Raw genomic sequence first — 126656 nt, forward strand, 5'->3', positions numbered from 1 at the left:
CTGGTTTAATGGCAACTTGTATGGATAATGGCCACATGACGTGCTTCATACATCACTGTTGACTATCATGTAGGGTGCACAAGTCAAAGAAATCAACACACAGGCAATGAGAGACAGTTTAACTTAAGTTTCCTACATTCCTGTTGTAGAACTGAGACAAATAACAGGGAAAGTACAGTATTTATGGTAAACCAAAAGCAATTAATTGCTAATCCAATCACAGAAACAGCAATGGAATAACCCACATAAAATATATTAAAAATCACATGTAGGTAAAATGTTTATTTTCTGCGTGTTTGGAGGTAGGTTGGAGTTGGGCAGAGTAAAAAAAAAAACCAGCTTTTTAGCAGATGATGTGTGTTTATTTTTACCTTCAGTGTCAGATGTATTTCCATGACACTAGAATAAAACAAATGGTGTCATTTTTCAGACTAAAACTGTCTGTCTTCAAAAAGTTCCACCAATTCTGCTGTTGTCTCTTACTTTTCCTTGGTTCCTTTTGCTGGTCGCACCAGAGCTTTACAGCAAACACTGCCCCACAATTTTCAGTGGTACTGCTCTATTTGTCGCACATCCACAAGCTCTCCAAAAACTTACTGAAATACACACAAAAAAGAAGGTGGACAGGACGCTCTGTCTTTTTGCTTTTGCATATTTAATGCTGAGCATTAATAGCTGAGATCTTATGAAACTGAAGCTCTCATAACTGAACTACCAACAACACCCCAATGACAGAGTTCTAGACTGAATCCTTCCTGTAAGTAAATGCTCAGCTAGGCTCAAATGGGCTTAGGGGCTCTGCGCGTGTTCCAATATTAGATTTCTATTTATCAAATTTCTATTCATCAAAAGTAGCTTAGTTTTAGATTTTACTAAAGGAATTTCTTTATTACAAAAAACAATATTTCTTCATATATATATGAAGAAATATTGTCTTTTGTAATTATAACACCTCAATATATATATATATATATTGAGGTGTTATATTTAAAATAATAATAATAAATCAAATTCAGCTATTCTTACATGTATAACCCACTAACAGAGATAGAAACATTGTCTTGAAAGGTTTCTTGTGCAGATAGTAAAGCTATGGCTTGTATATTCTTAGGTCAGTAACTCGCCTTCTCTCCAGTGTACAACAAAAGTGGTCCAATCAAACTGTCAAGTCAAACAGTAAATGATTTGACAAACCTGTGCTGTCTTTTTCAATTTGTATTTATTTATGTTTTTATTTATCCAGAGCCATTCGGTTAAGTTTAATAAAAATTAAAGACTTATCTGCTTAGGAATAAATTCACAGCTCAGTATTAAATACAGCAGCCAGGAAATAAGCCATGTACAAGTCATCTTCCCCTCCATCCACCAAATACACATCTGTTTGATAATTAATGGCTAAGTATTTACTAAGAGGCATTTCCACTGTTTGCAATTAAAAAAGATGGCAACTTTATATTGTAAAGTGACTTGGCTTGAACAAAAGACTAAACATTCTTACTCCAGCACAGGGCATCTTCACATCCTACATTTCCATCAAAAGTCATAATAATAAATAAATAAATAAAAAAAAAATCAGCTCAAGCAAAATTAAGTGATATGTACTTGTGAACTTGTGTAAGTACTTGTGTACTTCCAGTTTATGTAGTAAATAATATTAAAATTTTTATAATAATATAATAAAGTTTAAAGTGTAAAGTCCTCAGACTGTTTTTTTTTTCTCCACAAGTTATTTGTGTTAATTTATGATCTTTTCCACTGACATGAATTTTCAGAAAGAAATTACAACAACTAAAGTTTTAGTTAGCTCTAGCTCCCACATAATTCAAACCCTGGTTGTAGCTTTTTTAAACTTATATCAAAAGATTTTTATTTTTATTTTATATACAGACTATTTAATTCAAATTAGAATAGAATCGAATAATTTTCAGCATCTCTTTTATTTCAAACACCACGTCACCATTTAATGAAAGATACTTTCAAATTTATTTAGTCTTCAATCCAAGTCAATCTCACTGATCCGATGAAAAAGTTCTTGAAGAGCTGCAGGCGACGTTATGACTCTGGTTCTTCCTGTGACAAGTAAGCCGATATAGAAGTGTTGAATAATTGGAGTGCTACTTTATGTAACTAATGTTTAGAAAGACGCCAGAATGTTGCTCACATCATCTGCACTGGCCAGACAGCTCCAGTTCTCAACTTACATTTTCTAAGTGTTCAGCATGAAAGTGGATGTGTAATGTAATGTAGTGGTCTTCATTAAGTCTGGTGAAAGCCCCTCTGTATCATTATGAGCATATGATGGCATAAGTCCAGTTTATTCTGCAGGACGAAGAGCACCAAATGTGTTATTGGCATTACATCGTGAAGTGCAGAGTTAACTCTGATACATGCAGATCTCATTTTTGAAAAAAATAAATCCTATTCATAATTTAATGGATATATTTGTGTTTTAAAATGTTTAGAGAAAGATTTTAACATTTTAACAAAATTTAACATCTCTTTCTAACACCTACTTATTTCACATTGATATCTATCTTCAGTTTAATGTTGTGAATACGTTCCATATTTTATTAAGTAATTTCATTCAGATACTTGAGTAAAATTAAATCAAATTAAAATATATTGCCCAGCCCTGTATCTTTGTCCTTTAGTGTCTCATGCACCTCTGATCCTGACTTGGACCCTTCTAGCTGAAGCCGTTTGCCAAAGCCTCTCTCCTTCACTCTGGTGATCGGTAATCAGTCTGCTTTGATGCATAGTTTTGTAACCTTGACTTTCGAGATAAAGTTGCACTTATCCATTGGAAAGGTCAGGAGCAGATGTTAATTAACCAAGAGGGAAATGAACTAATGGGGGTTTTCGAGTGGCATTTAACGAGACATCTAATCCCATGGAAAGAACAGACACAGTATCACATTTTTCATTCAGTATACAGTTCCTCAACTCAGTCCAGGCAGACATACAGGTGCTAAACATTTACATTCACACTTTTATATCTAGTTTTTGAATGTGAATGGATCATTTGTTGACTGAATTATGTTCACATCTAAATTTATTGCAGTGTCACATAACAGAGGTGTAACTCTCTCTCACTTGTGAGCTGACAGTAGACTTTGTCTTGTTCGTTAGTGCCTCCTGGTGTGTCTAATGACCACTTTACCATCTATTAGAAGTAAAGGTGTGGTTAGTAAAACCTGCTGCACACTGGTGGGTTACAGTCAGTATGTGCCAGGTCATTTACATTTAAATAATTATTTTTAAAAGCAGTTATTTTGTTTAACTGGATCCCATGAATACAGGTTAAGATTGGAGCGATCTGTTCACAACTCATAGTTTTAGGTTATACTATCATTGCAGTATTTTGAAAAGGCTGGAGTTCATTTATGCTTTTTGTTTTTCTTTGCTATAATAACCATAGTGAGCCTCAAATTTGTGATTTGCGATTCATTTTTGACAAACTGCTGTGAGGGAAAGCAGCTTCATAGTTTTGCTAGTGTTAAGATACCAACAGAATTAGTGTGTTTTACTTGAGTATCTTCAGCTGAGATACTCTGACTCTACAGCTAAAATAATTCAGCTTTATTTTATATTTAAAGCAACATGGGTGATTCAGCAAAGGAAATCAGGAGGACTTCATCAGAGGAAGGAAGAAAAGGAAAAAGTTACAGAGAAAAAATTAAGACAAGAGTCAAAATCTGATTTCTTCTGGCTGGAGAGAGTTAAATGATGCGTACCTGCTTGTACTCAAGTAATGCTTTAATCACATTTTTTGAGTTATTACCTTTACCTTAGCAAAGCCACTGAATACGTCTATCCTCACTGTCAAAACTGGACATAAATTATTCAAACACCACTGCATACTGAGTGGTCTACCTTCCCGCTGAAATGTTTAGTTTGCTCATGTACAGTACATAGTTTCCATCTGTCAGGTGCACAAACAATTCGTAAGCACTGAGATAAACCAAGAGAATGTCCTGACCATTAATAAACACCGGATCTGTCACAGTAGTGTCACTAGTAGTTTAACAAGCAAGAAGAAGCACTTCAAGACATGAGCTGGTTAAACTCTTTAGAGTCTTTGATTTGCACAGATGTGCCTTGCAACATTTTAAGGGCAGTATTGTCATTTTGTCTGTGCAATACTATGATCTATGAGAGAAAGAGACATTGTTTAAATCAATAAGTTTTTTTTTTTTGTTTGAATGGTGAAACCTCACCAGGCTGCTTTGTGATCTGCCCTGTTTAAACTGTTTTAACTTGCTGTTTTTAAGTAGTAGAACAAACCAAATCTGAGGTTTGTTCATATATAGATCATTCCTTAATCTTAGTCATCCTGCTGGTGTTAGGCCTGCTGGTCTGATCTCTTTGATTGGTTGTTCAGTACAGTAAATAATCTAGTAATATGTTGAATTGAAGTTGACTGAGTTATTTTTTGTTGTATATAACACATATTATGTGCTGAATTAAACTGTAACAGGTATTTGAGCAATTAAACTCTAAAACAAACCTCGCTGAGCTACAAAATGAACAATAGAATTAAAACTTATAATACATTGATTTTATTCAAACAATAAGTTTTTTCTGTACTGACTTGGTTCTGATCTGATTTGCTTTATTGATTTAAAATACTTTGAATGCTGCAGAGTTATGTTAGGAGATCATTGGCAGCTGGATGTCATCTTTGCAGTACGCTGAAGTGCTCCGTTTTTGTCCTGACGCCGTCAACACAAGGAGATAGTGAAGGGGCCTCTTTGCCGCCACTATTTCATAACATTGGTTTGGTGTGTCAGAGCCAAAAGACATTTATTGGCCAAGAGGCCAGAATAACACAGACAAAACACTTGAGTTAATATTTATGGAAATTTAGAGTCAGTGTGGTTTGCAGAGGAAACCTGGAGCAGAAACAAACTCCATAAAGAGGGCAAAGCAAATCAACATCCTGTTATCTGTGACTTAAGCACCATATCGGTAGCTGTTAATGTACCTTACACTGACTTACACCCCCCATTGACTTCAAACAGCGATTTCCACTTTTGATCACATATCTGCCTGAGTGGCCATGACTGTTGCTGTATAGTGCTTTGTATATGTGTTTGTATATGGGAGCATTTGCCTCCAGCAATAAGGTTTACATAAAGGGAGCGCAGGCTTTGAGAGCTAACGTGGCATGGAGAGCACATGTCCTCAACAGGTAGCAGGCAATTTTACAACATCAAACTTTCCCATTGAGTTTGATCAGCAACATGCTGAAACTCAGCGTCATGCTAATCTGAGCATCACCTGTAGTTCCTCTTTCTGTGGCTTCCAACATCCTCAAAATGATGCTTCTCTTTAGTGATTTTATCCTGGCATACCCTCTCCGTTGAGTCCCTAATGTGTCTTTATATCTCCTTTCTTCCACTTTTATGCTTGTCTTTTCTATCATCCTCTTTGCTCCCTACCCCGCTGTGGTTGTACATACATGACCTTTGTATCACCATCTGGTCCACATTGGGGACTACTGCTGTCATCTGGTGATAATTACTGTCACCTGCACATTGTGCGATTTGATAAACACTTGACGTTACCGGCAGCCAGCCACAGCATTGCAGTGTTTATTTAGGCTTCCTCAGACCTGGTGATCGAGCCGTTGACCAACAAAAAGACTTGCTTGCAAGGGTTCAAGTACAGTAAGATGCGTTTTTTAGAATTCTGAAACACTACCAGTGCACAAGATCATACCTATGTGCCAAACAAACCCTTCAAACCCAAGAAGATCTTTTAATATTAATATTATTTGCATATTACCACATCCCCTTCCTGTCATTACTGCCATGGTTTTCACGTCCAGGCACGGAGGATTTCCCATTCACATGTTTATGTATCTGAATGACTGACCTTTGCTTGCACAGGAAATCCATCTTTGCTGATATACAGTATCTCAATGATAAATACTTCCCTTCAAATATTTATAATAAGATCAGGAAACCACAAGAACATAATAGTTTAAATTAGGCCCATCAAAGCCAAGAGGCTTGTTAGACAACATCCAGTTTTTGAAGTTCAGGATACTCTTTTCACACGCTGCGGTTGGTAAAAAAAAAAAAAACAAAACCTCAGGAGTCAAGAGTAGCAATCATAATGATTTAATGATGGACTTGTCCTTGCTCCAGTACAATATAAATCCTCCCAGTGCCAGAATATAGCTTTGTCCCCTTTAGTGGTTATTCTGCACTAAATCTCACTAAATCTGCTGGTGACTGACAATTAGTTGACCCTTGTGAGGAAGTTAAACACACACAACTCCTAGAAACACAGACGCTGGCAGTTAAAACAGTCGCTTTTGATTTTTTTTAAGTAGATTTGCAGGCTGTCTTTATGTAAAAAAAATATTTAAAAAAATTAACAGTTAAATCATCCAGCCATTTCCTATATCTGCTACATCTTATTGAAGGCTGCAGGGGGCAAGACGAAGCATACAACTTGGATTGTTGACAGTCCATCATAGAGAAAAAATTATTTACTTTCACTCTTGTCAGTTTAGATTTACCAATTAACTTAACATGCATGTTTTTAGACTGTGGGGTGAAGAACCAGGAGATTATAAAAAATACATAATAATGTTTTTCTTTTCATTTTTTTCTGAGTTGTTGGAAAATATCTCCAATTTCAGCAAATAATTTAATGTTATTAACTTTTTTAAGGGGGGGGTTACTCGTGTGGTGTCTGCGTGCGGTCGGTTATGGCGTAGCTGATGCTGGTGAGTTTGTTTTCGCACTCGATCATAGGGGGTGCGTGTCATTTTGGTGTGATGTTGCCGTTTCTACTCCTAATCTGAAGGTGGCAGCAGGGGTGGTGTCGGCTGGTAAATTCACCAGGTTGAAGTTCTTTTCATGGTTTGCTTCAGTTCAGTAGGTATTTTCTGTTTCAAAACAACAATGGCATCCAGTATGGTTCAGTGTCTTAATTAGCTTGTAGAGGAAAACAAAGAAATAATTTGACCCGCTTCTCATCAATTTGATCCACTGAGTGGTGTTTTTAAAAATGGTGGAAACTTGTAATTCCAAATTGACCAATCACAAGGGAGTATCTCTGCGTAACCTCCTGCGTAGCAGGGGTGCACTTCAGTTCTGGAAGAGATGCACGTCAGACCTCCGCAGAGCTACAGCACCTACGGCAGTGACACAGACGTTGTGCGAATAAAAATCTGCCTTAAGTAAATTGTGTCGTTTTTGCACTTAAAACTTGGACAAATTTTTGAAAATACTCATGGACAACCAATAATCAATCAACAACACACACTGCAACAACCAAAAATAAAAAACAAGGAAATATGACAAGACATGTTTGTCCTGATCTTGAAAATAAACCACAGTGTGTCATGTGTCTCAAAACATTAACGTCTAACAGAATCATGAAACAAAGTTACAAGCTTCTCTGGAGATCTCTCATCCTGAACACAAGAAAATCATGTCCATTCCTTCAGGAATAAACTAGTCCACTGTTGTAAATAAAAAAATAGGGCTGCACCCTGGTGTGGTAGTTAGCACTGCACCCTCAGAGCAAGAAGGTCACCGGCTCGTGGTGTTTGATTGCATGTGATAGTGGGTTGTCGGGGGGGGCAGCTTGACATTATTGTTGTTAATAAAAAGGGGGCCACACAGAAAAAGGTTGGAAACAGCTGTACTAAAGCAATATAAGACTTTGTTTTACTGCATTGTGTCCCCTTTAAAAATGCATTTTTTAAAAGAAAAAAAGAATCTATAACATAAAAAACAATCAGCTGCAGCTTGTACTTTCAAGTTTAGTTTAAGTATACTTTTCAGACACTGAGAAAAAACAAAGCAGCGAATGGAAGAAAAACAGGGAATTGCAATAAATGCAGCAGAACTTCATGTAAAAAAAAACTATCAGCAGAACTGGATAAAACAATACCTATGGTGTTATATAAAAAAAACAGTGTTTATCATGTACTTAAGATATCCTACAGGGAAATTTTAAGATGCAGTCTGGACTTTGCTGTAATAATATTCTGTGCCACCAGATGGGACATCAGTCACTGTAGTGTCGTCATAGTAAATATTAGGGTTGCTTGTCTTCACTGGAGGCATCTTTTGGGAAGTAGGACTTTAATTTAATTCACAACTATTCTTGAAAAGGTTTAAACATAACTCTTCTACTATATCTCCATGACCAGCCTTTCTGCAGCTACACCCTTATTTATCCTGAAGCACTCTGATTTTCCAGCCCATCCACATGATGTCATATAAACGCAGCTTTCCATTGCTAGCTGTGAAAAAGGCCACCCTATTATGTGATGTGTGCTACTGTTGATATGAATTGCACATGTGAAAGCAGCTGAACATTGTTGTTAACCAGAGTTTGCTTGTCTCCACCTGGATATATTAAAACAACCTAATTCATTTAGCTGTTGTTTAATGTCTCTCTTGTTTGATTTAAATGACTATTTCTGTAAGAAAATAGCATATACTGAATTAATCTTTAACATTTTGTTTAGAAGAGAAGCACACACACTCAGCTAATATTAGAAGGGTGCTCTTTTCTTGCAAATTTAAAAGCACAAATGTCCCTGATTGGAGTTGCAAGCATCCCCAGTGGCCTGAGCTCAGTTGATAATTGTGAGCGGGATAGATGTGTATATAAAATAGTTTACAAAATGAAGCCAGCTGTGTTTCCCCTGCATACTGTGGCTTCCTGACACGCACCATTAAACCTTATTAGCTACTTCCTTTAACTGAGATCCTCCTCACCCCATCTTCCACCCCTCATATTAGCATTTTTCTGTTCCTCCAACTGGAAATTATTTGCTTTATTGCAGAGTGTCAACCTCCCGTTTTAGTTTTCTGACGCAACATAATTGGCACTTTAGAACATAATCATGGATGAGAGTTGTGTGATTGCTGTCTTTTATGCACAAATCTCAGCAGATTGTTGATCACTTTGTTCAGCCTTCATCCCGTTGGTGTCGCTGTGTATGCAACTAATTTTTGAAGTTACTGTCAGTCGGAGTACTTTCTCCCAAAGGTCCTCTCATGAACATGCTGCTCACAAGCCATTAGCTTTGAAATGACTCATAAAGAATCAATTGGAAATGATCACAATGGGAAGTGAATATCAGAAGGGATGTTGCATGGCTCGTGAACAGATGTCAGCCTACACATTACATCTCAGCACATTATTGTTTTATGCTAAGATTACCAGTGCAGCCAAATGTGAGAGATAATTGTGGCAATATTTACATAGGACTATAAACTTATGAAAAGTGCAAATGGAGTAAAAGTAGTATCAAGCTAAATGACTGCAAATGAACAAACAGGTTAAGAGTTAAGAACGCTAGTGAAAGGACACAACCCCTACTCATAAACAGGACATGCAGAAACACAGATGACATAATATTTGCTTTAGGTTACTTTATGAAATGTCAGTGAAGATGATATAAAGCCAGGGGTTAAGAATGTTGATGTAGCCTAAATGTGTTGTAATTACTTGTTGTACCTGGGTGGTCTCATGGAGATTAGAGTACAGGATATGTGTATATCTGTCCGCGCTGGTGGGTGTAATGTTGAGCTCAGCATTTTTGCAATTGATTGCTTCCTATGTGTACAGATAGTGTGTGCAAAAACATTGCATTTGTCTGATTATATAAAAATGAGCTCTAAATGGATTAATGGCTGCCTCTTACATTGGGGCTTTTACACGGGACAGAAGGTCATCCTGATATCTGTGAGAACCTATGATGAAAAGTGACAAGACACCAGCTGGTTAGTTATGAAGCTGTCATAGGGGGGAGGAAGGGAGGAAAAAAAACATCTGCTACAATGAAGTTATGGCAAAATAAACAGATTTTATTTTCCATTTCAAAAATATTTATGGGTACAAAAACAAACATAATTTCTTGAACATTTCCTGAAATGGAAATAAATAAAAAAAAAAAATAAATTAAACCTGTAACTTATTGACATGTCTGAACATACACACACACACACACACACATATTTATGTATATATATATATTTTTTTGTGAATCCATCTTTTATTTCAATAACATGAAAGACTTCGGAACATGCAAACAAACTAACATGTAGAGGAGTAACAATTTTTACCAAAAAGAAAACTATGTGCCACCACGATCATTATCCACATGGGTTCCAGGCAACTTGGAAACCCATTTTCATTCATCATTCACCTGAAACTGTATTATGCTATAAGGAAGGAAGCTTTTTCCCATATCCATGCAGAAATATTGCAGAGTTGTCACAGACGAACAGAAAGACAGTGGACAGGTGTTCTGTGGTCAGCTGAGTCCAAGCTTCAGCTGATGTTTGGTTCTGTGTGTCAAAGATGATAAAGAGCATCACGGCTGTTGTCGGGTATAGGAATGCTTCTATGTCCATGGCATTGGTGGCTTGAGCTGTAAATTGGAATTTTGAGATGTGATTTTCTGTGACTTATTTATTTCAGTAGAATGATGCCAGACATCATTCTATATCATTTACATCATTATGTCTTCATAGGCCCACACTATGTGTGCTGGACTGGCCTGCCAGCAGTTCAGATCTGTTATCTCTTAAAAGTGAACGAGCTACATCACAAAGACAAGAATAAGACAACAGCTTCACCAAAGTGGTTAAAATCTTGTACTCAGGAAGATTGGACTCTTGCAAAACTCCAACAAATATGCTCAGTTTCAGAGTTATTAGTTTAATAAAATGCAATGTAACCCTGCGGTAAAACAAGAAAACAATGCAACTTTGTTTTCAGTCTTGCGAGCATCCGTATTGAATTTGTATTTTCTAAACGCAAAGATTTTAATCAGTGAAAAGTTGCTTAGTTAAATAAAAGTTCCAACATATTAACAAATTACAGATCTTTTGTTTTTTTTTTTTGTTTTTTTTGGACTGCACTGAAATATTGTTTGTGATATATAAGAAAACAAGTGGGTGCCACGCTACATCTGCCAGATTGCTGATTTTGTGACTAGTTTGTCACTTTTCTGTGATAATCTGCTGTGCAACCAGGAATTGTCAGATCAGCAGCACAGTATTTGTTAGCCCTTTCTTTCTTGGCTGGTTCAGCAGTAAGTATTAAATGCATGTCATTCAACAGTTCTGCTTTGGGCCAGTTTTTAACATTTGATCTGGGACATGTACGCTTTACAGCTTTTCATCGTTGAGTGAAAACCAAAGAAAAGCAACCTGAGAATGTTTATACAATCATTAGAATAGGCTGGGGAGTATTTATGTATTTTATATTATAATTTATTAAGATTCCTCCACTCAGTCTATAGGTCTTCCTCTTTTTTTTGGGAAGAAAGAAGCCAGATTTATGTAATTTTATAATATTGAGGATTAAAAACAGATATCCCTTCTCTCTTTGTCTTAGAAGAGACTTGCATGTCCTTGAAGCTTTGCAAAGTGTGATTTGTAAATGAGATAGGTGAGTATTACAGACCCTTGGTATTTCTCTTGGTGCCCTACAATCAATTAAAGTGCGACAATAATAAATGTATACATTTAGAGGGATTTCGCTGTGGTAACAAATGATTTTACCCTTGAGCTATTGACATTGTCTGGGAATAAGCTGCCTCTGCCCCTGTTGTGTATTCTATCTGAGGGTCCTTTCCTCTGCTCGGGGAGTCTGAGGACATGGCAGACACATATTCATCATCAACATGTGCGCCTGGATGCACACACACACTCACACAAAGAAGCATGCAAACATAAATGCCCACAAATGCATTTTCACATGCATGCAAGTGTCCCCTGCAAACTGGTCTAAATTTCTGCTTATTGTACACCTCTTGGGTAACAGGTGAGATGAAATGTTGGATTCTCATTTGTAATGGTTCTTTTGAAGAAAATATTTGTCCGACTCTGTTTGCCACTGATGCCATCTTCACATCGAGGTAATTGGATCCCCTGTAGTCACATGAATGATGATTGTGAGCACTCTTATTAAGTGGGATGAGAAAATTGAAGACTGAGTGTTGCTGCATGTTCTTTGTTGTGCTGGTGACATTTTCTTTGCTCATTAACTTCACAACTCTCTTTTCACATTTTTGGTCCATTTTTCTTTCTCCATGGCAAGCAGATTAACTTTGGAGTGCTTCATCTAACCTACTTTTCATTTTTTATTTTGTATCTGACATAAAAATGGGAAAATATATCTTCTAATCTGCTTTTGATTTTATTCATGGCTTTGATATGTTACCTAGTTCATATGATTGATTGGCCAAGGGGGGCGATGGAATTGTAGTAATAGAAGTCATTAAGTTGGTGGGGATCTAATATTACCAATCTGCCAGCCCCTGAAAGATCCATCAATAGGTAAGATATTCTCTTGCGGAGAGGCGGGGGTGACACATTTAACATATTTCAATAACGTAATTTTCATGTGAGGCAGGTCAGGCTGTGAGTACAAAGGGCAATAGTGTTAGAGTGTGTGAGTTGAATCGGTGCGTATGCTAAGCAAATCAATAAAACATTAAAGGCAGCATGCAGAGAGCAGCCCATTTGGTACCTGTCTGCCAAGGGCAATGGTCTAGCCACTCAGAAAAGAGAGAAGGATTGGAGTTGCTTGGCTTGAAGAATGCTCTGGCACTAACATAATTGGAAGGTAGTTGCCTTATGACTGCAAATTGGGTTTTTGCGCTTCATCAATAGGCATTTTGACAAGCGGCGTCCATCACAGTGAATCTCACTCTTTCCACGCTGAGCAGAGAAAGAAATGTCCCAATAATTACATTAAATCTCTCCCTTCTCACCCACCCCCAGCAACCTTTCTTATTGTTGAACAAGAAAAGCAATATGGTATAATTAGGTTTGATTGGAATGGTAGTGCTGCTGGTAGAAGGGAGTCTCAATACGTTTCCGGTGAGATTTGCAGATGAATGAAGTTACCATAGTGACACGCATCTGTGTCCACTGGTGCGTTAAGCATTAAGCAAGGCATGTGGGCACATAGGACAACTTGCAACATCTGTTAAATGTGAGCATGCCAAGCATATTGACTTCGACCTGCTGTGACAGATGGACTTTAGCTGCTACATGCAAACATGCAGCAGTCATACATTACCTGCTGGAAAGATCATGTGGAGCACTTCGCTTGAGACTTGCTTGGTAAAAGTTAAGCAGCATAAATGTCAGCATTTCTTGAGTTTAACCATCATCAAGAAAGATTTATTAATTGAGTATGGGCTAGAGGTTTATGTATTTTAAATTTTGCTTTAAGTTTAAGTTTTAGGTACATAACAGGGAGAAAACCAAAGATAAGACATCGCTCTTTCCTGTAGATTCAACTTCTTGCTTTGACTACAGTAGAATGACTGAAGGGAGATGATTTTATAAGCTTTTCTTGTCTAGTCCTCTTATCTCTTATGAGTGTTTCTATGGTTGAAAGTAACCATGAACCAATTGTAAATATCAAAAGGGAAACATCATTCAGTGCTGGCTTACAGACAAGAAACATGTAGAGTTGTAGAGGTGAGGTTGAATTCATTCAGCTGCCATAGTACTTTGATTTTTATTAGAATTTATAGGTGTCATTTTCCAAATAGCAATGATGACAGGTCCTGGTACATTTAGTTTGAAACATACAAAGTGTCACATACAAAAGTAACACTCACACTGCAGCAGGCTTCCCATAAGTCAGTATGAGAATTCATAAAATATGAACATGGCATGCTCTGGGTGTGTAAAAGTGGAATTTTTTTGACTAAAATGTATCTAATGGCTTAAACCAGATGTAACTTAACCCTTGCTGAGACTACATAGTGGTGAAAAACTGCGTATACATAATGAACTCATTTTCTCTCAGAAGAGTTCAGGAGTGGAAATCGGCTATAAGATGTTGCACAATTTTCAGCTCCACTGTAATGTGGACTACAGAGAATTGAACTAACAAGTAGGAGTGTTTTAACTTTACTTGTCAATGGATTAGAGGAGGGTATAGGGTAGAAGACTAATATGAGGATGGATGGAGCTCTGAAAACATGGATTTCTTGTTAATGAATTTGTTAGTTAATGTTACACAACTTTGGAAATGAAAACGAAAGGCTATGAGAAATGAGTCTATCCTCACATTTAGTTTAGATCCATCCACATATTGTCTGGAATGCCAAGAACCCCCTCGTCTTTGTGTCTGCTTCTTATAAACACTGAACTGGACAAATAAAACAACAGGAAGTATATGGCAGAAAAGCTCTGTTTGCTGAACAGTTTGATGTGTCATCACATTGGGTTTATGGATGTTACTGCCCTTGTTTTTGTTTTCAAATTGTGTAAACCTTTTTTGTGGGAGATGTACACAGATAAGCCAATGTTTGGATTGCTGCTTGTTTAGTCATCCTAGCATCTGTTATTGCAGTTATAATGATAGGCCATAATTACAAATATCATTTTCACCAAAGAGCCACACAGAGTGGAGTCTTTCTGGTGCTAGCATGCAATGTCAGGTAATGACATCAGCTGTGATAATGTGGCCATACAAGCTAAAATCTTAACCTTCAAATGTGCTACCTAGGTTTAAAACAAACACACAAAACTCTCTTTTCACCCTCATGCACCACCACAGCTCAGGACTCATAAAATTGAGCTTGGTTGCCATGTTGTATTTTCCTTACAGGTGATTTCTGCAATGGGAAAAAGTAAAAACAATTATCCTGCTATTTTGGAGGCATATTTCTTTAAAATTGGACAGTCTGGGGGTCTGTAATAAACCTAAGTGCTGGAATGAAGAAAAAGCTCCTTTTAAAAGCGTCTACCTTGGGGAGCATGCCACTGGAAATCCTCTGGCTCTATTTAATACATCAAAGCAGTAAATTAATCCTGAATACAACACATGTACAGGCAGGTAAATGAAGACAAAGCCACAGTGGACCTAGGCTACATGCTGCTTATTACAGGCCCTTGATAAACTCCACCTCAAGCCTTACAAATGGCTTATTGGGAGGTGTTGGATAAACTTTTTCTTAATAAGGCTGTCACTTTCCCAAGCAAGTGTAAGCAAGAGAAAAATGGAGGTAAGAGCACAATGGCAGTCCCTACACATACGCATGATAGTGTTTTATTGTAACTTTACAAAGTTAGTATTTAATTAATTTATTTATTTGTGATTTTATGGACTGTTAGACTATAAATAAGAAGCAAAAAGAAAATAAAGGTAACAGGTTCTAATTATTTGCTACTAATGATGCCAAATAAAACTATGACAAGTCATTATTTGCCTCTTTTTGTCATTGTGACTAAGCTCTTACTCAGTGTCGTGACAAAGAAAAGCGAACCATGAAGTGTTTTGGAAGATTATGGTTTGGGGCAATGACTCAGGAACAGCTGATGTGAAGCTCCGGGACATCAGAAAATGTCAAATGGGCTCCTAATTGCAGTTATTATTCTGTTTTAATTACCGCATGATGAATCTGCGGTTGGCTTTCTGATCTGGGATGAGCAACCCGCATTTCAGGTTACAACAAAGAAAAGACTTCAGATATATGAGCTCAGCGACAACTGCACTGTTTAAAAGACAGAAAAAAAATGAACATTGTTGGGGAGAAATAAAAAAAAAAACTCGGATTGTAATTTAACCAAAACATCTTCTAAAGCTAACAATGAAATGGACTATGATCAGCAACTGTGTAATTCCAAACAAGTACATTTTCACCAGTTCTAAACACGTGCTACATCTTCCAAAATGGTTATTTTTTGTTGGGCATCACTTACATAAAACGACAGGAATTATGACACATGAATATGAAAATGTGTGACCTTTAACCGTATAGTTTGCAACTATTGAATTATGTAGTTTGTCATTTCTTTTCATGCTAACCCAAAAATGTTTAACTCTTAACCCACGATTCACCGAAGAGAGTGCAGCAGAAAAGTAAGGAATGGCAAATATGAGGGAGGTCAAGTAAGAAAAGGTTCAATGTTTGTGTAAAACGTTGCACAGGAATCTGGATCATGAAGATTTCTTGTGCCATCTTCCAAAACCTATTTCCTGTTTTACTTAGTTTTAAAAGTAAAAAAAATAAACATAGCATTACCCTGCACAAAACAGTCGCCCAAAAGAAATTTTGGGCGACTGTTTTGATTTTTTAAACCTTGATTGTGAAACTACTATGTATGTGTAGGAGAAAGGTTATATTTTATCTGCAAATACAAATAGTTCCCAAAAATGTTTACCCACCAAGAAAACTGTAAAATGTTCAAATATCTGATTAAATTCCTTCCCAATCACCACACAGTGATGTTTTTAACAGTCATGTGGCATCACACATCTACATATTTAAATAAGGTAGACTTTTTTTTTTCCAAACAGTTTTGTGTGTATACTAAATAAAATCAGCAGAACTATAAAAAGTTTAATACTGTCTATGGCACTTATCTTGAATCATAAGTTAAATCTGAAGCTATAATAAGTCGGAAATAGTTTATGCTTTTAGGGTGCTAATATAATTTTGTACTTTCTAAATTAATTTGCTTTAAAATTGTTCATGCATTCTCACTTTATTTGGACTCACTAAATCATAAAAATGGCAAGATGTCAAGCTCCTGCAAAGCAACTGCAGTCCAGTCACCTCATCAAGTTAAACATTGTATTTCCTTAATTCTTGGATGCTGAAAACAATATGGAGATAGAAAATATTCTGGAAGGCGGGGCCATCTACAACTTTCTGGATAAGTTCCTCAGCTGTATCCAACTTCATTTAACAGCTTATAGCCACATTACCCATAATACCACCTTCTTAAAGACACACTATGGAGCTTTTGAAGATTTTATCTGTGAAGTGCCCGATGGTTAATTCTGCATCCTTCTTGCATCCTACCTGTACTGTGAGCTCTCTCCAGGCAGTAAAAGACAATCTTATTTTGACTCTAGTCTTTTCTCTTGGTCTGTCCCTTGTTTTCTTTCTTTTCCTCCTAAAAATCTTATACATTTTCCATGTTTCTGACATAAAGAGGTTACGATTATTTTACCTTCGCAATGCATCCTGGGATAACAATATAAATCGGTTGCAGAAGAAGAAGACTAGGAGGTGAATGCACAAATGTGGCTAGATTTTCTTTTACCCTTGAACAGTGGATCTACAGAAATAACACTGCACAGTGCTGCTTTTGCTTGCAATTTCCAGTGGGCAGTGGCCAGCAGACGACCAGATTACTTGTGACTATAGATCATATGTTTGTAAGTAAACAGTTGGAAAAATAAGAGGAAGACTGTCAGTCTTATTTGTCAGTCTGGGACAAACTTCCTTAAAGTTTTTGTATGCGGTTATGCACAGGATATCTGTTATAACAATGAAACATAATCAGCTTTGTTTAGTATATATTATTATATCATGAATAAAACTCTGATCTATATTATACATTCGATTGTTTACATGAACAGTTACAGAATCAGAATCAGAATCAGAAATACTTACTTATTAATCCCTGAAGGGAAATTTGTGTTTCCAGTACAACCCATCCAAGACTAGACAATAACAACATATAACACAAACAGGATCAGGCAAACTGAGGCAGCAGCCGTTTGTACAGCGCTCCTTGTCTTAGATATAGGTGAAAGGTAACATTAGGGGAGTAAGATGTAGCTGGAGAAAAGCTGACAGAAAGAAAAGCTCTTTGCAGCTAATGCTGTCTCTCCGTGTTAGAACTGGCAAACAGCTACTCCACCAACAGCAGCTATTATGGTTAATTTTGTCTTCTTCATCCATCGGATTGAAATTTGTATTTTTTAATTATTTTAAAAAACAGGATTTTGTGGGTCAAAAATGGTTCATAACCCCCCGCTACAGGATAAATCCAGGTTTTGTTTTTCATGATATAGAGCTGTGCTGGTGCGTCTCTACATCACGAGAAAATTTTAAAAACCCCACAGCCCCTCCCTCCAGATGCAGATAGGCAGGTCCCCGCCTTGCATGCACAGAAAACCACACCCACTAATGCATATGAATGGTAAAAATGGTGTAGATTTGCTAGTTTTAGGCTTCTATTCTTTCACAGAGTTTCTGATTAAATATTCCTGCAATGGGACGGATTTGTGCTTTTGAGGGGTGTAAAAGTAACACCAGACTTTATTCTTAACCTGTATATCGTCGTCTGGTGACAGACAGCAGCTCAAATCGTAGCAGAGGCAACTTAAAGCAGCACTTCCTGCAGCTGCCACAACCTGCCGCGAGTCTCCACAGCTTTTCAGACCTGCTCGAGCTGCTGACAGGCCAGCCTAACAGTGCTAACAGCTCAGACTGACAGGAGATTCTGGAGGGAAAAGTCTGGAAGCCACCACAAAGACTGCTCTATGGCATAGATGTTTTGTGAATCTCGCTTTCCATTTATCTGGTGGCTGCTGAGCTGCTGTCTGTCAATCATTTCTGCCTGTGTATTCTAACCTGCCCACTTTCCGCTCCCTGATAACCCGACAACAACTTCCCTCCCAACCACAGACAGTATATAAAAGATGGACGGCGCCTCCATCGTTGGGTGGTTCCTACCATCGCCGTTTTGGCAGCGTCACGCCTGCCGTCTCTCCTGGAAAATACAAAAATGAGCAAAGTGGTGGAGCTGAGAGGAGACTGTGAGCATGGAGGTGAATGACTGACGTCTATCAAACTCCGAGCTGCCTGTAGCTAAGAACTAACTGAGCCAAATTGTATCTAACGTGAGCTAACCAGTTAACTGAGGTAGGCAGGCTAAAGCTAAGGTGCACTGTTAGCTGGCTTTTTTTTTTTTTTTTTTTTGTACCAGGCTTTAAACATGTTTATTTCAGCTGTGAAGTTGGTCTTTTTAACATGGGAGTCAATGAGGATTGACTTTGTTTTGGAGCCGGGCCCTAGTGGATGGAGGGTGAACTGCAATTTTTTGCACTTCCGCATAGGCTTCACATTTCAACACCGGAGGTTGCTACTTGCTTCCAACACTTGCAGTTTCAGGCATTTTTCAAATTTGGCAGTGGGTGGAATTATGCAAAATGCAGGCTGCCTCTGATTGGTCAACTGCCAGGAGTAGTTGTCGGGAGTGTGCACATCAACATTTCCGTCTACAGTGTTGATCGCTAACCTTCAGGGCATCTTTACATGTGTGTTACCTGCTGGTAGCGATCAGGAAAGTAAGTGTGAGTTAATTCCTTTAGTTTGTCAGTTGCTCACACTAACTATCAAAGCAAAAGAGACAACTTATTTGGTTTTACTTGCAGCTTGTGGTTTAGGATCAGAAACACGGTCCTTGGTTATAGGGAACAGAACCGCCTTTCAACATCCTTTCCTGGTCACAAACCCCTCGTTGTACCGGCCCTTATTCATCCAGCAGTCTTCAGTGAAGTGCCGGTCACAAATACTAACGCTGGTACAACTCTGTGGCTGGCTCATAAAAAAAACTCTGTCCATTGCTGTCTAACCTTTGTTTCTTTCGAGAATTTGAACAAATTTGCTTTTATTCACAGCTGAAGAAACATTTCTTGTAAAAACGTTGCGGTGTGTCTTCCACCTCACTCTGAGCAGTGAAGGTGGGTGTACCTTTCTTCTCATGAATGTGCACAACCTTGAGAAGATGAGCAACCACTGAGTCTACACTGGGACATCTCTAAAATATCAAAGTAGAAAAAACCTCTCTAAAACCTATTGCTTTCAGCGCCATGGAAACTGAATTTAGAGACACACTGGAAAACTCGAACAGGCGATTATGTGATATTAAACAGTGCCGCTCACTTGTCTAATGAGTAACACTTTAACACAGAAAGCTCAAAAAAGTTGAAACAGCATAATAGGGCCCCTTTAATGTCTGTCTATTTTTTATTCATTCATCCACTAAAATCAATTTAATTAAAAAAAAATTGTTGCTTTTGGAGCAGATTTGGTTATAAGATGAAAATATGATTAATTAATTACAGAGCCTGTAAAAAATTAAAATTTAATTTTCTTTTTTTTTTTTTTTTTTTTTTTTTTAAGACAGCAAGGTTGAAAATCACATTCCAGTTGGTTAATAATACAACTCTTACATGTGACTTCTGAATTTCCATGAGGGCAAAGGGGAGAAATGTAGCAGAGTTTCATACAAATATTAGGTTGTCACTTTTGGTATTTGAACTTCATTTTCCATGTGCTTAAATTGTGTGTATGATGTCCTGGGTGCTTGAATTTAGTATTTTAGAGTGTATTAGTTATCATTGATAATATTATACAATTGAGGTGACATATTTAATTCCCACCAGGGTTAGAGGACAGTATAATCCCCCAGAGATGACTTCCTTTTGATAGCGGGCTCTGAAAGCTTCCTGTCACTTAGTGCATTTTGACAGCACCATCAGAGTGACCATTGATCTGTTTGCTTGACTTTGCATTATTAAGATGACAATTGTGTGCATGGGTGTACACTTGGTTATGTGTCTGTGTTTGTGTGTGTGTGTGTGTGTGTATGTCCCAACTGTAATGCATGTCTCAGATCCATTATAACCCAATTAGATTCCCTTCTCCTGGAAGCGCCGCTCTGTGACAGAGAGCATAATCTTTAATGGAATTTGTGTGAAATTAAATTATACGAGCATCAATAAACATAACATAATTCAGAAGAGTAAATGGGTTTAATTTATTGGATGGGCAGGCGTAATGGCACCGGTGTGTATAGAATAAAGATGTCAGGGAGACGGGTTTGAAACAGCGGGGTAAGAGGGTTTGACAAATGCATCATCAGTTTTTGCGCATGTGTGTGTTTGTGTGTGGGTGAGTTTTGGGTGTTAGAACACTTTAAGGGAGAAAGATAAACGTTAGCGATGAGGCATAGCAGGGCTTTCACTGTTCTTGCTGTTTGGAGTGTGTGCTTGCAAGTGCCTGTGCGTGTTCAATATTGTGAGGCAGGAATTTGGAACAGCAGGAAACTGGCAGACTCTTCATCCACATGAGTGGGTAAAGAAAGTTCAACCTTTTATTAGAGAAGACTGTAATTTAATGGGCAGGGTGCACACATGGACTGAGTGGGGAGTGCAAGAGATGAAGATGCAGGGTTGGGGGGGTGGGGGGGGGGGATTGGGGGTTTTAAGAGAGGAGGAAGAGAAGAAGACAAAGATTAGAAGATTGGATTGAAAGACAGATGAAAGGATAGCAAGAAAGCTGAAGAGATGAAGAGAGAAGGAGATGGAAAATGGAGTGAAAGCATATTGAGGAATAGGACTGGGATTGTGTGTGTGTATGTGTGTGTGTCTGTATGTTTGCTTTGAAAGAAAGAGTTGATAGAGGTGGTCTGCAGCTGTAACAGTCAAGTGTCTGATTGCCGGGGAAGGAATTGTGTTAGGTTGTCATTTTGCGTCTTAACCTTTTTTTTTTTCCTTTTTTCTTTATCTTTTTTTTTTTTTTTTTTTTTTTTGTGGGAGGTTAATAATCAAAAATGATCTGCTTCAGCAGAGCAGATAAATAGTGTCAAACACAGCTGGGATGGAGAGGGGCTGACTGGCTACCACAGAGCTAAATTGATGGTTGTAGCTGCAGAGGGAGACGGGGGGGAAAGAGCTCTCTCTACTGTATGACATGAATAGACTTCTAGGTGTCGTATTTTTTTTCTGCTCTGTCGTTTTTTTGATGAGCTGCAGTCAGAAGCCAGCCAGCGCAGATGTAAAGTGCGTGTCGCCTGAAATGTGGGAGCACGCCACAGCTGGACTGACAGAGTGCCTCTACAGTGGTTTTTCCATTTACAATCTGAGAAGCTGACATTTTTATTCATTATTTCTTTTTTTCTCCCTTCAGTCATGTTGTATTTAAGAAGCAGTGTTGACTGTGCATGAGGGATTATGCACACACACACACACACACACACACACACACACACACACACACACACACACACACACACACACACACACAATAAGAAAAGAAAAAGGTGCAAGCTGTTGAAGACATATATGTCATTGTCACACTTTTTTCTTCACTCCACTGAAGGCCGGACTGGTTTTGAAAGATACACTGTCCACAAAAGCCTCTTTTTATCCCATAAATCAGTTTGTGTGGGGGATAAAAAAGGAGATGGACTGAGAGGAAAAGAAAAGCAACTCAGTTTACTTTATCATCTTTCACTCTCCCACCCCACCCGCCCAACCAGTCTTCCCCCGCTGCCCTTGCTCCAGCTCCAGATTTGTAGCCATAATCGAGAATAACTTACAGTATAATCTTGTTTGTTCCTTTCTTAAATGGAGCGATAACATCTCTCCAGATCATGAGTGGAGCTGCAGAAGGGGGGGGAAGGAGAACTGAAAGGAGGAGGAGTAAAGCAAAGAGGGGGAGGTGAGGCTGTTGCACTTCTTTTCTTTATGTTGAAATCCTATAGCACTGGCGTTTATGACCAGCTGCCTGGCTGCTTGCACTAAAGAATTTACTAACCCTCCCTTACACACACACACAGACACACGCACACACACACACGCATACACACACACAAAACAGGCAGTACAGGCACAGCGTTATCCGGAGAAAGGACAGTAATAAATATCAGCAATATCAGAGGTCAGCAGAGGTCGATTGGTCAGGACAATCTCCTGTCATAATTTGTTTAAGGACTTGCATCCCCCAGCTGCTTGGAGGGCTGTCAACGTTGCATGAAAGGGGATTAGATGCAAACAGTTCATTATTCAGTGAAGCGAAATGGGCTTTTGTTTAGATCAGTCAGAGCCAGTAAGAGCTTCCAGTGGCACTGCCATATAAACTGGGCTTAAAAATCCTTACTGCGAGCAGCGTGTTTGTGATGATTGGTGATGCTTATCTTATTTAATGCACTGACAATCAATACTGAAGGGTGAAGCCCATAAAACTGCTTTAGTTCAACTCTTTACTAGAAAATGCACTACAAGCTAAAAAAAATTGTTTCAATTCACTAAAACATTGAAATAATGAAAATCGAAGAAACAAATATACCAAAGTTTAAAGAAAATAAAAACTATGATCTGCTCCTAAACATCTTGCAGCTCAGAATTATCAAATTTCTGAGGTTGGTAAAAAAAAAAGTTCTCGTTTCATCTTTTACAGACCATGAAATTATTCAAAGATTGCAGAAGTCTGGGGAGATGTCAGTGATAGTTTTCAGATAACTTACGTGCTCATGTAGACATCAAAATCGTGTCCTTTATCTGATAAATTGTCATTGTCTGAGTATGATAAAGAAGGTTGTAGAATCGTGAATATGATTTATTTTATTTTTTTACATCTTTACATGTGCAATATCCCTTCCGTCTTTTCAATGTCTTCCATTAAAAAGTGAGAGTCACGTGAAAAAAACACAAAAGAAAAACACAATGGCATGCAACAGCAGAAAGTTGGAGTATAAATCAATCAATAAATTAAACTATTTATATAGGACTTTTCATGCAGGATTGCAAACAACTTTTTGCTTCTTAAGAGCATTTTTAAAACACCAGTAGTCACACACCAACGTTTATCACAAAAACAAATTAAAGCACAAATGCACCTTAACATGTTCTCTCGCACACACAACCAGATTAAATGGACATAAAACCCCTCCCCCTCTAGAACAAGATGTCTCGATATCCTTCCACACCAAGAGCCACTCCATCCACGATCACAGAAGCCGTTACCACGAGAAACCACCCAGACCCAGGCAGACCTTGCCCACACCACAACCATAAGGCTGCAGTGCAGGGCCCCGTCTACACGAAATTAAGTAAACACTGACCTTCAGCCTATTTTGCAGCCTTAAGGCCCATTTATGCTCCCTTATGTAAGTAATATTTATGTCAGTTTCAAGCATTGTCAAACATCACCACCCTTCATACTTCCATGAGTCTTTTATGTTGCCTTGGTTGTTAAGTCAATTTATCCAATAGTGGGCGGTGCTGAGTTCAGCATTCATTTCTGCATTTTGATGTCAGTTTCAGACATTGGTTGGTGGCAGTAATGCACAGCTTAAAGTTGTTTGCAACACACTCACACAGCCTGTCTTCAAAAGCTCTCATTGTCTCTACAGTTGTTTTCCTTATTGTCTCCTTCTTCTTCTTTTTTGTTCTTCTTCTCTGATTTTTTTCCTTTTGCTGGTCACATGTTAGCTATACTGCTCAACATTGTCCCTGCAGTTTTCAGTGGTATTGCTCTGTCATCAATGGATCCACAAGGGCCATGAAAATGGACTAAATACTCACATAATTAACACTGGAACAAGACGAAAGTGTCCATCTTCTGCATTAAGAATAAATAGGCCTTTATTAGTGCTCACATTAGCAGCTAACACTAAGACCATAGGCACCCCCATGTTTAACAAAGACCAGATGTTTTGAAAATGACAGAAAGTTATGTCACTACTCATGTACATTGCCAAAATATATCTGATAATGGACTGGTAAATGTAAACAAGTGTTTTCAAATATATCATATTTAAGAAATGCATATAGATGTGTCAGATCAGATTATTACAATTGTCTGATTTCTCCCAGATGTTAGATTTTGGTTGGCATGTTGGGCTCAATGTGTAAAGACCAAGGATGGAAACCAGTGTTGGAGGTGCTCCTGGTAACTTACAAATTTTAATTAACAATAATAATAATGGATTAGATTTATATAGTGCTTTTCAAGGCTCCCAAAGTGCTTGACATTCTATCCACTATTCATTCACTCCTGACTCATACCGGGTGATGCTACATGTGTAGCCACAGCTGCCCTGGGGCAGACTGATGATAACATGGCAGCCAATCCGCTCCTATGGCCTCTCCAACCACCACCCAACATTCACATCCACATTCATACACCAGTGATGATGACATTGGAGGCAAGGAGGATGAAGTGTCTTGCCTAAGGACACAAAGACAGATGACTGGGGGAGTGGGAATCGAACCTCCAACCATCCAATTATTGAACAACCTGCTCTACCCCCTGAGACACTGCCGCATTAACTATGGCTTGTAGAGTCTGAGATGTAGATCTCAGATTTTTTTTTTTTTTTTTTTTTTTCTGTTTTCTGACATTGTACAGTCTGAGCTTGTGTTGAACTTGCTGGTATGTCCACTCCTGGAAATATTGGCTCAGATGTTTTGCACTAAACAGTTTTTATTTCAGTTGAATGATGGACTCCAAATTGTTTGGTAAATGGGTTGTGTGCCACTGCATTTGCTTCTCTGAGGTCATTGCTGATGTCTGCTGATGATGAAAACTCTGCTTTTATAGAGGTAATCACACAGATGATGATCAATTAATTTCATTAGAAGCACCTACTTTCCTATGGAAGCTGTAACGTGTACGTCTGTATTTTGACTTTGTTTTTCTGTTAGATAATAATAGTGATATGTCTTATTGAGGAAGATATGAGGATGACTGATGATGAGATCAGATGATTTTTTTTTCTTTTTCAGAAAATGTACTGAGAGGCAGAACTGTAGAATTTGAACAGGGAGTCTCTAAGTATTCACTTTCGCTATGGAGTCTAACCACAGTGAAACAACTTGTATAATATGTTGATTTCACTGAGTTTCAGTTTGCTTTTGCTTGCAGTGGAGGGGAGGTGGGGCCAAGTTTGATTGCTCCATTTGCAAACTGAAATCCCTTACATTGCCTTTAAGTAAACTACAAATTAAATGTCAAGACTAAGTAGCTAAAATTTTTGTTCTGCAATTTGTAAATTCAGAGTGCTGGTAACTTTACTCTTGTTTGTGGATTTGCTGATAATTAATTATGTCAGTGTAACTGTCAGAGTGTGTTAGCTTCATTCAGGGAATGAGACTGTATCATGAAAAATATGAGGTCTGGCTCAGCACTGTACAGTCATTAAAGCCTGTTGTTTAAGCCCCTTGTTCCTGAGAGAAAAGAACATACTGCATGTATATCTCTCATCTGGAGAATTATAGAAACATGCCCCTTGTTAATTATTTAAAAGGCTGTGCAGCCTCAGAAGCTTCACCAATAAAGCCAATCAGAGATGACGGGTTGTTTGCTTGCTGTCAAGGAAGAGACACGATAACGAAGGCCCCAGACAGCATGCAGCCCTTCCTGGGCAAACCTTTCCTATGTTAAGGGTGGGGCAGATGAATGGGCCTGTACCTCCCAGGCTAGGAAATCACACCTACCCCCCTTTCCCTGCTGCACCTCCCCACCCTCCTTCCTCCCCACAGCTTGGACAGGTGATACAAGTGTATATTTATTTATTTCCTTTAATACTCTTCTTTATCTCCTTCATTGTTAGTAGGCCTGTGAGATTGATCAATATTTAATTTTCTGGGAGAAGGAGTGGGGAGGAATCAGGGCTGCAGTGACACTCAGGAAATCTTCCTCCACGGATTGGCCTCATTCTCTCATCCTCTTCCTTTCCTCATCTCTTGTCTCATTCTATTCCTCTATCTCCCTGACACCCTCTCCTTCACACTTTCTTCCTGTTACTCTGTAAACCACTTTCTCTGAAGGTGCCTGCCATTTCTGCTCACCCCAGTGATAAAAAGAAAGAGCTGAGGTTAACCTTTAATGTAACGAAGAACCATAAAGGGAGCCTCAGTGCCCTTTTGGAGGAAGGCCTTGCTATGAACACGACCCTTTAGTGACCTCTGAACCCATATGGTCATTGCCCAGTGCTTGAATATGCCCTTTAATGACTTAGCAGTCCAATCAATGCATCATTTTTCACTTGGAGAGTGGGAGGGTTTGCATCATGCCATAAACAGACATTAAAAGCAGAGTGGAAAAAGAGGGAAAAGTAAAGGCAAAATTGCTCCATATATTCTTTACTATGTCTCCATCTCCAAGTGATGGCAATCTTTGAAGAAACAGATGCTTTGCTGTGCTAAGCCATGAAGTTGCATCTGTCAAAATAAAGAATGAGCAGTGACAGAGCAAAAACACTGCATCACTGTGGCTCCAAAATGGAAAATCGGAGGCTTGGCTCTGCCAATAAAGCCTTGAGACAACTGCTTAGTCAGGTTCAACTAATCATGTCTTTTTGTCGATGTATTTGAAACGAGCGAATTGTCGTCAGTGACATAAGCCATTATTGTCTTGACCCTAAAGCCCTCTTTAATTAACCCATACGTTTGATTTAATACCGACAACCGTGTCTTTTCTTACTTTTGACCTATACAAGTTACACACTGGAAAGATTAGAAACCCAAATCTATGTTTAATGTTAAATGGCTTTAAATGGCTTGATACGAATCAGTCTCAGCTCATTTTCAGCATCAAAGGATCGAACACGTGTTGCAGAAAAGAAAGGCTTTTTCTTTTTTTCTTTCTCCTATGCCAGTTTACAGAAGAATGTTAAACGGCTCTCTGTGGTTAGAGCACGCTCTCACAGTTGCTTCAGAAAAGATGAACCATCCCTGCTTTGGTCCTTCTATTATCAGTGCTGCTGTACACTAGATGATCATGAAAGGCTGCTGATAGTTTTGACTGCAGGCCATTGAGGCTCTTTTTAGATAGAGGGCAGTACCACAGCAGCTATAGTGCTCATTATACATTGCCCCCACCATTGCTTCCATTTGCCCCACATGGTAATCGCCACCAGAAGGAAGCAAGGAATCTTGTTGCACATGCTGGTGGTTTCTGGCTCGTTACATCCACAGCTTCCTATTGAGCAGAGAGGAATTTAAATTTTCATACACAAAGAGGAGAAATTACTGTCGCAAAGTTGTTCCTGTCCTAGAATGTCTGGCTCGCTTTGAAATATCCCTCCAAAAGACTTTGAAGGGAGTGATAAAACGTTATCAGGAGAGCAAAAAGAAAACAAAAATAGAGCTATTCTTTTGTAGGTCTCTCTCTTTCTCTGTGAAGTGGCAACAGCCAGTTTGAGCTCCTTCTATCTGTGATCCACATAGCTGACTAATAGTGTTGTGCAGCATGTGGTCTCAGGGGCTTCAGGCCAGGTGTTGGTGTTAATGCTGGAGCCCTCACAACACCTGTTAGGGGCAGCTTTAGCCTCCACACAGACGTTTGCTCTGGTTGGCTTAACCAACCTGGATTACTCTCACTGAGAAATGTGGCCATTTAGAATCCATTTCTAAAGACTAGGATGTACCAATGCATTGTGCTCCTCAACTGCTCAGGAAAATATGCGTATCTGTATATTTCCAGTGCCATATGAGGCTGGGGCTCAAAATATGAAATAGTTTTAAATATAGATGCTTTGTTTTGTTGTTGCTGTTGGTTTTAGCTCTGATATAGGACAGAACTCATTTGTTTTTGCGGAGAAAGAAATCATTGTAAAACTGAAAACTTAAAAGTGTGGCTCTCCATCAGAGAAATGTTACAGATGCTGGTGACATTCCACTTTATCCTGTTTGTTAATGACTGCAGATGGGAACTTACTGGCTTGAGTTAGGTTTTGACCAATCAGCTTTTAATCAATACATTGTCTCAGCTCTATGGCTTTGCACTGTTAGCACGTACAGTACGTCCATTTGCATTGAACATTACCCGAAATCCACCAGTCTGCAGTCACTAAAAGCTATGCAAACTGATTTGTACATCAGAGTAAAAATTTGTTCTTATTCATCATCGTACATTAGATAGCTAAGCCCAAACTTATTCCCTGACTATCAACTTTCATATATGGAAGGATGCGGTCAAATCTATTATTAATCAGAACTGCTGATTTTGATAAGAGAAAATTAATAGCTATTAACGAAATTATCAAAATCAACTGTTATTTGAATACATTTACCCACATACAAACATTTACCCACTACAACCAGCTCATTTTCTCCAACCTCCTCCCAACAGTGTATTTGTAGAGGGTCAGACAAATCAAGGGATGAAAACAGACAGCCCTTATTTCTGTTTTCGTGAATTTTTCTTTCTTTTCTTGTTTTTTTTTTTTTTTGACATACCATTATATTACTGCAATCTCTGTTACTGCAGCGTTATTCTTCATCCAGCCGCTAGGGGGCGGTAAAGAGTAGAGCGAGGTCACAGAGGAAGAATAAACCTTCTTGTATGAAGCTAATGTCAGATCAACGGTGTGGCTCCCATACATTGTATATAAAAGATGGACGGAGCCTCTGTGATGTCACTCATAGGTTTCTAAAGAGCTGAATTGAAGCTCATTGGGCAGTTCTTACCGTCACTATCTTGGCAGCGTCACGCGTGTCGTCATTCCCGGGAAATCCTAAAATGGGGAAAGAGGCTGAGAGGGAGACTGTGAAGGTGGGGGTGGATGATTGACACCCATTAAACTTTGAGCTGCCTGTAGCTAGGAGCTAACTGAGCCAACTTGGAGCTAACGAGAGCTAACCAGCTAACTGAGGTAGGCAGGCTAAAGCTAAGGCACGCTGTTAGCTGGCTAAAAACAGCGGTTGTGCTACATTCTCCCTTCTTGCCGTGGATATTGGATACCTGTCAATCAAAAGGAGACTCCCCTAATTATGCCGAATTTCAAGATTAAATAACATCTAAACGGATGAGTTATAAAAAATATCTCCTTTCACAGTTGTCATAAAGGTAAACTTGACCTATTAATCCTAATATGTTTTTGTGTACTAGGCTTTAAACACGTTTATTTCTGCTATGAAGTTGGTCTTTTTAACATGGGAGTCTATGGGGATTGACTCTGTTTTGGAGCCAGCCCCTAGCGGATGAGGGGTGAACTGCAATTTTTTGCACTTCTGCATAGGCTTCACATTTCACCGCCGGAGGTTGCCGCTTGATGTCTCCTCTGTTCTTCACCACAGGTCAGTAAATATTTATTTAATTAAGTGCATATGGCAGACTTTAACAGTTGAAATTGTTGTTTATTGAGTAGTTTGTACCTGTTTACCAACAAAGCGGTTGGATAAGAGATTTATGAGAAAACAGAAATTAAGATCGTCTTCTAGCTAATGCTAAAGCTAGCGGATTTGAATCATTTGTAGTAGTGTGTGTAGTTAGTTATCCCAAAACAACTGAGAAACCAGTGGACTCACTTTTAAACTTAATTCACTTAGCACCTTATGAAAGGTGTTCATTTGTATTTGTTATTGTGTTCAAGTAACTTTGCTGGAAACATGTTCAGTCAATGGAATGTTAGGAAAGTCAGATTGTCCTAAAGGGATATTATAGCCAGGTTGTAAATGGGATTGCAAATGATGGTCATCAAATGGTTGATGATACCTGATTTCTGTAAAGAATAAACCTTCCTGTATAAAGCTAACGCCAACTCAGCGTATGTGTATCCTTTATTCTTTACCACAGCTTGACATGTTGAGACGACAATGTCAGAGGGGCAACATGTTCAGCCAGTATGGGAGGCTTGTTGGGAGACAGTGATGTTGAAAGCCCTAGATCTGGACAAACAGAAGTAGAAGGAGAAGTCTTAAGTGGATCACGACTTACAACAGTTAACCTTTACGTATCAAGACCTAGCCTTATGAAATCAGAAGTCTATGAGGAGTCACTTATCATTGAAACATTCTACTTCAAATGTTTGAATAAATAACATCAAGATTGTTACACAACAGTCTTCACAAGGGTCAGACAGCAGTGATTAATAAATAATGATTTTTTTATTACAGATGCAAAAGAGGTTGGCTGAATGGCATTATGTCAGTTTAACAATCAACTGGTGTCGTACATATTTAGATGTTGTGTTCCCTTTTTGTTTTTCCTCTTTGATATGGTTTTCAACATTTTCCCTGTTTATTAGTCCCTAAACATCAAGTAGGTATATCTTATTTGTTACAGTATAAGCATTTTAGGGAGGAAAAAAAAGGTGGCAACTTAAGTTGAGTTAAATTCAAATACAGCAAAAATATCCCTGGTTGAAATGATGGATGAAGAATTATAAAATATCTAAAATGTTTTTATTTATTGTACACTGTTGCGGAGAAGTGAGTCCTCTCTCCTCAGCTATATCATGCTCCATCCACACAGGATTTATGCTGCTGACAAGTCCATCCCATTTTCAAGAAGGTCCAGCAGTGAATGTACTTCCTGCAGATCTTTAGGAAACACGGACTGCCCCGAAAGCTGCTCCTGCATTTCCATACAGCAGCCGTTGAGACTGTCCTGTGCTTTTCCATACCTGTATGGTTTGGAGCTGCCACCACACAGGAGAAGACCAGACCACAGCACACTGCAAGGACATCAGAGCTCATCATTGGAACCCCCTGCCATCTATTCAGCCCCTCTTCTCCCCCAGGATTCAAAGGAGGACAGGGAACATCATAAAGGACACCTCTCATCCTGCACACAGTCTTGTTGAACTGCTCCCATCTGGCAGGCGACTCAGAACCCTGCAGACCAGGACTAACTGGCACCAGAACAGCTTCTTCCCCACTGCAGTCATCTTACTGAACAGATGAACAGCTAACCGGTTACACAATCTGTATCTGCACCTCATCACTTTCATGTTTCCCTGATGCTGCTCCTCTACTGAATCTGCTGTACATAGTGTATATTTTTATTTGTAATTTGTATTTGTAAATAGCTTTGTATATAGTAGACAACACCATAAATATATATATTATATATACTATATATAGGTCTGTTTTATTTATTACTTTCTTATTTTATTACCTTTACTTATCGTTGTACTTTCTAACAGATCGACAACACCTGCCAGCAAAATATTCCTTGTATGTGTTCATACTAGCTGAATAAAGCTGATTATAATAGAACATATACCTGTTTATGCTGTGTATTATCAGAAGACAGATGAGCAGAGTTCTTATTGAGAAACTAAAATCCTTCAACATTTCTTGGGAAATTGAAAATTTGACCGAGCTCAACCAACCTGAAGAGGAAGGAAGAAGATTTCCCCAGATGGTAAACTGAGGAAATCATATTTCTCTGGGGAAGTTATATTAAATCATATTTGGTGTTTGACAACTTGCCCTTTGTCTCTTCTTTCAGAGACCCTCAGCAGCCCCACACACACTGCTTTACAAGATGTTATGACCTCTTAAACAGTGGCACTTTAAAGTATTCCTCTCCTGTTCAGTGGTCCACAGAGGCCAAGTTCTTGCCAGAGATTATCAAAGTTAACAGGATTTTAATGGCTCCAGGGAGACCGGTAAAGACCCAACCAGGGCCCAGGTAGTGCTGTTCTCTTGCTGCACCTCTCACTCCCTAATGCAGTCAGGCAGCACATCCAAGCAGCGGCTAAATAATAAACAGATGGCCACTACCAGATATAGCCAACCCGCAGTTCCAACTACAAAGGGATTCTGAAATGAAATGATAGGGTATTAAAGAGAAGATACCATTTGCAGGTCAAAATGTAATGGTACCCCTCTACTGTGCAAATTGAAAATTAACTTTTGGTCTTTCTGGATCATCCACAGCTGATGCTGTGTGTGTGCAGCAGTCATTTGTGCTGTGGTAGGAAAAGCTGTAGGAAACAAAAGGGGGAATAGGTGGTGATGAAGTCAGATCGTATTTATGGCCCTGAGTTTTTTTCTCTCTTTTTTTCCCCCCGTTCAAGACCTGCTTCGGCTGAGAAAGTCTGGAGAGAGATGAAGTTCTGACAGAGCAAAGCGTGCACTGACTTTGATTTCTGTGAACCCACAGTTCATCCAAATCGCAGCTCATTTTGAAGAAGTTGCACAGCCTGCTGATCCTTAAACCATTTTTTTCTGTGAGGCTTTGAAAGGAATGAGTCTTACATTTCCAGATGAATCTGTTTGCAAAACAAAATGCCACTCATTTTTCATAGAATTATGGAATCCAAAAACAAATGAGTCAAGGTCCAGTGTTTCTTTCCCTCTGGATTAATGTATTTATACAAATAGGCTAGCCTGTTTTCACTGTTCTGGGTTCAGTAATCCATGCCTTAAACCCCCTCTGCAAGAAAAGGCTTATGATGTTAACCTTGTCATATTCAGCAGCTGTCAGCGAAATGGCCACTGTACCGGGCCAAGCTGGTAAAGTGGCCTATTCATTATCCTAATCTCATTAGTTAAGATCTGTTAAGTAGAGACTGGTTTTAATGCATGCTTTTCCCTTTTAATTATTGACCATAAATACATTGGAGTGCATTAAGGCCCTAGGGCGAAGAGCAGAGCGGCTCCTAATAGATTAGGGGACAGGCACATTATCTAAATGTACATATCTAACTAATCATGCATCAGCCATAGCCATGTGAGCATAGTGACATCAATTGCAGTTTGACATTTGACCCCAGCTGTGGCCTCATAAAGATCTGATGCTGCTAGAAAAACAGTCAGAAAAGTGACGTCTGGATCGCAACAGCAAGAACACAGTTTCCTTCTCATAATTATTAAGGCTGTGGTGTTATTTCTTAAAGCTAACAGATTATTTCTAAATTGTTTTGTGGTTAATCGTGTTGCAGATTAAATCATTTGGGAATTAGGCTGGAATACATGAATGAGCGCTTTTCTGTGCTGTGTCAGCCTACATGAGGGTGAGCTCATGCTGAGGAGAGCCAGGAGAGGAAAGGAGGGACGGAGAAGCAGGAGGTTTATCTCTACAATTACACAAGCATTTTTCTCTCTCCTCCTGCACACACACACACACACACACACAGAGTTGTTCATTCTATCAGTGATGAGGTAGAAGAGTGTGGCGTTTGCCACGCAGAGGGGCTCTCAAACAGAAGTGAGAGGCTGTTGTGTAAAACAAGAGCCAGGGAACACTCCTCACAAGTAGCTGAAGATCCAGGCTAAAAGTCTCGTGTGTTTTCTTTAAGCACACGGATGTTCGTTCTCTCTTACAGCTCCTGTAACTTCGTTTTTAAATCAACCAAATTTTGCTTAAGATGACCTTCATGAAATGATTGTTTCTGTTAATTGTTGATGTTTATGAAATATTAGATCAGAGCTGGATGTGTTCAGTGAAGATAATCTGCTTTAGTTTTGGCCACGCAAAATTAAACTTAAACCAAATCCTCAGTCAGCCAGCTTTTAATGTAAAAACAAAATGACTGGACTAAATTGTAAATATATGATTATCATAAAAAACCAAACGGAATGAAATGGAAAATTAAAAAAATGATAATAACATGGCATGGATTTTACTCAACACACATCCTGATAATCAGAAAAGAGGGAGAAAAAGGAATAATAAACTTTTCTACAGTATAACCCAAGCTGCTCACTTTGGTATCTGTTATGGCTGCAAGAAGCTACAGAGCATCAGTTGTTAAAGTCCACAGCACAATCGTTCCTTTACTACACACCCAGTCAGAGACATGCAGAATAAGGACTTTTGTCTTGTCCGGCAAATATCAATAACAGCATACAGTGTGTGTGAAACAAGAACATCAGTGTTGCTTAACCCTTAAATACTGACTTTTGCAAAGTCACCAGTCATGGGAAAGTAAATCACATGTATCATGGAATAATCAAGCTCAATTTTCATGTTTTCTGTTGTCAATACTATTTTCTCTCTTTTTTTTTCAATCTCTTTGCATAGACAAGGTAATTAAGACATATTTGAATAATAAAAAAGACTAAATCTAGAATTGCTATTTTTTTTTCTAACCAGCATTTAAATGTTTTAACAACCTATCCTGCTAAAACTAGAAAGTGATCAGAAATGCAGTAATTACTCTCCTCTTGTGTTAAATACAGGTGATGTGATTGTTTCCCCTTTCTTTATGATGGATGACTTAACATGTGAATATGTGTGCATGAAAATCTGCTTCCAGCCACTGCTTCGTCATTAACAGGCCGCTCTGTACGTTACAGTCTTGTTCATCTGCAGCAATTATTGCTGGGCGAACATGAACGGATGGATGTCTGAGAGCAGCAGGTCATAACAGTGATATTGTATCGGCCATATTAAGGAGTCAATACAAGCCCAGGGCAGGTTGATTTAATTGAACTATTATACATGAGCTTGATTAGATTGCTTTCCCTGGAGTAAGTACAGACTATATGTCATAATTATAACAATGGTGAAAAATGATCAACAGTTCAAAGTAATATCCCTGTGTGCTTTGTCGCTGTTAATGACTCTGGTACATTATTATGTGATGATGTATGTGTGTGTGTGTGTGCAGTGCCTGCAGTGCTCATTTTATTAGGTTTTGACAAACTGCACAGAGAGAATAAAAATGACTTTTTATTAGTTGAATATGCTAACAGAAAAAACACATTTACCACTTCTAAGTTAGTGAAAAAGATTAATAGAAAATCTGCTTTTGTGGGAAATGCATTAATGACAGCCTGCAGCTCACTTATTCATATCTCCTAAAAACATGGCAGAGGAAAAGTAAAATAAAGTTTTACATTTTGTTATGTTCAGAGACATAATAAACCACTGCAATCAAAGTAAACTTGGCATTTAGTCAAAGTCTTAAAATAAGTAAATAAATAAATGACTAAGGTTAATGTTTGTTTGCCTTTGTTTGAAATGGAGGATTACACCCCAAACCTAGCACCTATCACAAAACAAAATAATTAATTTGGAAATGTTATTTAGCCATAATTTACATATAAATGTGTTTTGTATGAAAAGAAAGAAATAATACAAATACACCACAGCAATAAATGACACCCCCAAGTCTACAATTTACAATTAAAATGTTAAACATGCTGATTATATTCAAGAACAATTTCTTCTTGACCTTTCTTCATTCAGGGAGTGTTTGGGCCCCAAGCTCAACATTCATGTCTTCTGTTGTCATTTGACATGTATCATGATGTTGTCATGTATTTTTTCTTTATTCTTGTTATTTTTTATCGTATATAACTAGAGTAAAAAAAAAAGCCCTATAGTTTCTTATATTGCAATAGATTAAAATAAGTAATAGTCTCTTCACCGCGTTTCCAATGTCATTTATTTAATTTACACATATATAAAGATGTGATTATTTTATGATAATCCTCATGCACACAATGGATTGAACTACAAAACACAAGGAAACAGGTTGTTTTATAGTGAACACTTTAGGTTTGGTCATTTCCTTCCAGGAAATGTAGAAATTGTGATGCAAATACTAAAGTAGCACTATGTAGACAATATGAAGGTATAAAGATTTTGCAGCAGTGCCCATTAAGCTCTGCTTAATACTTTGTCCACATCTAATTGTAATTTCCTTGTGACGAAAAGATAGAAAGCATGCATTTTTTGTAAAGACAGAAAAGACATTTTTTTCTGAAAAGCATGCTTGGACCATTCAGATGTATAATCAAAATAAATATGACCAAAATATTAGATAAACATAAATTAAATTAAATTAAATTAAATTAAATTAAATTAAATTAAATTACACTTTATTCTTCTAAATTATTTTTCTTTATTATTCAAATTTTCGGGTGAGTTTTTAAATGAGCTTGTAGTTTAAATTCTCTGGATTACAGATTTGATTAACATGGACTTTTGCCATCAGCATCCTGTTGTTACACATCTTCTCCACATGATGGTAGCAAAGTGTAAGACTTGTGTTTTTTTTGTTGCTTTTTTTTTAACGCTGCACACATTCAGTTTGCACTTATGTGTGTTTGGCTGTACTTGTGCACGTGTCAACTATCACATGCTTGACAGCACCGTTCTGACCCTTGTTAATGAACGCATGCCGTAGGCTGACACTAGGACAAGAAAAAGACCCTCTTCTCTCCAACGCCTCCATTTCAGGGCCTCTAAATAGCCCCACAAACCCCCCTGCATGTTTATTAGCCATGTATCAGACAAGCGGCTGATGGACATGGATGCTCATTACCAGTTAGTGTTGCTTCATGAGAGACCAATCTAGTGCCATGTGAGGATCTGACTGACTGAGGCATGAATTGAACTTAAATAGAAAATGTTGCACTACAGATTTAGAAAGAAAGGGCAGAGAAATCTTTGATTTGGCCAGAGTGGACCATTATTTTGACATTTACTGTAACTTGTAGTGTAGAATGTTCCCACATGATGACTAAATGTCATGACTAGATAGCAAAGTCTTTGTCCTTTGTTACACTTCAGCAGAGGTTCACAGTGTTTCAGGTTACCTTACATCTGCATAGCTATACATCCTTTTGTCTTCAGGGAGTTAGGTGATATTTTGGCTATTCTACAGGGACCTGCTCCTGATCACCCACCTACCCCTTTCTCCATGCATAACATCACCATGTCTGCTTTTAATTAAAAGACACCAAATGGCAATGCAGGAAATATGAGCAAAATATTTGGATTTCAATCACTATCACATTTCCCTTATTTCACACACACTGCCTCAGTGGAATGTGCCACGCTGCTGCATATCCACTGGTGGGATCAGTCACAGAGCATTAAGTCTGGGAGAGGAGTGGCAGTTTTCTCAGGGACTGAAGAAAAGCAGGCCAGTCTGTGGGAGCAGGTGCTTTTTGTGCAGAGGGATTCTGCATAGTAGCATTTTTTTAATTGATCCTCTGGTGTGTTTGCACGAGTCACAGTGGACAAGCAGATCTGTAAAAAAAAAAAAAAAAAAAAAAAGAAAAAGTGACAAATGCTTTCTTGTGTCAGCAAATACTTGATGAATGCAAATCTAAGCTAAATTAGCTTATTTACCATTGTTACCTGTTTACCATGTTTACCTTCAAATTTACAAGACTCTGTAAATGATGGCTATTTTAACTTCCCTTGCTAATTTTCCTTGTGAGTATTTCTTTTAGCAGCAATCTGAAATCCATCTTCTTTAATAAAAGTTTCATTGTGTTATTTTCCTGTTGATATAAACATATAATAAACTTTTTTATGTACTTTTTTAAATAAAAAATTGCAAGCACTTAGAGATGTAACTATTTTCCATTTTTGTATATTTATTTATTTTTTTTTTTTTAACTTTTGTGGTTATTTTCTGTATTTTTATCTTTTATTTTTTTTATTATTTTTTTTTTTCCTTCCATGTACAAAAGATAGGGTATTGGGTCAAATTAGGATGCACTAAATCTACAGTCCACCAGATGGCAGCAGCAAGCCAAAAACCACCATCACTGACAGGGAAGAAAATGGTATGCAGACGTCTGCAGGCTTTTATTTATGAGATATTAAAGGGGAGAAAAAAAACTTGTATGCACTTTTTCCACATTCAAATAGTCACATTTTCTTTAGTGGTGTATCCATTCAGTGCAATAAGGTACATAAATTCTTTGTGGCACTTCTTTTAGTTATTGATCTGCAGTTACCTTGATGAAAGGATTCTGATGATAGACAAAATTTTATGGAAGCAGACTGAACATTAAATACTGTAGTTGAACTATTGTTTCTAAAACATTTTGTATTCTGATATTATCCGATGTATATATTCTGATATTAAGTTGTTAGCCATTCCAAACAACAGTAAGGTGTACTATGTAAACTTTAATGTGATATAGTACACACTGTTCATAACTTTTCATGAGAGAAAATACACACATGGTATTTTTAAGTATACCGTTCCCAAAGAGAGCAGCTGATTTACCATGTAACTGGTTTTGTTTTGCAACTGTGTTTGCCAAACCATTCAGTGTAACATAACTGTCTAAATTTAGCAGCATAACATCTGTTGCCCTTATTTATTAACCATAAAAATGAACATACAATCATTTGAAGCATCTCTGCAGTATGCTGAAATTCATTTGTCTATAATTGTGAGAATATGTGAAAAATAAGACTCTTCACTTTCGTTTTTCTATAAATTAAATGGCCCAATAACTTTGGTAGTAACTCCTTGAATCAACTCCATAGCCCTGTATGAAAATGATTTAGAGGAAGGGAGGGTGTGCCATGAAACTGCCCCATTTTTTGAGCTTATATAGGCTTTGCTAGTCATGTTCCTTTGGCAAATAGGAACCTGTCCAATGCAAGGGTTTAGGACCCACATCCCTTTAAAACCACAACACAGAACTAAAACAAAGGTGGAATAACTCTTTTTTCTCCATACTTTTAAAAGAGCCACCGTGGCAGCCAATTCCTCTGTACCTCATAAGAACTGGGACACTCATCTGGTTTATGTGGGGATATGTAAATACATTCAGGGGATAATTTTCCACCTTAAAGATCTTGGATCGCAGTAAAACCCACAAGTGAAAGCACACACACAGACGCAATACTAATGTGTTCTGATGGAAGACCAATCTAAAGCCCGACGGACGGAAAAGTGGGAAATCTCAATCGTCTGGGGGTCTCCTCGCTCATGGGTTGGCATGGATTTCTGGGAAGTGCAAGAAACTGATGTACTGAGTCACTCCAGACATTCGGTCAGGGTGGTTTGAGGCTGTTAGAAGAAAATTATGTCAGAGAGGCCAGAATGGAGTGCATGTTCTCAGGCGGGCTAGCAGGGATTCCCTCTGACAAGACCTGAGCATTATTTTCTTATGCTGCAAAGGGAGTTGGGAAGTCAGGGGAAGGTGATGATGTGTGAAATTATATTGTCCAGATGTATTTACACATGCAGCTACAACTGCAAAGAGAAAAGAGAGCCATTATATTGGAAGACAAACCTCTCTTGATGTGTGTACACAGGTGTGTGCTGCTTACATCACTATGTGTGCACACACATTTGCTTATGCACATTTCTCGGCATGGTGGCGTTTCATTTCCTTGGCTGCGTGGCAAGTCTCGATCTTCTTTAAATGTAGGAGAATTACTGGTCCAGACAGTTTACCAGAAGTGATAGCAGTGCATGTAAATAGTAGCCCGGTTGGGACACATGCAGCTGCTGAGCAACACTGCCTCCTGCCGCTTAGGCTGACAGGCTAACAAACCATGAAGATATGCAGGATTTCCTATCGGTGTATCATTTGCTGGTGAGAATGCATCATAATCCCAAAACGTCATCTCCCATCTATAAGTTATTTCACCATGTGTTCTGGTAAATATAATACCATGTGGGAAACTCATCTGCTAAACCACGTGAGCAGAAAAATAAATATGCTTTCTTTTAATAAATTGTCTATTCTCACTAATGCTGTGGATATACTAAACAAAGCTCAGACTATATAATTGATGTTATTCATGTCTACACAAATGTTACCACAGTGGCCCTGCCCTGTTGGAAAACAATGCATCATTCATACTGCCACCAGCAATAGGTCAATAAAAAAAAATGCCCATCACCAGGCAGGATAGTTGTAGAAATTCTCACTTGCTTTCACTTCTACATATTATTATTGTCTCAATGTATAGAATTGTGCAGTTTCTATGCAATGCAGGTCTTCCCTTCAGGATAATGTGTAATAAATCTGTTCCTAACAAGGGCTTTTAATAACATTGCAACTTCAGATAAGCATCAGCACATGGCATATTACAATTCTGCTTTCATTTGACAAAAACTGATACAGAATGCAAAAGCATGTCTGTATGTATGTAACCTACGTACAACCCATAGCTTATAGAGCAAACTTCAGCAGGAATAACTTAATTAATTGCCAGCTGTACAGTAATTTCTATCAGTCTCTCACATTGTTGTGGAGGAATTTTTGCACACTCTTCTTGCTTTAGTTCATTGGGGTGTGTGTGCATTCAGTCTTCTATCTAATCTGAACTTATTGGGTCATTTAAACACCTTGATTTTTTTCTTTTTTTGGTCATTAACTTGTAGATTTTCTGCTGCATTTAAGGCCATTGTCCTTCTGCATGACTCAATTTGTCAAAACAGATGGCTTCGCATGTAACTCTGAAATACTTTGATTACAGGAGGATTTCATGGCCATCCCATTTTACCAAGGTGCCCAGGTCTGTAGCAGTAGAAGTCCAACATGCTGTGTATTATAGACAAGCATCTCCTTTTTGGTTCTGATTATCCAAAGGACTTTTTTTAGAGGTTTTGCAGTTTGCTCAGATGCAAATTTAAGAAGTCCTGTCATTTTCTTTTAGTAAGAAACATTCTCCTGGCAACTCAAATCAACCAAACTTGTTCAGACTTATTCAATATTTCCTTATTTTTATGTCATAAACTTAATAATTTAACATGCTAACTGAGGCCTGTACAATCTGAGATGTAGCTCTTGGAGTTTCCCCAGTTTCACTGAGCATTGCATGGTGTGACCTTTGGGGTAAACTTGCTGGGATGTCCATCACTGGGAAGACTGGCAACTGTCTTGAATGTTTTCCACATGTGAATAATGTAGAATGATAGACTCAGACTTATTTGGAGATTAGCCTCCCCATATTAAAAGGGCAGTAACAAGTCACTTTTAAGTCACCCTGCAAGAAAACATAGTTGTGCTTAAACAAAAAAAAAAAAACCATGCACCCATGACTGAACCTACAACTAAACTAATATATGTGCCCCAGACTAACCACACATCATATCCAAATGGTCATTTGTGAAATAAGACTATAACTTACTAAAATTGATCTTTTATACCAAATTGTGCAAGGTATAAGCAGGGACTGCAGCCAGTTTTCCTACTTGAATGTGTTTCCTGAAGAGGGATCCCTCATTACACGATTATACTATTAGGTTTCAGCACAGAGGGTCCAAACTGCAGCATCAGGGTATTCCTCCTGATTGGGATCACTGTCTGAGGTCAGGAACACCACTGTAGGATTCGTATGAAAAACATACCAGGATATCAGATTTCCTGAAACTGGGGAGATGCTTTAGGCTTGCAGGGTGGAATGAAGTGGCTTCGGATGAATCCGCAGCAGGGCAGCACGTTCTCTCCCGGAGGATCAGCACTTTATTAGCTCTGCTTTAATGTCAAGAGTGTTTTAATGGCATAAAATCAACTGAAACAGAGAAGGCAGCAAGAAAAAAAAAGTGTTTCTCCTCTTGAAGTGATCTGTATATGAATAGGTTAGTTTGAAGAATTCAGCCACCCAAGAGTCACTAACCTGATGAGTTTTTCATTCGGACACACACATTGTAATCTGGTCTGTGCACTTGTGCACATTTACCACATGCTTTTAAATTTGTGTGTGTATGTGTTTGTGTGTGAGTGGCTGTTGCTTGTAAAGAGCTTAAAAAGCAGAACACAGCCTGATGTCAAACTGACATCTACCAGTGCGATCAGGTGCAGGACTTGAAGGTCAAACTTCGGCCTTGGTGTAGTCGTGCAACTCTGTGGTTTATTCCTGTATGTGTGTTTTAAGTTGTGGCCACAGTCATATCACAGCCAGATGGGGGTGAATCAAAGGAGATGGATGACTAATATCACAAATGTGAATCACCACATTTCTGACAATGTTCCTTGTGTTGCTCTGCTTATAGCTTTAACTGGCATGTTTGCACATGCTGAACAATCTTCCAAAAGAAAGGATTTTTACTAGGATGAGGTCATATTTATGATAATTATTAAAACAAAATGTTATAGCTATGGTACAGCTGAATAGCAAAACGGTAACAGTGCAAATTTGATTTTTGGCCTGAAGCAACATTTTCTTGTTCCTAACTTGTCACATAGTACCTCAGATTTCAACACACTGTGTGTCCCTTTACCATCACTGTCTGATACACCACCCCAGTCTCATAGCAAAACTCTTTTATCTTTTTTTTTTTTTTTTTTTTTGATGCCACACATAACAACTTTGGAAAGAATGCGTTTTGAACAGGCATCTGGTCCATGTCACCATCACATTTTATGAGTTTAGTGAGCAGGACAATAATCCAATAAGAGGATACACTGTTAAAGTGTCTGTTTTAAAGCAACACTAGTGAACAGTGGCAGTTTCTCTTAGTAAGAGGCCCCCTAACAACATCTAATTGAGCATCCATCTTAGACCCTACCTGTACTCTGTGCTCTCCAGTCAATAAATGTCAGTCCAATGTTGACTCTTGTCTTATCTCTTGCTCTGTCTCTTTCTGTCTTTCTTTTCCTCTCTTCCTCCAATAATGTCCTGTTGTGTTTCTTTGATGAATCAGCCAAAATGTGCGTTCAAGATGGCCAGTGTGTTTTTTTGTTTTTTTTTAACTTGTCCTGTCCAGCATCATAGCAAGCAAAATGATAATCTGGTTGCTGTATCGTGCTGTACAAATTTGCTCTGCCAAGGGGAGGCCTATGGGTAAGGCTCCTCTTGATAATCTGATTTATTTACTTATTTATTTACTTTGAATCACGGAATCTATGTAATCTTGCTGGACCTGACCGGAGGGGACAGAAAAAGATGGAAAATAGCAAAAACATGCAAAAGAGAAAGAAGAAAGGAGACAAAAAGATCACAAACAGAAGAAAACGACCCTTCAATCCACACCATCACCAGACAACAAACTGTTACACTTGTACATGAACACACCAGAAAATTTCCTACAACAAAAAAAACAGAGCTGCTAGTCATTAAGAGTTTTTAAATAATAACCAAATCAAAAAGACATATCATGAAAGTAGCATAACAGCGATCAGATACTAACTCACAGGAAAAATAAAAAAAAGAATGATCTCTTAGTACAAAAACCCACTGGACAACTAAGTGATTGTGTCAGCATGCAGAGGATGAGGAATAAGGAGTGATTCGTGATGAAGAGTAGTGAGTGAGATCGTGCAAATGCGACCACGCCTCTACGGAGGTCAGAGGCAGACCAGGGCAGCCCAGAGACCCGGGCCCTCAGCAGCAGCCCCGGAGCACTAACCCAAGCTACTCCACCACGAAGACGACTCCAGCCCCACCCGAAGGGCGGCAGAGGAGAGCCCCAGCAAGAGCCCCCCACGGTCTTGGGGGAACAGGTCCCAGCGAGCCAAGATCGGCAACCGCTGGCCCTGCCAGGGACCGGCCACCCAGGGCAGCCCAAGCGAAGGGCCCAGGGCCCCAGGAGCCCAGAGGCGGCCGCCCCACCCCCCAAAGGCAGAGGGCCCGCACCATGCCTAGTAGGACCAGGCCCCCCCAGACAACCACCCGGCGTAGGCCAGCATACACCCCAATGTTCCAGCCGCACACCCCGGGAACCAGGGTGCCCCTCGACCCAGCACCCACAAAGCCAGCAGCCCAACAGCGCAGCCACCCCTGGACCCGGCCCCTGGGGCAACCACCTCCCCCCGCTCGCCCCCGGCCACACCCAGGGGGAACAGGGGTGTGAGAGGTCCCCAATACCCTCTTCCTCCACGCTCCTGACTGTTTATGTAGTGTGTGTTGTTTGCAATTAAAATTGAGGGGCAGTGACCGCAATTAGCCAGGAGCCGGGTCACCTAAGTGGCCCCGCCCAACATGCATCGCATGACATGTCCCCCAGGTGTTGTTTGTGTGTTGTGTTTCTTGTGTTTTGGTGTTTAGGTGCAATTAAAACTGAGAGGCGAGTCGCCATGGGGTGCATCCGAGGAGACCACTGAATGGCCCCCTCCGCTCCAACCGGCATGGCGTGCACGCCTCCCAACTCCCTACGTGTGTGTGAGACAGAGAATAAGAGAAGTAAGGAATAAGGAAGTAAGAGGGGTCTGGGGATGTAAGTAAGTTGAGCCTCTAATGGCATTAGGCACCGTCGCTCCCCAGGAGGTCCCCCAGGGCAAGACAGGCTAGGACAGGCCACCCCCCCACGACCGGGCCATACAGGGACCGCAGCCAATGAGCCGCCACCAACCCCAGAAGGTACCCACCTCCCCACATGCCTAACGGGGAATGAGAGGATGGGGACAGCGACAGAGCCCAGACCCACGGCACACCACCCCCAGCCCCTCCCAAGATGGCTGACTGTAAAATAATGCAGCATCCCGCAATAAAAAGTGGTGAAGTGAGATTTGTCAGTCTTGGCGTGCTGCTGGATAACTGAGAGAAGTAAAAAGAAAGAGCAACTAAATGGAACTTGAAAACAATACAGATCAGAACAAGCTTGGTCTCTTCCACTTGGCAGTTAAGTGTGTAGTGCCATAGTCCAATTCTTTTGCCTAACAAAAGCAGACTTTTTTTTAGATGTTAAATGTGAAATTTACATTTTTAACTATGTCAGAAATTGTCTGAGTTTTTCTGACAATTTCATATTTTAACTTGAGACTGGGTTGGAGACTGCTCTTTAGCTGCATATTGCCAGTTATTCCTCTGATGATGAGTAGTACACAGGCTGCATCAATACTAAACATTGATAGGAATTCAAAATTTTGAAGCACTGAAAGACAGGAGGGGGGATAGACACCCATCTGTCAAGATTTAAACTGGTGCTGGATTTTAATCTTGAGACTTCTGCTTTTTCTTCCTTTTTTCAGTCTTTTTCTTTTCTTTTTCTACTTCCTCTTTGACAAACAACTAAACCAATATTTTCCACATTTGCATGGAGACTTTACACTGTTGCGTTTCCAGCTTCAGATATTCTTCATGCATCAACTCAAAGTGCTGCTTTGAGTTGATGCATACAAATACAACACAGCAGGGCTCCTGACTGAGCATCAGCAGAAAACAAGTTGAATAGTGGGAAGGATTGGTTAAAACCATTTTAGTGGGATTTAGGGAACACTTGAAGGCAACTCAGCAATTTTATATTAATATATTTACATATAAGTGCAAATAAAGTAAAAGGTTTACACAGCATCAATTAAATCAGAAGAATTTAGTCCTGTTTCTGTACATATAATTTATATAATCCATTACAATATAATTGCATTCATATGATGCCAACTCAGATAGTAGTCTAACAAAGGAAACTATTAAGACAAACGGACGACAGCGGAAGGTATAGTACCTTCCTGTGAGCTGAATCTTTAGCAGAAGGAGACTATCTTGGGGAGTGGAGAGGAAAGGTGACACAAAAAATAAAATATTGATAGATATCTGCTATTGGAAAGCAAAAGAAACATTAAATTAACAGAAGTAATGAAGATATACAGATAGATGGACAGTAAAGTGAGCAGCATAAAGAAAGGTGCTCAGTGCATCATGGGAGATATCTCAGCAGCCTGGAGGCCTGTACAAAGCAGGATTAACATATCCGGGATATTCTCCATTACCTGGGTTGACTTACCCAGATCTTCGTAATGTGTGCTCTTACATGAAAGGGGTGGTGTTTGCAGCATCCACCCATTCGTGAACATGAAGAAACCCTGCGGAGCAGCCGATTTTACTGTGGAGAAGACAAATGTTCTTCCAAAAATTAAATGACATTAAAACACAGCCCTGTGTCAGTGTGTTTTGTGTTGAAATATCAATTCCTTACCGTGATGGTACGAGGGTTGTGTGTTCCACAAAGTCACTATTATTCAATTTATTAAACTATTATTAACCTTTTTTATTTCAGATGCAACCCTAGTGGAGCTAAACTTGACTTTAGAACAAGTCGAATACGAAAACATACTTCAAAGCGGTCAGTGACAACAATTTATTTCATCATCAAAAAGATGCATTTGTCACTAAAAACTCTTTCTCTGCTAAGCGCCCCTCTCATGATCTGTGTACCAATGCCTACAGGATGTCAGGATGTTCTAAGAATGAGCAGACTATTTTCCAAGGGAACTGATTGGTCAAGAGGTGGTGCTTTTATACTCTTGGATCTCTTATCCAGAACAAAATCTGCTCTGGAGCAGGTTACCCATTTATTGTAAGTTACCATGGTTATCCCTGTAAGAAGTGAACTAGCATCGTAGTACAAAAAAATGTAGGATTAACCTCAAAGTTACCTTGATAAGAGAACATCCAGCTTTGTAAGTACAGATCTCAGGTCTATAGCATCCATCCATCCGTCCATCCATTTTCTGCCACTTATCCGGAGTCGGGTCACGGAGATAGGTGCCTAAGCAGGGAAACCCAGACTTCCCTCTCGCCGGCCACATTTACTAGCTCATCTGGAGGGATCCTGAGGCATTCCCAGGCCAGCCGAGAGATGTAGTCCATCCAGCGTGTACTGGGTCTTCCTTGGGGCCTCTTTCCGGTGGGACATGCCCGGAACACCTCACCAGGGAGGCGTCCAGGAGGCATCCTAAGCAGATGCCCGAGCCACCTCATCTGGCTCCTCTCGATGTGGAGGAGCAGCGGCTCTACTCCGAGCCCCTCCCGGATCACCGAGCTTCTCAACCTATCTCTAAGGGAGAGCCCGGCCACCCTGCGGACAAACTCATTTCGGCCACTTGTATTCGCGATCTTGTTAGCTCGTGATCATAGGTGAGGGTAGGAACGTAGATCAACTGGTAAATCAAGAGCTTTGCCTTTTGGCTCAGCTCCTTCTTCACCACGACATATCGATGCAGAGTCCGCATCACTGCAGACGCCACAGATTGATCTCCCAGTCGACAGGTCTGTAGCAGCATAACTAAATGGAAAGCTGTGTGTCACAGACACTCTTTTAACAAAAAGTTTTTAAGTCCACTCTTAAAAGTCAAGTTTATTTGTCTCCTCTGTCTAAGCTGGGGCCCAATTTGTTGTTTTTGAGCTCAGCTTACACATATTATGCAATTCAGTTCATACACAGCCTTGTTTTTGAGATTTGCCGAGGCTGTGAATAAACCGGTTCTGAGTAGTATGCTGAATCAAATCAGTAGTACAGCAGGTCCCAAAACAATGAGCTAAAAGTTAATGAATTACTCATAGAGATGAAGGGGGAAACTACAGAATTAGGTGATACATTTCCATTGGTTTGCCACAAAAATTTTACGTTTAGTATTGCCCAAAGTAATTTCCCCAATTTCTAACATTGACAAAACCATCAGTTTATTTTTAAAGTAAAGCACAACAGTGATACAGACAGCATAAAAGCAGAATATAGAAGGACTACATCAGCAAACAATGATAATTAATTTTTTTTTAAGTAATAGGATTTTTCAGGTTTATTTACTTGAATCGCTTTCTGTATTGTAATTATACGCCATCATTTATACACAGTTTTAATGTTTTAGAGGAGGATAAACCAATTTGCTGGAACGAGACATGACTTTAAGCTATATATCAAAATGCCAAATAAAAAACTGTAAAGCATCCAACCCATATGTTGACCTTGTAACCCTCTAGCCCCCTCAAGTCACGCCAGTAAAAAGAAAATAAATCCCTCCCAACTGGACAGCTGCCATGGTTTCCAGGCAACTCACACAAACAACAGGAAACAGAAAAGGGTATCCCAACGGAGGGGCCGTGAAAAGGAAAGGCATCGTCTAGAGACAGGAAATGGAGTAAAAGAAAAAGAGGAAGAACACAGAGTTGGTACTTCAGCTAAGACCCTTTATATAGGTGCAGTGGGTTGCTTTTCTTGGATGACTGTCAGATTATTTTAAACTAGAGTGTGACCTGCTGCTCCACTGTAAGCCAGGATCAAGCTATTTTTATAAACTTTTTTATGACATGTCAATACCAACACCAAGGACAGGTCAGAGATGCCAAAGTTACAACAGAGTAAGTGACCTGTTAGAACTGTACATGAAAGCCATATAAATCGTATAATACATCCACATTAAACTAACTGAAAGTTAATTTCAACTAGAACCTCAATAAAGTCTGAATCATAACCTATTGGTTAGAATGGTTTGCCACTCAAACTCAAAGGTTTTGTGTATTAGTATCCTGCATGATAAAGATAAAGAGGGAGCCAATATACTGCTCCTTCTTTAGATAAGGAATATTACATAAACTCTTTGGAGAATAAATAAATAAATAAATAAAATAAATAAATACAAGCATCAGACACTTTGCAGAGCACAAATATAATTTATGAGTTTTAAATTTCCAATTTATTAGAATGAACCAGTCATGTTCTGTGTGGTTAGGAAATAAAGCATGTGGCTGACTTATATTATCATTTAGGGTCCATGTCTCATTTGCAATAGTCTAAAATACATTTATTGTTTCACTTTGTTATTTTACAAGAAAATAAAGACAAGCAAGAAAATTCATGAGAGTGCACCGTGTGGTTTACAGCTGTACAACACACAAAAAATTGCTCATATCAGCTTCCACCACTCACAAATAATTTATCCAGTTCTCTGTTACAGTACAACATAAAAAAGGGTAGTTACAGTGTTTGGATATAGTTTGGTCTGTTGGCAGAAAAAAAGAAAAGTTTTCCAAAATCAATAGGTTCCCTACTGGGAACAGAAAAGCACAGAGCAAATACTGTGATTTTTTATTACAGAAGGCTCAGGAGATGTAAAGTCATTTGAAAATTGAAATGCTAGCTTTATATGGAGCCAGTAATATAAGTACAAAAGTCATTGGGTCATAGCATCTTTTCCACTGGGGTTATGTGCTTATCGAGCCACAGAAAACAGAGATTGAACAACTGAAGTCATCAAGAAGCGATAAACAGAGATAGACTGATAAAAATTGTCTTTGTTAAAATAACCAAGTCTCATGAGGGAATATGATGTGGTATACAGTAACTGCCTTAAAAATTAATTTAAATAACTATAAAATCCTCCAGTTTCTATCGAATCAGAAATATGAAAGAAAACAAAAATGTTCAAAGAATGTATCCTTCTCATATCACGAAATACTTTGCTTAGCTTAGCTTAACATTAAGTGCTCTAAAAGTCAAACAAGTCACATTTTTACACAAAAGGGGAAAAACACTTTGCTAAAAGAAAAGAACTTTAAAAAAAAGCTTTAGCCAACAATGGCTAGCAGTACCAAAACCGCATTTCATCAAAAGGCCACTTGAAAAGTCAGTTCATTATTTTTACTGTATATAATTCACAACTTTATATTAAATAAGTCCTTCAAGTGAAATTATCATGCAGGTTTGTGTAATTTATTTATACCCTTAAATACAACTTAGAGTACTGCACCTTCAACCAGTAGGGAAATGTGAGCATTTCTGCGTCAGAGCTGGATGTTATTATTGTGTTTATCAATTAACAAAGTGAAGTTGGAAGAGCGAGATTGTGGCCAAAATTTCTTGTGGCTTGGGCTCGACCTTAGTGATGAGAAGTTCAGTTATTTGGGGCTTGGAATCAAGCTACTCTACTTTGAGAGGAGCCAGATGAGGTGGCTCAGGTATTTGGTTAGGATGCTTCCTGGGCACCTGTATGGAGAGGTTTTCCAACCATGTCCCACAGGAAGGAGTTTCCAGGGAAGACCTAAAACATGCTGGAGGGACTATAGCTGCGTCCCAATTCAGAGTATGCAGACTTCATTGGGTACGGAGTGTCCTACGTAGTCTGCACACTTCGAAGTCTGCTTAACGTTCTTGAAATGGGACAGTCTACCTAGCCAACAAGAATTTCCCATAGCAGCAACATAGGACCCTGAATCACTTGGATGGATGGATGGATGGATAAAAGGATGGATGGATGGATGGATGGATGGATGGACGACGGATGGACGGACGGAAGAATGGGTGGATGGATGGATGGCTGGATGGATGGATGGATGGACAACGGCTGGGTGGACGGACAGATGGATGGATGGATGGACCATAGTAGATTCAGATAAGAATCGTGATTTGGACTCAAATACATTCTTTTTCCAACCTGACTGTCACACTATTTCACTGGTTGCTAAGAGTGCATGTAAACACAACAGTTTGTGGCAAAACGTTGTCATTAGCTGGTTGGCTCTTGAAACTAAAGGCCCATTTATGGTCCATTGCATACATAAATGCCTCCTATGTGTTGCGGTTGGAAACAACTTTAAAGCGACGCATTATCACTGCTAAACGGTGTCTGAAACTGACATCGGCTTGCGGGAGGGAACCCTGAACTTAGCACTGCCCACTAGTGGAGGACGTGACTTAAAAATCATGCCGAAGTAAAACACACATGTAAGTATGAGGACGGCAACATATGATGTTTGAAACGGAGGCTGCTGTTTACTTACATAAGGGAGAATAAATGGGCCTTGAAGCTTGTTACATACATGTGCAATAAACAGCTGACTGTGTCATTTTCATATTTAAGTAAAAAACTTCGTCCATGGCAGGGTGAGGTTGTGCACGTGTCTGTGTCTTTAAATCCCACGTGTTGTATACATTTACATACTTTCTCACCACCTCGATCAGCTGTTCATTAAAACTATCTATTCAACTGCATCAGCGGAAATGAAGGGGAAGCCAAAACTTTCTGCTTCATTCTATTCTGCACAAACACATTCATGTCGGCGACCAAATTATGCATGTAACTGACGCAGACAGACAAAACTGTGTATCTGTCTTCTGCGTTGAGCATAAATGGGCCTTAACATTTCTTGATTAGGGTTAGAAATCAAAACTATTTGTTAAAGCTGAGAAACGATCATGGTTAGAGCTAAATTACTTTCCTTTTCCTATGTGACTATCACTATCATGGCTGTCTCTCACATAAAGTGGCTCTTGTGACCACATGCTCTTTGATTCAATTATAGGCCGTATCTACCTACATAAATATTTGTCACATGGGCATGTTCTGAAAATGACAATCTCATATCCGAATGTGTTTAGAGATGGGACCTCCTTAACTAAAAGATGAAATACTCAGTGGACGTGCACATCCTTAGGTCCATACCTCAAATGTCACTTCTGTCTGCAAATATCTCAGATGACAAACACTTCAAATGCAGTCCATAAATCAGTGGGTGTACAGGCTATAAATAATGTTTAACTCGGTCTCTGTTCATACTGCATTGCACTACAAAAACACACAACCACTCAGTTTCACAATTAATGGACAGATCAGAGAGTAATATCAGCCTCGTCTGAGCTGTGATGCTTATCAAGTTTTTGGAAAATTCTGTGTTCCACAAGTATAATCTAAAATTTGGAAAGAACGTTAAAAATTAGCATCTTCGGCAGAAAGTGGAATATTTTATACTCAGATGCAAGTAGAGCATCATGAAGTCTTGAGATGAGAACAAAGATAGGAGCAGGAACAAAGAAAAAAACAGGAAGCCAATGTAATCCTTCTCTTCACCAATTCTAAATGTGCCTTCAGTTTGGATCGTCTATGAGCTTGAAAAAACACCCATTCTATCATCCTCTAGTTAAATAAAATAACAATGGAAACAGTGACTGCCTGTGACAAATCATCTCCCTGTATTTAGCGGACAGGATGATTCAGGATGCGTGGAGACTGTGCTAACATTTGTGAGTGACCCATTTGGACAACCAGGACCCTGGCTGTGCTGGACTATATAAATGTGTTTTAATGACAAGCAGTCAGGCTGGAGAGTCCTGTAGTAAAAATGACCTTGGCATATATGCTTGATTTTAAATCACTATAATGGACCAGAACGTGACAGTCACAAGCTAGAAAAATGAAACCATCCATCCTCATAATCCCCTAACCCGTTACTGGGATTGTAACAAGACTGAATGGATACACATTTTGGTAGAGGACAATAAAAAATTGTGCTTACCTCATACTGTTTTCTTTGAAACTGACAATATGGACTTCATCAGATGTTTCACATGTGTAATTATCTGTGTTACAAGTGGTGTAGGAAAACTGTCTCACAGGTCACGTGCCTTTCACCTATACAAACTATTATTGCCCACAGGTTTTGAATTAGCCACACATGTGGGTAAGATACAGTACCCATGGTGGAGCTCTTATCACAACTCGCATAGTTAGCAAAAGGAGTTGGAGAGAAAACGGCACTGACAGAATGCAGTGATGGATCATTAGTAAGAAAAACACTCACAGCTCAGATATTTCAACCCTGCGGAGACATATTTAATCTAGACAATAACAAACAATGAAAGCATTAACATTCTTTTGTTATCTTATTCACAGCCAGAGGTACTTCAGTCTCTTCTGGGTGCATCTTTTTATACTATATATTATTTTCACCATACTTCTTGTAAAACATAATGGTTTCTTGAATTGAACTGCACTGTTGCAGGATGCAGCTCTAAGAGAGCAGCAATATCTTTAAGTGGCATATTAATCTCAATTGTAATACCAAAGTAACATTGCTCCAAGAGACATGTTATTAAAAAAGATTTATCTCCGGTTATAGCATGTAAACAACAGTGACAAAGCACCAGCTTCATGCTGCTTCTTCCTGATTTTCTAACAACATAAACTTAGTCAATGACCGTGTGACAATGACAGCCCTGCTTCTTTGGTTTACAAGCCAGACATGTACACTACTTCCTGTTCATAAGAGGAATCTCTGAAAAAATCCAGCAGCTAAACATACAGCAGTGTCCAGACGTGCCTAAGATAGCTCCAAGTAGTTCTCCATTGTGAGCTCAGAAGTGTATATACTGACAAAGGAGAAGGAGAAGTGGGGAAATGTGTACAAGTTGTGCTCATGCCAAAGGATGGAACTGATCGCAGTCATTCACAACTTATAGTGAGAAACCACACACTTCTTCATTTAAACCCATTATCAATTGCAGTAGAAAAAATGAATGTATCAAAAGAGGGCACACAAATGAGTGTTTAAAGCTGTTAAAAGCAGCCTGATTTAAGTTTTGGCTCAAGGAAAATCTTAGAAAACACTTAATAATAGTGTAGGGAACTTTGGATGTCAGCATGCACATTTCCCCGGATATGTCTAACATGAATTATATGTTGTAAAAGCAGATGAATAACTGTGCAGCTATGAGCGAAGAGCTTTGGTTTTGCAGCCTTGAAGTTTACCGATCTAAAGATTCTCCCAGAGTGAGTTCCACTTCTCTGGGTTTACACATTCTGTTAGTGTCCGTGTCCATATTCACTTCTGCTTCAAGCTCCCTTTTCCTCAAATGGTAGCATTCCTGGAAGTCTAGACAAACAACTATGACAGGACTAAGCCCACAGCTTGGCAAGTCTTAGATGTGATTATTTATACCTGTCAACTTTTTGTCCATCTTTTACATGTAAATCTCTCATGGAGAGTTCTAAGAAATGTATTCAGACCATGCCAAGATGAGGACTGGCTCCTGGGCCAAACCACTGGTAGTAAATATTATATTTGCTGGCATTACGTACAGCACTCATGCAGCAAAACTCGCTTTTGTCATTCATTATATCATCAGCGTAGTTGGCAAAGTTTCCATTTTAGAGAGACGCAATGGGAGATATATGAGGAGAATCTCAAGAAAACAGGAATGAAATTTGTTCTCTGATGACATGTCACAAATACACACTTTAAGGGCCACGCTTGCGGTAAAAGTGCAGAACAAAGTCAAAAGGCAACAACTCACTTTGTTAAAATACAAAAGCATGTGCTTGTTTACAGAGCAATGATTATTTTCAGTGAAACACGCGAGCGAGGAGTAGGCGGATCGTAAATCTGAGCGTACTACTTCTGTAATGCTCTCTGCAGACATGTTGTGGCTGCTCGGTGCATGCAATGTCACAGGGCCAGATGTAGTTACACTATAAATTATAATCTTACATTTCCAGAGAAGATGTCGAGCAAATGCAAATCCTTCCAGATTCGTCATAACAACTTGTTTAGAACTTTACTGACAATTTGTTCCAAGCTGCTGTACATAATTAAAAAAAACTTTATCATCAGCGCAGCTAGAGTCAAAGGCATAAAGACACTAACATGAGAGATTTCCAGTGGCATTGTATATTAACTGTAAATTAAAGGCTTATAAAGCCAATGTATCAGGCAACATATCATGGGTAAACTGTTGTTGGGATTTAAAGCTCAGCCTAAACTGCACTGATAAGAGAAACATGGCTTAACTTATTAAATGATGGTGAGAAAAAGCTAAGGTTACTTATGAGGGTCATTATTCTGCCATTCTTCTGATCAAGTCTATCTTTTTGATTGATTTATCGTCTGCTTAATACCTGATGGTTACTATCGATGGTCTGAAGTGCTCAGACTGCTGCTGGCAGACTCTAGCTAATGGTGCTTTACTCACTATCACAGAATCCATCAAGATAAGCCTGCAGAGTCCTGCTTAACTGTGCCCCACCGCAGGGTTTTAAACTTGTTCAGCAACTTGTGCAGCTCCTTCCCGCTGACAGTGCCAATCAGTTGTGTGGCTACTCTTTTTTTCCTACTTCTGGTTTGTATCATAATTCATCTCTTGAAGTATGTGATCCTACTTTTTCATCTTTGGGCTCACACATGCTCATCGGCCAAGCCGCAGCTGACGCCAGAAAGCTACTGTAGGCTAAGAAAATAAAGCGTACTGTTACTTTCCCCTTCACGCAGTCTGCTTGCCCCACCGCCTGCCTGCCCCCAAAAGGCAGTCTGCTTCTGATTATGTGTGATCATCCTGAAGTTTACTGGCTACATTTCAGACTCAAGGGATTTTCTTTTTTTTTTATTTTTTTTTTTGTTTTGTTTTGTTTTTGTTTTTGTTTTTAACCTGGAGCCTATTCAAAAGAAATTATATTGTGGCTTGTCAAAGTGACTCTTAATTGTGCTCATGGCAGCTACCAATACTCAGTGATATTCCTGTTGTATTTCTTTTGTTCTTTCTATTTGTCGTGATCATTTGTAGTCTACATAATTGAGTTTCTAATCCTTTGTGCAAACATTTTCACCATTCATCAAAATCTCTTTCTTTACTAATCCTCAACAAGTATTAGACTGTATGAAAAAGGTCCTCCTATATTAAAAATAAACTTTTTTAGCCTGTCTATAAGATCTTTATAACATCAGCTGAGCAAAATGGATAAAGAACAAAAATGTACCTATTTGTGAGGACTGATGCTGTTCCATTGAACTGGGTGACCGTGGTTACTGTGCCCTGCTTTGCACGATCAGTGAAACCAGGACAGATATGCAAGCATGTCCCTGAAAAGAAAGTGAGTAAAGCAGGTGCTGTTATTAAAGCCCACACATATCAGGTTTAGTGAATAAGAGTTTGTAGCCTTGACCATTGATTCATTGATATTTGCTCTTAATATAAGTGCAATAAATCTACTTTTACACAATGAGAAGACTTGGCAAAACTCGAGAGCTTTAGGTGGATATTTATGGTTTAACCACACAAAATTCATATTTTCACACAGTGAATTATACTCCATCCATATACAGGCTATAACAGAGTTTTCTTTTTTTTTGGCAAACTTTTCAAATATTCAATTTTCTTAAGAACATTTTCATGGCATCAATAATTCATGGAATAGGACTTTAAAATTTTATTTATCAGTGCAAGATGTTCATTATAATGTCATTTGGCTTTCCTATTAAGGAAAGTTAATCATTTATATCAAACATGTTTATCTGGATACCATAAGAAATGCAAATCTCAGTTCTCCAGCATTTTTTCCAGAAAGTCAATTCACCACCCCTGGTTTTATCATTACATATTAGTTTTGACCCCATTCTGTAACAACAAAATCACATAATGAGATCTATTACTTTGATAAATGGCAATAGGAGCATAATTAAGGAAATAAGGTGACTCAGAATTTTCCTAAAACAGGCAAATCACAAGCCCTGGCTTTGGATTCACCAGGGGAGTGACTTGATACAACATGGTGGAAAGCAGAGCACACAGGCTGTTTGTGCTGTCAGTGGTTGAGGATGGTTATTTTGGGTGAAAAAGTGAAACCATATTTCCGTGAAGCACAAGGAAAACCAGTTTGAACATAGAATTTGATAGCTTTTGAGTTGTCAGTCAGGGATTGGGTGAATGTTTGAATGATGTTGATGATCTTATAATAGCATGATTGGCAATGTTAACGAAGGAGGTCATAGTTGTACTGCAGCATGATTCTCTGTTGGTCATCTAAGTTTCCTCCATCCACAACACCACCACCCAAGCATGGGGTTATCTGGAAAAATGCAGGGGGAAAAGTTTGATTCATGTTGTGTGCAAATATTGTCCATTTTTAGGCAATCGGGGCTAATTTAACCATGTGAAATTTTACTGAAAACAATGAAAGGCTCCAGTAGTAGCTACTGTATTGAACTGAGAAGATTGTGTTAACTATATCATAACGATATCATGGAAAGATAACTTGTTGACACAAGCTTAACTTTTGTGAGCTGCTTCTCATTTTGTTTCACTGACTCTCTCTCATTCTGCTCTCTCTCTTTTCCTCTTACACACACACGCCCCAAACGCGCGAGCGCATACACACACACACACACACACACACACACACACACACACACACACCTCCCACCTCTTCCGAAGGGATCCCAGGGTGGAAGACATCATCAGGCGGTATATTTCAGGAGCCAGCCGCGTCATTGGGCGGCGCACCGACAGGAGGACGGAGGGTGTTTTCCAGCTTTAAAAGCACCGGAGCCTGCCCCTCTGACAAACCCGCTCCGCGTCATCGACCTGGGGAGACTTTTTAAAAACCTTTACCGTGCGAGCCAAACTCACCTCAACCTCGTTCCCCGCAGCTGCCGCTTCCCCTGATCCATTTATTCCAGTTTCACTCGTTGCGCACAGTCTCGGAGTAGTGGAGTCAAAGTTGCTTTATTTTTTATTTTTATTTTCTAAATCCTTCTTGATTTATCGTTAATGGTGTACAAACTGAAGCCGTTTGTTTGTTTGTTTGTTTTTTTTCTTTTTTTTTTTTTTTTTTTCCTTTTAGCCTTTAATTAGTACCGGCAAGGGCTTCATGCGTAGTCTTGCAGCCGGAGAAAGTTGCGCATCGCTTGTTGAATGCAGGATATCTTCTGCCTGAGAGTCAAATCCAAGTTCAGCTTTGGAGCAGCCGGTAAGGAGCGGGGACTTGACTTTCTCACCTCTCTCGCCGCCGACATGAAGTCTGCAGAAGAAGGTAAAATTATACTGCCTAATCTTTTATCAAGCTTGTCTGACGTGCCTTCTTTGATTTGAAGATGCATTAATGCGGGTTGCAAACTGATGGGAACCTCTAAAGTCTGGCTCAAGCCTTTTAACTCAAACGAACTGAATTTTTCAAGACAAGTGAACGATCAGTGAGTAGATCAGGAGACTTTTTCTGTCCTGTTACTATAACAAAATGTCACCCCATTATTGCTACATAATATTTAGGCATGAATTCTGCAAAAGAAGTAGATGAGCTCATTCAGTTGTGATTGGCATGCACCCATTTTACCCATTAGGTGTCTCCAGTCGTCTTTGCAGGTGTGCAATGCAAGATGATGATTGGGTTACTCATCAGATGCCACATACTAGTCCTGGAGGTTCATGTCAATTTCACATTTTCTTTATGAGAAAAAAAAAAGATTAATTTCCATTTTCATGCAATAGAAGAGTTAACAGAAGATTTGCTTTCAGGAGTTGCTTAAGATGTTTTACTTGTTTAAGACTGATACTACATATGGAAAAAAATATTCTGCTTTAGTTTGCTGTTAAAAACCATCTGTTTTCAAACTCTTTGATTCAAGATTTTTAGTAACAAACTTTGATTTAATTTATCAGAAATCTTGGTAATCTGCCTTCTCTTAATTCAGTGCTTATGCCCCTGGCTTTTTGTGGGTCTTTGGAATTTCATTTTGTCTTTGAGGTTTCAGACGGACGGGTGCAGGCTGTATTATTATTCATTTTGGTCCTTCTGTACTAAACCTTATAATTGGTAGCAGACGAATGTGTGTGTGTCTGTGCATGTCTGTGATCTATGTGCTCTAAGATGTTGGGTAGCTTGCTTGACAAGAGTGGTGCTTAACCACACACAGATCCAGCAGCATGCCAAGGGCTCCCCTGCTATCACATGGACTCAGATACCCAGAAAAACAAATGCAAGCACACTTACACATGCAAACCCTGCTGGATTTTAGCTCCTAGTCAGTCATGTACGAGACATGGCCCCAAGGTTTCCCAGCTCCAGAGGCTGCAGATGACTTCTGTGTGCGACCATCTCTCTCTGAAGTCCTGTCAGTCTGAGCCCAGCATAGACCACAATCCCTGTGGATAAACTCCACCATTTTTTAGTCACGCTGGTTTGGTTGTGGGGAGAGAATGTTTTGATCATGATGGAATAGTTGAGAAAAATGGTTGAGGACAGAGCGAGCACGCTATAATCTGTGTGATTGTCAGTGATTTCAAATTAACTCTGCTTACACCACACTTTGAAATGCACTGCAACTAACACTACTTTGTGTTCAAGTGTGCTTTCATTTTTCTTTCAGCCGTTTCACCACATAAATCGTGGGCTTCTAGGAGTTTGTTATCTCAGCAGACATGGTGCATGTGACCCGGAAAACCCATGTTTTAAGATGCAGGAGGCAAAAGTGAAAGCCTCAATGTGTTGAGTGGGTGTCAAAAGAAGTCAAATATGTTACAGCACAGTGCACTGATCACACACACATTCAGACGGGTACAAAAACACATCAGCTGCGACTCTAAGCAAAGGCAGTCAGGCCTGACTTTAAGGAGGTGTGTCACAACGGGTGGAGTGGGCAGGAGATTATCATCTGTTTAAACTAAAGGGGGAAAGCATCAGAGAGGACTCAGCTGAGCAGTGGCAGTTTTTATGCTGTGACTGGGGCAGAAATGAGTTTCCAGCATGAAGAGCAAGAGTTTGATTTCAGCTCTGTGTTTGAGGCCAGTGAAGGAGCCCAGAATGAGCCAAAGAGAGGTGGGTACTGAGAGACAATTGGGTTTCTTGACTTTATTTATTCTGTTATTATAATTAAGTGATGATTTTCTTTATTTTAAAGAAAGAGTGGATTGGATTATATTTTCTGTTATGTGAATGGTATCTACTGGTATCTTGGGCATGTCTGCCGTAGCTACATATAAAAAAAGCACCTCTATAAACAGACTCAGATCTACTAATTTTAAACTGCCTACCCACATATGTGACATGTGATAGATTTGTCATTTCATGTGATGCTCAGCATTGTGGTTTACAAATATAGCATGCTGCATTGAGGGGAATGCCCTTCGCAGGGTTTCAGACTGAGTGGTATCCTTTCTGACAACGTTTATCCTCACCGACATTATCAATAAAAAGAAAGCGCGAGATTTACACTAGACACAAGCACAACAACTCTGACTGAAGAGGCAAGGATAAACCTGCCTCTTCAAACTGAATTTGTATGTTAGAACGCTTGTGAACTCTTGTGTGTGCCCTTTGTTTGAATACGATGCATGTGTAACACTGCAGCAAACTCCTTGACTTAATCACAAGCTCAGAGTGATGCGAGAGTGCTGTCAGTTTTCCACAGGGGAGGGCCTAATTTGCTCAGTGAGTGATGTAATCAATCAAAGGAAGCATCCATCAGTGCTGCTGGAGGAATTCCTGTAGAGTACATATGACAGCAGGGTGTGCCAAATTGAGCTGTAGATGAACTGATCAAACAAACAGAGTGGCGGTGCAACGTGTGACTACACAGCAGCCACATACAGTAACTGCTTTGAGGAGATTGCTAAGCCTCTCCAGATGTTTATAAAGATGGGGGCGTAGTCGCTCTCCTTGTAAATTGGTAAGATCTGTGCAGCTTTTACGATGTTCAATCCAAGCTTTAAACCATTTTTGTGGTTAGGGCCATGCAAAAGTCATGGGCCACAACTCATTTCTCTATACATTGCTAGGAAAATGTGGAAAAAGATGCAGCTATCTATTGAAATATGTGCAAATATGAATATAAATAAAATGTAAAAATAAAGCGTAAAAGGCTCAATAAATAAGGGATCCACTAAAAAAACAGACTTCTCTGTTCCTGACAGGTCTTTGCTGATATATATATTATTTCTGAGGAATATCACTTTCTTCCACTTTTTAAAGACTACCATGCACACCATGCTGAGATATGCCAAGTTCTTTGCTAATAGTTCTTTGGGCATCACCTTGCTAGTACAAGGGTACCTGGAGAAATATTGCTGAAGACCAATTTAAAACAATGCAAGAAAGTCTGGCTACTTGGAAGCAAAAGTTAAAGAAATGAGAAGACTTGTGCATAGTACTTTAGTTGCAAATTAGTGCTTAATATTTCTTAAATGTTGTTCTTTTGTTTTTCAGATGCATACAACTACACACCAAATGTCAGCCTGGCTCTTCCTCTGGGTATGAGCAACCCCTGTCTGGCCACACAGTACCACACCTTACAGTCCAGCCCTGTTATCTCAGTTTCTTCTTGCTACCAGACAGGCTACGGCCTTCAAAATGACAACTTTGCAGCATCAGGCTATTACCTGCCTCATGGCTTGAGACCCAGTGGTGCTCCGGCTCTAGAAAGCCCTCGAATTGAGATTACTGCCTACAGCCAGTATCCAGAGGATGAGGTAGAGAAGAACAATAGTGAAGACCACATCATCAAACGAGGTGTCAACTCCATTGTCACATTAACACTGCCCAATGCAGACGGCTACCGCGATCCCAGCTGCCTTAGCCCAGCAAGTAGCATATCTTCACGCAGTTGTAACTCTGAGGCATCATCATATGAGTCTGGCTTCTACAACTACGACAATTCCCCACAAAACTCCCCCTGGCAGTCTCCCTGTGTTTCTCCGCGAGGGTCATCCACACTTCTGTCATGCCCACATGCTGTCGGTCCTGCAGGCTCCCCTCACCATTCGCCTTCCACCTCCCCTCAGATAGGAGCTGTGGCAGAGGAGGGCTGGCCAGCACAACCTCGTGGCTCCAGGCCAAACTCACCATCCTGCAGTGGAGGCAACGGAGGCAACAACGGAGGCATGGGGAAGAGAAAGTACAGCTTCAATGGCTCTTCCTACCATCAGACAGCCTGTTCACCCAATCAATCGCCCACTCCTTCTCCACACGGCTCCCCCAGGGTCAGTGTCACAGATGAGACCTGGGTTGCCAACACCAACCAGTACACCAACTCTGCCATCGTAGCAGCCATTAATGCTCTCACCACAGATGGAGTGGTGGACATGGGGGAGGGGATCCCACTCAAGACACGTAAGACCATGCTGGACCTCTCACCCTCCATGAGCCTTAAGGTGGAACCTGGTGGTGAGGAGCTGGGACCAGATGTGGAGCTCTGCCATGAGGACTACCCCTCCCGCTTGGCCATCAAGAAGGATAACTATTGTGGAGGGTTCCTGGATGTACCTCAACATCCATACTCCTGGCCTAAACCCAAGCCTTACCTCAGGTTTGTTGATCTTCACTAAAGAATCTGAAAAAGTTATCCAGTTTTTCTTGAAATGGGTTGTATAAATTACTAGTCACTGTCTTATCTGCAGTAGAAAAATTACCATATTGTACAATTCCATGAAATGGAAAAGCACCATAAGCAACCTAAGAACATCCATGTTGCCACTTGACATTGAATGTGTTAGGAAATGTGTCAGATTTATTTGATAGTTTACTGCTGGGCAATACTTTTCCAAATATTTAAAAGATGGAAAGTGCTCTTGCTTCTATAATCTTTTTTTTATCATTATTATTAATATCTTTTACTTTTTTGTGGTCTTTCTTTTGGGATTAGTTCAGCAGAATTTGTCGGAACTTATCATCACCATGATATGTTTACTGCCATGATGCAGAGCAACATGGATGTACTTTGGTTGACAAGATAGTGAAAAATCAAAAAGGGTTCAATGCAAAAATGATGCAGTGTATAATTCACTATCAAAAGCAAGTGCTGAAACTGCTATGAAAGTTTTAAGGCTATCCTGTAATAATTATTCCCTTATTCTCCAAATTCAGTAGTTCTGACTACTTTCTATTGTAGGTAAGACACTGAAAGTTCATAGGTTTTTAAGAAAACCCAACTTAAAAGGAAGCAGGGGGGATTTCTTTTAAAATATATTTAGATTTAGACTTAGAAGATAAAGCTGTATGCTTTTAGCTCTTGAAACTTTGCTTGTTCTTTGCATATTTTTTTTATTGAGGACAACATTGTTTCAGTGTTTAATCTTCAAAGGCCCCATAAAAGGGCAGACAAGGAACGTTACATCCACTTTACTTCCAAACAACCTCCCTTTGAAGATCAAAACTCTTTTATAAATCAGATTTCACACAGAGAAGTTTTGCTTCATGTGCGTGCTACTGTTACTATAACAACCCACACACAAACATAACAATGCGTGTGTATACACTCACACAAATACACTTGTTTTTTGTCCTTTGAGCAAGGTAAGCTTTTTTAAATTCTTTTGTCTCCCTCATGGCTTTTTTTTCCAAGCCAATAACACACTTTCCTGTCGGAAATCAAGTGTTTGATTAAGATAGTGAGCTACAGGAAGTAATGGTGACAGGCCTGGCCGAAGGGGAAGCAGACTGTGAGTTAATCAGGCGGCTCGCTGCACTGGTGTGTCGCGCCATCAGCCCATCTTTTTCTCTGTGTAGCTAACGTGATGTCATGCACTGACTGGGCAGATAAAGCCTTGTGGGGGGAAATCAGTTCGTTTTGGGTCAACAAACAGCCCGCAAGTTCCACCAAGATGCCAGAGATTGGTTTCAGTTGAGCCACCCTTCAGGTCAGGGGTTTGCGTTTACCAGGCATCCGGCACAGAGAAATATTGTCTAGCGCTTGTTTGTTTTGGTTTAGATATCTCTACGGTGTTCACATGGGAATCTCGGACTCTCCATCTGGAGAACAATGATGTTGAGGGAGGCCAGCTGTAGCTCTGAGAAAGAGATATCACGCTCAGGGTGTGCTTCATATTCCATTGTCTTCGGTACTGCAGCGGCTTTCTTTTCAAATCTCTCAGTTATCAATTTGAAATGTACAATAATTGTTGCAAAGTACAGCTTTAACTCCGGTTAGTGTCAAATTAGTTTTTGTACGCTAGAAATGTCTTTCTTCCCACTGTTACTTTTCTAACTCATCATGGCTGTTTCCACCTGTCACACCGCAAAGCAAAACATACCTCCCTCTAACCAGGGCACATTCGCCCTTTGTTTATTTTTCATAAAAAAAGGGCCACTAACTATTACTCAGACCGAAAGCATTACGCTTGTCAGTGAATGACTTCAGTTGATTAGATTATAGGCCATGATGACAGGGAGAAGGATCAAGCCAGCTGGATTAAACCAGTGTGTCTCAATTTAAGGCTAATTTAAAGCAAGTTTAAAACCTTTGATTTAGATTTGCTTGACAGGGAAAAAACCCTGGTTGAAATGCAGCCTCACAAGTCATAATTTGGCAAATCAAATCAAGTCAAAGTAGAAAAAAAAAAAGTCATTCTTCATGTCTCTGTGGTTTTATTCCAAGTCAATAGAAAATCTAAAAAAAACTCCACCTGCTTCTTTTTAGTGAAGGTAAACCAGATGGTTGATTTTTAGCTCAGAAGTCAAATCACTTTAAAAGGATGAATGTTAATTCACAGCTGAGAAGCAGAACTTGTGTTTAATGTTACTTTCACCAGTTTACAATCAATGTGTCATGTTATTGCAGCCCTTCTATGCCGGCGCTTGACTGGCAGCTGCCGTCCTGCTCCGGCCCATACAGCTTGCAGATCGAGGTACAGCCGAAGTCCCACCACAGGGCCCATTATGAGACAGAGGGCAGCCGAGGAGCTGTGAAGGCACTGTCTGGAGGACACCCTGTGGTTCAGGTATGTGTACATGCACTATGCTCATATGGTAAATGGTTTTTGACTCAGATCTTTGAGATTCATTATTCACTTTTTATTTTCCAGTAATACGGTTCAGCTTGTTTGATTTAAAGTTGCTTAAATAAATTGCTTCCATTGCAGCTAAGGTGGAAAAAAGTGCATTCTGATGAATAACAGATTTTCTGTTCAACAGCAAGCCAGTGACATGACCACTTGGCTGTTGCTGTCTTTGTGACAGGATGCAGTCACAGAGGAAATTCTGAGCAGCTTTGACATTTCTGTCATTAGCGTGAACTTTGGTATTATCTTGATTTCTTCTTTTTTTGCCTTTTATATTAGGAAAGTTTACAGTGTTTAACTATTTGATACCAATTAAAACTAAAGTAGAAATTGTCTGCAAAGTTCTCCTTCAGCTATTTTTTTGTTTCTTGAATTTCTAAACGAAATTATACTATTTTTCCTAACACTAGCCTTCCCTGAGAGATCTGACAGCAGTATATTATTTACAACTAATCTACCATACAGTTCAGCATACGCTTGTTTGCTGTGTTGTTAATATTCCCAGAAGTTGAGACGGCTGTCTGACCAGCAGCAGTGCATGCTGACTCAATTAGTATAAAGGAGGACCATCGCCTCTAACTATTGTGCTTGGCGAACACTTAAAGAGCATACGTCAGTCTCACCAGCAGCACAGCACAGAGCTCCTTTCTCTGCTCCGCTGTCATCACACTGCGCTGACATCTCCGTTTACACAAGGTGGGGATTTAGTACTGTGTGTATGTCCTTCAGGCTGAAGGTAAATTTGACTTTCATGCAGTTAATTCAAAGTAAAATGGTCTTTATCCAATCAATTGTGGTCGTTTTCCTCTGTAACAGTTTTGTGGAAGAATGAATCAAAGGATTTAAGGCGGCAACACTATTTTTCTATACAGTCGAAGTAAAGCTTGCACCCTTAGAGAAATCTCATTCAGACCAGTGCAGTTGAAGGTTGGTGGTCTATCCGTGTCACTCACTTTGGGCTGTGTTATTACCACGGCTGTTTTGTAAATAGATGTTGTCACCACATCCTGGTAAACTTGGTGTCGAATGCAGTTGACAGCTGTTGGCCAAAGTAGTGTTATAAACAAGCCTGTCAACCTGCAGCTTTTTTTCTGTAAATACAGGTAATTATTCCTCTTCATTAAAAACCTTTGTGTATCAACAAGCATGAATCAACATTTCAGCCATGCTGCAGACAGAGGCTGAGCAGACTCAGGCTGCCATGTGCAGCTGTGGCAGGTGAGACTGGCTTTGATTTCATCACTTTCTGAGTCACTTTTTTGGCCACACGGCTAAGACATGTCTTTGCAAACAGCATAGTACAGATTTACATTAATATTCATGCTTCATAAGTACTGATTCAATGCTGACATTAAGTCTTACTATGTGCATTGTTGAGTTTAAAGCAAAGCTACAGCCATAGTGAAAATATTCCACCTTTCCTGTCGCAACTTCTACTTTATCTCACAACTTACTTTTACTTCTTAGTAAGGGGTGATGTATGCTGCTGATATTGCATTAAACTGGGATGTCTTCAGGATTTTATAACAGCAGAAGCCACTGCAAGCAAGGCAGAGGTCAGAAATATAAATCTATAAAAATTAGGCAATCATGTGCACATACTAAAGAAACATTACATGTTCAGGGAGTTTTTAAGCACAGTTTGAAGTACAAATTTCCTCAAACTACAACCTCTAAGTATTTATCTCTCTCTTTCTTTTTATTGTGGTGTTGTGTGAAATAGTGTTATTATTACCTTGGAGGATAGATATACTGTAGTCCCCAGTGCCCTATGATAATGAGTGGCAGGCGCTGGATGGGTGAGATGCAGTCAAGGAGAATGAGTCAATAATGACACAGGGGCATGGGTGTAAGAAGCAACTCAAGGAAGTGTGTGTGCATGTGTGTGCTGCGCAAGACTGGTGCAGAGAGCAAAGGGGCAGAAAGGGGCAGAAAGCGGCACCAAGCTGCTAGAACTTGACTTGGCTGCCCCCTAGAGATGTTCTGTATCCTACTGATTAGGACCTGAGTAACCCTGAGGATGGCTGAGTACAATGGGTGGTGCATTGGAGTCAAGGCCCATCAGATGCCACCTCCCCTTTCCATGCACCGGTGTCTCCCTCCCTCTCTCTCTCCTTGGGGCCTGAGGTTGTCACTCCCTCTGAACTGCTCATCCTTCAACTGTCTCCCAAGCCCTCACCAGCGGGCCTCCCTCGGTTGAAGCCCAGTCATCCACGGCACCATTGTTTTTTTACCTCATGCATGATCAGATGCATGTGCTGTGAGCAATGATGACATGTGTGTTGAAAAGCAACGCCAGGTGAAAAAACAGCAAGATGAAGAGCGTGAAAGGTACACTGCAATCTGTATGAGCAGATGGTTGAACTAAACTAGTTTCTCTCCTAAATGAGAACTTGCCTTAGATCTCTCTCTCTCTCTCTCACACACACACACACACACACACACACACACACACCCTTCTGCAGATGTGTTTTAAATTATATTTGTTGAAGCAGACCACCACACAAATCATGGGATCTATGGTACCCTGTCCCAGACACTCCCCTTTTCATTGCCACAGCTATGTGAAACCTCTTTCTGGTGGTATTATTAATTAATTTTACCGGCAAGATTATGTGATTATGTGACCTTGCTATGATTAAAAATGTCAATTCTGTCCCAGATATTCCAAAGGCAGTCAGGTTCATCCTCAGTTGTGATGAGATCCGCCTGGCCCTTGGAAACAGCAGACAACAACACCTGCAGAGTGTTAAGTACAGTGCAGTCCTGCTCATGGCTTGTTCATATAGGATAATCACTGGCCTATAGGCCTTCCTCCTCACACATACACACACTCTCTCATTAAGTCTAAAGCAGCAACAGACGTGTTGTAATTTCAACAGGATGTAGCCATCATCCCTATTAAAATGTGTGACTTAATACCCGTCTCGCTTCCTCTGCAACTGTATGTAATGTGCAGCAAATTTGCCGTATGTTTCCGCCATGGCGACATAAAAGCCCTCAGCAAACACGTGCTGGGTTTTTTGCATGTGCGGTTTCACCTTGGGATCCTGTGCTTACTGGCTCTGTAATGTCTCATAAGGACCCTTCAACTTGCTCCCCCACCCCCCTCCCAATCTACAGCAAACTATACTGTAGCTGTTAATTGCTCATTAAATATACTGCTGCCTCTTGTTTGATATCCAAAAGGCTTGGTTTACCCTTCAGTGCTGTTAGAGCTTAGTCAGGGCTATTATTCATTGCCCAAAGGGGTATTTATGCCAGTCTCAAATTGTGCTTCTCCGTCTGTGGGGCTTCTCTTACAGTAGTATTGGGCTACCACTAATTACAAGTTAATAACATGTGGAAAAAGTTGAGAGAGATGTGTATCGTTTTCACTGGTTTGAGGTGATAACCAGACGGCCCACAGATTTATGAGGTAACAAGTGGGTATTCTTGTTATTGCGGAGATGGAGGGGGCACAGCAGTCATCCATGCATCATCTTAGTTAAATTCTCTGTAGGTTTGAATGATATTTCTCATGGCAAACTGCACTGGTAACAAAGCCATTCCGTCTTTTTTATATGGAATTTGGACTTACGCTGGTCTAGACATGGGCTTGTGCTTGAAACGTTGCCCTTGATGACATAACTCCAAAGTACTCAATTCAACAAAAACTTTTAGGGTTATAGATGTTTGGTTGCTTATAAAAGAAGTAGCATGTGGAGCCATGGAAATGAAGCACATTAAAGGATTGCATATGTTGCCTTATGCATTCATTATGAGACACAGGGGACGAGAGCAGAGCAGCAGGGTGACAGAGTAAAGTTTGGATGGAGAGACAATTTGGATGAGTGTATGCTTAACTGGGTACAGCAAAGGCGGGCTTGGGTTTGTGTGTGGGTAATTGACAGAGAACGGAGCGTGATAATGGTAAAAAGCCTGAATCTGCTGTTTTATTTCTTTTCACCCCCCGCCCCATCCTCCTCTTTTGCTTCCAGTCATCCTCTCCTTCCCCTCAGTTCATTGCGCCACGTGGACTTCCACGAGTCATGACATTTCTCCAGGCAGTGATGAAATCACTCCAGAAGGAGAGGAGGCAGACTGCTGTAGGCCTGTGGAGTGTACTTGCAATCAGTTTTCAGCCAGGACAGACACATCTAATTTACCACTAAGTCATTATTACATTTAACATCTTCAAATATTTCATTTGAACTGTTAAGCCCAGCGTTTAAAATGTCACCATTACTACAGGAGTTGATGGATAAAACCTGCTATGAACTGCTTTAAGATATGCAAAAAAAAAATAAATAAATAAATGAAAGTGTGTACATAGTGTGTGTGTAAACTGACCAAGACAATACATCTGCTTATAATTACACAACTAAGGCATCGGCTGCCATATTCTCAATGCTTTACTTGCGTTTTATCTATCAGAAATGGTTCATACAACAGTGGCTGGTGATGAGAGATGTAAATGGATGGAAGTTGGCACCAAGATCTGAGCTGCAAATCAAATTATGTTTTAAACTCGGCTTAGATTAGCTCAAAGGAAATATACAGTGCATTTGCCAAATAGGCTGCTGTTACACCAAGAGAAACTCATCTGATGAAAATTAAGGGTTCTCTGGTCCAACCAAAGCTGAGGTCACAGGTGTGTATGTGAAGCCTCTCTTATTAGCCCCCATCTCTTCACCAAATCAACTTCAACTTATTTTATCCTTCATAAATGAAATGAAGAAGTTAGTTTTGCTCTCTTCTTCTGGTGAGCAGTTGATTTAGCATCCTGGGAGTTTCACAGAAAGAAAAGGAGGACTGCAGGAAGAGGGTGAGGGGGAGCACATATGGTAAACGAATTGAGGGAAGTTGCCCAGGGGACTAGACGGCCTTCTCTTGCTGCTGGGATGGCCAGCGTCACCAACAGGACTACCCGACCTCATTCATCACTTCCTCTACCCACATGAGGTCATGAGGTTTTGAGTGACGATGCCAGCATCATTGTGTGCTACCGCAGTATGAATGAGTAGATAAAGCCCCTTGCTCTCCCTCCTCATTCTCACACTTTGTTTTCTCCCTCACCGCTATCCAGCCTTTTTAGAAGGCCTCTTTAAAGACACGTGGCGGCTGAGGTAATGGCTGGAGGTCACAGAGAAACTCAAAAAAAAAAAAAAGGTCTACCGAGGCAAAGGGGACAGACGACACAGCTTTGTAGTGCGGCTGCCTGTGTTTTATTAAATCGTAAGGCAACGTCATGCAATTTAACGCTCCGGTGTTTCAGATTTGTACCTCATGCTCAGCCATAGCCCTCCCACAAGTCAATGCACAAGTAACTGGTAGCATGTGTGGCTATGGATAATTACTTCTGGTGACACTAGAAGTAAAATATAACAAGGGGAGCAGGGTCTGCCGGTGAGATCACCGCATAGATGAAGTGGCCCCAAGGGATGCAAAGACTTCAAGAAGCTCCTGACCTCTGCCTAACTCACTGATGACTAGCATGTGTGACTAGCTCACAGATCGAGACAGCTGCTAGAGACACTATGGTGAGCTGAAGAGAAAAATATGATAGTTGGAACTGGAGATGACTGACAGCTTTAGCTTTACCACTCCCTTTGCTCCCCCTTGATATCTGAATCAAAGAGCGTAGCCGGATAACAACTGGTGCTTAGATTATGAAGCATATGGATATATACTCTACTTAAATGACTGATCATATCCTACTTTTATGCAAGATGATTAATTCTGAAATTTTTAAAACTACAAAAGAAAAAGAGCACATCCTCTGACTTGTCTTAAATCTAAAGATCAGCTGTCAAATGTAGACAATAGGCATTAAATCTTAATGTTTATCATCAAAACAGACACCTTCTGATGAAAGCATCCAGACAAATTTGTTCTCAGACCACAGGCATTAAGTGTCCATGACATTCTAGCACTAATTTCCACACAGCTCTCCAGTCTTTAGCCTTGCTCTTCCTCACACCCCCATCCCTTCCTGTCCTCTCAAAGGTAATTATAAACCCATTAATCAGATTATGTCATAGGTTACATGTGGTCTGCGTTTTGTTATATGACTCAGTCCATTGGATAAACAACTGGGGTCTTTTATTCCATTTGACGTTACCACTGTTTTCTCTCGGACAGAGCTCAAAGAAAATTGGTCTGAAGCAACGCACTGGTGTGTGCTGGGGTAATTGACCAATTTGTGGGATTTTTTTTAGAGGCCCGTGGCTTGGTGAGCCCCGGTCTCGAGTAAAATTGATCTCTCTCAGTAAATGTCAGTGTGGTCAAGTAGCCACCTGGGTGGGTCCATGGAGGTCCATGCACTGATAGGTTTTGGTGTACTATACTAGATGGATTTTGCAGCTTCCTTACAGCTTTTTAAGTTTAGAGAGATTTCTTAGCCAACACCAACTTCCTCCCTTCAAACCATGGGACCACTTTGCACTATAAAGAAAGAGTATATCCTGGGAGGTCTGTGGTGCTAACACTCAGTTACACCAGAAATGCTTTGGTTGGCAAATTGTTCTAGTCAGAGATCACTCACAAGATATTAGCTGTCCTTCACCACACTCAAGAATTTGAATCCCTGCCTAAATCTTCATAAATTTAAACCATTACAATCTTAGTTAGATCTTCAAATTATGTTGCTTTAGACAACATCAAAAAATGAGCCAGTGATGCTTGTAATATCTGACGTACAGCCAACCAAAAAGCCAGCAGGTACTTGGTTGTAGAGGTCCCCCCCCCCCTTTTTTTTTTTTTTTTTTAAGATTTGATGTTTTTATTAGTTGAGCAGTAGCAGCTAATGGAGGCCTGCAAGAGGAAGTGGTAGTTGTTTGAAGTGGTGGTTCTGATACGGGAGTCTCTTTCATCACAGTGGGACACATTCTCTAAGCTTTAATGGAAATCATAATGCATGTTCATAACTGCTCCAAGGCAAAGGGGCTGGATTGTGTCTGCATCTTGCACCTAGTGGAGTTTTTGGGTGCTATTACCTTCCATATTTCAGAGTAAGCTTTCACTACTCACTTACTTGTATGGAAAGTTTAACTGAACTTACTGTTTTTGTCTTGGCTGTGAGTCTAGCAATATAGTATGATTTAAAATTGATCCACCAGTGTCCCAATTTCAATGTCTTCCTATTCATGCAGTCTATTTATAATGGGAAATTGGTATTAGCATCACATCTTAAAGCAGTCCAGTGTCAAAAGTTGTCTTTTAAATAAGGTTTCTTGCTGCTATATTGGTCCCTTTTTATGCAGTTGTGAGATTTTGTAATAAATAGTGAAGTGATGGAAAGCCAGTCTTTCTATTAGTTTTCATGTCTCTGCACCCCAGAGATCTCATGAAATCTGCACCCATACTGTGTTCATTGTGTTCATTCAAAAACATCAAAATTGGAAAAAAAAAAAAAAAAACTCAGACAGAGCAGACAACTAAAAAAAGGTCTCCAACCTAAAGAAAAAACAACCAAAAATGGGGTGTGTTTTCATACCATGTTTAAGCTATCATTAAATGCCTTTTTTCTTCAGTAGCTGATGCACATTCAATCTCTCTTTTCTAAATGAGAGCTTGCCTTAGATGGGGGTCTTAAAACCTGATGTTGCCTCTCACCTGGATCCTGTTGTTCTCCCGGCAGCTTTATGGCTACATGGAAAGTGAGCCGCTCACCCTGCAGCTGTTCATAGGGACTGCAGACGACCGCCTCCTGCGACCACATGCCTTCTACCAGGTCCACCGCATCACTGGCAAAACAGTCTCCACTGCCAGCCATGAAGTTATGCAATCCAACACCAAAATTCTGGAAATCCCTCTCCTGCCTGAAAACAACATGAAAGCTATGTGAGTTCCATTGAACATCCAAACATTGACTATACAGCACTCTTTCTATATTTTTTACTTTTTTCTCTAGTATACTCTGCTTTAACACACATTGTTTTTTTGTTTTTTGTCCACACATATACCTTACCCTATGCTTCAGCACTACAAACAGAATGCCCAATGATAAGTACATAAAAGTGCATAATACTAAGTAGGCTTCTGTACTTTACTGCCATAGAAATCAAGGATCTCTGATGGGTTAAAATACTCTATGTTAACATTTATGGGTCTCTAACTCTGTCCAGTGTGTTCAGAAAGGATGTGTACAGATTCAAACAGATACACTTAGAACAGGGGTCTGCAACCTGTGGCTCCGGAGCTGCAAGTGGAGCTGGACTTTCCACAATTGCTCTTAATACATGGATAAAAATGCTAAAGAGCTAACTAATGTTTTAAATAAAGATATAATAGCAAATGCACAACATAATGACACTAAAAAGGCCATTAATATATTTTAGCTTATTTTCTTGTCATTAGGTTGGAAACTATGGGCTCTTTTTTCAGAATTATTTGTCTTTTTTCCAAAGGTCTGGTAACATTTGCGGCTCTGAACACGTTTTATTTAGCTGGGCTGAGGGAAAAATGGCTTTTTGGATTGTAAAGGTTGTAGACCCCTGACTTAGAACATTCTGGGCTATCAGTATGATGTGGTTCCATTACATTAGGATTGACTAATATATTTGAACAAATTAGAGCATTTGTACTGCAGATAAAAGAATATTACAGCACCAAAAGAATGATCCTGATTTTAGGGGCAATTAATCCAAGTTCTGAAGTCTGCAGTGACTGAAGTAATGACAAACAAACTGTTGAGCTTCTAATAACACATCTAATCCAAAATTTCTTTTAAAAAATTAAGTTTTTTTCAACATTACTATTTGATAAAAACAGTTAGCTAGCTTGCTGGCATTGCCATTAGCACTGACGTGTCCTCCTGTTAACTAACAAGTCTAGTCACTTCATATACAGGTGGTATGCTAAATGATGAATAATCAACACACTTTTTTTATTACACTAAATAGCATACTTCTTGTATGGGATTTAAAACCATATCAGGTGTTATTAAGAACTTAATCACAGCTCAACTGCACTCAAGTGTTCAAGTAAGCCATGGCCAGCCAAGAGAGACAATACCAAAAACCTAGGCTACACCGTTAAAAAAAAAAAAAGCTTCTAGACCACAACCATTTAGATGGCACTATAAGCTGTCCCAGTAGCTTATTTATCTCACGTTAAATTAAACAGACATCAAAATGTAGCCAGTATCATTGTTCAAAAATTCCTCGCTCTGATACTGAGGAACCACATGAGTTCCTTAACCTACTCTTTAACAGTGTGATATACTGCAAATTAAGCTAGCTAGCTAACAAGCTATTTCTTTTTTTACAAATCTGGATGGTAGTTTTTTCATCAAGTTCATGAAGTCTAAGAGGTCCACTCAAAAACTAATTTATCAGACCACACTTAAAACCACTCTGAGAAGTGCTCTTATATATGATGTGCTTTATCTTCAGAAAAATACATATTAATTTATTAGGCTGAGGCAACAGACTAGGCCTCTCTCATCCTCCCTCCAGAACTGAAGTAATCCAAGGGCCTGCACTCTACAGTGTATCCAGGCAGTTGCTCCTGTACTGGGACTCCTTTCAGACTAGGCAGCAGTGAATTTTTTGGACTGAGGCCCAGAACTCTCTATTACTGCTAAAAAACTGCATCTGAGGATTACATAAGGTTATTATATGTCTTACTGCCCTTCTTGTTTATCCCTCACCATTTCAATGTTGAAATAGGCTACTTTGTTTTCTTTGATAAAATTAATTGGAAACAAAGTTCACTTATTTTCATGTTTGTTTAAATGATAGGTATTATAAAGATATTTATGGGACATAAAGTGTTTCCCGACTGCATGAATGGTTTTAACATTTGTATTCCCTTACTGTATCATTTCCAATAATACCACAACATCCTTTTATATTGCAACATTTTCAGGGGCACTGCTCACTTGATTGATTTAATGTGTCCCTTAGGGTATAATTTTATATATAAAAAAAAAAGAAAGAAAAAAAATCCCAAGTCAAGAGGAAGTGTCTTTCCCTCTTTGTCATCATCAAATAGACTGAAAGCAGAGGAGTAAAATTTCTCTCTTTTTCCTTTGACGAGCTTAACAGCCAAAGATGAAGAAAAGCCTTTAACTACCTTTTTTTCCATTGAACTGTTAAACAGACGCCTTGATAATGCAACATCCAATCTCAGCCAGCAGCCATTTGCTTGCTGTGTGGGATGCAGACTTTTGAAAACTGCAATCAAAGTTTCAGTCTTCTGATCTGCCTTCTCAGTCTGTGAAAAAGGGTCATCTTACATACATAAACTAACTTAACTTAAAGTACGTCAGGAATTGGCCTATAATTCCTAATAATGAAACAGCTATCAGAATAAACTGCTGACAATTACTGCTGAAGTTGATATGAAAGAGTTCCCATTTTGTTTATAATGTATGTAAAAGAAATTTAATCAGTATCAGAATTATCAGCCCATATTAGATTGTAGGCCAGGAAAAAGTCATTCAAATTGATTAAATCATGATCACCTTGAGTTTTATTTAAAACTACCAAATGATAAAGCATCAGATCATGCAAGTAGGAAGAGAAGTGGTTGTGGGCAAAACTGCACATTTGAATTTTTCCTCATTCAAATTGTGTAGTTCAAAGTTAAGGAAGAAATTTCTAAAGAAAAGAAGTCACCATGTTCCAGGAAGACTGCCCAGAAACCTACCATGTAAAATAACTGAAATGCCAAACCATATCTCATTTGTTTTCACTCAGTTTTGCCAGCCACATTACTTTTATTCAAATTCACAAATGGCTTGCTAAATAATGTTTGGGGATTTTTTTTTCCACCAAGAAAAAGGGAAGGTAATTTATCCTTTCTACCTCCCAAACTGTGAAATGAAATAAATAAGGAAAGACAGCTTAGAGAATGGTCTGTTGCTACATATGGAGATGATTAACAGTGGTTTTAACGTAAAAATGCATGCAGTAAATGTTGTGAGAGGACATGGCAGGCTGGATGCGCTCTGATAGCAAAGTGACTTTGAATGCTGATGGAACCTGTGGTCTGCTCAGCGGCTTATTCCTGGACCACTGTGACCATTTAAAACTTTGAAATTAAGTCACAACTGTCCAGTTTTGTCTTTGATGGCATGCAGGGATTAATAGTACAGTCATGTTTCAGTGAACTTCCAGCGTGTGATCCATGGGGGACATCATTACTGGTTCACAGCAACTTTGCTTAGTTGGAGTCTAATCTTTGTGAAAGGTATACTGTTGGATTACAGGGTAAAAATTCATGTAGAAGAGAAAATAATGCTTTGTCCATCATGTTATAAATATCATGTTTAAGGTTTCCCCTCCTTTCCTTTTCCCTAGTATTGACTGTGCAGGAATCCTCAAGCTTCGTAACTCAGATATTGAGCTACGCAAAGGGGAAACAGATATTGGACGTAAAAACACTCGTGTGAGGTTGGTGTTTCGAGTACACATCAACCAGCCCAATGGCAGGACAGTGTCCCTACAGGCATCCTCAAACCCCATTGAATGCTGTAAGTCTGACACACTTGCATGCATAAACACACTCATAAATAAAAAAAGTCTGGCTATTTCTCTTAGCTTTCCGCTTAAGCGAAAGGTGGCATCTACTGTTGTAATCCTATAAACTGAGCTACGCTTTTATTACTTGGTGGAGCGAATTCAGTGCACCCAGTAAGCTTTATATGATCAAAGGAATTTGCCAAGGTAATAGATGCATTGTACATGATGCCAAACACACGTGTTATCTATCTCAAATTCACATTTTATGACTGAATGCAGAAGTTATTGTGGTAAGACTTCCCCATTAGCACAGATTTTACAAAGGTCGTTTGCCAGCCCCAGTTTTGGCACAGTCGAATGAGCACATTGAAAGAAACCTCTGTTTCTTTGTCATTCATTTGTGTGTATAGGTGTGATGTTATTTGCACCCAAGGAAACCAATTAAAACTAGACGTGAGACAGAGCTGGCAATGTGCTTTACGGCCCTAAGTTGCAGTTAATCAGTTGCTTCATTCATTACTGAAGAGTCATGTTGTTTAGCTCTGTAGAAAATTCCCGTTTAGATAAATTCATAGATGAAATTTCACAATTATGTGATAATAAATATTTATTGTATTTTTCTGGCTATGAATCTGGTCGCAGTGTTCCAGAGGTCAGAGGCAACACACTTGCGTCATTTCATAGAAAGCAGAGACAGGTGACTGGCCGCAGGCTGCTTGATGGAAAATAATGAACATGGATCTGACAGTGAAAATACTGTTTTGATCATTCATGCACCTTCTTTCGTTGTCATTTAAAAAGCAGCTGTTGTTTAAAACCTCTCAGCTAGAGGTCATGAAATCAGCATTATAAATTCGATAAGCCTGTTTCCCTAATGAAAAACTGCAGTTTTACTGGCTGTGTGCTGCTTATTTTCTTCCCAGGTTAGAAGATGATTAAGAAGCATGTTAATGGCCTTGCACTCCGAATTGAAAGTTGTGTGTGTGTCATCTTCTTTAGCCCAGCGCTCAGCTCAAGAGCTTCCCCTGGTTGAGAAGCAGAGTGTGGACAGCTACCCTGCCACTGGAGGCAAAATGATGTTTCTCAGTGGTCTCAACTTTCTCCCTGAGTCCAAGGTGGTGTTCGTGGAGAAAGCACAGGGTAAGCTGGAGTTAAGCTTTATCAGCCCTCTTCACTGCAATTTAATTTCCCTTTCTAATATCTCTTTCAAATGTCTCTATCCTTCTCTTTCCCAGTTGCGTTTTCTTAGTCTTTCTTCCCGTCAAAATAGAGCTGAACTTGCCAGCAAGCCACATGTGGTGTGCATTAGGCCACTATATTTTTAACCAAAGCGTATTTACATTTGCAGAAGTTTTCCATTGCCTGTTCAGTGGTGCTCGCCACAAGTGAAGAAATGAATCACAACCAGGCCATGTGCAACGTCTCCTTTCTCTCACTTTCCTTCTCTGCCTTGCTGTCCCTTCTCTCCTTACTCCCCTGCTTTTGACAGCTAACCTCCTCACTCATTTATTTTCAGTAGCTCCTATGTCCTCTCTGACAAGCATACGCCTCGCCTGCCCTGTGATGGGTATGTCAGTGAGGTATTCCTCCTATTTGTCCTTGTGTTTTCTCTGTGTGGATGGAAGCAACAGTTATGACTGATGATCAAATTTAAAGACTGATGATTGTGATCATTTTCTTGATTGCACCCACTAAGTCAAAGTACAGCTTGAACACATGAAACCTCTGCAGTTTATTAAGATGCGATTTGGCTGCTGCTGTTAATTAGCAACACTTAAGACAAGGGGGGGAAGATTTTGACTGTTACACATCAGATTTTTAAACTTCAGGGCCTAATGTTACATTTTGACTGTATGGACCATGGCTCAAATGCATGACTGTAACAGCAAAAATATTCTTTACTAAAATTATGGTTCTTTGTGACATCAAGGTCTATAAGAACATTAACTTTTTTCGTGAATAAATCAGAATAAATAAGAATTGGATGAGCCTAGCTCACGAGATTAGAGCAATACATCAAAATGAAACAATTTGATTACTTAATTTAAATCATTAAAACAACACTAGAAGGTCACAGTCTGTACCAAAACCAGAAACCAGTTTCATAGTTCTAAAAAAAATACATTTAAACCCACTGAGTCACTAATATTTTTTCTTTGTCAATGAATCACTTTTTTGTGCAATTTTGTTTAAAATCAATGACATGCAGCACTGCTGAAGCTCTTTCTTCGCCTTTATTCTTGGCAGAAGATTTAATTGAATCAACAAAATGTATGCAATTTAAAAGATAATAGTACTTTCCATTTTCCCAAATTACACTGGAATTATTTAGCCAACTCTTTTTTTTCCCCTAAATATACTAAAAGTCATCTGATGGCCATCCAGGGATTCTCAATTAGAAAGTAACAACTAGTGAGAAAAACATGTGGATTCAGATCCTAATCATTTAAAAATGCTTAAACCATTTTTAACATTGATGTCTTTCCCTGTTTGAATGATCTACTTCTAAGCACTTAGGGGTTAAGAAGGGGGCAGTGATGGGGTGAGAGGAGGCAGCTGAACTTAGTAAAATGGGGTCTCCCTCCGCCTGGCTTTACTTAGTCATGCAGGGAGTTACCTTAGAGAGGAAAGCCCGTACATACGCCCCCTGCCATTTAAGACTCATGACCCTTTCTAGGTTGCATTTTTCTGCTTTCACCCACTCTTCTTACTTTAGTTATGTTTCCTCCTTTTTCCTCTGTTTTACCTCCTTCATCTTTCGCTTTTCCTACCTCTGTCCTCAATACCCGCTAAAGACATTAGCCGGTTTGGAGCTCTGCACTAGCGGGATCCCCACACTTGGACCTTCCATTGACATTTCAGTGGTTTGTTTTTTTGACTCTGTGGTGTCGAGAAGCATAGAAAGAGATTGAAAGAGGGGTTGTCTGTCTGCTACTTAGACTGCTTTTATGCAAACTTTAATGGCCCACCACTTCAAGGGTCTCCTAACTTAAAAAGCCCATTACAGACATACTCATGCTCTAAACACACATGTACACACCGGCGCACGCACATCTTTCACTAATGGCAACTATGTATGCGCAAGAATGAGTGTGGAAAAGTACTTACACTCCAAATACTGTAAGATATTGTCCCTTGGCATTATAATCAGAAAATCTTCTTGCTCCTTCAAGGTTCTAAGACTTGAGATCCATCTTATTGTTGATTTAAAGGGGCCAAATTGGGATGAGAAAAAAAGAAACCTATAAAATTATAATTATATTACAGATGTATTCTATAACTTTGGTTTGATTTTCAGCTGGAAAAGTTCATGACTAAATCCAGCCATGAAAGACAGAGTATTTCACCGCAATAATTACTTCTCGCAGACATCAACTTCCACACACAGCAAGACACACACACACACACACACACACACACACACACACACACACACACACACACACAGAGCCAAAGTCTTTGTAAGGCACAACACCAATCACAGCTTTTGCCACAGTGGTGACAGCCATTACTGCTGCTGCCATCAAAGGTCAGAATGGCTGCTCAATTTCCAAAATTGACTCCAATAAACACCTTCCAGAAAATTCCACAAATCTAAGAAGCAACAGACAGATTTTGGTGAGACTCTGTCCAACTTGTGTGAATAATTATACAGAGTTAGAATCATCTAAGTTGAGTCGGAGCAAGATCACACACCATGCAAAAGCCCATTAGCACAGATGGGACAGAAATAAATCATAAATACATGCAGCTCTTTAAATGCCCCTATTTGCAGTTTTTTTCTTTACATAAAGCCCTTTAACGGATACCACAGATATTTCAGAGATTGTCCCAATTGCAATTTGTGGTTGAGTGAACAGAGACCCACAAAATATTTTTTAGTCCTTGGCAAACCAATAAAACCACTGGCTTTATCTTAAAAGTGTGAAAGATTACTTTGAGAGATTAATTAAATGGGAAGATTTCAATAATAAGAAATACAAATTTATCATGCTCCAATTTATAGGTGTGTGTGTGATGCAAACATACTGCAGTAATCAATGTTTTGTTTTTACTCACTGTTCTCTTCCTCACAAAGGATGGCTCACCAAAATTTGCATCCCAATAGTTGGTGCACCAGTTGTTTTGTCTTTTCTGGCTGGTCACACATCTCCCAATTTTAGCATTAAAATGCTAATTAAGTTTTACAGATAAGCTGAAACTGTTGAGTCTTTGTATGATTTCCTTTCTTGTCCTTTGTCTTAATAGTGATGCGTAGTGTTTGGAAAAATTTTGAGTCCAGCACAAATGAAGTGCTGCTATAAATAGTTATTGTGCTCTCAGCGTCACAATTTACTTACTTAGTGGCCAATATGGCAAACGTAATCAAAGCTTGATATCTGTCAGTGGACAACAAGTTATTTAACCTGAAGTGATGTAGTGAGGAGCCTGTCTTTTTTTCCTTAAACAACCACACTGGAATACAGGTCTTGTGGTCATGGAGAAAATGTTACTCGGTTTCAGTAGGGTCAAATTACTGAAGCTATTAAAATGGGATTAAGAAACTGTCAAATGCATGAATAAAATCTGGTAGGATAGTGATGAAACATCATCTTCAAAGTTGATGGTTCACCATAAAGATTTATGTTTGGAGGAGTGGAAAATGGTAATGTGGTCTGGGTCCAGATTGACCTTGTCCCAGAGTGATGGGCACGTTGGAGATAGAAGAACAACGTATGAAGTGCTGCGCCCCATATAAGTCTGTGACGGGGGTATAGGTCTAGGTTCATATTTTCAGATTACATTGCCAGAATTCATTGTTCTCAGATTGTGAAGGAGTGGTTCAAAGAGCATGAAACTTTATTACTGGGATGCACTAAAGGACTACAGAGACTACACCACAATTTTTGCCTTCATCAAAACAAGATTGTTGTGAAAAAGTCTTGCACTCTGGATGAGCTGTGACACTGCATAAGCAAATGATGCTGCAGTAAATACATGTCATTATCAAAGCTAATGGTGGTCCAGCAAATAATTTTAGTGTATGACTTTTGTTACTTTTGACCAGGCAGTGTTTGCAAATGAACCACAGTCACAGTTTTATATGGAATATAGATGCTTTTGTTTGTTTTTGTTTGTTTTCACACTTTTTTCAAACAAGTGAATCAAACACAAAGCAAGAAACATGTTTTGTGTTGCGTAACACTGAATCCTGATAAAAAAAAATAAACAGTGTAGGAGTAGGTAGAAGTCGAAGCCTTATCTAGACCAGCCCCCTTGTGCCATATTAAAAAAAAAGGAAAACAAGCTATATAAAGCAGCCAACATTCATAAAAATCCTATAACAATGACTATGCTTATGTTATTATAATTAACATGTCCCTGGAGTTAGCAGAAATAGTTATTAAAAAAAACACAATAAATAAATAAATAAATAAAGTCTTGTGAGTATACCATTATACTTCCACACAATAAATAAACAATGGGAGTATGCAGGATTGATACTGTGTTTACAGAGATTTAGTAATATTGTGATAATTTACTTTGTAAAATTTTTATGTGGCTTCCAGCTTAGTTTTTTAGTTATAGTTTAGTTAGTTTAGGTAATATGGTTTATAAAGTTTCACTGATCAATGGAATTACAGTTCAAAAGTGTCATTGATGTAGCGGATAAACAACAAAGGTCCGAGCACGGATCCCTGCGGCACCCCACATGTTACAGTCTGATAATGTGAACCGACTTCATGAATTTGGACAAACTGTTTGCAATCTCTAAGCTAACTTTAGATACATAAGAAAGGAACCTCTCTCACCCTGTATGTGTCTAGTTTTTCAAACAATAGTCTGTGATCAACAGTATGAAAAGCTTTTTTTCAGGTTGGACATGCATGCTTTATTTAAACCTACTATAATGTAGAATTAACATTTCTTTGTGTTTGTCTGTTTTAATCTTTCATTTTATTTCTTTCTCTGCCATTTGAACCACGAGTGTGTGCCTCCCTTGAGATATCCCCACTATCAAATGAGCAGAGCTCCTAGATGTTGTCACTGTGGGGAACCTTAATGCACCTTGAAAAATAATTACTTCTACTTTGTAAATGCCACGTCCATCCCCCCTTCATCACCCACAGGATAGCTGATGCAAACTCAGTGGATCCACTGCATGTGCATCTGTGTGTTAGCTTTTGTGCATGTGTACCCTCTGAAGCTGCTAGCCTGCGGGCCTGTTTGTGTTGTTCAGTAGGAAGTGTTTTCAGTGAGTCATCCACAAAGGATTCCCTCCAGAGGAGTGAGACGGAAAAGATAAGATCCCAAGATTGTAAATGGAGAGCGCATGACTTCCTTAGAAAGACTTGAGTGCTTGTGCACTGTATCATTGAGCTATTATTTCTTAGCATAAGGTTAGTTTTTAATCTTGTTTAATGGATTTTAAGTGTAGGATCAGTTTTTACTTGTCTGAGCAGATGGTTGATCAGATTTTCAAGACAAACTCATTTCCGATCATCAGACTAATGAATATTACTGTTTTTCTTAGTTGTGTTTGGGTTCATTGCAGACCACAGAAAAAATATAAAGTGAATCAGACTATTGCTAAATAATAATAGACTCAGGAGCTCCCCTTTTTTTCCTTTTGCAGTGAAAGCATTTTTTGGTCTTAGCTGACAGGTATTTCTAATGGGCCTTGTCATTTTTTTCCCTTGCTGAGAAGAGTTGTTCCTTTTACAAAGCCACAACGTTGGCGTCTCAGAGACTTTCCATCTTCTTTTGCATTGTTGTGCTTGAATCAATTTTCTGTTTTTCTGTTATGTGTATGTTTTGTGTCAGTGTTTCTATTTGCCCAAACCTCTCTTTTGGCATAGGAGTAGGGAGACATACCTGACGCACCTATTGCAGTGTGTGTTCTGGCTTGCCCTGCTTTCCATGGGTGGAATGAGTGCTAGAGGCAGGGAAAATAGAGAGACAGACAGACAGACAAACAGAGAGAGAGAGAGAGGGATGGGGAAAGCCTGCACTCTGACTCAGAGGGGAGGTGAGGGAATTCCCTGGTGAGCTGGATAGTTTTTACATCTGGTTGGATTGGAGTATTGCCTAGGGCTCAGCAGCGCCACACAGCCTGGTCTGTACCAGGAAGAAATCTAGTCCTCCCCACTTTTTCTTCAGGCTTCAAAAAAAGCAAATCTGAGCTACACTCGTATCTGTGTCTGTATTGTCTGTAACATTAGGACTGTTAGCCCACTACAACAGGCTTTGGTTATTATTGTTCTTGTGTGAAGAGGCCTCTGCAGCAGGCTGAAATGTTTGGATTTTCATAGTTCATAGTTCAAGAAACCCAGTCTTTACAGTATGATTTGTTAGAGTTGAATCAAGGACTGTTTATACTTTGTGTTTATGCTTCTACCTTGGGCAAGTTTAAACATCAGACAAGCTGGTCTATGTGTTGTGCTTCTCACATATATCTAGACTGTCTTTTAGCATCAGGCGAGGATAAACTTTATGATCTTTTTCAATGTGGGGCGCCTGGTGTATGGGCCACCTTTATCCTTTTTCAGGCTAGAGATTTGTACAATTGTCTAATTCTATGTTATATTAATTTTTTAGAGCCACAACAGCCACATTGTATCTTGAATGGAATAATTTAAAAAGCCATCTAAAAAATATTCCCAACATGTTTACTGTTTGGATTGAATGACAAAACAAAAAAAAAAATAGTTTCTGCATAGGCAGGAAAGATTAGTCTCTTCATTGACTAATATGCTGTAGTCATTGCATCGCCTCAGGAAGTCCAGGAAGTAAAATGGGCAATGAAGAAAATGGGCAATGCCATCGTGGAAGAAAATCACAACAAGGCAATGTTCACTGCAGCTCTTAATGCTCAAATCAGATTTTTTTCCAAAATCCATTTTTGTTGCATGGTCATTTATGTTATCATTTTAATGCAACCTTCATCGCACTTAAGTGTGAATGGTATGTTGCTGTAAAGTGACAGAGGAAAGCATGCAGAGGAAAACACAATATCACGCATTGCACGGTATTTACAGAAGTCTGGATGCTTAACGTGTTTGTGTGTCAATTTGGAAGTACTTGCACAGTCGGGACCAACAAAATTATGCCTAATTGATTAATTAAATTAGTCTATATTGCCGCAGTCTCCCACCACTGGTGCAGATTTATGCCATTTGTCTCACTTTTGTGATGTCAAAGTTAGATGAAATGCAGCTTTATCTTTCAATCTGAGGCTGCTTTGACACAGATCGGATATGTAAAGTGCCCTGAGTCGGATTTTAAAGAATTGGATTTGTGTTCTTCATACTGTCATCAAAAACTTTGGTAAGAGTCACATATAGGCAACAAAATCAGATTTGAGCTGCAGTGTGACTGAGCTTAATTAACTGCAAGCATTAGCAGTGGCTACTGGTAGTTATCTGTGATACACTTCATCAGCTGTACTGCTAGGCTTTAGTAAAAATGTTTGTGTCAACAAACATTAATTGTCCAAAATTGTTTACACTAATTATGATGTAGTCCTTGATGAGTTTGTGGTGGGGTGTATGTGGAAAAAAAGTTGCAGTTGAAACACTACAAAATGTGTGACTCACTACAGATGATTATTGAGTGAATGGGTGAACTATTTGAAAATAATGTATGCCTATTTGGGACTGGATCAGTCACTGCTTAAAAATAGCAAATTGGAGTATACAATATTTGAGAGGACATGCAAATGCACCCTAATATGTGAGTCATTTAGCTAGCTAAGCGTGTATTATACAGTTACTTAATGTGATAATGAGCAAAGCTGCCAACTTAAATGTATATATTCTATTGTGGTATAATACATCTGCAGTGACTCCCTCTAACTTTTAAAGTTCCAGAGAGTTTGAAAACCAATGGATAGTGAGCTCACATGACACCATGCTCATTGGCAAAAAAAAAGCTAAGCTATGCTGCTGCTTTGGACACATCTATACATAAAAGCAGTCGGTTAATCATAGCAGGAGTCCTGTGGCCTCCGCCCTTTCCTCAGTCTTGTCTTGACATGCTATACCAAGATAATCCTTTTAAATCAGTGAGGTACAATCATTCTTTCTGAGGCAGGTCTGAAAGATTGTGCTTTTGTTATGGTAAGAATAATATATCTTGAAGAAATGTGGTTCATTGCATGGGTCTTCTACCTAATTTGTCTACAAGCTTTTGAAAAGAACAACTAAAATAAAAATAAAAGACACTAAACTGCATGTCTTTACTTTATATGATCAGTCTCAGGATTGTTAGTTTGGGTCTTGCTGTTACCTTTCCTAGACTTAGTAATAATGTGCAATACACCATTTTTAGAGCTGAATGTTTTGATGCATGTGAATGAAATGCTCTCAGCAGAAACTGTGTGAATGTGTAAATCTGGGTGATCCTTCAGCTTTTATTCCGAGTCTTTAGATCATCGTCAGACTCAGTGCCACACAGCTGGACTAGTGATAAAAGGATAAAATTTCACTCCTCTGATCACCATCCTTCTCAGCCTGTATGGCCTTAGGTCAAGTTCACTCATGCTTTCCCTGTTATACACCAAGAATAACTCACTTCCCGAATATAAACCCATCATAAATCTACTGTCAGGTCATAATTTATACAGAAGCCTCTCAATCTGAAGCAGACCTACGTTTCTCCAATTTCACCAGTTTTCAGATTAGCAGAGGCCAGGTGCTTCTGAGGAGAAAACAGCTGTATCTCTGGGTTCAATCATTGAGATTCCCTTGGTTGACCTCATTGGTTTTGCTCTTCAATGATTGCTGTGAAAACAAGTGTAAAAATTACTGAAGCATTTCTTTCAAGGCAACAGCAGCAGAAAGGTAATAAAATGGAAAATGAACTTCAGATATGTAAACAGGAAAAAGAGAAAAATGCTCCTTAAAATCATCTCTGGAAGAGGGACTGCAGAATACATCTGGGTTGTTTCACAAGACAGCCTCCACAATTAAGCATGTGAATCATATTTTCCATTTTAAAAAAAACCTGAAGTGAAATCTTTTTGCTCAGTGCTGTTGTGCACTAACCTGTGTTTTTTCTTTTTTTGTTGTTTGTTTTAAAAGAAAACATCCCTACCAGCTGTCGGTATAAAAGACAAAAAAAAAAAAGAAAAAAAAAATGATAGAGACAATCTTTAGTGTCTTGTGAGGTCAGTTAAATCAGTCAGCTGTTGGAGAGTCTGAAGCTGGAATCATGTGTGATGATTGAAATGTTTGTTTGCAATTGGCAATTAATTTACACCAGGTGGTGTCTCTACTTTCTGCTCATTAACCAAACTTCAGTCAATGAAAATATGACAAATGAGGGGTGTGTTTGTGTGAGTTTTACTATGACAACAACAGGGTTGCCAGGTTGTAACTGGGTACACAGCATTATCTGAACATGATGAGTCGAAGATGCCTCCCCCCACATGCTGTCTAATTGCTTGATGAATGTGTATGTTGTTCTGGTTGTCTGGTGCTAGTCTTTGTGGATCTCATTTGCACAAGTGAGTCATGTAAAACAGTACAGAGACTGCTGGTTTACCTTTGAGCACAAGCACTAAAAATAAACATGCATGTGTCCATTTATTTCTCAGTTTAGCTGACACAGGATTATACCAAGATTTAGCTATATGCCACCTATTGTTTTGTCCTTCCCCATCTTACAACTTAAGCAGAAGGCCAGAACAAGATGAAGGATATTGCGGTTGTGTGTGTGCGTGCATGCGTCTGCATCTGTTTGTGTGCATTAAGCGTGGGTGGAGGTTGGTTGAAGGAGGAGGTGTTGTCAGGAACAGAAGCATTTTGCAGATGTTGCAGGGAAGAAGGAGAGAATGGAAAGTCCTGTGGTTATCACTTGTACAACCTGCAACGGTACACCGCAGGTGACAGCATCCCAGTCCAGACTCAGTTTTAGATTTGTTAAGACTGATAGGAAAACCAAGCAAAAAGTACAAAAGGCACATTAGGTGAGAGAAAAGATCAAAAACAGAGGTAGAGAGAGAAACAGATGAAAAATTTGAAAAACATGTTTACTAGTGGAGCTTGGGGTTGACGTCGTAGTCTAAGGTTTCCCTCTTGGAGAGCCTCCCAGAGCGGAGGCGGGTGAGATTCCCTCTTGGTTCCTCTAGACGTAACATGAGGAACACTCTCTCTGCCTTGCTCTGACCTTCTCTGTCTGTGCTCTCTCTAATTGCCCCTCCATACTCTGTTCAACTTCACAGCGTTGCTTGTGCATCTCAGTCACCTGCCATATACACAGAATCATTGCCCTGCTCAATGACCTTTCTGTGGGCACAACTCTGCTGCCACTCCCCAGCCATCCACTTCATCTCCATTGCAGAGAGATGCATTTCTCCATATGCACCTCCGATTTCCCCAAGTTCAAATAGAAAACTCTTATCTGATCTCTCCCCCATCTGTTTTTCTCTTCTGACATCTTTAATATGGCCATTTTGGAAAGATATATCTACTGATGTTGACTCTCTGAATAATAAAGCTGGCCACCCGCCCCCACTACCACATCTCACCAATAATAAACTAACCGTGACTGGAATCCTTTACTCTTTCACTCACCGCATGATGTGAAAAACATCATCCTTTTGGAAAAATCACAGGTTTTTACATCTTCCAGAGCTGCTGGACTTCTGCTATCACTACTCTGATTATCTTATCTGATGGCTCTCTGTCTCTAAAACAAAGTGCAGCTTTTACAGCAAATTTATGACTGTATTCATACTGTAAGCTGCTGTTTCCATTTACTAACTTACAGTGGCATGCTATTGCCTCACATAGTGTGCCACTGGCTCAAAGACTGCACTGTGTCACCTCAGTTTCTGGCAGATGTAATGACTCATCGGTTCTGAAAAATAAAGACAAAAAAATGGCAAGGCGGTCGGTGCTGATTGCCCTAGCAGAACTCAGAGCGTCTGTTGGTGTGGCATGAAATAACAGAGAAAACGTAAAGAATGCGAGCTGAGCTTCTGCAGACTCCCCACAGCTGCAGTAGCTCTTTGGACTTTTACAGCATCACAGCTAGGGAAACCTCTTGACCTCAACTGGACAGAAAGGAGAGAGAAGAGAAACAACTGATTCTGTTATTTATTTATTTTTTTCTGTTGTTGTTTTTTATTCAAACTCTTAATGTTAAAACCTTAAACGTCCTTAAACTGTACTTGTTCTCTTCTTTACTTTGCATCTCTAAATTATTTTCACTTTCTGGATGAAGTCCTATCACATCATAAGTAAAATTATGTTTTTTTTTTTTGTGTGTGTGTGTGTGTGTGTGTGTGTATGTCAATAGATGGGCATCATCTGTGGGAAACTGAAGCCAAAGTTGACAAGGACTCCGTCAAATCCGTAAGTGCACCTCACAAACATGATTTGTCTGAAATTTTCCTGTCTTGAAACCCGCCACTTTCCTCCTGAGACTTTTCTCTTTCTTCTGCCTCATCCTCATCTGTCCCATGTAATGATGTAACCCTTGCTAAGGCATTACAAATTGAGACACAGACAATGCTGATGAGCCGCTGCAATCCTAACTGAAGTTTTCACAAAATCTTTTACCCTCATGGAAGTAAACACAGGCTGTCGGATCTTTGCTTGAAAACACTGCCAGGGATTACGAAAGCGAGGCATGAATATATACACACACAAACACACACTCAAGTCACAGCATAGCCAGACGTTTAGTTCATGCAGCGTTGTGGTGAATTGGGCTTAAACACCTCATCTGTGCTGGGATTGTGCAGCCAAGTGTGGCTCACACCCCTACTTTCTACCTGCTGCTTTTCATGAAGGCAGTGAAAGAAAATAAACCAGTTCGCTCATTTTTACTGAAGCTCAGACACACATTTGGATTGTATTAATATAAAACCAACCAAAAAGGAATTGTCAACAGAGGGAATGAAGCAAATGTTGTTCTTCGTGTCACAGAAAGCTTCTTGTGCTCTGGAGTTAATTAAGATTTCATCTAAGTTCATTAGGTCTGCTTTAAGTGTGGAGACTAAAGCGCGAGGCTTTTGAAAACCTGTTTGTGCAGGGTGACAGTATGTTTTGAATTGCTTATGCCTTTCATCAGCTGCATCTTGAAGAAGCCTTTCTTCTTCTACTTGCTTTCATTTTAGGTAGATGATGCGGTTGCATCAGGAAGGTAAATATGGACTCAGATGGCTAATTGTTTGTAGACTTAACTGATTAGCTGTGGTGGGAGTCCAAGATGCCAGTTAATAGGCGGGTGTGTAAGGCTTGGTTAGGGGTGATGGTTCAGGGAGGCAACATTGATAAGAACAACTACTATAATGTGCATATTTTTAAATATAATAAATAGAGCCATGTCCTTATGTCAGTTGCAACCAGGCAATTTTAAAGTAATCCAGTCTGCCTGCTTGGCTGTGGTGTTTTTATCACTGTCCAGAGTGTGCTAACCTTGGTCGGTTGGGATTGAGAGGGAAAGCCATGTGCTCTCACGCATTTAACACACTCGATCAGCCACCTGCAATTTCCTTGTCATCATCTGGAAGGCAGACTGGGGCTGAGCTCACCTTCAACCAGCCAACCCCATCCCTCCCTCCCTCCTTCCTCCAAGCACAGTGATGACCGACAAAAACCTGCTTCCTGTCAGAGTTCCCCACTCTAGCCTGCGTAGGCCCTCATGAGAGTGACAGCTATCCCAGGAATTAGATGCAAACACGCTGACAAATTTCACCACTTTTCTCTGTCAGAGTTAAAGCAGTCAAAAGTTCATATCCGTCCAGACTTGCTGTGGCCTACCGGGGCGGGTATGGGCAACAGGCGACCCCTCCCATGTAAGGAACGGCTGTGCAAACAAATAAGCCGGCCTCTCTTCTCCTGTGCTGTGCAGGGAAAAAAGCCAAAGCCCCCAGGGTTTTCCTCAGAGACAAACACGGGCACTGAATCAACCTCATGGGTCCTACTACTGCATCTACACAGTCCAGACATACTCATTTAGACCAGGTCCCCCTCCAGCCTCTTGGAAACAGTCCTAATTTCAGGCGAACTGCAAAATAAACATAGCTGTTGATTAACCTCTCAAAGCTTCTGGGCTCCGAGTGTATTATACTGTAACCTTCTGAAGAGGAACCATCCTAAAACATCTTTTTAATTTCCAGTGAAGACCCCACAATACCAGGGATGCAAAAAATTTCTAGCTCAATATGGGAAAATTTATCTCAAAAAGTTTTATATTTGACATCTGAACAGTTAAAGGGTTCATATTCTGTTGTGTAAATGAAATTAAATTTGGAAACATGTCAAAATCACTCCGACATTTGTTTCTTTTTGTATTAGCAGGTGTCTTGTCTCATAAATATGATATACAACTACAGTTTTTGTTTCAGATCATAATAGAAAAAGAATAATCTGGTTCTTACCAGGTCTTAAAGTTAGATAAATTCATCCTCAAATGAATATCAACTTATGACATGTTGCACTGTGTCATTATGTACTGAACAAAACTAAGCCAAAGTGCAGAAGCAGTGTGTGAAAGTGCATCCTAAAGACCCATTTATGTTCCCTCTACACAAGTAAATATTTACGTCCGTTTCAAACGTCACTGCCATCATTCTTTCATGCATCCCTTACGATACCATTGTTGTTAGCCAGTACATCCACAAGAGGGCAGGGCAGAGTTCAGCGTTCACCTCTGAGTTCTGACATCAGTTTCAGACCATAACAGACATGGCGTCACTGAGGGAGATCAAGATAATGTACATTCTCAGGAAAAGACCAAGAAGGAGGTAATGCAGTAGACGGAGGAGATCTGTGCGGCCATTAAATACATTGCTGCGACTACTTCTTCTTCTTCTTTAGTCGCATATCAGCTATACTGCTAAATACTATCCCTGTGGTTTCTGGTGGTATTACTCCATTTACTCTGTCAGGGTACGGATCCACAAGGGCCCCGAAAACAGACCAAATTAGACACCTAAATAAGGCAGAAGACAGACGAGTCTATTAGAGAGCATGAACAGGCCTTTAATATAACTCTACCTTTAGCTACAATGCTTAAAAAGTTATTGTTTCATCTATTAAATAATCAGTCTTGCACTGCAGTTTGTGGCATTTGTTCAGGAATAGCCCTCGTAAGGTCCCACCAGAGCATTTAAATCTAGTTGATGTCTGTACTTTGACTGGACGATTGCAACACTTTTCTTTTTCAGTCATTCTGTTGTAGATTTGACCCATGTCCCAATTTTTCTAAGCTTTGGCTGCCAGATAAATGGCCTTACATTTGACTCTTAACTTTGGTTTACAGAGGAGTTCATGGTTGACTCAGTGACTGCAAACTGTCTAGGTCCTGTGCCTATAAAACAAGCCCAAATCATCAACACTCCACCACCATGCTTTTGTGCTGAAATGATGAATTTGATTTTCACCAAATATAAGAGCCGAATCACATGAACAAACATGTCCAGTTTGGTTCTGTCTTTTCAAATCACACTGTGTTTGAATGCACCATTGCAAACCAAAGCAGTGCTGCCATCTTCTTTTTAGAGAGATGAGTTTTCCTCCTAGCAACCTTTTGAAGCAAGTCAAACTTTTTAAGACTTTTTTGTATTTATTATTTACCTTTAACATTATGTGAATTAAACTGTAGGGTCTGAAGTGCTGCTCTTGGGATTTTTTTTATTTTTATTTTTTTTTGTTTGTTTGTTTTGTTTGTAGTTTCTCATAGCAGTGCATGGTCTGAACTGGGGTAAACTTGCTGGAACGTCCACTCTTGGGAAGATTGGCTGTTGTATTGTTTTCCGCTTGTGAAATATATTTCTCACTTCAGAGTGATGAACTCCCAGTTGTTTGGGAAAGCTTTTATAATCCTGCCCAGATCGATGATCAGAAACAAATTCTTCTCTCTATGATTATGGCTGATGTCTTTCTTCCATGGCATTGTGTTACCACTCATCTGAACCCTTTAGACCAGGCGTTGCTTACTAATCAGGTGCATTTGACTAACTGGTTTGTACAAATTTCTACTATGAACTGTTACATTTTATTTCCATTGTATTTTAGAATACTCTCCTTGTGGAGATCCCACCATACAGGAACCAGAGAATATCCAGCCCTGTGTCGGTTAACTTCTACGTCTGCAACGGCAAGAGGAAGAGGAGCCAGTATCAGCGCTTCACCTACCTGCCTCCAAATGGTAATCATCAGCTTGATCTTTATGTTAACAGTCACTCTTAAAAAACATGTATACTTTTCTCAAGGTGCACTATCTGCACTCATCATTCAGAGTATTTCTTTAAGTCTTGACATCCACACACTGTCGTTTACCTTTGCTTTCAACATGCCATGTGGAATTTGTAGCCATTTTTGGTGGATGTTTCTGACATCTTGCCTGGCAACACTTGCCTGCATCTTATGAGTGAGAGCAGAAGATGTGAGGAGTGTTTATTCTGCAGTTAAACCACGTTCCCTAGCCATGAGGTATACCCGCTGAGTGACAGAGCCTCCAAGTGCTGTCGGTGTAGACAAGTCAATCTCCTGGGGACCTGACTTTCACACCCTGCCTCACACAATACCTCCCTGGTTCACCAACACACCAATGAACTGACAAAAAAACATGCAGGCACACATACATCCCACCAGTCATTCAAGTAGTGACCTGAAAATCCAGGATCACTTCTCTGTGTGCTTATCATACACCCCTGGCCTCAGTGTTTATAGACAGCTTTCATATTGGAATTTGAAGAATGAATTGGTGTTTTGACGTGAGTTTCGCCTCTAAATTGCACATGACTTAGTTGCTTCTCTCACAAGGCACAGGTGAAAGCTCTGAGAGCTGTAAGCCACGCCAACCCAATTCAGAGCTTCTAAAGACATTAAACAAACCTCTAGCTTTAAAAACTGGTTGCTGAAAGCAGTTTGAGTGATGCTCCAAAACACTTATGCTGGTTTAGCGATCCCAACCCGCATCTATACATTTGTTAGACCTGTATGATGATAACAAGTGAAATCTATTAGATTGTGTCTAATGGGTCTAATGCCTCTGGGAAAGCCTACAGTGTGTTTTAAGTCTACAGCTGTTAATAAGATGTGACATTTACATTATCAGCAGGTGTATTTATGGCCATATGAGCTGAGTGATCAGGATTTAGGATAAGGTTAGGGCATGGCCCCGTTTGAAAGTGCCTGACGAACAAATGCATTGTAGATAACTAGAGGAAGCAGTGGCCATATATAACCAATCAATTTCATGTACTGTAAATCCACATAGGCAGAAACAGACATAAAGAGATATGAGGCTTCTCTGCCTCCACCATATCCGTCTTTTAGTCATTTCCCTGAATGTAAACACAGCTCTAATTAAAAGATGGCTCGTTGAGTTCTCTCTTTTGCTGCCAAGTAAACCACAAGCACAGTGTGGACCACACAAGCAGGGCCAATGTCTTCTCAAAGATGCATAATTAACTCGCAAGTGTTACAGCCAGAGAGACCAGGAATCACATACTTGAACTATTTGGAGATTTCCCATTATTTTCCAAGCACACATTAAAATATGCAACACTGAATATTTCCGAAAAACAATCACTCACTAACCCGATCATAGAGTCAAGTAAAACAGCTGCACTTGTGAAATTGAAGCTGAGTGAAATTTACCTTACTACTTGAAAAAAATATATTTTCAAATAGATTATTAACTTTAAATTTAGGTTAGATACCACCATGTTAGTTTAAAGACAGAAAACAAAAGAATGTCTTTTTAATTAAAACAAAAACATTCACTGATTTAAAAGAAGAGTGTATAAAGATTCAAATGAGCAAGAGCAGAACTTTTGTAATGATGATGACTGCAGTAGTTTCATGGTTTCAGTACATCACTGAAAGAGGAAATCCTGGTGAGCTGTTTGCTTTTGTGGGTTTTAGTGTGTGTTTGTGTGTCAACACTGAGTAAAACAACTAACACTTTGGCCAGGTACTCGGGGCGGAATAGGGAGGAGGACACCCACGCATTCACTCTCTCTCACACACACACACACATTTGTCAACACTCTTTTTTCTTGTTTTTGCTCGCTGGTATGAAAAAACTCATCTGGCCCAAAGTCCCACTTCAAGCACAGTTGTGGTCGGTGACGTTGTTTAGAGAGAACATTTCTTTCACACTCTGCTGTCTGCTCCTCTATAAAAAGGCAAACCCACCCTTAAAATAGCCGACTTGTTTAAAACAGCGGAAGGATGGAGCAAAAACTCTGTGGGTCACAGATGCTGAAAACCGCCTTTATTTTCCATTTGGGTCATGTGACCACCTCGTTGTTCTTTGACAGCAGTGAAAACGTTGTCAGCACCCATTGCTGCTGACAGTGAAGCCTCCATTTAAACAACTAAACAAATCAGAATAAAAAAACTTTAAAAAAAAATCTATGTTGTATATTTCCAATAGATTTCCATCTATTTGTTTAAATACACTGCATTGTTTCAGACTTATCAGATTTTATCACTGCTCAGCCTCACCCTTATTACTGCATGAATACTCACATATCTTTTTTACTCTGTGGAAACATAGTGGCTGACAGACATAGATGAAGTTCTGTGATATGAGTGGATGGGTGCTTTAAACCTGTTGAAACACTGCTTTACTAATACATGAAAAGTAAAAACAGTATTTCAGCCATATATAAACACTCCCTTTCAAATGTCACAGTTACACTGCAAATTTCAATATGTCAGCAAGTCCAGAGGTGGTGTTTGAATAAAATAAAATAAAATAAACCCTTCTTTTGTTTATCTTCATACATTTGCTTTATCTTCCAGAAAATCTGAGAAATTTTTCTAAAATGCAATAAAATGTTCTGTGATTTGTTCATTTGCCTGGACCTCTATTTAAGAGATTATGTTTATTTGTTAACTCACCAACTTTATCATATTTTTAAAAAATCATTACATCAGGCTAATAACAAAATTGGGAGGGAGGAAAAAAAGACAAAATAGTTTATAGAATTTGCAAGTTTCTTTATTCTTGAGGTTTCTACAATCAGCAGATTAATTGATAACAGGTTAGGGTGTCAGGATTGGGTATAAAAGGAACATCTATCAATGATTTGATCTTTCCAAGCAAGACTCAGCCATAGCTTACAACATAGTGTCAAACTATGTTAGAGAATTATCAATAAGACCCAGGGGCAAAAAGAGAAAAAGTCTTTCAAAGACTGGGGACAATTTTGGTCTGTTAACATCTATAGTAAATACTGTGAAATGATATAAGGTGTCTAGCCAGACCTTTGAGGCCTAAGGTGGCACTGCAGAAATCAACATGCTATCATGATAGTTATATGTCGACATGGGCACAAAAGTACCTTAGAAGACTTTTTTATTCAACACAGTCCACCCAGAGATGTAATGTAAAACTTTATTATGTAAGAATATAGTCATATATAAGGTTTTCTGGGCTCATTTCACATGGGTAGAAAGACAGCACACACTTTATGATGCATCACGAAGAGGGGAATCAAAAAACAAAAACTACAACCTGTTAAACATCTGAAAGTTTTATATTATGCAAGAATTTATGCCTCCTGAAAAACAGCAACAGATAGCAAATTATTTAAAACTGCTAATAGAAAGAGGCTAATGTAAGGCAATGGTAAACATGGCTCCCTTTAAACCCTTTTTGTGTCATTCTAGCATCAAAGTTTAAATATGCTTGTTTTCTTAATATGGCCATGTTGACTGTGACTGTTTTGCCGTTTTATTTCCCTCATGAAAATATTTAATTATTTATTTATGCTTTACAAAAACATAAAGGTTAAATTCTTATGGAAAATACCAAAGTTAAATTCATAACAATGCCCAACAGTTGAGTCAATTATGCCAACATTTTACTGCCCAGAAGGAATATAATGATAACTGAAACAAGAAGACATTTCCAGTTAAGATCTATCATCAGTAGCTTTTGTGGTTCTGGCCGGAGTGCTCGGCCATGATGTTGCGATGCAGATACAACCGTTGTTGTCTGGCTCCCAGAATGAGCGTTCCTTTTCCAAGTTCCCCTCCAATCATTCTTGCGTGAGTAGAGACGTGACGTGTTGCTCCTTAAATAAGAAACAGTTTTCAGAAACCACATTAGACAACAAACGCCAAAAAAGTTCTGGCAATGACGGAAGCTCAGGCGAAGAGCTTCTCGGAACCCCTTCGATTTTACAGGCCGTTTGGAGATTTTTCTGAAATATCAAGTTCTACTCTTAATGCAATCGACACACACACACACACACACACACACATACAAAGACACACACACACACACCATTACAACGGCTTGTGGTTGAAGTTGGAGGGAGCAAAGCCAAAAACATGTTCTATGACACAAACAGGAAAAGTTAATGAACCACACATTTTTTTCCTTTGTAAGTATTTGCACAATCATGCTTTTCCAGAAATTGTATCATGACAGAGATGTTTCGTTTTATTGCACAGTTTTGAGCTTTGCCAGACTCACCTACAGTATACTAAAGCCCACAGCAGGCTGGGTGACCAGATTGCTTACGCGGTGGGAGATGGTGCACAAGGTAACCTGGAGTTAATGAACTACCACCTGTTCCATTTTAAATGCAGAGCAGGTCCATGCCAGTTGGAAAAATTTTTTTTTTTTTTTTGCATCCCTTTTTCTTGGTTGTCACGAGTACAGATGATTCTAGGAGACAATTTAGCATTACTAATAAAATAAACAGTTACATACACACATCTATGTCTCCTTTCCTATTCGCTTCAAAAGAAACAAGTGATCAGTAAAATACCTAGATCACGCCTGATCAGTTTAATACAAGGAGACAGCTGGGGATACAGCCAGAGAGGGAGAGAAATCCTTGTGCAGAACTGTCTGTGAGCCATAACCCACAGCTTGAGAGGAAATAGAAGCCAACTGAAGTTGAAGCTGGTGAATCTATTTTCTCAACTCACATACGGATTCAAAAGAGACTCAAAATGGATTGAGATGGAGGGGAGACCTCTGTATATATCTGTAGCAGAAAAAAATCTAAGAAAAAATTGTAACTTAAAAAAAAAAAACATCAGTCCAAAGTAATCAGATCTCTTATGTTGCCAGTTTCTCTCACAGTCACAAAGCATGTAGGTAATTTACATATTTACTTATTCAACAGGTTGCTATAAATTCTCACTCGCCAGAATTGCTGATACACGAGTGTTCTTAACTCATTTCAGTTATGCTTCAAGTTCGGCTTTAAAGCCATGCAACAGATTTGAAAATGTAGATTTTGCTATATATTCCACTCATTTGGCTCAAAGGAAACCTTTCATGCACGTATATAAGCAAATTACTATTTAGGCCCCATCAAACTTGATGAGAATTTAAGATTAATTTATTTAAATAAATTTTAATTACAAAGAAAAAGGTTAAAGTTTGTTTCAACTTAAAGATAACAATCCAGTGCCGGAGTTGAAGCTAAAATGTAAAAATGGTCAAATTTTTATGATTTCCACATGACAATCCTGACATCATACTTTTGGCTCTTTGGCCCTCTGCTATCCATTCAGACTAAAGAAGAAGCAAAAGATAAGGAAGACTTTTAGAGAAGGAGAGTGTCTGTGGATGTATTATGACCATGTGGCATCTCTCGTTGCTCCCCAGGCTGTCGATCAGAGGCTTGTGCATCATGGGACTCGCCTTACGATGCTCCCCCAGACACCGGGCCCCATCCCTGGGCTCTTAAAGCAGACAGGGCTGACGTAAATGTGCTCCCTGCTGCGTTATCGCTCCACCGCAGCTCAGCACCCCAGAGGCAACAAGCGCGATTAATGTCTCTTCAAATCCAGCTCAAAAAAATAATAACACAGTGAAAAATAGCCCATCTTTCATATGACACGCTAAAGCTTCATTTGCACCATTTGTTGTTGCGATCACTCAGTGGTACTTTTGTGGACTAAATCAAACAGTTTAAACAGACAATTTATTCATACTGACAACTGTGGGCCTTTTAGTAAATGTCACTCAGAGCAAGTTTAGCCCAAAAACTTTTTTTATGCTTGGCATCAAACGCTTGCCACACCCATTAACACATTTTAACAATGTGTAGAAATAGAAACAGTATGTCCATTGTGACTCAGAAGACTTTGTTATGCTTCAGGGTATCTTAACGCTAGCCTGTTAGTTTTGTGCTGGCACAGTCTGTGCATACGTACTTCTATAATAACTCAGCAGAGAGCTTGTTAACGTGGACCTCTCTCCATCTCGCAGCTCACTCTACGTATGCACCTCTGTTTTTGATGTGTGCAGACTTAAATTTTCAACCTTTCTTGATCGCATAGAGATAACATGTGATACCTGTCTGTCAGGGCTGATCAGGAAGCAGTGGAGACAGTCTGCACTGGATGAGAAATTCAAAGAGAGAAGGCAGGATGATCAAGTAGGGTCACAGCACTCTCCTGCATTAGCTGAGGTCTCATGCTCCTGAAACCACAGGCTCAGCTCTGCAGCCTCTTAAGGAGCTCAGGCAGCCTAATCAAAATCAAATCATCTCCTTTTTTCACTCTACCCCCTATCTTTTGGCCCTGGGAGAAACAATTACTCCTAAAGTGTGTAGGAAACCTGGGGGTCCTGGACTCCTTTAGTAGCAGCAGCAGCAGCACCAGCAGCAGTCCAGTGCTTTAAAGTACTTTTATTGGATATCAGAGCTGGAGGAGAGTCCAAAGAAAATAGGTCTTATTCATTATTAGAGCCAGCTGTGGCTTTCCACACTGATGATTCATCCATTTTTCTTTCCCCCCCTTTTTTTTTTTTACTTTTCATGGAGTGGTGAAGATGGGTGGTGGTGGGGAGGTGTGAGGGTTCCTCCGTAAGAAGATTCAGCCAAGTTGATACTCGGCCCGTATCCACTGGTTGTTGTTTGTTTGGATTATGGAAGGTACCGCAGCCGCAGTTGTGCCTGCCCACCCCTCTCACTCATGCACACACTGCGCCACGTGGCTTCCTTGCAAGTTTTTTTTTTTTTTTTTTTTAACATCTCCACCTTTCTTTCTGCTTTTTTCCCTGTCTAGTGCCGATAATAAAGACAGAACCCAATGATGATTATGATTCTCTGGGGACTGTTGGGCTGTCCATGCATTCAAAGCCGTACTACGGCCAGCCCAGGCTCACTTCCATCATGCCTGTGGCCGATCCAGAGACCTGCCTTGTTGGTGGCTACCCTCCCTGCCCGCCTTGCCATGCTGCCATTCCACTGTCATCCCCCAGCTCCAGCCCTACCCTGCATGACCTTTCCCCTGTGGCATACAGCAAGTGCCTCCCCAACAGCCCAACCAATGCGGCACCACCAGGTACCGGGGTGCCCCCTGTTCAGGAGACTCCTGGCTGCCCTACTCTTACCCACTCAACATCACCCGATCACAACTCTTCCATGGGGATGCTCCACTCTCACAGCAGCCCCAATCACCTCAACAGCCCGGCACCCCATGGTTACCACCCTATCTATGCCAACAGCAGCCCCTCATCCTCACCAGTGTCCCACCCTTCCACTCCCAGTGGGCCTGCAGAGAGCCCGTTTGTTCAGGCCTACAGCCCCGGTCAGGTGCAGACAGCAGTCAGCTCAACCCAGGCTGGAGGAAGCCCACCCAGCCTGCTACCTGAGGATGCCAGTCCCCCGTCAATGGCCATAACCATCAAGCAGGAGCCACAGGAGCTGGACCAGATGTACCTAGATGACGGTAAGTGGCGTTTATGCAGACATAAAGATAAATTTGATAGTAATTAGACAAATTTAGAATTTTTTGATAAAAAGATAATGATCTTAATATCCATGATAAAATGTCTGTTTATGTAGCACGTTACATTTAACACCTTTGCTTATCTGCAACCACACAGTCACACCCTGTTGCACCTCTCAGTATTTCCTGATGAAACTCTGGCTGCAGATCTGCGTCACATTTGTTTAATTTTAGACCCAGCAGATTTATTTGCTTTTGGTCTAACATTCAGCCCAGCTTATGTTGTCCAAGTAGCTGCTTTACTTTAAAACGCCAAATTGCCTTGATGGGATTTTGAAACAATCTGTCAAAACATCAGAAGGCCAGGGTCAACTGGGGTGCAGCAGAACAAAAACAGTGGCACACGCGTAGCGAGCCAAACTGTTGACACAACGACTAATGAAGGAAGCAAAACAATGGGTAGGGGTTTCCTGAACTGAATCGTTCCCCCCCCTATATTTCTGGGAGGGATGCAGAGAGGCAAGAGGGAAAGGCTTTGTTTTCCCTTACTCTCCCCACGGAGTCGACACCATGTGGCTGTCGTCATCAGGGGAGACTGTGGGGTCACTGGTCTCCCTCCGGCAATGAAACCAGTCACACCCAAGGGACCATATGGTCGGGTTTATTGCCTCCTGTGCCCATCTCACATAATGTCTCTCGGGTCAGCAACCTGTTATCTGTATTAGCAGAGGCTCCGCTTGTTATGATATACATTAACAGCCCACATCACGGGAAAGCTGCCAGTCTGAAATGCTAAAAATCTAGCTGTATCCTGATAAAGGTGAGGGAGAAACCTCCACATTGAACTCAGGAATATCTCTTCCTGAACAGCTTTTATTTAGTAAGCTAATGCCGCATAAATGTCTGTTTACACGTGTATGTGTGTGCCCCTGTGTTCTATCATCAGTTCTTTTTATTCACTTTTCACTCAACAACTCAGAGACATGAGGGGTGATAGGCATGAGGGGAGTTTTGCAGTACTGTAATTGAGTTGAATTTCAGTTTGTCAGCATATCTGCCAATCTTGATGAGTCCCATTACTCCTCATTTCATCAAGACTATACAGACAGGCCTGTTATCGGCTCTTCAAACACATTTTAAATCTTCCATTTTCATTCTACTTTTTTTACTGGGCTAGATTGTCTGGAAATGTAATTTGAAACATCACCACTCAGTTCAGATTCTTTTTCATTGTTTTTAATGGCCATGATGGGTAGAGGCTTTCATTTCAGTATTAATTGGATAAAATGAAACTAAATTTTTATTGTAAAAAGGCAGTCAAGAAGTCTTTTTACACCAGCAGTATGAAGTTAAACCAAATGTACAAAGTAGTGCTAATGCAACTAAAATCAGGTAATCTTGTTTAGCTACCCCACCACTCCATTCCCTGTCACTTTACGAGCTTGGTCTTCCTGCAGCCTGGTGGCCAAATGTATCTAGCCAGTGATTACAGTTGCATTAGAGGCACACAGGAATGCGTATTGATTGACCAAGGACAGTGAAACAGCTCCTTGAAAACCTCAGCGTGCTGCCGCTTTGCATCACCTAACGTCTGTGCGAGCATCTGCGGTGAGCTGCTAGAGACCCGGTAAGTGTGTGGTGGTAACAGCATACTGCAAAGGCATCTGCTGCTTCCAGGCCCGGACCAATCCCAAGCACCTCAAATGAGCCCTAAGCTAAAATAAATAAGATCGGAAGGCAGCTCGCAGGGCGCTCCACTCCCTGTTCACACGCATTACGGCTGTATGTTAGCGAGTCAGCGCTCCATTAGAGAAGGAAGGCAAGCGGATGACCTCACCACAGCGGCAGTGATTTAACGCCAGTCGTGTAGTAAAGCTCTCCTCCTCAGCAACCGGGGGGCCAGTGATTTGGAGTCTGCAGGAGAACACTTGATCTTCCCCAAGAGTGGTGCACCTCCCACGCTTGAACACTGAGGCCTCCGGCTCTCATCAGCCAGAGGAAATGTGTCTCTGTAGCCAGGCCCAGATTTTACACAGCCTCTGAGAAATCACTCAACTTATCGACGGTGAGCTACTGTACCGCAAGGATCTGGGTTAGTATGCATGGAGCCTGAAGTGTAAAGCCCTTAGACTGCCATACACAGTCTCTGCAAAACGTTAAATTCTTCCCCTCACTGAGATAGAAAACTCATGAGGTGGTGATTCTGGTATCTGTAAAGAGGTTTTATATGAAATGTCATATTGCTGTTGGAGCACCCATTTTCACTGAGTGGCATGTTGGCTCTCGCCTGCCACAGTCTCGCTTCTCTTAGCTGAAAGTAAAGCCACAGGTTGGTTTAAGGAATGGAAGCAGAAAAAGATTAAACAGCGCTGCTAGAAGACTATGCCTCGTTGCATTGTTGACTCACTGTCATAGTGGGGTTCATATAAAACTTACTCTGGGCCTTGAGTTACTTACTCACAGGCCACTATCTGGACTTTACAAGCATGTGAATGCCAGAAAACGGCAGACAAATGACATCAGGGTATGTCAGCATGGATATTTGCCTTGTGAACCAAACTAATTAAATCTAAACAAGAAAAGTTGAAATGACTCCATGTTTTGTCAAATGTATTTTAAGGACAGTTCTGATGACATCTTGAACGATCACCGACACACCAAATTTTTGGAAAAACAGCCCACATGAGGCTTTACAAAACATTCACTTGGAATACTGTCCCTGGTGTTAATAGGAATTTTACAGTGGAAATGTGTGTGTGTATAGCAGAAGCAGTGGCTGTCTGTCCTGGCCATTTAAAGCTGACGTTGGGTGTCCTGTTGTATTAGCTGTTGCTGTGATGGGTGATATCATGAAACGCAGCTGAATGCAGCAGACAGCAAAGGAACTTGTGCTAATCAGTGAACCAGATTTCTACCAGCTGCCTTTCTGAGAAACAGAGGACCCTTATTCCCCCAAAATAAGAAAAACACTGAGCACAACGCAGCCTCTGCCATTTTTGACATTTGACATATGTGCTCTGATTGCCTTCTGTTGTAAGGTAGTTTACTTTTTGATTGTTTCCTGTTCAGTTCAAGGTTGCTGCATTTGAAACTCTGCAAGGCTTGTTTTGTCTCAAACTGGAAACAGAATTGTTGTCAATTCCTCTTTCCTCTTTGCTTCCTCCCAGCAAGTTAAAAAGTATTCTAACCTTCCCGAGGATCTCCGTCCACCTTCGATGCCTCTGAAGGCAATTCAAGGCATTCCTCATGGAAACTTTTACACATCTTGGCACATTGCCCAGACCCCAGGACTCTGCAAAACCCCTAATGATGATTGAGAGCACGTCCACACCATGCTGAAAACATGCTGAGTCGCTAACATTGGAGTGTGCCGCAAGGCTGGGTTGGCTGGGTTTTGGAGGGGTGTGTGGGGGGGGATGTTCATTAGAGTGCTGCTTGAAGTGTCTGATGGGACTCACTAAAGCAGGGCTGCCCCCTGTATCTGTAGACAGTAGTGTGTGTGTGTGTGTGTGTGTGTGTGTGTGTGTGTGTGTGTGGCTAGAAGCGGAAGTGCTGTAAGTAACAGCGGGTGCTTTCACAACACTCCACCTCTGAACCTCTGGCCTTTAGGGAGCAGGTCAAGGTCCAGCTAATAGTGTGCAGAAAGAGTCTGTCTTGTGGTTAAGTGCAATGCCTAGAACGGTCTCCTTCCACATGTAAGGATATTGACAGGTACAAGAAAAAATGTGATGGCTTTTTTATTATTTATGACTACAGAGAGGATGTGGACATTTTACTGTTGTTGTTATTGCTGCCTTCTCATATTAGGAGTCCTGTTTTCCTGGCAGCATGTCTCATGGTGAGGTACACGTAAAAGTTTGAGCGTCTTGAAGAACTTTTATAGTCATGGGAAAAATTAATAGTCAGATGCACTCATGCATTTGCCTTTGAGAGTCATTGACCACCTGAGCTGTGGATCAACAACTATACTTTTGGGATCAGAAATAGATTTCTTTCAATTTGCTCTCATTAAGATTAAAAACCATTACTTCTGCTGTGAGAGTTGTGCAGCTTTGGCTCTTATTGCACATTATCTGATTCTACGGCCTTCACTAAGCACTCAGAAGGGAACACATAGTAGCAAATATGGAGATCTTCACAGCTTATTGTGAAATTTGTGATCAATTCAGTGTCAGACATGAGACATCTGCAGTTTTTTAATCTTCCAAACTAATTGTAAGAGGATGAGAAAACTGGATTATATCATATCATTGGTAAATGATAAAAACAGCACCCATTACAGCACTCAGTCAGAAATATTCTCATAAAGCACCCATGAGTTTGCTATTAAACTGTTTAATATGTCATATAAAGAATGGAAGGTGTGATGGTAGTTTATCTCAACCTGGCTTATGGGTTCTGAGAAAAACAGGAATGGATGCCCAAAGCCAAATGAAAGTCATTTATTGAAGCTAAAAAAAAATGATATGAAACCAAACATAAATTGTAGGATGTGGATGGCCAGTAAAGTCAGCCAATCAGATTGATGCGCGATCACAGCAGTCACAGCAATTCCTACAACAGCTCACAAAAAGACAGTTACCACAAAGCATACATAACCAAGGCCGTCAGAAAACGGATACTCCATTTTTTTAAGTGGGATTGTGTGCAATGTGATTACTTAATGTCTTATCTGCAGAAGACGGTTGTCAGAGCACTGTTAGTTTGGGGAATCCAAGGTATTCTGGCAGTGAATCTATGCCAAAACCACTTTAAAAATGTCATAACACTTCCAGGGATGAACAGATTTTCAGATTTCTACTCCCAGCCATTTTTACTTCTAACAGCTTCACATACTGTCTCTGAGAAAGGGTTCCAACACACTGTGTTGCATCACGGACGTTCTTCGGCTGAGACAATGTGCTGACAAAGTGAAGAACTGTCTGATGTAAAAGTGGCACAGAGTAAAAATCCTTCAGTCTTCTGGTGTTTCCATAATGAGTAGCTGTTAGTTTGGCTGCAGCTTCTCCTTTCTTCTCCAAACTTAGAGTTTTCTGACTATTGTGTGTTGCATGTAAAATATTAACTACTTATAAATTATTTTAAAGAAATGTAATAAACTCTCAATGGAAAATCATGGGGAGAATAAGTAGAGGAGAATAAGAAAAAAAAAACCTTTTCTGTGTGTTTAGTGGAAGTTGTCTGGATTACCTTAGCACACTTTCCTTTCCCATCTCTTTTATCTCCGTCCCACTGGCTGATGAGGGCCATAACATCACTGGTTCTCATCATAGATTTATGTAAAATATTATGAAACCAACTCAGTTGTTGACACTATTGCCCAAAATTATTTCCAGTTTAGCAAATAATTGGATTCAAGTGGTAACATATGATAGTGGTAATGGAGTCACTGTATTTGCACTTTTTTACCTCTTTGTAAAGCCAATCCGGGATATTATAAGAAAACTGAATCTGTAAGAATCGATCCATTTGTGATGGCAGCAGGTTAGTTTTTGCATACGTGTGCCTGTGCATTTACAACTCAGCTCAGCTAGAGGATCTGGTCTGGCTTCAGTCGCTCCATCATAATATCCACAGTCACTGTGAAAGAATGTGTCTGCTGAAAACCTGCAGTGAGATTATCTAAACAAATTGGGGTTTTTTGTGTCTGGAGTCCACACACGAACACACGAACGAATTTAGATGAGAGACTTTGATTGTCGAATGGGTTTCATGTTGGCACAAGGCAAAAGTGTATTTGCAGAACTGCTACTGTAAAGATTTTTGTCTTATTCTTCTCCATTACTGCAAAAAAGTAGCAGAGTGTGAGCTTTCTATGTAGGGTAATTACCTGACATCAATAGCAAAATGGACTTTAGTGATGTATAAAATCAAATGTAGCAGAGTAAAGCCACAAGGCACAGTGGATGTTTCCCTCTACAGACACATTTGAGTCTATTCATTAAAGCTATATTACTTCAGTTCATCATGCGTAATGTTTTTCTTATAGTTTCTCCTGACACAGCCGTTTAGAGGCTCGGTTTATGTGGATCGCATTCTGAGGTTTAGGAAACGCGCGTTGAAAAGCCACTGAGCCACACAGATCACAGCGGGTCAGGACTCAGACAGGGTCTGTGGCTTGGCTGAGCCCTTCCAGTGTATATCTGTGATATACACTACCACCACTACCACCTAATGCCAGATACTCTCATTATTGAATCATAATATGACAAATGTCAGTGTGGTTGACTTTTCTGACAGATTGATCACTGAGTGAGCCTCCTTCTCCTAGAGGGTTCTGAGGTTATCTGAGCCTTGGTGAGGGCTTCATTTAAGCTGTGATTTCAGCCTTATCCAAGCCCTTATCCATTTGCTGTCTGGCTCTTATTCTTTCATTTTTAGAGGCTGTTTTTGACATTCATTGTTCATGACGTAAAGACTTATTTTTTTTTCCTTTTGGAGAGTGTAGAGCTCAATTCCCTTTAGTGATTTCAGGGATGACAGTTATTGTGTAGGCTAATTTATGACTAAAAAAGCATTTTGTAAACTCTGCAAATACAAATATTCACCACTACTTCAACAGCGTTTCTTTATGGAGAGAACACCACAAATGATGCGCCATCACAGAGACCATAAATTTGTTTAGCATCTGGGATATTTCCTCCTGGCAATAGAGAGTATGAGCACATGGAAAACCCATCGAGCCCAGACACATGCTAAATATTCAACAAGCACAAATGTTTTGCCAAAAAACAAAGGTTTACATTTTAGAGTTAGGTGAAAAGTCAAGATCAACCTCTGGATAACAACCATGTAGATCGTAGATTGTCCAGCCAGCTGACAATGACAGTTGTGTGTAGTTAAAAGAGGTGGAGGGGGGGGGGGGGGGGGGGGGGGGGGGGGGGGGGATCATCCATTTGGACATAATAACCACAATGAGCTGCTCGTACTTAGAAGTTGTATTTAGAGGCTATAAATACCTGCGGCATCAGTAAACAGGAGCAGGTCTCCATCCCAGACCACTTAATAACAGCTCCCCATCTGAAATTCGTTAACTCAGTGAAATAGTATCCTGTAGCGACGGATGTCAACAGAGAAGTCTGGTCCAGCCTGGTGGGATGGGGAAAGCCGTTGGATTTTGCAACTGTTGGCACAAATACCTCAGAAAGAAGAGGATGGAAGAGAAAGAGGGGTGTTGAGATGGAAAGTACAGGGGAAAGTGAAATAAAAATGCAGCTCTGAAAATAAAGATTAGAAACAGTCACAAGGCTAAACCAAATGCAAATGTTCTAGTTGTATCTCACAAAATATGCTCAAACTTTCAAATAAAATACTGTGAAAATAATGAATATGCCAAAAAAAATGATGATTACACAAGACATGATCTCAGTTTCACAAAATGTTAATTTAAATCATTTTAGGGTGTCAGAAAGGTAACTTTCTCTAAAGCTTTTTTGTGGGATATCTTTCACCAGATTGGATCTGATGGTCCTAAAATGGAGAGATAACCACAAGTCATGAGCTGTGTTTCATGGTTTTACAGATTTTGAGGTCAGGAAGTTTTCATAATTTCCTCACATCCAGGAACATTCAGCAAGCATGAGGAGAAGCAGGTCAGCCGGAGAAATAACGGAGACAAGAGAAACAGACAGACTAAGAGAAAGAGGGGAAAATCTGAGGTGGAAGAAAGTAGCCTGCAATCTTGGTGATTTTCCCTGGCAGCTTCTCTCGCTGCCCCTGTTCTTTACACACACACAAATTCACACGGAAACACACAGACACTTCTTTCTTGACTAAAGCTGTTAAAACCAAAACATTAAAAGTCAAAGAAAGAAAAACATAACCAAACTTAAAGATGACATTTTATTCCTTTCACACCAGCTGCTGCTTGCAGTGTAAAGACTTACCACACAGGTTTACTTCAGGGGAGGGAGGGAATGAGCATTACCACTGAACTGTAAGTGTCCTACTGTTGACATATGACCCATGGCAGTTATAAACCTCCATTGGTCTCTTGATCCTGTGATTGTACTCAACTGAGCTCAGTTTCTTCTGAAACAGCATCCTAAGAAGCAGGGGAAATCCTTTCCTGTTTAATAAGCCTTATTTTGTTATCTATTGACAGACTAACTGATGATACATGGCTCCTGCAAAACATCAAGACATTTTTCTTATTATATTCAGTGTTAGAAATGATAGGAAATAAAAATAATAATAATTTCTCGATCGCTTCAAATTTACTTTGACTATCAGTTTATCTAAATGGCAGTAAAGGTGCCAAAATGTTGACTCTTGAGCCTCTCACATGATTTATACAAGAAGTACTTGATGTGAGAGGATGTTTTCCCACCGAAAAATGGGACTGGCAATACCGGTAACTGACCAGCCAGCAGTGGAAGATGAAAAGCTGAGTTTTTGTTTGAGCTCAGAAGTTTATTTATCTAATGCAGTTTCTCATTGGATCCTTTAATGTCTAAGTTGTATATTGGCATGGAGAAGCAAGCAATTAGCAACTCTTAACTGGTGACCTGCTGAATTAGATAAAAGAAACTCCCTTGGCTAGGGATGTAAAACTGTCTTTCTAAGCTGGAAACTTTTGCACTGAGTAAAAGTTTTGTTGTTGTTTTACATTAAAATCCATTCAACATCAAATGTATGTTGCAAGAAAGGTCTTGTGGAAGTTTAGTTGTAATTCATGGAACGAATTAGATATTAAAAGAACTAAGTAACTAAATGCTAGTAACTTGGCATTATGGTTGCCAGCCTGGAACTGCCATTGCTAGGCTGGTAACAATGGATTTGGTATTTCCTGGGCTAATGCCTAGTCCAGGGGTCTGTAACCTTTATAGTCCAAAGAGCCATTTTTCTCTCAGCCCAGCTAAATAAAACTTGTTCTGAGCCACAAATGCTATGAGACCTTTTAAAAAGAAAACTTATAATTTTTTATAACTATATACTATAGGAAATTTGTTTTTAAAAGGTTTTAAAATAATGAAAAACATAAAAATCTTTTTCAAAAAGAGGATTGACAGATGTTCTTCTATGGAATGTAGATATTTGTGAAAAAAAATATGTTAAAAAAAGTCAATAGTTTCCAACCTAAAGACAAGAAAAATAGATAAAAACAAATATTACTGGTATGTTTAGTGTCATTATGTTGTGGATATTCAGTGCAATTATTCCATGAAAAAAATGAAAATTTGCTAAAATCTGCATTTGTTATTATATCTATATTTAAAAACATTAGTTTCATAGCATTTCTAATCATGTATTAGGAGCTACTGTGAAAAGGTCCAGAGAGCCACAGGTTGCAGACCCCTGGCCTAGTCCAAGAAGCATCTATTTCCATGGGCTACCAGCATAGAGATGCTAGTTGTTGCCTCTCCATGCTAATATACACCCAATACTATGATGATCCAACAAGTAGCTGTGTTAAGTAAGTGAGGCATCACTTACTGTACAGACTGAATAAATGGTCATCTTTTCTTTCACCATCGCCAGCTGTTTAGCTGGCTTATCACTGATCTGGTCTGTATCTGGCTTTGACAGGGATAAACATTCTCCGGCTACAAGTATATAACCTCTGCCAGGCGCTTAATAGTTTAACTTTTCATATATATTGCAAGGAATGATGTAGCAGGTAGCAAAACTCAGTATCCACACACACAACCGTTATGCGGTTTATAAAGAAAATACATTGTTTTAAACATAGAGTGATACAAGCAAGACCAGATCTAGGAACAGTTGTATGTTTATATTATCCTCTTCTATGGGACAGTTACTGAAAATGAATTTATTTGGACATTTTCTTTTTCCCAAATTCAGCATCTTCATTCTGAAAGGACATGAGCTGCGGCTTAAAGTGATATAAATTCACAATGAGTAAAGGATGTTTTAAGCAAGCTTCATCATTTTCTTAACAAGTTAACAAATGTTTTTATACCTTTCTAAGGTGTTTTAGCTGTGAATACTTCTTCACGGCTAAACACACTACACAGTGTTATAAACTATGCATTAACAAAGGTAAATGTTAAATTTGTGATTTCGGATTTGTAATGGAAAAAGCAAGAATTACAGTCATAAAGAAATACTTTGGCGTGGCCTTACAATAATGTCACTTATAGCTAATAATTCAGTTCACCCTGGTGACATCTGCAGTGAAATCAATTTAAATAAATTTGTTTCTAAACAACATGTAAAAAACGTACATGCAGTTTAATTAGAGTGCAGTAGCAGGTGTTTGTTTCTGTAGAGGTACTCACAGGGGGCAGAGTTTCTTCCTGAACCACAGCTACTGTTAAAGCTGCAAGATAAAACAGCTAGACCAGAAGCAGGTGAAACTGGGATTCTGTGATCTACAAGTGGCAGAAAATGTCTCTGCCACACCTGCTATCTGTGGAAGAGTAGTTCTGTCCTCAGCTTCGACTCAGACAGTCTGGAACTGTATAATCTCCAGATGGATGTTACTGTGTCTGACTATGGAAATCAAAGTGAGGCTTTATGCATTGGAAAATACATAAGTGGAACTGTATCCAAGATTGTCTCTCTCCACCTTCCTTCCTCTTCTATGTGAATAAGTCTGTGATGTGCCCTGAAGAGCCCTCATCATCTGTGTCTTTGAATCCCTGCAGGCGCTGAAGATTTAAAGCTGTAGGACAGCTCTCAGGGTCAGCAGACAGAGTGTTAATCAGATCCCGCTCAGCTATAGTACAGAGCCGGATCACTGGAGCACCGCAGGGATGTTGAAAAGAGAGAGGCCATGTTCTTGTGTGCAGCAGGAACTTTTGTAAGATTAAGTTACCTCTGCTATACTCTTTAGTGCCTCTCCCGTGACTTTAGAATGAAGCCTGCAAAACCCCTCTATTCAGCTAACCAAGATGCTGGATCAGTGGAGATGTCAGTCGCATCATATAATGCGATCCAAGGCTGTAAAACTACTGATAATAAACTAAGGTTGCAGTTTTAGCTCTGAAGTACTCCATCTGAGCGTCCTGTTTGCTGATGTTCTTTGTTTAGTTTGAGAAATAATGATAATTAAAAAAGAAAACAGTCTTGAGAGGCATGCACTATTTTAAGTTACAAACAACTGGACCAATTTGGTTTAAACCAATCACAAATAACCTACTTTGGCATCCCTGCAACAGATGACAGCAAGGAAAGCTTTTGCTTTTTTACCAATGGCAAAACAGAGGGGTTACCCAAAGGCCATGACATGCTGTTACAACACTCATCAACAGAACACTAAACAACAGGAAGGAGTACTCTCAGCCTTCTATCTGTGATGGATAGTGAACAATAAAGCATGCCCCAAGGTAACCTTCTTTAAGCACAAAGAGACTTTTTCCCTCTCTCCCTCGCTACATATATATATATAGAGATATATATATATATATAGATATATATCTCTATATATATAAACTGTTTTGAAGGAGGCAGCAGATGATTTAAATATCTACGCCACAAATACTGTCATAAATTGTATTTTTATGCAGATGCACAGCCAAATCTCACCTAAATGGTTGTAGCCAGATGCAACATGATTGTTTCAGTATGCTCATATTTTTGACTCTGAGCCACATAAGAAACCCAGTGAAATTTCAAACCGTCTCAGTCTGCACAGAAACATTAGTTTCTACTTCAGAATCAGGGACTTCAAGTTTATCAGATGGCTGAGTTGTTTTAGCATAAACCCACCGGTAATGAGCCATGAAAAGAGTTTTAGTCTGTCTCCTTTCATATCTTTACCACAAAAATATGTGTTTTGCTCAGTTTGGTTCGTATTCAGGCTCCGGCGTTTGCTTTATACTTCACTAATTGTGTGAAACTTAGCTTTTGATTCTACAAAGTCTTAATCAGTTTGCACAGAAGCTCTTTAGCGTCATACTTCTGTGCTTACTTTTAATAAACACATTTGATTGTAGGGTTGTGTTGTGGTATTCTTCAACTGCAGCTACATGAAGGCAATTTAACACAATCGAGCTGAACTGTGTAATCAGAAAATTTGAAAGCAACACTTTGGCGCCGAGCATCCAAGCATCTGCATTGTATTGAGAGAGTTTACGTAGAGATCCAGAAGTGTGGGTTGTGTTGGTTCATCTCTTTGTTTTTATGCTATGAGAACCGTCCATTTACTGCATTTCAAGTTTGAAATGCGTCTTATGCATGTTGCTGTGCAACAATACAGTGGAATCTTTATTTATTTTGAATGTTGTTAATAATCCAGTCGGTAACGGCTGCATGACTAACTCAAAGGAGTTAATGCTAAGGGCACTGGAGATCAGCTCCAAGTAAACACCTCCCCCTCATCCTCCCTGGAGACCGACCTCGAGCGCACACACCCGCGGCCTCCTGGGTCTGGGAGGAAATGAGAGGAGGAGGAGGAGAGGGAAGTGGCAGGCTCACAAAGTGAGACAGAGTGAGGTGAGATAGGGAGAGACAGAACATGCCACACAAGATCAAAGGCAAAGGTTCTGCTCCACCGTGGCCAAAATAAGCTCATCAGCGGCGGGACTTTCAGTAAAAGTTGTTGTCTTTAGATTTCTAATTTGGGATCATGCTGTTTTATTGTTTTTAAGCCTGTCTAGTAAATTTGGCTATGTTTAAGTGACTATAAACTGGGTGTAAACTCTGCTTGGTCATGCCATTTGATTTGGCAAGATGTCTGATTCCTCTGCAACAGAGAGGCACGAAACCTGTGCCTCTGAAAAGTGAGACAAGTCAGAGACTTGCAGGTAGAGATTAAAGCCGGGCTTCACTTTGTCTCATCCCTTTAGCCACAGTGAGTGTGTGATTTCTCGAGGCTGCACCATCTGCCTCATCCGACACAGCAGCAGTTCAGTGACAGTGACTTTATTACACCCTCCATGCTTTGCGTCTTCTTTCCTCTCAATCCCTGATAAATACAGATTGTGTCACCTCTCTTCTACTTCGATCGGATTTGATCTTCCTGTTTTTATTTTCTATCATTGCCTATCTCATCATTTTTAAGTGTAAGGACAGTTTCAGAGGTAAAATGTACTGATAAGGGAATGAAATTAAAGAATATTAACATTGCATGTGATTACCAGCATGATTTTTGGTCATTTTTATTGATAGAGACTTGAATCATATATTTTCTCCTTTCCTGAAAAGACTAGTGTCATTTTCTAATATAGGTGATGTACAGTTGTGTCTTTTTAAGAAATACACTTGCGTTTAAGTCCAAAGACCATTAATATGCATTTGTAAGATCCCTGAGTAATATTTGCACATCTTCTTCTGAAAACAAACACGATCAGATGCAGAAAAAAAAAAAACTTCATTAGTAATGTGATACTTGCTAATTAGTAAGTTATCTCAGTAGTTAGTAAGTTAGGTCTGAAACCAGATCAGTGTTATGAAAATGCATAATTATAAAAAATGTACTATACTGTAGTAGCTAATTATAGTATACTGTTACAAATACTTTGAAGCAAAAAGTACAGGAAGAAATCATTCAAATGGGCCTATTATTATTAAGATCAAGTGTATCAACAGCCTTACAGAGGAGTTATACAATCTCAGTTCCAAATAACTCACATTTAACTAGTATGTAATGAAAGATCAAAGAAAGCAAATGATATATAAAATGTGGCTTGAATGTGAACTTGCAATTCCCCACCCAGTCCTGGACAACTGTTCTCCTTCACATCATAAATAGCTTTAAAAACCTCAAGATAAGTTATTGTGTGAAAGTTACAAATACTTTGGCAGGCCAATTTAAGGGGATATGTACAGTATTAGAAATTAGATCAGAGCAAATGAAAGAAAGGGATGATTCATTATGATATTACCTGATTTTAACTGATATGCAGAATGTTTTTAATTTCACTACTAAAGCAGCTTTTATAGAAGCTGACTTTATATTATAAACACGAGTCTCGCTGATGAATCTTAGTATGATCTTCCCCATTTTTATATCTCTGCTTAAAAATGTAATACAAGTTCATTTGCTGCCAAAGGAAATGAAAAAAGTCATCTCCTCAGGCACTGACTGCTGCACGGATAGCTTAATTACAGTGAATATGTGGTCCTTTCTAATGCAAACTGACCTCAAAGAACATGTAAACAGCTCCTCTCTTTGGGCAGCTGGACACTGTTGCTCCCGTTTAGAAAGATTTGAGGAGTTCTTACTCAAACAGAAATAAGATAGTGAGGGGTAACATCTCCTTTCCCCCTCTTTATAAGGACAAAGCAGTGCATAGTACCATGCAGCTGCTGCAGGTAGTTGTAAAACCTCACTTCTTGAGGTAAGCTTTCCTTTGCAGCCTCCCCGTCAGTTATAGAGACAGAATGTTTCCACATGGGAAAGCCTCGGACTTCACACAGCAGCCTAGCTGTGCAGATGAAATATACTGTCTGTACATATCATCACATCATTAGGCCCAAAGGGATCCCTGCGATGGATTAGAAGCTGTCAACCTGCAAAGCTCAGATGAATTTATGAAGCACTTTATCATGATGAAGCACAAGCAGAACGCCTTGTCTATTTCCATTTGGGTTTATCTGTGGGAATAATGGCTGCGTCTCCCACCATTTTGCTCCTTCTTTTTTTCTCGCTCCATCTGTGTTGCACACGTGTGTGTTCTGACCTTTGACTCCTCCCCATTTTTGACGCTGCTGGTTATGAGCAGAAGATAAGTGACGCTGTCCAAGCCGCTTGAGCCGAGTGTGGGAGGCAGCAAATTGTCCATTAAGTGTTTCTGCTGAGGCCGAGGGAAGATTTGATATAGCGGGGAAACAAAAGTAATATGTAGCAGGAAATTCAATTGTCTCTCTCCAGCAAGTTTGAGCTTTGCTTTGGCTTCCCCACCAAATCAATTTCACATGAAAGCACAAGTTCAGATTAGGTTTAACTGTGAGTCTGCCTCAAAGCTAGTCTCCTTGTACCCTCTCTTGCTCCTGCACAGGTTTGTGTGTATCAGTGTTTACATGATAGGACTTCTATGACTCAGATGAACTTCCCCACTTGCCCCTGAGAGTCTGATTGCTACAATGGAAGGAAGCTACCTCTTATTTCTCACAAAGCTGATGTTGTACTACAGGAGGTATGAGTGAGCTTAGGAAATATTCCCCTTTGCCTCACTGGGAAGGTCCTTGACCTTTAGAGAGCTGCAGTATGAAATTAAGAGGAGTTCAGGAAGGTGTCTTTGACTTCTTCAGTATCAAGAGACTGCAAGTGGGAACAGAAGTTTCTGCCAGGAAGCTGCTGCTATAACCACAAGTTCACAGGTCGTGTTTTGGATAGTCAGCTGAGGGAAGCTTGGGTGAGGTGAAGTCACTCTGTGCCAGGTCTTTGCCAGTCAAGTCTAACTTGACTGTAGGAGATCATGTTACAACTGCAAGAACCTCCAAGAGGCTCTCAGGCCTGGATGCTCTGCATCTCTTCAGACCACAGGGCTTCTTCTGCACTCTGAAGAAGCCCAGCTGTTATCGAACCCCAATGCACAGCGCTCGCCTCTAACAATGCTAACTAAATCCCCAGTGCAGGTCAGGTTCATGCTGAACTCTAAGAATAACTAAATAAAGTCATATTAGCCATGCTTAGATTACTGTTTAACAAAAGGAGCCAAGCTGTTGCACCACAACTTCTTTGTTCTCATATCAGAGTCTGAGATATTGTACATGTTATATTTGTACAGCATCCTCCAAAAGTATGCGGAAAATTAAATCAAAACACAAAAGGGGAAAAGTCAGGGGACTTATCAGATGCTTCCCTGCATGACATGATGACCAAGTCGCAGTCATTCCAAAATCACCATTTATGTGCATTTTTTTTTCCTCTATGTGAAAGCTCAGATCATGTCATCTTTATTGGTTTCAAGTCTTTTTTTTCTTTTCTTCTCCATTTGTCCAGTTTCCTCAATTTCGTTCAGGCACATCATGCTGAGATTTGACATGTTCTTGGCCAAGGCCTCTTTGGAAATCACTTTGTTGTTCCAAGAATACAATTTTATTCCTGTAAAACCTTCCATTTTATCTTTCACTGGTCAGTGTTAAGTGGCTGAACAAACAAAAATTACATTCTTTTTGGTCAGGTACAATGACTGGAGTGGAAATGAAAATATTCAAAGAAAAAGCTTGGAGAACTGTTGGAAGCAAATTTATAAAAGAATGAAAGGTGCCTCAAGATACATGAAAACATTTTGCCAATTGCATCCATACAGCTAATGAAAACTCAAAATTCAGTCAGAAAACTCGAATCTTAATACAAATTAAAAAGACAAAAGGATTTATAACACATTAATTCTAGCGTGTCTGTTTGACATTTTGTTTCCAAATTGATTTGGTGAAAAAAAAATCTTTTTCAATTATTAACCAGCTCTGATATCTCTTGCTGTGGTTTCCACACATAGCTGCATGAGTTACTCATACAGCATTAGATTGTTTTTTTTTTTTAGCAGCACCTGATGCAACACGTCCCTTATGATTCTCTACTGGAGTGAGGTTCACAGCACAACACAACATTAACCTGTTGCCCCACTATTCATGTTATGAAGCTTCGTAAGACCGCAGGATGTCCTCTCTTAGCAGGTTAAAGCTAATCATCTTCATCACGGTTTGTACAGACAGGTTATTCTAGAGGGGTCAACATTTATTCAGCCTGCCGTCACACCCAGCGTAGGCCGGGATTTAGCACTGAGCCGTGCTCCCTGCCAAGAAACACTGGCAGGGCCTCACAAAAGAGCTGAATTGTCTCTTTAACTTCTCAGCTCAGCTGGCATCGCAGTGAAGCATCATATTTTCATGCCACTCTCACACCTGCTTAAAATAGATCTCCCAGCTGCCACGCCTGAGGTATAAGTCCTGACAGGTCTGGACTGCGGTTAACAGATTACACCGACAGTGCCACTAATAAAGGAAGATTCTTTGTTTAACTAACAGTGCACGTGTTTCTTTTCTTTCTTTTTTTTTTTTTCTTTTTTTAGCAGGGGAATATTTGGAGCTCAGTTTTCCACTGTTTTTGTTTATTCATGAGAGGGTATCCTCCCTTTAAGAGCTTTCCATTATTAACCTGGGGCAAATACAAAAAAGAGAAAAAAAAGAATTTTCCAGTGCTGATGAGAGAGATGCAACTGTGCTCGGTTTTAATTGTTGTGTAACAAAACATGCTGTTTCTTTTTTACAAAATAGAGATGGTGAAAGTAGAAATAGTGCTGCGGAAAATTACACCTAATGTTGTTTATTGATGTGAATTTTTTAAATATACCCCTGCCCATCCACATTACGCAAAGGGCTGAACGTTTAGAGCCAAATTCCACTCAGAACAAAATGTTCCCCTGCTTGTCTGACTGCCTTCCCCCGACTGAATATTTGTGGTTATCTAGTCACTTCATGAAAGGTGAGACAGTCTCAAAAATACAGAGACGTCATGCAAGAGAGTTTGCCTCTGAAAAAATACGTCTTTTACAGAGCTCTGATATCTGATCATGGTTCCCTTTGCTTTCTGAAATTAGCAGAGTAAGAAAGATGACCTTGGCGTGCTGCATTGTTAGTTCGCTCAGTCATTACCTGTGTGGGGGTTTATCACTTTCAGCCACTCAGGTTCTTCAAAATTTCTTCATTTCCCAGAAATTGTTGTAATTAGATAGACATGGGCTACGTTATTAAGCTGCTATAAATAGTACCTTGGTGTTGTGTTGCGGTGCAACGGTTGGCCACATCCTGTTTCTAAAATTCTCATGTTGCCGACAGAGTACAAACATGAAAACACAAAGGCCAGCGTTTTATCTCTCTTCTATTTTTTATCACTCTCTTTTTTAAGTGGAACATCGCTGAGCATGCCAGTGGAAAATATTGGTTGATATAACACAGTAAAATAACACAACAGTTTATATGTGGGTGGAGGAGACGTCATGATTTTTTTTTTTTTTTTTTATGACTGAAAAGAAGAAAGGAAGCCAGAGCTTTCAAATTGAGAAAGACATAGGGAACATTTGTGGTTTCTTTTCGGCCGAGCTGCTGGGTTTTCCCATCCCTTCTTCAGAATTACCTGGAGCCCGTTTTCTCACCTCTGCAAACAGAGCTGAGCAGCAACATTGAAGCTGGATCATCTTATTGTTGCATGTGCCTGTACTTCCTTTATGTCCTGCGATGGCAGGACTAAAAATAACCTCAGCGTGTAAATGCCTGTTTAGCCCGGAGTGGAACAGGGTTGAAAACAGCCAGCAGTGTTGGCACAGGTTGGATTTTTCCAATGGGAGTTCCTCCTGTTGAGGGAGGTGAGTCCCAACCAACCTGTGTGTGTATGTGTGTGTGTGTTTCTGTGTATGTGAATACATGGGTATATGCATACAAAAAGCAGGGCATGAACAGTCTGTGGCCTACTTTTTTTGAACATGTTACACTTTATTTATTCATTAATTAACACGCATTCACTGTATCTTTCTGTTGAAGCCACATTATAGCATTCAATACTGCGGCTGTGTTTCAGCATTTTCTTCACTTATGAATATACCATTTTGCAAATCTGAGATTTTCTGTTTCAGGACATAAATATTAGTAAATAAATCATCTTTTTATTACCAGGTCATAAAATCAGGTGAATAGAACCTCAAATAAAAACAACACACAACATATTACACAATGTCATAATTTATTGAACATAAACTAACCAAACATGTAGAAATCACATTATTTATACATTATTTTTTTCTGTATGATGTCTCATCTCACATTATTTTGGAGTAATTTTGGCCCACTCGTCTTTAGAACGGCAGCATTTGTTAATGAACCGCTCTCTTAAAGTCTCACCACTTTAGCTGTCAGACAGATGGCTTCACAATTTCAGTCTAGAATACTTAGGCTGCAGGACAAGCCCAGATCATAAGTCCTCCACCACCGTGTTGTCACCATAAATGATGCTTGTGGTTCTCTGAGCATTTCACAATCTGACCTTGGGGTGTATATGCTGGGACATCCACTCTTTGGAAAATTGTCTTGGATGTTTCCCACTTGTGAGTAGTCTTTCTTACAATAGAATGACAGACCTTTATATTATTTGGAAATGGTAATATAACCTTCTCCAGACTGATGGGCAGCAACATTGGCTCCTCTAAGGTCAACCCTGATGTCTTTCCTCCATAAAGTTGTGTAAACACATACCTTCATGCTCTAGTCCAGCAAACTGCCAAAATGTTTGCTTTTATACAGATGTTCACCCAGAAGAAGGATGTACATTCATTTTCACATGACCGCGGGTTAGTAAAGCTGTAATGTGATCCATTGTTTAAAGAAAAGAGGTCGATAAAATGAAGTTTTAGGTGTTTCATCAGCTAACAATCCAATTATTACAGCAGTGTAAAGAGAAAAATTAGCTGCATTGAAAGAGTTGAAAATTATATGAACAACAAGTTGCTTTGTTTTTGTTTTCATTTTGTTCTTTGCTGATGCTTCACCATTCGTCAAACAGTATCTAGTGATAACAAACTGCAGGCCCACTTTGAACCTCAGAGTGGGTGGACTTCCTGTCTCTGGTTTCACCAGGCTCTTTCTCTCTTAGTCTGCATCAGCCTTTGTTATCACCCCGAGCTCCACAACTATGAAGCTTCTTGTTTGTGTCGAGCCACAGGTCTCGGGTTCCTCGCCATCTTCGCAGTCACTTCCCTCTGTTTTGCCAAAGAACACAGAACAGATAAACGAAGGGACTGATCGACGTCTGCCCGACTGTGGGAAAAGCGCGGGCACAGGAACTGGTGCAGGAAAGACAAGTCGATGACTTAAAACCAGAGATGTGTGCACAGCACTGATATGACTTCGTAATGACATTGATATGTTTGGATTGCAGCTGTTGATATGCAGTGCTTGTCATCTTGACTAGAACTATGTGAAGTATTCAGCTTAGTATTGGTGTGTTTGATGTTAAATCACTCACTAGAGGTTGTGTAATAAGGAAACACACCAGACGTGAAGCCACCTAGAGTAAGATCATTTTCAAATTTTAACTTTGATCATTTTCACCCAGTCATAGTCTCTCACGTTTTTGGTTTTTGTTTTTTGTTGTTGTTGTTGTTGTTGTTTTAATCACATCCAGAGAACATGAATGGATAAAACTGTTTTTTCACTTCAAAATTAAAATAAAAATCTTCAGGGTCCCTTTAAACCCCAAATTATCCTACTTCTGTAATTTATACAATAAATTTTCTTTACTTTTCAGGTTTTACTCTTTCCCTTCTTCCCTCTTTTATCTTTTTTTTTTTTTTTTTTTAGACAGGGGGTTCTGTGAAAGGTTCCTAAAGTTATAAGGCCCAAAATGTACCAAGGGTTTAGCTTCTGAACATCTTGAAGCTCTTTGCTTTAAACTCAGCTTTTGCTTTCCTTACTTATCTGCATCGCCGGTTGACATATTTAACATATTTGGATAATGTTGCTTTTGTTTGGCACGTCAGTTTTATACTTTCAGACTACATAACTCATTATAAAACTGTTACATCAGGCTGAAGTTGCTTTAACTATAATAACTAAACTGATTTTACTGTAGAGTTATGGTATAAAATGGATTGATCCTAATAAATAAGCCTGGACCCAGGTTGCTTCATTGGTAATGTAGCATCTCCAGGTGTTTAAAATGCCAATCCTATTGATCAGCATTTTCCAATAAGTGTAAGAAATATCCATGGTGATCTGAACTGATATTTGCTGTGGCTGGTTAATAATGATCTGCTATTTTTCTTTTGTCTCCACAGTTAACGAGATCATTAGAAACGACCTCTCCAGCATCTCTGTGCACACTCATGCATAGAGATCCAGATGTCTTCTGCTGCAGCACACACACAATCAAGCAGCAGCATCAACCACATGAGGACAAAAAAAGAAAAAAAAAAGTGAAGATCCAGATAATGAAGAAAGAAGAAAAAAGTTTTGACCAGGATCTCCCACCTGATCATCGTCCCCATCAGCTCCACTTCACTCGTTGCAGACTCCCTGACAATCACTGGCAAGCTGTATTTGAATAAACAGGTGAAATGTTTCATTTTAAAAAAAGAAAAGAAAAAGGAAGTGATATCAGGGGCAAAGTATGTGACTGTACTTGCCTTAATTCACAGCAGATGCTCTTTAGTGGACCAAGCAGCTCAATGAGACTGAATTACTCCTCTGCTCTTTTATAAATGACAATCTTCATTTTGAGTGTGATCTGTATGTTAATGCATGGACAAGCTAATGGGAAGTGTCAAGCTTCATCACTTTGGTTCGTTTGTTTGTGCAGATGGTCAGTTACAACCAAACTGGTGCCTTACAGCAGCGATACTGACAGCAAACAGCAACAGCAGTCACACAAACGGTTCACTGAAACCCAAAACAGACGTTTTATATGATGTTTTTGTATCATTTCAATAATTTGTTTACAGGGAAACAGAATAAAAAGGCTGGGTAATATGTAGGGAGTGTGTGAATACATTATAATTGTACTTTTCTTGCTTCCTTACTATTATCTTTGTTCATATATGCTGAATGTTATGTATATTATTCTTTTGTATAAACCTGTCTTTGAAAATATGTATGCCTTATGCTTATATCATGAATTACTTTTTTAAGCTTCTGCTTTTCTCTTTGTCCTCCCTTTATATAAGTTTTTTTTTTTTTTTACTTCTACCCTGCATTACACTTTTCACCTTAGTGCCTATTTTTCAATCAGCCTTTCCCAGTCTTCCACCCAGATCATGACATAATAATGCAAAGACAATCAGAGAAAATGAAGTACATATCATATGACAAGCAGCTCCTGGTTTATAGGTGCTGATAAAGGCAAGTGACAGGAGTTTAGTTTTTCCCCAGCATCATGATCGACGAACAATGGTATGCTTACCTGCTGAAACTAAATAACAATACTCCTGGACAGTATACGTCCTTTCCTTCTTGCACTGTTTGCATGTAAATAGGCGCAGGGATATCCTAAGTGCACCACAAACTTCGTTTTCCTCATCATCTGGGTGATTTCACTAAGGAGATGGCAGGACTGTTATTTACAGCTGGCAATAATTGATCTGAGTAAACCAAAGGATTTTATCTTTGGTGAAATTATTGTCCAAGTTTCCTATTTCTGTCGGAGACTTTAGCGCTGAGCGGTTTCCCCTCTCGTACACAAAACATTTTGCACTTTACCGCAGGAACAGAGCAGACCAGGCCAAATATTGTAGAGTGATTTCCACAGTCGTGTCACAGACTCTTCTTTCACAAAGCTGCAGCTTTTTCCATGTTATTTGTCTTTTTGGAGCATGCGCACCATACTAATGTTGTGGATCATTTAGCTAATAGTAGCAGCTTCCACACTAGCTTCCTAGTACAATTGTGGACTTATTCTGTAATAGCATGACTAAACTGTAATGAATAAGGTTTCTATTTTTTGTGCCTTACTATCTTTTTCATGGCTTCAGAATCACTGCAACTGTGTGATGCTTTTCTGTGTAGGCACAAGGTGAAACATATTTCTCTTTAATATGAAATATTTATGAAAAATTAAATGTGTTTTAGGTGCATTTAATGTGTTCTCTAAAAATGAATTAATAAATGGTATAATGGTGACCATAAATAACAGAAGTCCTGGTTTTATATTTCCATTTTTGTTCTTATATAATTGATTTTGTCCAATAAACTAAACTCTGCTTTGACATTTTAAGCATGCAACTGGCCTTTTTGGCTTAGTCCTTGTAGGAAAGTTGGAGGGATTGGTGCAAAAGTTGTTTTCATACAACATTTTGATTAATAAACTTTATTGTGATATATGTGTAACAATTTTTTATCTACAAATAAGTTGCAGATTTTTTTATTTTTATTATTGTTATTACATTTTGTATAATAATGTAGAATCAGTTGACCAGTGTAGATATGGAAGAGGTGTTTTCTGGCTTTGATTTTTAAGTACCCATCTCACAAGTATCTTATTAAAATGCAACAGGTTTCTGGTATGCCCAGAGTGAGCAGAGGACTGCATGTTTTCCAGTCAGTATTGTTTGTGGTGGGTAGTTGTGAGTCAAACACCTCATCGACATGGGAGATGTGCCATGCTCCTGTGTACCACCTGCTAGTCCAGCAGGCTTTTTCCATTTAGCAAAGTTAAGAAACTCCCACAGTGACAGAAGGCAGGCCTAGGCGGTGTCCCCCTGTACTAGCATGGTATGCCCAAAATAGCTTCACTATTAAGAGATGCAGTCACGCCCCGTTTTCCTGGCACCCTGTTCTTCTTACCTTACTCTTCCTCTCTCATTGCCATAGGTTTGGACACAGAGGAGAGGTGCCATTGGGGCTGTGGTTTCACAGCTACAGCAGCATTTGAGTAGACCAAGCTTTAGAACACCCATTGTATTAGAACAGGTGTACAATTCATTAAAAATAACCAAAGAAACTGTGTTGTCAACAATTCCAACATTTCCACCATTACTTTTTTTTTTTTTTTATAACCTGCAATTTGTAAAAACGAAGCACTCAATGCTCCTGGGCACATTTTATATTTAGTTTTTAAAAAATCTGCTCAACTGTAACTTTTAGGCTGTCACTGCACTCACCGGAAACTTCATTAAGTAGCCTTTGCTAGATCAGGTTTGGACCCCCTTTGCCTCTAGAACTACTTTAATTCTTGGTTTCATGGATTCAAGAAGGTGTTGAAAACATTCCTCTGAGATTTTGATCCATATTGACATGATCGCATCACACAGTCGAGGCAGATTTGTCAGCTGCACATCCATGATGAATCTCCCGTTCCACCACATCCCAAAGCTGCTCTGTTGGATTGAGATCTGGTTGCTGTGGAGGCCGTTGGAATCCAGTTAACTCATTGTCATGTTAAAAAGAATTAAAAAGAAAAAACTTTTGAGATGATTTGAGCTTTGTGTCATGGTGCATTATTCTACTAGAAGTGGCCATCAGAAGATGGTACACTGTGATAATAAATAGATGGACATGCAACAGTACTCAGGTAAGCTGTAGCATTTAAATGTTGTTTAATTGGTATGAAGAGGGCCACAATGGCCAAGAAAATACCCCTCACATTACACCAGCAGTAGTCTGAACTTTAGAAACAAGGCAGGATGGATCCATGCTTTCATGTTGTTTACATCTAATTCTGACCCTTCCATCTGAATACTGAAGCTGTAATGGAGACTCATCAGACCACGCAATGTTTTTTCATTCTTTTATTGTCCAGTTTTGGTGAGTGTGTGTATATTGTTGCATCGGTTTCCTGTTCTTTGCTGACAGGATTGGCTCCCAGTCTGGTCTTCTGCTGCTGTGGCCCATCTGCTACAAATTTGGTTGTGTTGTGAGATGCTATTCCGCATATCTTGATTGTATGATCATCTTTAACCAGTCTCCCTGTTCTTCTCTGATCTCTGACATCAACATGATATTTTGGTCCAGACAACTGCTGCTCACCCTAGAGATGGCTGTGAGTGAAAACTCCTGTAGATCAGCAGTTTCTGAAATACTCAGGCCAGCCTGTCTGGCACCAACAAGCATGTCACGTTCAAAGTCACTTTAATTCCCTTTCTTCCTCATTCTGATGCTCTGTGTAAAAGCAAGTTACAGTATCTTGACCATGTTTGTTTTTCTAAATTCACTGAGTTGTTGCCATGTAACTGGCTGATTAGCCATTTGTGTCAAGTAATTAAACTGGTGTACCTAATGAAACGGCTGGTGCATGTACTTCTGTTCAATAATTTCAGTATGCATGTATATAAAGTAGTGCTGGGCAAGGATTAAAATCTTTAATCGCGATTAATCGCATGACATGCTGCGATTAATCGCGATTAATCGCATCGTTACGCACAAAATGTCTCTTTCCTTTAAGAAAAGGCCTACAGCTATAAAAAGAAAATGCAGTAAGTTTTGGTTTACAAACACTACACATCACAGGTCTCCAACCTGCAACTCTGAAGCTGCAAGTGTCTCTCTGGACCTTCCACAATGCCTCTAAGCATATGGCTAAAATATTTTTTTTTAAATCTATCTTTCTTGTCATTAGGTTGGAAACCATGGTCTTTTTTTTTTTTTCTTTTACATCATTTTCCACAAATATCTACATTCCTTAGCAGAAAGTCTGCCTATCCTCTTTTTTTTTATAAAGGTTTTATGTTTTTATTTATTTTAAAACCTAAAAACAGAAATAAAAATGTGGTTCTTCAAAAATAACAAACATCCTATGGTGGCTCTTCATTAAAAATATATATTAAGTTTCCTTTTTGAAAAGTCTCGTACCATTTGCGTCTCTAAAGTAGTTTTATTTAGCTGGCTGAGGGAAAAATGGCTCTTTGGATTGGAAAGGTTGCAGACCCCTGCACTAAACACAAACAGGTTTAGCAGCAATTTTCAGATAAAATGTTTCTTCATATATTTTTATAAAATCACATATTTATGACAAAGAAGGATGAAATGTTGAGGATTTACTAACTAAAAGGTAAAAAGTCAGCAAGATGAATTTAAAGCTGTGAAGCTGCTTCCTTTTAAACACAGAAGGAACAATATGTGATGAATATCAGCATCAGGTGAACAGACAGAAAGCAGGATGAGAATCTCACAGCTTCTAGATGGTGAGGAGGGAGAAATATTCACAATATGCACAATAACTTCCAGCCATGCAGCTTCAGTGTTTCATTATCCAGGTTTCTGGCCTATAATTTCTCTAAACTTTCATTTTCAGCCTCCGCTACCGGGAGTTAAGGGGTTAACATCTCGTTTCCGGGTGTAGCATCAGGTCTGTAGATGTAACTCTAAACATGTGTGTTATCCACAGAAAGTCCAGAATCTCAGCTAACAGCTCAGTAAAACCATTTCTATCACCAACAAACACAGTTAAGACAACAAATAATTTAAAGAGCAGCTACACAAAGTCCGAAAAATATGTAAACACAAATGATGTCTCCCCGTGTCCACCCCATGGCATGAACACGAACAAACGACTCCTTTACTGAAAGCTCACATCTCACAGATTCCACAGCAGGAAGTTTCATCTCGCCATGACCAAGATTCCACGAACCAGAGGCAGAAGAAGACCCGATTTATGCTTCACGTTTGTAAAAGTCAGAAAGCATGTCTTACCTTTGCTGTCTTGCATAAATTAAAACCACATTTATTAAAAAAGTAGTAATAAAAACGTTTTCCGTCCAAAAATTACGATGTTCTGTCCATCTGCATGTATTTTGACAAAGAGAAACGTCGGTTCTTTTTTTTTCTTCCTGTTCCAGACAGAAAACATCTCTTTATTTTAATAAACCCGCTCTCTCCCGATCATGTCAGACGCACTGCTGCAGCAGGGAAGAGAGACATGGACGCCATGTTTCTGTCATCAAAGCCAGCGGCCAGAAAAAAAAAAAAAAAAAATTTTTAACGCGCGATTAAAAAAATTAACGGTGTTAATTAAGCGTTGCATTAACGCGCGATTAACGCGTTAACGTGCCCAGCACTAATATAAAGGCTACGTTACCTGCATTGTTCTTTTTCCAAGCACTGTGTGCATCCTCAAGAAATAACCACTGTCCAAGTTGAATGTGACACGTGGAGTCAGTGTATGGGTAAATGTGAGTCAATAACAATCTTCTTTATTCTAAGGCTTGAAGTACCATCTAGTATACTGCAGCTCTTACTTTTTTCTCCCATCACAACATAAATACTAACCACCTATAATGCCTCCAGTCTCTTTGTTCTGTAATTGTATTAGTTTTGACTTCTCTGTAGTGTGGCAATATATAGTTACAGACAGTGCACAGGAAAGGATATGAACAGTTATCCCAATGATGTTGTCTGCTTGTGTGAGGTTAAAAAGTAAATGCGTTCTATGTCTGAAGTGGACTGGTTAACACTAACAAAAAGTGCTTTAAAATATTACGAGCTGTAGTTTTACAACTTATAGTTTTACAAGGCAGAGTACATTTTTCATGTTTTCCAGCTTATCTTCAGTAGGCAATGCATTTAAACAATGCATTATCACCTTAAGCATCATCCAGACAAGGCAAAAGATAAAGACAGGAAGTGAGCGAGACAGAGCGATATAAAACTGTTGCTACTATATAGATATGGTACCAGTCAACAGTTTGGACACATTAAATCCAGAGGGGAAAGTGTGTCCCAACTTTTGAATGTTAGTACCAATAGAGGATCCACTGTGGGTCTCTGAGAAAGGCCTTTAACGCCTCACAACCACTCCCAGGGGGCCAAAACTTGGGAGCCCACCGCTCTCTAGTACAACTAGAGATGGGTTAAGTGCAGAGCTGAATTTCCCAGTCGGGATTATTGAAGTATAATCATTAATTACATGCAATATACATGCAAGTATATATTTGACAGTGTAATACAAGTATCTTGGAATTGTGCTGGACAACGGACTATACTGGAAATGCAACACAGAAGCCATCTACAAGAAGGGACAGAGCAGACTCTACTTCTTAAAGAAGCTGAGATCCTTCGTTGTCTGTACCAACATGTTGCATATTTTCAGTAAGTCTCTTGTGGAAAGTGCAATCAGCTTTGCAGTCATCTGCTGGGACAGCAGCATCAGAGCTAGATACTTAAGAAAGTTAAACAAACTAATCAACTTGTTCTTTGCTGGGGATAAATCTGGAGCTGCTGGAGCTGATTGGCCAGAAAACCATGGTTCATAA

The 126656-nt window shown here is 39.6% G+C and overlaps 1 protein-coding gene across 2 annotated transcripts; it reads left to right on the top strand.

Moving 5' to 3' along the window:
• Nucleotides 1–56700: 56700 nt before the first annotated feature.
• On the top strand, nucleotides 56701–121682 carry LOC121642466 (nuclear factor of activated T-cells, cytoplasmic 1-like). Of its 2 annotated transcripts, none has more exons than XM_041989226.1 (10): nucleotides 56701–57231; nucleotides 60400–61498; nucleotides 63749–63908; nucleotides 71590–71792; nucleotides 75257–75429; nucleotides 76418–76558; nucleotides 87701–87756; nucleotides 91429–91561; nucleotides 98407–99072; nucleotides 119754–121682. In XM_041989226.1, the coding sequence occupies exons 1-10, from the start codon at nucleotides 57114–57116 to the stop codon at nucleotides 119807–119809; spliced, it is 2805 nt and encodes a 934-aa protein (XP_041845160.1). In that variant the 5' UTR covers nucleotides 56701–57113; the 3' UTR covers nucleotides 119810–121682. The 2 variants fall into 2 exon arrangements, with proteins under 2 accessions (XP_041845160.1, XP_041845161.1); XM_041989227.1 differs by lacking the exon at nucleotides 56701–57231 and adding an exon at nucleotides 58886–59013.
• The last annotated feature ends 4974 nt before the right edge of the window (nucleotides 121683–126656 follow it).

The sequence above is a fragment of the Melanotaenia boesemani genome, chromosome 6, assembly GCF_017639745.1.
Source record: "Melanotaenia boesemani isolate fMelBoe1 chromosome 6, fMelBoe1.pri, whole genome shotgun sequence".
NCBI lineage: Eukaryota > Metazoa > Chordata > Actinopteri > Atheriniformes > Melanotaeniidae > Melanotaenia > Melanotaenia boesemani.

Coding starts and splice junctions, on each gene's coding strand:
- LOC121642466 (XM_041989226.1), top strand. CDS start 57,114: ATGCAGGATATCTTCTGCCTGAGAGTCAAATCCAAGTTCAGCTTTGGA. Junction 75,430..76,417: donor CTCAAACCCCATTGAATGCT/GTAAGTCTGACA, acceptor CATCTTCTTTAG/CCCAGCGCTCAGCTCAAGAG. Junction 87,757..91,428: donor ACAAGGACTCCGTCAAATCC/GTAAGTGCACCT, acceptor ATTGTATTTTAG/AATACTCTCCTTGTGGAGAT.